The 129691-nt window shown below is 35.5% G+C and overlaps 1 protein-coding gene across 4 annotated transcripts; it reads right to left on the reverse strand.

Annotated features, from left to right (window-relative positions):
• Positions 1-8649: 8649 nt before the first annotated feature.
• On the reverse strand, positions 8650-99236 carry PLOD2 (procollagen-lysine,2-oxoglutarate 5-dioxygenase 2). Of its 4 annotated transcripts, none has more exons than XM_015131979.3 (20): positions 98933-99236; positions 61707-61798; positions 58688-58824; positions 46557-46720; positions 42842-42954; positions 40583-40646; positions 39087-39184; positions 30135-30236; positions 26872-26997; positions 25091-25212; positions 23501-23605; positions 20276-20401; positions 17629-17770; positions 16412-16474; positions 15329-15442; positions 11822-11887; positions 11183-11287; positions 9908-10054; positions 9673-9798; positions 8650-9503 (listed from the first exon to the last, which is right to left on the reverse strand). In XM_015131979.3, exons 1-20 carry the CDS (start codon positions 99039-99041, stop codon positions 9348-9350), a joined length of 2277 nt encoding a protein of 758 aa, XP_014987465.2. In that variant the 5' UTR covers positions 99042-99236; the 3' UTR covers positions 8650-9347. The 4 variants fall into 4 exon arrangements, with proteins under 4 accessions (XP_014987465.2, XP_014987468.1, XP_014987466.2 ...); XM_015131982.3 differs by having other exon boundaries at positions 98841-99236; XM_015131980.3 differs by lacking the exon at positions 16412-16474.
• Between the last annotated feature and the right edge of the window lie 30455 nt (positions 99237-129691).

Below are 129691 nucleotides of genomic sequence, written 5' to 3' on the forward strand. Positions count from 1 at the left end.
TGAATGAGTCTTTCTTTACTTCTATACCACTTATACCTAGTACTACCCAGCATATTAAGTTCAGATCTGGCCACCACCCTTCCACGGCTATATTGATAAACCATTCCAAATGTAGAGGAGAGTGATACTGATATTAGCACTTCGTAAAATCAGCAAGCCCGTCAGCTGGGAGGAGCAGTGAGGGTGGTCAGAGAAAGACAAGTGAAGAATCTAGTATATCTAAATGTGGAAAAGGTAGTAAGGTGAGGCATAGAGGGGTGGTAGGTGGGAAGCAACTGCTGTGATTACAGCTGTTAAATATTTTATAAACCCACATTAAAAGGTATTAGGTTTTTCATATAATTTCCAACCAAGTGTATCCATATAAACTTTACTTACAAAAGACAGTCTTCATTACAGTTATGGAAAATGCTTTGCTATTTCTATGTTAGAATGCAGTAAATTGCCTTTTACCAGATTGTAACGCAGGGTTGATATCTAACTCATGTTTGTAATTTCAGGTACATTGATGGGCTTGTAACTGATACTCATAAACATTCACTAAATGAAGTTTTCAAGTAAAACTGAGTGTTCAACAACTAGGTAGGCTTAAAGATGATTTGTTTAGCGTCAAGGTAGGACAGACCTTGGACTATATAGCTTTTAACACTACTCCCAATTCTCAGATTCTATTGTTAGATGACACAAATTCAATCACAAAATCCTAAGATAACTCTAGATTTTTATTATTTGTAAATCAACATAAACTTAAATCCATCTTCTCCAAATAAAGTATCTATCTTTTTCTCACACTTGTGATTATTGTTTTCGTCAGGTTAAAATAGCGGTCTTGCAAGCTTTGAAACTTCAGTGGCTCAACATAGAAAACTTTATTTCTCTCTCGCACAAATCTGTTGTGGTCCTGGCAGCTATTAAGGGCAACTTACTCAAAATAGTGATTCAGAGATCCAGGTATCTCAATAGCTATGCTTCAAGGGTCTCTAAAATGGGCTTATAAATGTGTGGCTTTGCAAGTAATCCACATAACTTCCATTCATTGGCCACTGGCCAAAAGCAGTTCCATAATTCCACCTAACTATCAATGTCTAGGAAATCTGGGAAGCCCATATATATTCAGCTAGCTATACATGCAACTGTCACAAAAGTAAACCATCAATGAAGATTAAGATTCAGGGCTACCAGCATCTGAGAGAGGACACACATTAATTATGTCATACAGACAAGTACACGTTCTGTAATTCTTGTTCTGTCTTCATTTTAGAACTTAAAAAAATACTGTAACATTGGATTAAAAATCTGCAAGAAAATCTATCGGAGGATGAAACTGTCTAGAATACAGTGTAGATGATATTCTGTCCAAAAATAGATCAGAAAATTTAATGTCAAAACAAATGTCCCAAATTATTAGATGAAACCCCTCTAATCAATGGTAAATTGGATGTGTTTATGTTCATTCTCTACATACCTACTTGAAATATAATTAGATTAATCATAACTCCTGAATCTCATTGCTCCCTCTTAATTCTTATTACTTCATGCACTTAAATTTGCTCTTTGGTACCTTTTAAATGTCTCAGATTCGGCAATTCACTTACCAATTTTAAAAATAGCTCATCTATATCGATTAAAAAAACAACTTCACAAGAACCTCAAGAGATGTTCTAAGTTCTATTTTTTCTGACATCACCGCAGTTATCTTTCCTAAATAATTCATATTTTGAACAGAGTCCTACAGGTTCATAATTCTGAAATTATAAAGTTTTCATTCCATTATTTATGACATTTATAAGACCAGACTGAATAGATGTTAAAATAACATTTGGTCAAAACCAAGAGAGGCCATACCCAATGGACAATCGAATATGTAACAGGGGTAACAACACTAGTTCCAGTGTCAGTAACTATCAAAGCTACACTCTCCTTGGCATTTGAAAAATCCACTGTCTTCACATATTTCTCTTTTAGAACTATTTTCTAGTTTAACGTTAGAGGATAATATATAGAGTTTGTAGTCACTATATAAAATAACACTTTTTAAAGCACCTTTTAGAAAACTGCTTTAAGATGTATAAAAGCAAATTCAATTTTAAACACTTACTGAATGTTTCATACAAATACACATAGTAAGCACATACTAATACACATACTAAGCAAATTACTCACAAACTGAACTCTCCCTCTCTCAGTCCTTTGGCCTAGAATGCTGAGGATAACAGTGACAGCAGTTTCCTTTTATACTGTCTTAGTGAGTCACTCTATCCAACTTGAGGCCACCTACATATTCTTTTATTCAGGGACAAACTGTACAATCTTTCACACATCTTTACTTCACACCATTAAAGTACACATAAGTTTATTTTTTGGCTACCTCTTAAATTCAAAACACCTATTCCCCCTCTGGGATCATTTTGATTCAAATACAATAAAATTTCAGACATAAAACCAACTTCCAGTTAACACACAAATACATACTATATGACAGACTGTATGCTAGAGTCTAAAACTCAAAAGATGGAATAAGACCCAGTCCTTGCCCTCAAGGAGCCCATGGACTTATCAAGGAGAATGAAAGGGAAGTAAACAATCCAGTATGCAAAGTGCTCTGAGAAGGAAAGCCTATTAGAGATACACTATAGGCAATTAACCCTGTTTCAGTTATGCATTTCTGTGTAACAAACCATGTGGAAATGTAGTGACTTAATAAATTGCCATCTTTTATAGCTCTGTATGGGTTTGCTTAGCTCAGCTGGGTGTTTCTTGGCTGAAGGGTCTCACATGTGGTTGCAGGCAGAAGTTGACAACAGCTATATTCATCTGGGATTGATGTCCAAATAATTCACTTATGTGGTAGAAGTTGATGCAGGAGCTTGGTTTCAGATGTTGGCCAGAGTGCTTGCACATGGCCTTGCCATGTGGCATGGGCACAGCATGGCACCTGGATTCTACAGAGAATGTCCTAACAGTAAATGTTCCAAGAGCTCAAAACCACAAAGCTTCTCATAACTCAATTTGGAAATTAGGCAGTCACTTCTACTGCATTCTGTTGGTTACAGAGGACCCACCTGGGTTCACAATGGTACGAGTACTGGGAAGCATGGTTCATTGAGGACCATCTTTGTCGACTTGCTATCACAGGCACAAAATCATTTCAAAAATACACATTTTTAAAATTCCCTCTCCTCTTGGCTCATAGAAGGTCAACGGGAAAGCTATCTGAGACAATATGAAAATCAATGACACTACTCCAGCATTAGCTGAGGATCCCCTTGATTTCATCCAGCAGCTAAGACACTAAGTCACCCAAAGGAGGAAAAGGGTGATCTAGGAGGCTGTGTGGTCAATAAGTAAATGTGCAACAGCTGGAATAAATTAGAACTACTTTGGTGCATAACTTCAGCAGGAATAAATTTTGTTAATCTTCAAAAAGTCAAAACAAAGATTATAATTTTCACAGTATCTGAATCGCCCAATTTTGAGTACCACAAGACTCTTGTCCTCATTGTTGCACTTACCAGTTCTGTACTGATAATAAAGAAAAATTATGATTTACCTTTTCCTAACAAACAGACATTTTTAACATTTTGTTTTTACAATAAGATCCTATGGAACTGTTTTAATATTATGTAAATTAAGTAATTTTATCTACTCTAAACAAATTATTTTATCAGTTGTAGTCGAATCTGACTACTCTTATGCTTATTTTATTATTAATCCAAGTAAATATTCTCTATTGAACATAGATTAAAGCAGTTTACAAATTAAATAAAAATAGAAAACAAATCATCAGTATTAACTGGAAATACGCTAGCTACCCCTTATTTCAGAATAAGGTGTCACAATTCTTCCTTTTAAAATGTTGTATTGTATCATACTTAAAAACATATAAATAATTCCTGAATAAAAGCATCCAATATTTATCATTTTATTAGTATTAGCATTTGGGAAAAAAATTGATGAACATGATTTTATAAAGCTCTTGCATTTGCTTTAAATTTAGATTCCGTTAGCTATTTTGACCACAAGGTGGAGCTGTGATGTCACAATTTGGCAAGATTTGTAAGATACAAAAACCATGTAAATACAGACGAAAATAATGTAATAAAACAAAATATAATAGGATAGTCTCATCTTGCAAATATGCACTATTTAAAATTAATCAATTCTCCAAACATTATCAGAAGAAAACTATCATTTAATTTGTCCACTTCTCACTTAGCAGTTATTGAGCTTTATCATATATAAAATTGTCTTCAGTAGGTGCAGAATTGTCATTTCACATCACGATCCCAAACAGATTTAGTGGCTTTAAACCAGTGTTAAAATAATGTCTTTTAAAATTATTTTATAATTAATCACAGACTAGTTCATTAACCATCATAAAATGTATTTTTTTTTCCTCCTCCATCGCTTAATTTATTTTGAACTCTAATACTGACTTCAGGGTCATCCATTTTGTCTTCTAAAATTATTCTTGCAGTTGATTATTTGTGTTTTGTATTGTTGAAAAGGCAGAAATTTCTAATTTTCAAAAGAGAATATTCAGATTTTGAGTCAACCAAGTTTCAGTGAAGATAGAATAGCATGCTAAGCTCATCAGTCTCTTGATTTATTAAACAAACATTACCACCACTTCATTAATACCTGTCAGGAATGAAACCACTTTTCCAAATGAATGTTTCCTCATTTATTTTAATATATTAAGAATAAAACTAAAATATATCCATACATCTGTTGATGGACATTTAGGCTGTCTCCAAATCTTACCTATTGTGAACAGTGCTGCAACCAACATGGGTGTGCAGATACTGCTTCGATATACTGATTTCTTTTTCTTCTGGGTATATACCAAGCACTGGAATTGCTCTATCATATGGCAGCTCTAGTTTTAGTTTTTTTTGAGGAACCTCCAAACTGTCCACAGTGTTTGTAATGAATTACATTCTCAACAGCAGTGTGTGAGGAGTCCCTTTTCTCCACATCCTCTCAAGCATTTGTTATTGCCTGTCTTTTGGATATAAGCCATTCTAACTGGGGTGAGATAATATCTCATTGTAGTTTTGATTCGCATTTCTCTGATAAACAATGATGTTAAGTACGGTTTTAAATGCTATTAGAAAGATTTAAGACTTATAAAGTTCACAAATCCCTAACCTGTTTACTTACCTTCCCATTCTAATTTCTTTTATCAAAATAATGTAATTACACGATACTTCACATTTTTAAAGCATTTCTACATGTACAACTTTCTCTTCTCATTATTTCTCAGTGTACTTCTCTTCCATTTTAATCCAAAACTCGTTGCATTAAAAAGTTTTATACATTTCCCTATTTTTCTTCCTAATGGCTTTTTCCTAATAATTATTCTTAAACAATGTTGTAGCTTGCTACTCTAAAAGACCACAAAACAAACAGTTCTGTTTGATACACTGCTTCATGAAGTCTTGAAGACTTCAATATTCCACAACAGTTAACATCTAGTCAGAGGGAGTTATTTACACAGACTCAATTATGACTAAAAATTCTACTGGGCTCTTCTGCAACTTTAAGAAATCTGTTGAATAACCATTCCAAATTCCAAATGAATGACAAGTTACCAGCATGTCATGTAAAATGGGCTTTAGGGCATAAAAAGCAGATAAATCAAGATATACATATGTCAGACAGGAAAATAGAAGTGAGTATAAAACGAGATTCTGTGACGAGAATGGACCACTCAACTCATATATTCATTGTTTTCCACATTTCTATTCCATAGAAGGATATTTGACTTCTTAGTTAAGTTACCAATACAGATAAATTACTAGTGTTTTCAAAGATGAAGCAGAATGAAGATTAACGCACTGGACTATTACTGAAGTATCTATATTAAGGAAAATATTCATATTGATTCCTATGCACATTAAGAATTAGAAAAAATTCCACCACGGTGAGCATTTAAAGCACCTTGGCAATGTATGTATATACATACACACACATGCACACTTGTGCACAAACATGCGCACAGTTACTATTGACATCCATATGCTTTCATTTATTCAAATTAGTTACGTGAATGTCTCCTTTCTAGTCTTTTTTTCTTTAATCAATACACAAATATATTTCTATAATACTTCAAAAACACAAGCGTAAAAGGTAAAAGGCATAAATCCCATTTACTCCTCCATGACCTCATACCACTCTCCAGAGTTGTTCCTCTCTCGGAAATTTGCTGTAGGTTTATGCACACATACATAGTTTTGTTTTGTTTTGTTTTTAACATAAATGGTATCATACTCTAAACAGTGTGACTTTATCAGGTTCATCTGTCAGAGATATCTGATTGTTGGAGATACACAATAAGCCCTTTGACTACATGTGTTTGAACTATGCAGGCTCATGTATATGCGGGTTTTTTCTGTCTCTGCCACCCGAGACAACCTTCCTCTTCCCCTTCCTTCTCAGCCTACTCAGCCCAAAGACAACAAGGATGAAGACCTTTCTGACGATCCACTTCCACTTAATGAATAGTACATGTATTTTATCTTCCTTATAATTTTTTAAATAACTTGTTCTCTAGCTTATTGTAACAATACAGTGTATAATGCACATAACATATAAAATAAACGTTAATCAGCTGTTTGTTATCAATAAGGCTTCCAGTCAACAGTAGGTTATTAGTTGATAAGTTTTGAGGCAGTCAAAAGGTACATGTGGATTTTTGACTGCACGGGATCAGTGCCTCAACACCCACATTATTCAGGGGATAATTATTTATATATATGGGTATGTGTGTGTATTTTTTTCTTTTAAAAGTCTTTATCATATTGCATAAAATGAATGAATCAAACAATAGATATACTTTCTGTGTCTTCTGCTCTGTGTGTTTCAAACTGTATTTTTCTCCATCCTTCCGATTCTACTTGCTTTCCATTTTTCAAATTTTTTAATTTACTTATGGGAATTTTTCTAATTTTCCCTCACTAATTATGAATCATGTTTTTAAAGCTACATTTCATATTATTTCATGGAATGTAGGATAAGAGAAAAGACAAAAAAGTGTGCTCAATAGCCTACCTGGATCCCATTTCTGAAAACATGGCATGAGACTGAAATAGTTACGCTAGGAAACCACCCATGGATACCAAAATGGAAAAGAACTAGTATCTGGGAGATGTCTTTGAATTGTACCACAAGAGATATTAAGCTGGCTTGCACTGGTAGGAACTGATCTGCTTTTATAACCAGAGTCTGTTCTGATGAGTTGGCTTCTACGTCATACCAGGTGTTACATATTTTGAAAACCATTCCTGATGTATAGTAACATAATTCACAAATCATTACTAAAATGTCTCCTCATCCTAGTTGATGGATAGTAGAAATTTTCTTTGGGTATTAAGTGTCGCCAAAGAAGAGAACGGGGTAGAACCCAACTTTCTTATCTTTTAAAGTCCATCTCCCAGTGACTATAATGTCTTGTTCATCAACATATCCTTGGTGCCTGGAACAGTGCCTGGACCATAATAGAGACTCGGAAAATATTAATAAACAAATAAACCTATATTGAATAACGTTTGGCTTCTATTTTCTCACTTGTAAAACAAGTTACATCAAATCCGTAGTCATCCTAAAATTGAAGATTTTATAATTTCATTTATAATTCAATAGTTTCACATATCATTAAATCTACTAAGCAAAATGAAAAATCATAGGTTTCATTCTTTCACACAATTTCATCATGTATTCACTTCTGAAGATAAACACCAATAATAAAGATAACAAAACTTTCTAAAATTATTTTATTTTTTATAATTTTCTAACACACAGTGTTAGAAAATGAATTTTGGCACCATGATTAAGAACTTCTTTTCAAGTTTAACCTTTACATTAAAAACAGTAGCTACAATAGGGATATTTCAACCTTACTTAGAGAAATGATAAAACATCAAGTCAACAAATATTTTTGTTGGAGAATTTTTTTTATAAGTGGGATAAAGGGAGGTTAATATAGACACTCAGAAGAATAAAATGGAAATTATGTCAGGAAGATAAAAAAGCAAATAACCTTCCCCCCCAAAAAAGAATAAGGAGACAAAGGGCAAAAGGGAAGAAGCAAGGCTCAACAACTTTGTTTTCCTGATATAAAATTCAAGTACTTAAAAAGTGTTTTTAAAAAAATAATTAAATGCACTACTCATCTCAATGAAATTTTTCTTTTTCCTCACTATTTTCTAGAACTTTCTAAAAAAGGAAACAAAGAAAAAAAAAAAAAAACCTGTTTTGACTTAAGGGCACTTGCTGATCTTGACACTTGATAATACTTTAAGAAATGGAAAGGTTTTCCTAAATCTAATACCTGCTTAATATAATCCACTTTGGAAGATTCATCTGAAGAAACATAGGGTTTGATTTTTAATACAAAGGTAAAATAATCTGCCTTACAATCAAAACAAAAATGTTTTCAACTATATACGCTCCTCGGTTGTGTTTTGTACTAATTTTCTTTCTTTTTTTTTTTTTTTTTAACACGGAGTCTCACTCTGTCGCCCAGGCTGGAGTGCAGTGGCGCGATCTTGGCTCACTGCAAGCTCCGCTTCCCAGGTTCACGCCATTCTCCTGCCTCAGCCTCCGGAGTAGCTAGGACTACAGGAGCCCGCCACCACACCCGGCTAATTTATTTTTTTTTGTATTAGTAGAGACAGGGTTTCACCATGTTAGCCAGGGTGGTCTCTATCTCCTGACTTCGTGATCCGCCCACCTAGGCCTCCCAAAGTGCTAGGATTACAGGCTTGAGGCACCGCGACCGGCCCCTGTACTAATTTTCTTGAGGAAAACGTTGTGTAATTTTTTGTGTGTTCCCTTAGTAACTACTGTAAATAAGACCTGCATAGGTGTTCAAAAAAGTACTTAGTTGCATACAAATCCAGTTAGAATCTGATTTTCAAGGTTTTAAAACATGGTAATTCATTTATACCCATTTTGTCTATATTTCCTCTATACTTTGATAAATAAAAATCTTCCCATGTTTTTAAATAAGAAAATATTAGTCTTGTCATTTGTACCTAAATATTTTATCAACTTGAAACACAAATTCATAAATTGTCATTATTCTCAGAGGCAACAAAGCAAAGAAATAAATATTTAAGTTTTTTCTTTCTTTTCTTCTTCAACCTGTGTTTTAAGGCTCAGAGCAGACATTAAGAAATATCAAACAATTTTTATAAAAAGTTTTTCAAATGTTTGGCCCAAAGTGAAGTTGTTCTGTTGATGCTATTTAAATATTCCTCTCATATTCTCAGACACAACTTCAAAGACGTGTTCATGCCAGTCATTCGTCCAAAGAAATTTCAATTCAATGAAAAGTAAATAACTTAGGGATCTATAAATGACACTGCAATGTATCTTGTTCCATTTTTAACAGGAAGTCCTTCATGCAAATGTGTGAGTCTCCCAGGATGCATGAAGCTCCAGCCTTTTCGTGGTGATTCAATAGAGCAATTGTACCTTAGAAATTTGCAACCACCTCCCTAAAAAAGTTAAAATGAAGGAATATATCAGATTATATTTAACCAGTGGCAAAATTCAAATTATGTCATTTGAGCAAAATTTAAAAAAGAAAGTAAGGCCTAAGGCAAAGTCCTTTTCATAATGACATATTTCTTTTGAAAAATCTAAAAACACAAAAGTCATAATTACCTGAAAGTCTTCTCCCACATTATTAAGCGCAATGTTTATGGTAAATGTAGAAGCATCATGATGAGGACGAAGAGAACGCTGTCTTTCAGGGGAGTATTTTACTACAAAATTCAGTAGTGCAAATCCCTGAAAAAGCAAAGTAAGCCAGTGGATTTGCTTATTAATAAAAACATTAAAAAGAACACCTGTGTAAAAGTTGGTAAGAAAGAGGCTGGAGGGGTGGGAGGATAACTACCTTCGTATAGTAGCCTGCAAAGACCTTCAGTGTAACTGGTGCAATGAACTCCCGGATAAAATGAAGCCATACATTCTCCAGATCAACTTGCTTCATGTGGATATCATCAGTTGGGACATTTTCATAACCACCAGATATACGGCTATCCTAGAAACAATATTAATGACATCATAGGTGTTGTCCACGTGCAATTCCCATTTATATTATAGTTTTTTTTCAACCACAGATCATAATAGACAAGAAAAATAACAGTAGTTCCAATGTGGCATATCATCTGCTTTAACTGTAAAATTATCAAAATAACTTAGGTAACATCTTTGTCAATGATACAATGATGAAACAAAGTAAATAAGGTCAGTAGACTCCTTTCCTACTTTTTATATGTATATGTAAAGTTTAACTATACAGTAAATAAAATTGACTTCCTAAGCCCTCATATCCCCTCTTAAAAATGAGTCTTTTTTTACACTGACCCTTTAGGCAGTCTTAGCTGCTAGATGAGCATACTGATGGCATATCTGCTTTCTGTATTACCAAATACTGAAAACAAGCTTTCCCCGCCCTTCCTCACTTCTATATTTGTAACACTCAAAAGTCTTTGAACGATTGCTTTTCATTATTTCACCACCTACCAACTTTAAGTTTTTCCTTATACTTTAAGCTTCCCTCTCCCTTATCAGCTCATTAGCTGGGGGACATAATCGTGCAGAGGCAGTAATATTCCAGAGTATTCTACTAAAATGGCATGTGGTTCTCAGAGGAAAAGAAACACATCTAACCACTGGCAGGGGTATTTCCTGCCAAGTCTTTGACATTGAATGCAAATGCAAAACTGAATTACACCTAAGGCACTCAGATCCCTCCTTCCTATCTTTACACACAAAAACACAGTTTTGACAGATAAAGTTTGCCTTAGAGTTTTCACCACAGCTCACTGTGAAAATGCAAGAATAAAAAGTGGCCTTGGAAAACAGTGGTATCACTCTAAGACGTGTGTTACCTAACATTAACTCTGGCCTGAGGACACTGACCCTTAGCAAACATCCAGTGTAATCAAATGCATAAATGAGAAACCCACCCAGACTGATGAAATTACTTAAGTGTTAAATAACTGGTTGGTGGGAGAAGTAGACTGAAATCAGCCTTGGCTAGCCAATTTTTCTAGGTCTAGAACTCAAAGACATATGAGAAAAAGTGTATAACCCCTCAGAATTATCTGAGTATCTACTTAACCCACACACACATTTTAGTTCTTAGTGTGAAATTATGACTTACATGATGTTTTCCCCCAGACCATTTGCCGTAATGTTCCATTTCTTCTACTAATTCATCACAGGCTTTTTCAGAAAATATGGGGAACCAAAAGACATCTGGACAGGGCTATAAAATATGCATCATTGTTAGAAGACATAATAACTTCGGTGTCTTCGTAGTCTAAAATAGTTATTTTAATAAGTATAAAATAAAAAATCCTATATGACTAGGAAACATAGTTTTCTTTCATGGTTTATTGACAGTATTTTTTTTCTCATGGTACATAAATAATGGTGCACTTCAGAATTGATGACATCTTACATTCTCAAAAATTAGGTATTAACAGTAGTTTTGAACAATAAGCTAAAAGAGAATTCATGTTTTGAAGATGTCTCTGAGAAAAGACTCTTTCAGAAAGAGAGCCAAGTCTCTTCCAAAGATAAGCTTTCACTGTAAGAGTTCTACATCAGAGATCTGTCAACAGTTCCTGTATCTAGTGGTGTCAGAAAGCTATGACACATAGGAGCATGCTTTTTAAAAAGGCATGCTTTTAAAATTTCTCCACTTTCACATCTTCTGTGAAAGTAGTATTATATTAATAATATTTCTTCTGGAAAATAACAGCAAAATTTTCTATACTTTGTAATCATTAATACAAACCTGTTCAACTATATTTTCAGTGAAAATCTTTGAATAATCACGGTTTATATACTTTTCCTTCCAGTCCTATAAAAAGAAGTACATATTAAAACAAATATCTTTATAAATACTGAAAAGTATAAAGCATATGCATTTTAGAAATTATTCAACTTATAAACGATTATGTATAGTGGACAAAATAGTAATTTTCAGAAGCCACAGTATATGGTTTAATCTTTGCCTGGTTCTGAATATGCTTATGTCATTCTATGAAATACAAAATTTTTATTTATGAAATATTGTACCTCAGGATTTTTTAAGTAATCTTATGGTGAATAGATTTACACATTTTACAGATGCTCCTTGACTCACGATGACGTTATGTCCCAATAAACTCGTGGGAGGTTAAAAACACACAATACCCTGATAAATCCATCATAAAGTTGAAAATTCCTAAATCAAGTCACCATAAGTTGGGGACCATCAGTATTTTAATATATACACAGAGTAGGTAAACAAATGCGTGCTTAAAGGTAAAAGACAAGGGGCAAAATTCTACCAAAAATATTTGTAAAAATGAATTAGTGAATTAATTAACTAGGGTCTGTCTTATATGTCTATAGTACATTATTCTTTTTTTGATTTTTTTAATGAATTTTAAAAATTTCTGCCTTCATTTCAGTCATTAATATTTATCAAGGAATAAACATGAGTTTACTAGCACTTTCACTTCTTTCAGTTACTAAAATAAGGGTTAGGGCTCTATACTGAAAAACAGTTCCTCTTTATTCTAATTCATGAATTTGATTCTTTTTGACCAATTTCTGGCATAAAATCCACACATAAAGATATCTAAACTTTTTTCAACAGAAGCTAAATAATTATTTTATTGGGTCAAGTTCTTTATGCAAATATGGGTATTTACTAAAACGTGAACATATTAATATATGGAGTGATACAAGTATCCAAAAAGATCTCTTAAATTTAGAATATTTCTAGAAATTGTTAATTTTCTCTTTACAAAGTGCAAATACAAAGAGCCAGCAGGGAGGAAGTGAGACACAGATTCAAAATAATTCCAATCAAAAGATGTTTCAAAAGATATTTGCCTTAAATACATCTTTTGAGGCTCCATTTTAGGGTCTGAATATTTATATCATAATTTATGTCATTAGTTTTGTATATCTGTTTATATGGAACTCAAACATTTTTCATGTGGAGGAAACAAAGGTAATCTTCAAAATTTTAATAAATTTCATGTTTATATGGTATATATGGATCAGATTTCTGTATTATCTCATTATTCCCTCTAATATTAATTAGCTTTCTGATTCTAAAATATGGGAAGAAACTGAATAATCATCCATAAGATTTAAGAATTTTTACCTATAGCATTTTTACCTGTGCATCAATACTGATTTTTCTTCAAGTAAAAAAAAATCCCCCAAGATTTTATTTTAGGGCATTAGTATTAACATTTCATTTTAGATCACCTTTTAAATCATTGAGTAAACTGTGACTTTATTAATTTCTTAGATATTCTGATAATGGGATAATCAATATGCATGTTGCTACGGGATATCCCTCACGAGGCATATTAAACAGGTTGATTTAACAGAGAACAAAGAAAGCCATGGAAAGAAAAGTTGTTCCTACTCAGTTCTGATGTTTTCATTGCTTACTTTCCAAAGACTTGAATCCTTGCACAAATATCTACAATTCAGGATATAATTCAGGACATCCTACCAGGAACCTAATGACATCCAAGAAATCAAATAATTCTATCCCTTAAGAACACCAAGAGATTCAATGGTGAAGTGAAATATGGAATTCTACCCTCACGACTAGAAAACACCTCTTTTCAACTTTACTTCTGTGAAAGAGGAAGGTATGTGGCTAAAATGGTACAAAAGTACTTTTAAAATAACAAAATGTCAAAAGATGTTATATTCCTATTCAGAATATTCAGAGATTACTACACTTACTATCCCCGTATCTTAACTATTCCTACAAAACAAAGGACAACTCTCCTCAGGTGGATTTAGTCTGCAATTTAAAACTTTTACTATTGGCAAGGGGAAAATCATTACAGCTGTGTTACATGTCTGATTGTTGAAGAGAGTATTTTCCCCTGAATAAGTGTGCCACTTGCCTAACAAAAAGATGTCCCTGTAAAACACAAAAGGAGCTAATTACTGCAGATTCAACTCTGTTTAAAAAAAAAAAAAAAAAAAAAAAAAAGAAAGAAGAAAACAGATGTTAAAAAGAAACCGTTTCTTCAAGTTAAGACTCTCTTCATATGCTGAATCAGTGTTCTCTGCAATTCTCTCTGGCTATCTTTGATGTACATTCACAAAATTGCCAAAAAATAATTTAAAAAATGTATTTTCCTAAACAAAATTTTTGAATTTTCTTCTAAAAAATCAAACTATTATAATATGTGAGCTATTTGTAGACATGCTTCTAAAATTATGATTAAAACTGGATGCTGCTTTTGAATACACAAAACAAAAATACTAGAATATTGGAAGACAACAAATTGATAATTTCCTTCCCCAAACCTAATAACTGTCCTAATAAAAAAGAAAGTTATTGGTCAAGTTTAGATCTACTGTATAGATCATGAAATACAATTAATTATGTCGTTTTAATTTTTTTCTTTTTATTTACTTTTTAAAAATAATTTCAGCTTTTGGATTCAGGCAGTATATGTGCAAGTTTGTTACAAGTGCATATCGCATGATGCTAAGGTTTAGGGTATGACTGATCCCATCACCAAGGTAGTGAGTATAGTACCCATTAGTTGATTTTTCAACCCTTGTCCCCCTCCCTCCTCCCTCACTCCTCTAGTGATCCCCATCATCTACTGTCCCTATATTTATGTTCACAAGTACCCAATGTTTGGCTCCCACTCATAAGTGAGAACATGCAGTATCTGGTTTTCTGTTCCATTAATTCACTTAGGGTAATAGCCTCCAGCTCTATCCATGTTGCTGAAAATGACATAATATTGTTCTTTTTTATGGCTGTATAGTATTCTATGGTGTGTATGTACCACATTTTATTTATCCAATCCATCATTAACAAACACCTAGTTTGAGTCCATGTCTTTGCTACTGTGTGAATAGTGCTGCAATGAACAGATACAGATGCATGTGTCTTTTTGGTCAAATGACTTATTTTCTTTTGGCTATATACCCAGTAATGGAATTGCTGGGTCAAATGGTAGCTCTGTTTTAAGATCTTTTGAGAAATCTTCAAACTGCTTTCCAAATTGCTAATTTACATAGTGACCAACAATGTACAAGCATTCCCTTTTCTCCGTGTAGCCTCACCCATATCTGTTTCTGACTTTTTAATAATAGGCACTCTGACTGGTGTGAGACAGCATCTCATTGCGGTTTTGATGTGCATTTCACATTATGTCATTTTTTTAAAGCCTTTAACCACATTTCATATTATTAAACAACTGATTTATAACCACTTAGAGTTACAGAAAAATAATAAAGTTGAATATGAAATACATACCACAGGATTTTCAAAAATCTGCCAGAGGTCATTGTTATAATGAGAAGTATTGTAATTAGCAGTGGATAACAGCCTTCCAAATTCATGTCTATTAGAAATGTACATAAACACACCCTATATGTCAGAAAATAACAGCATTAATGTCAGAGGTAGGTAAAAAAGTAAATTTAATCATATGAAAAATATATAGAAGATATTAATTTCAATTTTTGTATTTCATTTATGAACATGCATTTTTAGTATTCATATAAAAAGTGCCTGGTTTTAAATAAAAAACTCAAATTTTGATTATGAATTCAGACACCACACAAAACTAGTAGATAGCACTGACACTCAACTGAAAAAAAGAATGGACTGTTTTTGTCCCTTTCTCATTGATCCTAGATGCAGACATCAGGGAAAAAAATTCCTGTTTGAAAGCAGAAATATTTTTGAGACACAGCGCAATGAATTATACCTCTTTTGGTTTCTTTCTCTTTCAAAGAAAACATCACATTTTTAAACAAGAATTCACTGCCAGTCATATTTCACCAGTCTGTTTCATTCCTTTCTTTTTCTGATGTTTAAAGGCTAACGCGCAAAGGAGTTATGCATTATAAAGGCAGATAAAGAAAACCAGTCTCATATTCTTGCCCCAAACCAGACAAATGTGGAAAACACCACGAGGTAATGTTGTTTCTTTTTGGACCTGTTTTAATGGTAAAAGAGTTAGTGATTAATTACTCAATGAGGTGCACCTAAACCTTACTGTAATCAAATTCTATTTTATACCTACTTCTATCCCCTTCTCTCCCTTTAAAAAGAAATAAAAACCTAAAGAAAGAATGAAAGGGACTTAGGTTTAACTTTCTCACCTGTCAACCATAAAATATAAATCAGCTCAAAGAGCCAAGAGTTGACTATCGCACAAGACCCATGCCCAAGACACGCAAAACACACACACACATAAACAGATGACTGATGAATATCAACATTTTACCAAGCTAAATGCAAATAAGGCCCTTAAAGAAACTTTACTACTAGGCAATATACTATATCAAATATTAAATAAACAAAAATAAATAAAATAAGTAAAAATAACACCTTTGGGGGGCTGAGCATTTGGAATGTTTCCGGAGTAGGGGAGTCTTTTTCCCTTTGTAAAGTCTAAAATGAAGAGAAGCATTGGGTAAGTTGACCTGTACACCCGCTCTCTCAGGTATCCTTTGGTAAATAAAAATAATAGCAGCTGTTGATCAAAAGCTAACATTCTGAAATGTCCTTCATAGACAACATGCAGAACAAGCAAAGCTTATAGCGCACACAAAGAAACATCTCCAGCTCTTTCAGCCCTTTCTTTTCTTTTTGGGAGGTGTTGGGGGGTCAAACATAAGTCTAAGCTCATTCCTTAGCAGAATTTTCATTAGACACATAAGACAATGGAAAAAATGAGTGAGAGAGGCCATTCCATGATGCGCTGTTGAGTCAAATTAGCCAAACATGAGCACAAAATACAATCACATAATAATGCACATAGGTTTGTAGAGAAAACAAACATATTCAAACAACACATGCTTTGTTAAACTAAGAAAAAAAATACTTGCCAACTTTTCTGATTTTTCATCAAATCACAATTGCTTATATAAATTTGGAAATCAGAAATAAAATAGCCCTATCATTTCCAAAACCAAAAATCATATCAATATATTCTAAACCATATCTATACATTTTGAATTTTCTAGTCATTTTAAGTTTATTTGTAGTGCAGCAAGGTATCATTAGTATTTTATTTAGAGTAAATATACTACGTATCTCAACTTTTCTACTAGTTTGGTGATAATAATCCTGCTTTTTAAGAATGTGAAGTTAATAATAATTTTAAAATTTCACCTGGTTAGAGAAAATGTAGACATTAATTTTAGAACAAAAACATCCTTAAATCTGGAAATCTTGTTTCATCAAAGCTTATCTAATTAATTTTAATTAGGTCAAGTGTTCACTATAGAATTTCAAATTAAAATAAAGATGTATTCTTAAAAGAGCAAAGCCGATTTGTAACAAACACAACTTTATTTTTGAAATCCAACTCTGTTGCCTATGAATTAGCGTGAGCACAAAAACTAACATTTTTCATGCCATTTCTACAAGTAAATGTTAAATTATCTCCAAAATTGCTCCCCAATTTTTAATACAGAACCAAAAAAATTGGCTAGTACTTACAAATTAGCAAGACAAAGGGCATCAAAACACAGTGACACACGAACTGGTAAAGCAAGCCATCTTACAAGAACATTCAAGCAAGCCATCATTGCATATCTTACCATTTCTCTAGCATTTCGGCAAAGAGCCATATCAGGATCCAGTTTATCACGAACAAAATAATTCCTTTCATTCATCTCTAATCGGAGTGTCTTTCCTTTAATTAAGTACACATTAGCCATGTATGGTACATTCCATACTCCTCTGAAAGTAAAGAGAAGACATTCTTAAATACCACAAATAGAAACAATTTTAAGTTTCATTTTTACCTTTTTAAAATAAATGCTTTGTGTTTAGATTTTGTATACACACATTATTGAATCAATATACAAATGTATTCAATGATATTTGCCCTATATATATGATTACATTTTTTATAGTATATTTAATGAGATTCAGGAGATAAACCACCCCCCCTTTGAATACATTTCAATTTTGGGTTGGTGTTTGTTTGGCGTTTTTATTATAGCTATCATATCTCAATCAGTTGTTACAATTAGACTACTATAATCTGTTATATAGAAGGTGTTTCTATTTAAAATTAAAGAATTTGATAGGATGAATCATAACACACAACCAGTGGTACACTAGACACAGCTCATACTGGCTCCCCAAAGTTAACTTTTACTGCCAAGTCCATGTTCAGTAATTTCACATTGGAAACTTAAAATCAGCCATGGTAGAAGTATTTACTCCAAACAAATGGGCAAGCTGTTTAAACCAGGGAATCCTCCACCTCCAGAAGCCAGTTGTTACACATTGACCAGCATACCACTGAATACAGCCTAAAATTCTCCAAAACTATATTCTCTTACCATTCATTAAGCCATCTTAAATATTTTATAGAAAAAGGAAAACATGAAGAATTACAGCTGGTAGCACATGAATGTTGGAAGGTTCTTTTGTAATTCATCCTTTCCCACATCTATATTCTCACTCTGAAAATGACTCATTTCATAAAAACTGTAAAACAAGTTTTGCCTCTAAGACTGTGTGCCTTGCTTTTAGAGAACATGAAGGCAAGATCTTGACCAAGAAATGTAGTTAGATATTAAAAGAAATATGATATTGTATCTTACTAGACCAGCCTCAAAGAAAAATGCCTTAAGGAGTTACAGCAGTCCCCGCCTTATGTGAGGGTGATACATTCCATGACCCTAGTGGATACTTGAAAGCACATAGTACCAAACCCTACAAATATACTACTATGTTTTTTCCTACACATACAGACTTATAATAAAGTTTAATTTATAAATAAAGTACAGTAAGACAACAATAGAACTATAACAATATGCTGTAATAAAAGTTACATGAATGTTTACAATTTCTCTATCTCAACATATCTTCGTATTTTCAATCCACAGTTGACTTGAAACCATGGAAAGCAAAACCACAGATAAGGAGGAATTTCTGTATAGAACGTATCAGCTAAATTCAGAAATTAATCTCTGGGGAATTATTCAGTGCTTCAGCTTACACACACACACACACACACACACACACACACAAAGTTGCTCCTTCGTGTAGCTTTTGGACATGAAGTGTATTCCAGTTCAAAAGCCTCTGTCATATTTTTTTCCTTATACTTTAGACAACAATGATAGGAGGTTGGACAGAAAATCACCAATGCCTAAAGCAATCTGAAACGAATTTTCCCTTCTTCCTTCACAAACCCTCATTTCTGATGTGCCCAAGATACAATCGGGTATACTGTCTATACAACTCACCCAGAGTCAATACAACTGCATAGAAACAACAGAACACAATCTTAATAGCATTTTCTCCTCTACCATGCATTTTAATTGCAGCTAACAAAAACCTTTATTGTATTTACATCATTCAGATTGAAGCTTTCCACACCAGTTACTATTTCAACAAGCAACACATCTTTTTACCACTCAACTATTTGAACAGAAACGTGTACCTTTTTTATCTTCTAAATTTAAGGGCACATCCTTTTAGTCCTGAGAGTGTACTGCCCCTTTGTAATCAGGCTGACATGTTTGAGAACTAAGGCAAAGCATGTAATATCTTAGTCACTCTGGTCCATCATATGTATGAAAAGAAGAATGACATTCTTCCCCAATATTACCTTAGCAAAACTATTTCAATTGTGATTATTTTTAGTAATATCAACCATTGTCTCTGAAATAAATATAAATCATGCACACGCTTTTCAGTAAATATATTCTTTTCAATCTCTAGAAGTAAAAATCTAATATTTGTGAAAAAACTTATATTTAAAGCAGAATAATAGCTATTTCACACACAAAAACATCATGCAATCAGGAATACTGGAGTGTTCTGGCTGTTAGTGTTACTGTTGGCTTAATTATAAATTTTAAAACCTATCAAAACAACCCTTAATTATAACCATTAAAAAGTCAGTAAACTAAATCCCCTTTCCAAACTTTTAAATAAAGAGTATTACTCTTCTATCAACCATACTGTGAGTATGGTAACCATATATTATCTCTTAGTATTCCCCACAGCAATGAGCTTGTTCCTTTGAAGATTTGGGACTTTAAAACAATTTTTTTAAATATTAGTTTTATACTGGTATTTCAGGATTCCAAGTGGTCTTGGGTTCCCAAATTCCCATTAACTATAAAGAAAAGAGATGAATAAAAAAAATTTCAAGTAATACTAATAAGACTACATCTTTAGATTATGATATTTCACATTAAAATATTAAATCAAGTAACTTACACTCTATTTCCTTGAACAATATCCACATAATCTTCAGATCGTGCATAGTATCCATCAGGACTCAATGCTCCCCAGAAATTGGACCACAGCTTTCCATGACGAGTTACAAGAGGAGCAATGATCTTTCTGAAGACAGAGAGAGAGTGAGAGAGAGAGAGAAACCTATATAATTATTTATTTTTAAATTACCACAGAATTATGTATTTTGGGCTTAGCATGACATATAACACAATAAAGCTCATTTAACAAACCTGCAGTTAATAAAAATAAAATAAGGATCTTCTTTCCCAACATCTTTGCTTAAATAAGTATATTGCTAATTTTCAACCATATTTCTTAAAAAGAGTAACAAAGAAGGAAAAAGTAATTGAAAATGCTAATGAATACATAAAAATGACTTTTAAAAATGCCTTGCTTACATCCAACAGAGGGAAACTACTTTAGTTATTTAATTATATTTAAGTTTAATTAAAGTATTTTGGAACCTATACTAAATGAAAACAAATATTTTTATTGTCACTTGGCAAACAGCCCCAATGCATTAAGATATTCAATTAATATTTGTTGAATTTTTAGAAAATGAATGAAAATGAACTGAGACGTTTGTAAATAGGCACAATTTTCCTGTAATTAAGTCTCAAATTACTTAAGTATGTTTCCAGTTTTCCATGACTTTAAAAAATGACTTGTGATTACAGTAAGCTAGTCCTGGCAACACTAAACTTTATTTTAGAAAGCAAATTTATGGAACAACTATTCTTTATAAGAAAAAAAAAAAAAAACCCTATTTCACAATACCTCTATCTTGTGAAGACCAGCTGGGCCCTTTCTATTACATGCACAAAAGTGAAATAAAATAAACACACATCGGGCCAGGCACGGTGGCTCATGCCTATAATCCCAACACTTTGGGAAGCCAAGGTGGGCGGATCACAGGGTCAGGAGGTTGAGACCATCCTGACCAACATGGTGAAATCCCATCTCTACTAAAAATACCAAAAAAAGTTAGCCAGGCATGGTGGCGCACACCTATAATCCCAGCTACTCAGGAAGCTGACACAGGAGAATCGCTTGAACTCGAGAAGCAGAGGTTGCAGTGAGCCAAGATCGTGCCAGTGCACTCCAGCCTGAGCAACAGAGCTAGACTCCGTCTCAAAAAATAAATAAAAATAAATACACATCATGCAAAATAATAAATTTTGGTTTATTCTTCCAAATTCCGACTAAACTATTAATCAGAAACACATATATTGTTTTGTTTTGAATACCTACAATATTGGAAATAATAACATGAATTAGAATCTACATACATTAATTTTGGAAATAATTCAATATGAATAACTATCAAATACTTAATTTAAAAAGAACTTGTAATTTATAACCCCAGCTGCCTCCTGAAAAGGTTTAAACCAACAAATTTGGGAAACCAAAATCCATCTGCTGTATATCTCGATGTTTTTGTGAATGAAAAGGAAGGATGGCAGCCGAGGAACGATTCATATTATTATACAATTTAAGGAGTAAAATTTAGAGCAAGAGAGCAAACAGAGATAGGAAGAGGAGAGGAAAAAAGAGAGCCGATGAGAAGCTAGAAAGCCACATGCCCAAGATGTGTCACATCTCTTTCTCTACCCTTCAGTCGAATCTACTAAATCTTGCAACATTCCTGGCATATGTGAATAGCTTATAGAAACCGCATGTCTAGATACAGAAGCAAGAACCATAGGTACTCCATAAACCTAAACCTTTGACTAACAGAATTCCATGGAGACATGGCTTGAGTTTTACTCTTTAAGGGGTAAGGACCCAGATGGCAGGTAAGTCCCTTATGAGGGAATTTTTTTTTCTTTTATAAGGTTTAAAATGTTTAATATTAAGGGGGATATATGCCAAATACATGGTGTAAATTCATTAAATAGTTCACCAAGAGAATAATTAATATCTAAATTATAGTCATAAAATGAAAATATCTAAATATTATTAAATACCTCTATCTTGTGAAGACCAGCTGTGCCCTATTACATGCACAAAAGTGAAATAAAATAAACACACGTTGGGCCATATAATAATAACATCTAAATATTATTAAAAAGCATATGTGCATTACACACTATAGCATTTCAATCAAATTAAGAGAAAGCAATGCAAATTCAAGAAAATAGTACTGAATTAAACTAGGCTTCAAGAGTTACAAATCATACACTATTTGGTATCTCTAGGGTATCACAACTGCTTTTCCTTGCCAAATGATCAAAACCTCATTCATATGCTTTGGAAAATTACCTACAATGTATAGATAGTTAACTTAGATATTGAGTATCTATAACACAGCTATACAGTTGTGTTGTATATACAGATTGCTACAGAGAGGTCTTAGATTTTTGAAGTAAAAACTAAATTCTCAAATTTACAAATTCTAGTGATATATCTATATAGATATAGATATAGATATTATATATAGGGTGGGTTAATAAAGTATACTAGATTTCTCATGTATCTTACTTAACAAAATAAAAACAGTCATTCTAACATTTCATCTGCTAAACACTCTACTTATTATGAGAAATAATTGTGTTAATACATGTACTTACAACACCTGGCACTTAATAAGCACTTGTTAATGGTGAGTTCTTAGCAAGAGTAGTAAAAATGGTATTAGTAGTATTAGTAGTAGTATTGACAAACAAACATTAATATCATTATAAACTGATATACATGGTATCTTTTTCCCATTTCAATTGAGTTAAATGAGCAAATAGGCGCTGTTAGGTGTTAATTAGTTTAAAAGTAAATAAAGCTACAAATATGACTGTGGGATGATTTATACCTCTGAAATTTCTTTCTGATACTAAGGACTACAACTCTGTATGCAATAACTATTTTGGTCAGAAGTTTTGTGAAATTCTACTTTAAAAATATCAATAGAGAATAAAACAACTCTAAATTTTAGTATCAGATATATCATAATTTCACCTAGCTTTAAACAGAAAAATGGGCCAAGTAATTGTATTTGTGATTATAACTAATATTAAATATTTCTAGATGTATTCAGGTTGTTTTCTATGACTCTTAAAATGAAAAATAACTTGAATTGAAAAGTTTATAAGCTGTAGAATATAACTAAGTTCCCTCAATTTACTAAACACGCAATAACTACACTATGTTCACATCAATATGAAAAATGATCATTTTAACCATAAATTGATATTGAATTTTAGACAGTACCTGTTTTGTTCAATCAAAATTTTTAAAGTCCTTGGATTTGTCAAAACAACATCTGCATCCACACTAAAGTAATAATCACACTTTTCATCCTGACGGCAAAAGTCCCTAACATTGAAAAAGAAAATGAAATGGGCATGAGATAAAATAAGTATCTGCTGACTGAAAAATGTTAACATAAATATTCTTATACATAAAATATGGTTCTCTAGCATACTTTTCTAATCAAAATAGAAAGACAATAGCTGAAAGGATATATATATTGTCTTAAATTTCAAAATGTTCAATTTAACACAGATATTCATAAGGAGATCACCTCTAAAATTTTAGGCCAGTTAAAATATATTTTCAAGCCACTAAATATTTTAAGGCATAAAACATCCACAAATCAAAACGTTTTTGCACACATACATACACATGCACACAAATGCAACTTGTATATCCCACAACTCAGTTTTAAAAGAATGTTGGAGATATAAGTATATGATTTTTCAGGTATTAATATTTTAAGAACTTGATTTGCATCAAGTTTTCTAAGAGAGTTATTCCCCTGCCTTCTCATCAAGGGCAGTGACTATTTTTGCTTTCCCTGGTACAGTTTGAAACATTATCATCAGGAATATCAAGGAATGAACAACTGAAGATACCAGATGACATTTGGGTTATCAACTTCCTACCTCTGAGCTCCCCTCCCTGTCAGTCCCAGCCAGCACTTTTTGCTGTTGTCAGTGTGTGTCTCCACACCACATTTGTTCCAAGCAACTGTCAAACAAAATACCAGACAGGAACACTTGGTACAATCATGAAAAAAAAATTTTTTAAATATGTTCTGAATGTGGACCCAGAGGATTCTCCAATGAATAAATTATGGAATCATTAGTAATAACATCAGTTTGGTTTTCCAGAGGCCTCTTTTCTGTCTATCCCTACACCCCCAACCTAGTCAGAATCCAACCCTCTGGGACCTCAGCTTCTGCAGCACAGGCATGAGGGTTCGTAGTAGATAAGACTAATTCCTGATGAGAATGGATTATGTCTTCACCTTTTTATCAGCTGCTCTTAACACACTTCCTGGCATTCACTGAATACACGATTGTTTTTACTACTACTAGAGTTTTATTAGTAGAAATAAGTATTAACAGGGCTAAACAAAAGGCCTACAATACCCCTTCTTGGGATTACAGTATTATCTAGATCGGTGAGCAACTGGAGAGTAAAAGCACCTGTTTCCCCCACAGTCTAAAAACACACTTTTACTACACACAACCTTCAGAGCGTACATGTAACTTCAAGTCACTGCTATGAAAGTCATACTATTCATTTATCTGCAGTTTAAAAAATCTTGATCATACTTTGAGTCATCATTTGATTAAACATATTGACTCGTAGCCATTAAAAGAAAAACATAAGTAACTTCTACAGCCCTTTATGTATAAATACGTACAAATATAAACGCAGTCTAAGTTGGCTACTGCATACACAGACAAATAGTTTGAGACACCCAAATTTAGCATAACAATTTTAATTTAAAAGTTTATTTTTTCTTAAAGTTTCCTTAGTAGAATAATTTAATTTTAATTTATTAAAACATACATTCCCATGTTTCTGGCTTCTGCTTGACTTAGATTTTCTTCTGGTCCTACTATTTTTATAGTTTTGATTTCATGCTTAGCTTTATCAAAAAATACCTTGATGTCCTTTTCATGATAAACTTCCTGTAACATATTTTAAAAATCAAAAATTAGAGAATAAGACAATAAGATGACTGAAGTATTCATATGTAGAGAGTGCTTCACATTCAAAGTCGTGAATTCTACAATTCAGATATTCAATTACATATAAAATAATAACCACATTAAACATGGTATATTTAGATATCACTTAAATGTCACATGAATAATCTTAAATACATATATATCAATATTCTTAAAGATGCTTCAAAAATCTGTCAACATCTACTGCTAGACAAGTCTTTGTATAAATACTTAAATCTTTAATAGGTGTTTGCATAAATACTTAAATCCTGAGTAATATAAAATGTTTCCAATTGGAGAAGAAACATATGGCCTGTAGCCTGGAAATCTTAGATATATGTTGTAAAATGTCTAGAAAACTATGTCTTCCAAGCATAATAGTCATCAATCTAAGTTATAAATTTAAATAATCACATTTTACAAAATACTCTTTGAAACCAGAGAGCAAAATAAATGGTCATATACAATAAAGTTGTTTATTTACCAAAAAAAGGAAAAATTTAACAAAATTCTATGGGAAAACCATCAACATAAAAGTTACCAATTTTAGTGTGATTCAACTGTGCTAAAATTCACATAAGATTATCTGTCTCCGTCATTAGAGTATTTCAGAGATTTTTGTCAAGTCTCTGTTTTCTGAAAAGCTGTTGTTGTTTGCAGATTTTTAAAATAACTTATCACACAAAAGCAACATAGAGTTAATACTAAATAACTGAAGGTAAGAAAAAACTTCTGCCATCAAGGATTTTAAGGCCCTATGAAAGCAGGGAAAATATAAATAAAAGATAATACATAAAACCAAAATACTTTAGTGAAAGTATATATATTACAACATATTTTACAAAGCAAATGCTCAATTTTTCCCCATTTTAAATCCATTTAAGCTAGCTTCCTGCAGTTAAAATATTCCCTGGACAATGTGAATGGTTAGCTGACATTTACATTAGGAAAAAAGAACAATGGTAAACAAACAGTATTAGGACAGAATAGAGAAAATCGCACAATTCACAGCTATTGAGTTCTTCTAGACAATGTTAAATACCAACTGTTTTAGCAGATGAAAAATAACTGAAAAAATATTGAGGAAAAATATCTTCAAGTTTAGAAATATGTGGGAGGTATGTAGGACGCTCTGAATATTTTTGAAGAAAATGACAGTATCAAAATCTTTTGGGGAATGGCATGCCCTTGTGTGATTCATCAAAACAGTACTCTATCTGGAAATTGTTTCAAGTTTTGATGATATGTTATTGTTTTAAATTGCAAACAATTTAATGACCAATTCTATAGAAGAAAGTACCATAACTAACCCAAAGGCAAAGGGATTTAAGGCCCTTTGAATCTCCTTCACTGTATGTTAATTTAAGCTATATGATGATGGCTAATATTCAGTCATTTTTGATCTACAGAAACTGGCAGTTTCATGTGGCTCCTATCAATATTGTGGTGCTAGTCTCTAGACTCTAAAATCCTTAGGTCCTAAAAAGGCAGGGCTATAATTACTCCAAAAATCCTCCACTGAACTTAACCCAATGAATTTTATTAGACATAAATAACAAATAGTTCCAAAAAAGACCAGAAATAGTTTTAACATAAAACATTCTTTTCTCAAATACTTACTTTGTTATGAATAAAAAGTTTAAGTGCTTCTTTTGGGTAATCCAGTGTCAACAATATGTCCAGAAACCGAGGTAGAAAAGGTGTTGGTTGCTCAATAAAAACACCTATTGTTACGTTTGGATGGACCTTTGTTTTACACCAAACATAAAAAATTATCATTAGTATGGTTTTATTTTAAATTTTATTCAAATCTTAATCACCATGACACAAAAAATACGAGAATACCAATTCAACATAATCTGCTAAATTTGAATTGCCCCATGGCAGTTCTCTAACACTTGAAACAAATTTTTGTGGCCCTCTCATCAAAGTGATTTTACTAAATCCCATCTTGGTTATGAGTTAGGTTTAAAAATGAAATTATCATATTTCTGAATCCCATCTTGGTTATGAGTTAGGTTTAAAGATGAAATTATCATATTTATTACATGAATGTAATTCATGGTACTGCTTACACTACTAGTCAATGCTTCCTTTAAAATAGCCCTTGCCGAAACTTCTTCACATCTGAAAGCTATTTTGAAAGCTTCATCTAAGAAACAAAATACTAATTGTGTTTCTCTTTTTGTTTTCATGGCTTAAAGTTCAGGGCTTAATTTAGAGCACAAAAAAAGCAATCGTGGGAGAGCTGAGACTTTATCCTTTTATTTCCTTTCATTATTATATTACGTATAAGGAGAGCTATCTTCTTTTACTAATATTAATATATCTTATCTTAATGTATATGTTTTAATATATTTTCTTAAGTTCTCTTTAGATATGTTTTGGTGCGGAGTTTATCCTTCATTAATTGCACAAACAATTCTGAAATAGCCATTATACATTCCAATCCACATCATGGGCAGTATTTAGCAAAAGGAATGAAAGTTCCTGGCTTGAAAGACTTTCAAGTAGATGGGGAAGACAGAAACACAAGTAAATGCCCACATAACAGTGTCATGACCAGAAATCTATGGAAGACTTGTTTATAATATCTTACCAAAGCCATGTCTTAAAGTCTGAACAAAAGAACTACAAATTTTTTTAAATACCTTATACGTTAAGTGCTGAATTAGCAACCTTATTCCATTTTTTCATACACAGTACCTCACACATTCCTCCATTATCTGTATAATAACATATGCTTGCATAAAAGTACACCTTGTACACTATCATACTTCTTTATTCATTCATTCACTTGCCCGAATATTTATTAAATGAATAAACAAATACAAAGAACACAAAATATCTACTCTCTAGTAGTTCTCAATTTAATAGGAAAAATAATTTTAAAAGTAGGTCAACACTGTCCTTTATCAAATGAGATGATGTATTTCATTTGATTTTCATAAAAGTGTTAGAGGTCTTTTCCCAAATTTGCACATGAGGAAAATGAGATTTAGAGAAATTTAAGTAACCCAGAACACACATATTTGAGGGTAAAGTGCTGGGTTTCAATCCACTACATCACCATTATCAACCTAAGTTCATGTTTATATAATAACAACAATATAACAGTTAACATTTATTGAAGGCTGACCACTTCGTATATGTATATTAAATTTATACAAATAAAGTATTATTTACATATTTGTTATATATATTCATAATATATATGTGTATAAAATTTCATTTAACATTCCTACCAACACTCTGAGAAAGTCACTATGACTTTACATATAAAGAAACTTGCCTATGGCCCACATCTAACATTACGATAGGCTTGGGACTTAACTACCTACACAATTTTAATTTTTATATCCCTATTGAAAAATAGCTGTATGTAGCACATAATTTTATTGTGCATAATGGAATGAATAGTTTTCTTTTCTAGCACATTTTAACAAGCTGTAAGACAAAATAGCTTAAGTATTAAATCACATACTCCTAACATGCAAAAAGAAAAAATGTTAATATAAATATTTTTCTATCTTTGCACCAGAAAGTTTATATAAAAGGACACAAAATAGATAAAAAGTATTAACTTGCCCTCCAGAAGACAACACTACTTTCAGCAAAAAAGATCAGGATAAATTTTTAAATATCTTCATGATGCAGCTTCATTCAGAAATATTCTGGCATTCTTTCCAGATAGGAAACAGTTTGCTATTTGAGAGACTGGCCAAAAACCTTACTTTCAAGTAAAATAGGGCTCTATTCATAAGCTCCTACATGTACACGAGTTACTCTTTATACTCCTTTCAGACAATGGTAAGAATAGAAACTATTTAATTCAGGAGCTTGAACATATTACAGTAAAAGTATTTTGCATTTGCATGGGTTCCAGAGTTAGTAGTACTATATTCCTAAGAGCTTTATTTTTGCCTATATAGCTTCTACGTTTCTGGCTGCTATAGGTACTCAATGAAACTATGGTGAATGAAGGAAAAAAATCAGTCTTAATGACAAAATAACTCCCTAGAATCAATGCTTCGTACATATAATCTTCCAAGTTATGAGAGCAATTTTTTGGAAGAAAAATGTTACTGTAAGACATCAGCTCTGGCTGATGTTAGAACAAAGATACATAAAAATGTTTTATAGACTAATAATAAATATTTTCAACTCTTTGTTCACCCTCAAAACATGAATGATAAAATATAACTATATCTGTCTCTGAAATACATACAAGTAACACCATGCCTAGAATATACACATCACACAGGTAAAAATACACAGTGTCAAGAACATAGTCTGGAGCCAGACTCCCTATATTCAAATCCCAACTCCAACACTTAAAACTGTGTGCTCTTAAACATGTTACTTACATTTATGCACCTCAGTTTTCTCATCTGTAAAACTGAGTCAATTGTACTACTTACTTTAGGAGTTTTGTGAAGTTTAAATGAGTTATTATACGTAAAGTAGTTAGGACACTAGTGTGTTATATAATCAGGTAATATTAATTTTTACATATCGATTTTGAAAATCCAGCACAGATAAAATTAGTCAATAAAAATACTGAAGCCTTGTAATGATTTTTTTCTCAATGCTTTGCCTAAGCTAACAGACTGAACATAAGAGCACCCAATCGTAGTAAGCTATTAAATATTAACCATAGGACTCTTACATTGGGTTCAATTATTAGCTGGTTTTTCTTTCAAAAACAGTTCCGAAACACAAATCTATCAATTGGCTGAATCACCGTGTTTTAAAACTAGGTGCCTGTTATCTATCATAAAATCAAAACTATAAAATAATTTGCCTTTTTTCCTACAAATCACTGTATTTCATGACAAGGTACTTTCTATTACTGCATTTCACACATAATCAATTCCACTTACATCTACTGCAGACAAGTCGATCGTATCAAATTCACAAAGAGTGCAGCCATTATCCTGTGTCCATGAATTGGGTACATAGTTTCCAAAATAATTCAGGAGAATCTTGTAAATGAAGGAAAAGGTTATTAATGAAAGCGGGCCTTTCATCAATGTGGTTTCATTCTATAATCATCTAATTTAAAAGCATGTTTTCTGCAGTAGGCATATTCCTTTAGTAATTCTACTAATATATCATCTGTAGTGCACACTGAATAGTTTTCTCCAGAATATGAATTGTAAAGCAGGAAAAAGTATGTCTAGAAATGCCAAAAAAGTCTTCTAAATCATAAAGGTCTTCTAAATCATAAAGGTCATTTTATTTCATATTATGTAAGATATAATACTGGAAAGGATGATCAAAAAGAAAAAGCAAACAATGAAACGGTGTTTTAAATAGGCTAGTAAGACTTATTAGGAAAAATACAAATACAAATAAGAGTCACATGAATAGTAATTTAGTAATAAGATAAACCTGTTTAAAGCTGAGCACAGACACCTACAGTAAATGGGGCAGTAGTAAATGTGACCTCTAACTAGCACAACGCCACACAAAATAAATACTAAGTAAGCTCTGTTAACCAAAAGACACTAAGCTCTTCCAGGAAACTATGCTGCTATAAGCTAAGCTTCTGGGCAGTGATTCAGGGGTACTGATTCAGGAAAAGACAGCTTGCAGATCAAAATAGATCCAGGGCAACCCCTAATAACAGTCACCTGCCAAACTCTATTGAAAGTAAGCTAAAGTACAATATTATTTCTCTACCCATCTTCTTTCAAATCTGTCTGAGGATCCCCTTTGTGAAGTATCAGTCCTTAAACAGCTATTGGCATTCATTTTAACTGTTAAAAAAAAATCTGTGCTCTTCTGTGTGTTTTGGGGAGGGATGGTGTGAGGGAGGAAGGATAGGTGATGGAGGTAGACACACTTAGATTTGCTCTGAACCCTCAAACAAAATCTTTAATATCCCTAGAATTTGAACACGTTAGGGAAAATCCTGCTGAGTAAATAAGTGAAATTACTACATCGCAATTTTAATACTCAGTAGTGATTTGAGCATTTATATTAATAGGTTTTTCAAATTTTCTTTCCACAAACTATAATTTTGCCTCGTGCTATTAAAAAGAAGTACCTAAAATCCCTATTATGATTATATGGTCAATAGTTTTTTATTGGAAAGGTAAAATGAAATCAAAAGAAAGAAAGTCCATGTTAAACATGGGGATCAAAAAAATGGACAAAAATGTCAACTATAGTTTTCTAGCTTCTTAAAGTCCTAAAGGAGATGTTAAGGTGAGGAATACATGAAGTAGTTGGGTACCATTTTGCCAGGTTCCTCTCAAATATTTGGGATCCTGTTCAAATATTCTTATCGTACTGAAACACTGAAACAAATACTGCCGAAACAAGAACTTTAAAATGGGAAAAACTTTGCGTTGTACAGATATAGCTACATTGAATCTCTACAGCAAAATTAGAAGACATGGACAAGTAAGCCATTTAAAAATTTCTTCTGGACTACAGGATAATTCAGGAAACAAATTACAAGGCAGGAAATATGCAGTCATGATATTAATGACATTTCAAGAGTCGATGTGGTCATTTTAATGTGTCTTGATAATAAAAACAAAAATAAATATTTTACTGTTGTCAAATGACAAAGGCAAACATTAATCATTTGTGTTCTACAAAATATCACCGTTTTGAAGGAAAAATATCTATGTGGAAATGTATTCCTGTTTAGCATTATTTTTTAAAAAGATGAAGAATATGCAAGGGTGAAAAGCATAGTTTTGTTTAAAATATCCTGAGAAAAAGTTTTTTTTTAAAGACAGAAAAAATTTCCCAAATATTTGGCCATATCTAAAATCTCCATTATATATAAAGAATGGTATTTCCACCACCTCAGAAATCTTATTAAAAATGTAAAATTTATTTCATGAATTATTGATCAGTCTACTAGAATCCCTATATGAATATTAAAATGATCACTAGTTTTAAAATGTTAGAGCATAAAAGACAGCACTTTCAGTTTCCAGAATTAAACCTGTCACTTTCCTACCTTCTGCTTTTTATCTCAATTTGTTTCCTAGATAACTAAGATCTTTTAGAAACATTACTTTTGACTAGAAACTTCCCTCTTTTGGACCTCTCACCACACAGGCAGAGGTTATCCACTATCACCACCTCCCATTCACATCTGTTTTCCTCATGAAAACTGCAGACATTTTTGCTGGCAGCTCTAGACGGCGCAGAAGGCTGTTTATGCAGTTAGGCTGCTACGGGCACTCTTGGGCTACTAGGTGGTAGTATTTTCCTGATTCTTCTTTCACAATATCAAAATGTTCCCAAGTATGATGTCATTTTCATTGACAAAGAAACTTTTCCACCCAAATTCTTTCCTCTTTCTTCCTTTTAAGAATTATATCCAATTATTCAAGGTCACAGTGACCGAAGTACTACAGTTTTTATACACAAAATTAACATCTCTATTTTTATTACAAATCAGTTTCAGAAATTATTTATGTTCACGTGCAGATCAGGTCACTGGCTATTCCCTCGTTTACTTTCTCTTTTGTAATCAATGTGCAAAAATTGCAAGCATTCCTATAAACTAATAATAGCCAAATTATAAGTGAACTCCCATTCACAACTGCTACAAAGAAAATAAAACACCTAGGAATACAACTTACAAGGGACGTGAAGGACCTCTTCAAGGAGAATTACAAACCACTGCTCAATGAAATAAAAGAGGACACAAACAAATGGAAGAACATTCCATGCTCAAGGATAGGAAGAATCAGTATCGTGAAAATGGCCAAACTGTCCAAAGTAATTTATAGATTCAATGCTACTCCCATCAAGCTACCATTGACTTTATTCGCAGAACTAGAAAAAACTAATTTAAATTTCATATGGAACCAAAAAAGAGCTCGTATAACCAAGACAATCCTAAGCAAAAAGAACAAAGCTGGAGGCATCATGCTACCTGACTTCAAACTATACTACAAGGCTAGAGTAACCAAAACAGCATGGTACCGGTAACAAAACAGATATATAGACCAATGGAACAGAACAGAGGCCTCAAAAATGACACCACACATCTACATCCATCTGATCTTCAACAAACCTGACAAAAACAAGCAATGGGGAAAGGATTCCCTATTTAATAAATAGTGCTGGGAAAACTGGCTAGCCATATGCAGAAAACAGAAACTGGACCTCTTCCTTACACCTTATAAAAATTCAACTCAAGATGGATTAAAGGCAAACCTAAAACTATAAAAACCCTAGAAGAAAACCTAGGCAATACCATTCAGGCCACAGGCATGGGCAAAGACTTCATGACTAAAACACCAACAGCAATAGCAACAAAAGTCAAAATTGACAAATGGGATCTAATTAAACTAAAGAACTTCTGCTCTGTAAAAGAAACTATCATCAGAGTGAACAGGCAACCTACAGAACGGGAGAAAATGTTTGCAATCTATCCATCCAATATCCAGAATCTACAAGGAACTTAAACAAATTCACAAGAAAAAAAGCAACCCCATCAAAAAGTGGGTGAACGATATGAACAGATACTTCTCAAAAGAAGACATTTATGTGGCCATCAAACATGGAAAAAAGCTCATCACTGATGACATCACTGGTCATTAGAGAAATGCAAATCAAAACCACAGTGAGATACCATCTCAAGCCAGTTAGAATGGCAATCACTAAAGTCTGGAAATAACAGATGCTGGTGAGGATATAGAGAAATAGGAATGCTTTTACACTGTTGGTGGCAGTGTAAATTAGTTCAACCATTGTGGAAGACATTGTGGTGATTCCTCAAGGATCTAGAACCAGAAATACCATTTGACCCAGTAATCTCATTACTGGGTACATATCCAAAGGATTATAAGTCATTCTACTATAAAGACATATGCACATGTATGTTTATTGCAGCACTATTTACAATAGCAAAGACTTGGAACCAACTCAAATGCCCATCAGTGATAGACTGGATAAAGAAAATGTGGCATGAAATACCACGTATTTCATGAAGTACTATGTAGCCATAAAAAAAGAATGAGTTCATATCCTTTGCAGGGACAAAGATGAAGCTGGAAACCATCATCCTCACCAAACTAACACAGAAACAGGAAACCAAACACTGTATGTTCTCACTCATAAGTGGGAGCTGAACAATGAGAACTCATGGACACAGGGAGGGGAACATGACACACTGGGGCCTGTTACGGGGTGGAGGGAAAGGGGAGGGAGAACATTAGGACAAATACGTAATGCATGCGAAGTTAAAAACCTAGATGACAGATTGACAGGTGCAGCAAACCACCATAGCACATGTATACCTATGTACAACAAACCTGCACGTTCAGCACATATATCCAAGAACTTAAAGTAAAATTTTAAAAAGCAACCAAATTCGTGACAATTAAGATGTATATTGTTTGATATTTAAAAGGTTGAACATTAAAATGTGCATCTTATACATTACTAACAATAAATGGGTTTCAAGAATAAAAAGTAAAGAAGTAAAGCTTCAAACTAGAAACCAGTTTCTATCTAAAAATTGATTCATGTTAGATTTATACAGACAAGTATGAAAATAATTATTTAAAGTACCTAAACACGTTGTAAATAAAATGTTAATTCAGAAACACAAAATTGTTTATATACTACTATGAAAACAAATGAAAATATAAATGTTCAAAGATATACACTGAGGAGACATAAAAATTGAAAGCAGCTATGAATTAAAACCATATGGGAGGGCAGTATAAATTATTTAAAATTATTAAAATTATTTTTTCTGATGGCATAAAATTTGGAGAAAGTAGGAAACAAGCTCATTTTACATAGTTTAGTATTATGAACACACTATAATCACTTCACCACTTATAGATTGTGTATATTTTTAATGAAAAAAATTCCTTAAATGTTTAGTTCAATATTATGGCTCAAAACCCCGTCATTATAAACATCCATTACTAAACAAAATAATAAGTAAAACTAACTTACAAAAAATCATACCAAAAATCCTTCCACTTTTTATAAAGGTTAAAAAATGTTTGTAGTGATCAGCTTTCTTTTCCCATCAGCCTGGATAAGAAGAATATGTGACAAACTCATTTGAATTTATTTAATTTTAACCTAATATTAGAAAGTATTAGTGTTAGTTAAACATTTACATATTCAAATTTTCTTGAGTTTTTGTATTATACCAAATATTTATAATAAAGCTTCATATTTTATTGTCTAATAGAATAATAAAATGAACTAGATATGGTCATATCAGATAAAACATAATACGAGCATCACATAGCTTGAAACGCCAGAAACAGTGATAGCGCAAATTGAAAATGTTTCCAGGAAGACTTAATATTTCTTAGTACACCTAGGTCTTTCTAAATGATTAAGGATTCGTGCTCCTTTTCTTGTGATATGTCCTTTAGTTACTTTTTAAAGCTCCAGTCAGCATCATCCTGGAAATTTGGAAGGAATTGGTGATCACGTTGAAATCACTGAACATAAGGCCTTATCCATAATCACTAAATTCTCAGACCAAAATCACTCTTCAAAGACATTTAAATTTTTGAGACATGGTCTTGCTTTGTCACCAAGCCTGGAGTGCAGTGGCCCGATCTTGGCTGACTGCAACCTCTGCCTCCCAGGTTTAAGCGATTCTTGTGCCTCAGCCTGCCAAGTAGCTGAGATTACAAGCACCTGCCTAATTTTTTTGTTGTTGTTTTGTTTTTGTATTTTTAGTAGAGACAGGGTTTCACCATGTTGGCCAGGCTGTGACATGAGGCATGAACCACTGCACTGGCCTAAACTTGATTCAAACATTATATTACCAAGGAGGAACAGAACACTATGTAGTTATGGGAAAAGTGGGATTCTACCAACTCTTGACTAACTGGCACTGACAGTATCACAGAAAGCTAAAACAGTGACTACACACACATAGTAAAGGGATTCATTTATCAGATTTGCCTAGGGAAAGTTACAGTGACCAAGAGTAGTTTTTGTTTGTTTGTTTGTTTGTTTGTTTTGAGACAGAGTTTTGCTCTTGCTGCCCAGGCTGGAGTGTAATGGCACGATCTTGGCTCACTGCAACCTCTGTCTCCCAGGTTCCAGCGATTCTCTTGTCTCAGCCCTCTCAAGTAGCTGGGATTAAAGACATGTGCCACCACCTCCGGCTAATTTTGTATTTTTAGTAGAGACACGGTTTCACCCTGTCTTGGTCAGGCCACTCTTGAACTCCTGCCCTCAAGTTATCTGACCCACCTAAGCCTTTCAAAGTGCTGGGATTACAGGCATGAGCCACCGTGCCCAGCCAACCAATAGTAATCTGATAATTCGTTTGCCCTGCCAGAAAATAATCTGCCTTACTACTCCCAAGAATAATGCTAGGTCATTAGATTATTGACTCTAACATTCAATTAAGATTTGTTGAAAGCCTAGTATTTGCCTCACATGTGCTGGACCCTGGGGAAACAAAAGTAAACAAGACAGATAAGATTTCTGTAATTCCTAGACCAAAGGCCTAACAAGTAAGAGAGACCAGAAAACAGGCAAATATCATTCCTGTCCAGTGTGTGATATGTACTGTAACAGAAGTAGTTCCAGATATTACAAAAGCATACAAGGGACCCAAAAAGTAAAGACTACACTGACACCTAAAAGATAAGGAGGACTTAGCAGGTAGAGATACAGCAGGTGGGAATTGGGGCAGAGGATTCCAGGATATATAAAAAGCATGTACAGAAGACTTGCAGACACAGCAACATGAAACTTCTGCAAAATTGAAAGTAATGTAGTATTGTTGAGCAGAGAGGGAGAAAGGAGGAGAAAATGAATGTGAAGAGGGTGTGAATATGAGCAGTGTTGGGAGTGGGACAGTGAATGGGGTGGTAGATTGGTGGCCACTAAAGCAGGAGCAAAATAAAGAGCCTTGTAAGACAAGTTGAGGATTTTCAACTTTATACCTAAGTTCACAGAAAGTCATTATATAGGTGAGTAGAGTGACAGGGTTTCTGCTTTGGCAGAATACTCTAGTTTCAGGATCCTGGGGGTGTGATTGCTACTACTGGGAGGCTGCAGGTGGCCTGAACTAAGAAAGTTGCTATGGCCACTGAGAAAATCAGATAAAACCAGCATGCACAGGAGTTAGGAACAGAGGGTTTTTGGAGTGGGAAGTGCCTAGAGCCAAAACAAAACAGAGGTTCTGGTTAACCACTGGGTTATAAGGGAAGGTAAGGCTGCGAGTCTTAATTTCTGGATATATATAACACAGAAATCTACCACTTGAGTATTTTGACCTGGAGTTTAGGAAAGACACAGGAGTTAGAGCAAGGATTTGAAAACCACCAGCATTTAGAGAATTCACTGATGAGGGAATGACTCAAATTACCCAACAAAGTATATGGAAAAGAAAAGGAAGAGGCCTCAGACAGCCCCTGTGAACATTTACTAAAACAGTAAGGATGCGGGTCACTACATGCACACAAACTTAAAAATAAGCATTTTAAAGAACAATAGAGATTGAAGAGGAAAGCCCAGAAAATTAATAGACAAAGCAGCAGAGCATCGTGGAAGCAAAAGGAAGGAGCATTCAACTAGGACCAAATGAGATCAACAAATTGTCAAATGCTGTCTTTAGGTGAAATAAAAATAAGGGCTGAAGAATGTCCACTACTCAACAAAGATTTCACAACAGACCTTAACAAGAGCATTTCTTAGTGTGATGGGAAGAAGTGGAATAGTGACAGCGAGTTATCTATATTTTAAGAAAGTTTGGCTGTGAAGGGGAATAAAAGTCAGGTGCAGCCTGGAAGGCAGTGTGGGTTGAAGAGGATGTTTTACCTTGTGTTGGCTTGGTTGGGTTTGGTTTGCAAGATGGAGGAGACTTAAGGGTCTTCAAAATGCTAATAAGGAGATGACAGAGTTGGGGAAACTGATTATAAGATAGAGACTGAAGGAGGGCACAAGATAGAGATTGCTTTGTAGGAAGGCTAGAATGGGATAAAAACCAAAGGGAAAAGATTAACTAGAAGAGACAAGAATCTACTTCTTTCAGTTTGATGGAGCAAAAGTTGCCAGCATGGGTTTTCCTTGCATTTCTTTCCATTCACATATCTTTTCCTGGAATTCAGATCACTCATTCCATTTTCAAATGTTAAAACAGAAGCCCACATCCCCCAATATTTTCTTCCCACAATGAAAATCTGTAAATCCCTTTTCTAGGTACTCAAACCAGGCATTTCAGCATGTCAGAAGGTTGTTTTAAGCACAGTATTACTATATTTTTTCAATGCAATTTACGTTCCAGCTTGATTGGACCACGCAAAACAAACTTTTCATCTATAAATTTTGCAGTCAATAACATTTTTAGCAAGCTCAATTATATACATTTGAAACAGAAAGGATCCAAAATATTATTGGTCAAATTATGTCACTTTCATTACTGTAGTTAATGAAATAAGAAAAAGAGGAAGCTTTCTGGATATATGTAATACCCCAATCTTAACAGTGTTGTTAACTTAGAAAACGGCAAGTCAGGTGAAACAAATGATCTCTTAACGTCCTGAGCAATTCCTAATGAGAAAGGATACCCAGTATAGAGAAATGTGGCTCACTCCCAAGTTAGTTGTTATTATTTAATGAAACACTAAATGTGCTATAAATACAATAAAAGGCTATCACTCTGCTGAGGAAAAATCATCAGTTTGATTAATTAATTAGTATAAACCCAGATGATATACTGTGTAAAAGATGAAGCCTTTATTTTAGCACCAAAATAAAGTATTTGAAAGAAATTTTTAAAAATAAAATAGATGAAATTCCACGTATCAATCCATAGTCTATCTCCAAGAAAGAGCCAAATGAAAGTAACTGTTACTTACCTTGGTGGGTCCATTTCCATTAATCGCCACTGGTAATGTTTCATAAAATGTATTCTTAGCTCTGGCTTTGCCATTTTCAAATTTTAAAACAACTTCATCTGGGTTAAAAAGAGAAAATAGGCTTTAGTAATTTAAAATATATGTGTGTGTGTGTGTGTGTGTGTCTGTATTCGTGTGTCTGTGTATGTGTGTGTGTCATCATTAAAAAATTTCTCATGAATGTAATATTCCAAGGGCTACAACACTTCTAGTAACTTCATCTACTCCAAGTCAGCAGATACCCAAAATGAAGGATGACAGTGACAACAGATACTGATACCAAACTCACTCCAACCTGGCACAAGTAAAATGACTGAGGTGCAAAGCCACTGAGCTGTCTGTTAGAATAATTCATCTTGCAATCCTGCCTTTGCCCCTTCATAGTAATGTTATTCTTGCCAAGTTAAAGTAGTATCTCAGTTTAGTCATCTATCAAATGGTATCCATGCTTGCCTTTTAGGGTTACATGGTGAGTAGAATATTGTCTGGCATAAGCAAGGTTTCTGCAATTGGCTACCAATGACAATATTTCCCGTTCTTAAAAATCAGACCTAGCACATTAATTAAGATAAAACTCAAGTCAGAGGGGAGCACAGCCATCTTTTTAAAATTTACTGAGCAATCCAAACTAAACATTTTGCATTGTGAGAATCCTTTTTTTTTTTTTTTTTAAGAGACTGGGTCTCACTTTCTGGCCCAGGCTGGAGTACAAGGGCATGATCACAACTCATTGCAGCCTCAAACTCCTGGGATCAAGCAATCCTCAGCCTCTCAAATGGCTGGGACTATAGGCACGCACCAACATGCCTGACTAGATTTTAAGAATCTTTTTACTAAATGAACTGACTTGAAGTACTGATTGAATTACAATATATTCTCAATTTTATGCATATATTTTAAAGTATTTATGTGTTAATTATAATATTTTAAATTTTACTGTATTGATTGGTTTTAATATATTATCAAGATATATGTAGCTACAATACACAAGCACATATGTATATCCACACATGAGCATGTACACACATACACACACACACACACTCAACTCTTCCCTGGTCTACCTGTCTAGTTGTCACCAGTTATCTTTCAGTTGGGTCAAAAGGATCTACCCTAACACTCTGGGTAATTCGTGACACAAAGAATTTCACTGGAAAATGTGTAATGATAAAGTGTAATCAATTCATAAACTTATCTAAAGTTTTCAAATGGTGACACACTAAATTTTAAGTTACCTAAAGCCAGAAGCTTATCTTTTTCACCCTAGTCATAGGAAATGATTTTAATTTAATGTACCAAAGTTAAGTTCAAGTCCAGTATTTTTTTTTAAGTTACAATAATTACAATATTTACACTGTCAACCTTAGTCACAGCCCCCAAATGGACATAACAAAGGAAAGATAGTTGAAAACACAGGTGTTTGTGTACTTAAGCAATCCGGTATTTAGGAACCATACCTACAGCTCCATTTAAGGTCTGGAAAATTTTGCATTTGTGATCCAATGTGATGTTAATAGCTTCCTAAAACATAAGAATAGAAATGATACTGAAAATGACAACAAAAGCAGCAAACATTATTAATACAGTTTGTTCTTTGAGGGAATTTAAAGTTAAATATTCTTATATCTTAAGTGTCTAACCAAAATATTTAGATGACTAAAGTATTTAGCTAAAACATAGAAACTGCTATGGTTGCAACTCATTGCAAAATACACTTAAAGAAAATCTTGTTTCCTAATGACAGCAACTACAAACACACAATTAAGTAACTTTTATATCTGTATTCAGTATATATAGTAAATTTATTAAATATCAACTTATATCGGTAAATATTATAAAAGTATTCCCAAATTAGAAAATCTTGCTTTACTGTTCTCCAATGTTTCACTTACATCAATTTCAGGAATATTCTATCTAGGGCCTATGGGAGACTGCTTATTGTACCCAACATTCCCTCAACTTCCCAATAAGGGAACTCAGATTTTAGTAGCACACATCTGCTTAAAATAAAAAAAAAAAAAAACAGATTTTCTTTTGGGTATTATGAGTAGGCACATAAATATGTTCTTATCAAAGTATGATAAACCATTCGGTAAGACTTCTAGAAAGGCTACTTAAAGAGAGTGATGAAACTGAGATGGCCTGTTTTTATTACTGTGCCTCTTTGTGCCCAGAATATGAATGCAATAACTGAAACTCAAGTAGTCATTTTGGACAAGGAAGTAAGATTAAAACTGGGAGCTATGGGCCAATGATAGAGCAACAAAAGAGCTATCCCTCTTGACAGCATAAAGCCTCCCTAACAGCCTTGTGCTCCCTACCTCGTAATTACTTTTAATGTGGGAGAAGGAAAAATAAATAAAAATATCTTTCTTATTTAGACCACTGCTATTTTGCGTTGCTTTATTTACTACAGTTTAAGTATTCTTATGAATAAAAAGCAAAAGCCTGTGTCTATAGCATAGTCCCATGGATCCTCAGGCTCTAACCTCTTAGGGATTTCATTATCATCTCCTTAAATCTTCAGGCTCCATATTTTCAAATATCTGAAATCCACAAATTGGCTATAAAGTCTCCTAAAAAGGATCATACCCATCCTTACAGGCTCTATCCACTCTGGGCCACCAAACACTTGAACAAGGACCAGGGCTTTTGGCCTCAATGTTTTCTCAACACCCATGATATCCAGGCTCCAAATCTCAGAGGAAGATCTCTGTCCTCAGGGGTATTACAGGTAATTTTCAAATTAAAAACTGTCTTTTGAGTGGCTTTAGTCACATGTCATTTCAAAATATCAAAAAAGGTGTTATTTTACAATTGTAGCCAATTAAACACATAGAGTCTATGTTATTATCAAATGAAATAGAAAATTAAGTCCAGATTTTGGTTTTCAGAGAACCAAGGATCCAGTCCCTACAATGTCACTGACTATGTGGTCTCAGTTTCTCTATGGATAAAGTGTGGATACAGAGTCTAGCATCTAGCCTATCTAGGATCAAAGAAGCTCAGAGAGCTATAAAAGGGCTTTGCAAGGCTAAAGGACTACAAGTGAGAATACACTGCATTTTTTTAAACCGCAGAAGTTCACTCTGGTATCAAATGGCTTGGTGCAGCTTTTGAGAAAACAGTTATAGCTGCAAGATGGAGTGAATACAAGAATACACATTTATAATGCTCTGCGTTGATAAATGACAGCTATTTACTCAAGATTATGAAAGAAGACATTCTCTAGAATCTTTAGGATTTCATTATTGTTTCTTTAAATCTCCAAGCTCAGAAGTTTTGATAATGTAATTTATTCTGTTATTCTAAGGCAGCCTAAGTGAGTATGCAGTGGAGGTAGGGCCATGACAACGGTGTGAGGGCTGCCATTTCATTTCAGTATCAAGTCATTTCAATATGTGTTTCAATACATATAGCACTGCATTACATAGTTCTTCTTTCCTTCTGCCTCATCCAACCAAGTTTGGCGAGTGTGCCGACTTGGCCACAAAAGAGAAGCCATAAAGACACACTAAGCTAGTGCTGATATCCAGTCAGGTGACATAAACCAATATCACCTATTAAAAATATGTTATCACCAAGAACATTTTGAAATTCGGTTTACCAGTTGCCACACTATCATAAAATCCTTTGTTTCTGACCACTCCACATTAACACAATATAACACACAAAACCAAATCAATAAAAGAAAAAAAATTGCAGCTGTTACACACCCTTTTCAGTGGATCAATGTAAATTTTCGTGTAAAAGAGCTGATCATCATCATTATCCTGGAGATTCCATTGTTGAACTATACGGTTGATATATGGAGCATAGCCAATAAATCCTGCAACACAGCAGAGAGAAAGTAGATAATTTAGGATTCAAAGACCAAAACTGGTGTCATATTAATTTCACTGACCAGTTGAACAGAGTTGTGAAGTCATGAAGTCTAATTCTTAGGTTGGAATTTCACACCTCATCATGAAAGAAATATGAATTATTGAGTGCCACTTGTTTTATATATAAACTCCAATAGAGTGTTTGCTACCAACTGCAAAACAGAAAATAACCAAACTCTTTTTAAATAAATGTGTCTCCAAAATTAACTGACAAAGGAGGGAGAACTAATGTTTTCCAAGGCTCCTAAGGGAAACAGATTTACTAGGAAAAGAATAGATTGAGACAAGAATTTTTTCTCTGACCTTCTACAAAGCTCTTCTTGGATTCTCTGCAGAAAACTCACTCTCTTACAGGATAAAATCTCTACTACGATGGTTTTACTGTCAGTGCCAGAGATGCTAATGCAATCAAAGGAATGCTGGATTTGTCACTAACTGCAAACATCCCAAAGAAATTTTATATCTAAGACATTTTGGAAATGTTTCCATTACTTTGGCCAGTCATCATTGTGCCTGCTAAACCATTTTCTGGCTAGGTTTTTTGTGTCATAGTCTGGAAAAAGGAAGTCTAAAATTGGATTGTTCTCCTTGGCCTTAGAGCATAAGCATTAAGACTGCCAATAACATTTGTCCATTAAAGACACAAACGGAATCATTTTTCCTGTCTGAATCTTCCTCTGAATTATGGAAATGCAGCCAAGCTGCTATGTTTCATTGACATTCAGTACTTTGAAAAAGGAACCAATGTTACTCCTGTAAGTTGAAGAAAAACCTTTTTAACTGTCAAAATTAAAATTTTCTTAAAAGAATTTTAAAAATAGGTCCAGGGAAATTACTGTTACAAAAAAAAAAAAAAAAAGAAAACATGACCAAAACCAATCACTGGTTGCTCATTTTTTGGTTCTTGCCATATAAAAAAATTTTTCTTTTTGGAGACAGTCTCCCTCTGTCGCCCAGGCTGGAGTGCAAAGGCACAATCTTGGCTCACTGCAACCTCTGCCTCCCGAGTTCCCCTCCACCTTCCGCCTCCTGCCTCAGCCTCTCAAGTAGCTGGGATTACAGGTGCCCACCACCATGCCCGGCTAATTTTTGTATTTTTAGTAGAGATGGGGTTTCACCATGTTGGTCAGGCTGGTTTCGAACTCCTGACCCCAGGTGATCTGCCCACCTTGGCCTCCCAAAGTGCTGGGATTACAGGTGTGAGCCACCAGGCCCGGCATCAAATAAAAAAAATTCTATAACATTAGAAGATAACACATTTTTTAAATCCCATGGCCAATCTTCTATGATGAAAAATGTACCACACAGAGACATGCAACATTTTCCAATGGTTTATATTACTGTTCTTCAAAAATTGTTTCCTTATTTGACAGATCCTAAATGTCCTCAATAAATGAAAAAAAAGCATCTATTTTCACATTACATATTTTATCTGATTTATATTTTTCTATTAAAAACCTTTTTTGTGGTTATTTTTGGAGATGGAGCTCTCACTCTGCCACCTTGGCTAGAGTGCAATGGGGCGCTCATGGCTCACTGCATCCTCGAACTCCTGGGCTCAAACAATCTCCTCACCTCAGTCTCCGAAGTAGCTAGGAACACAGGCATGTGCCACCATGCCTAGATAATTAAAAAAAAATTTTTTTAGTAGGGATAGGATTTCCCTATGTTGCACAGGCTGGCCTGAACTCCTGGGCTCAAGTCACCTTCCTGTCTAGGACTCCCAAAGTGCTGGGATTACAGGTTTGAGACATGGTGCCTGGCCTAAAACTACTTTTAAAAACTAAATAGTATGCCCATAAACAACTCATGTTCTTTAAATAACTGTAAATATGTGATCTGTGAAATTATTCAAATTTTTATTAAACATTTATATTTTCTGCCATTCTCTAATTATTTTGACTATAGAAAGCATAAGGATGATGCTTTGATATCCTTTTATGATTACTTTCCCACTTATAAACACCTTTTCCTTAATTAAACTGGCTTACAACTGTACTTGTCTGCTAATTTCTTGCTGTTTCCAAAGCATTGTGAGTCTGTCTGAAACCTAACCACTTGAGTACATACATCACTATTTGAGATAAATTTACATGAGATTTCACTTGCAAGTCATCTTCAGAAAATGTTCAACAAGTATAAATAAAACATGTCTCAGAGTTCCATAGCTACATATTTCCTTTAAAAAAAATGGTTTTAAACAATGGAGGACTTAGAATAAGTTGCAAGATTAGACATATGTTACTGAAGTCTTGACAGTATGGAGGCCATGATGTGGAAGCAGCACCCATCCATGAGCTGAATGCTCAAGCAGAGAAGTGAGGGTGGGTACCCGTACTAGGGAGAGGCTTTGATGGTTCACGAACTGGAAGTCCAACAGAGAAAGACTGCTAAGGCAAGAAGCACAGAGTAACCAATATGATAAACCCTGGGTGCTCACTTGAATATGGAAGTTAAATCCAAAGGTGGTAGATAGATTTGGAGAAAAGAAAATGGTCAAGAGATCCCAGAAAGCATTACCTGTAGAAATATTGAGACGAAGAGGAAAAGAGATTTGAAGCCAGGCAGTACAAATTGGAATTTAAGGTTTCAAAAGTACAAAATCTATATGAGCTATCAAAGTTCCAACGTACAACTGTGAGAATAGGTTGATAAAATAAAGTGCAGGTGCAAAGAGCTGAAATTGAGGCATTACCAAGAAACTAAATCACACCCTAGTGGCTAAGCAAAGCCTAGAACCTGGAGCGGCACTTATTTTAACTAGCCTGGAAAGTATTGGTTATATACATGTAGACCATCCCCAAAATCCATTTTTCCAATGTGGTTTGCAATTTGTACCCAATTTGTTTCTCTAACATGTCCTTCATCCCATTTGGTTATGTCTTTTGTCCCTACGTTTACATTAATCTCAAACTAGTTAAAATAAATTTGTAGCCATTGCAATGTCCAAAGCCTAATTTTATTTAATTTCCAAAAGGCTGAACTAAGGAATGTGGTAGTTCGTTCCTTTAATCCATGGTAACACAGCTAATGCAATATTAAGTATATCCAGACACCCAACGTTAGATATTTTTCACTACTGAGTTCAAGACAGATCATTTATTTACTCCCAAAATGTTTAAAATCAGATAATATTAAGTAATACCTATTCTTAAAAGCTACTTGATTGAAGACTGAGAATAATTTTTTTCAAGTAAGGAAACTTACTAATCTTATTATCCTATAGCAAGAAAATTCTCAGTGTGTCATATTAAAGGAACTGGATCCGTAATTTTCTTCCTTTAACAACAGAATTTCTCTAGAAGTCACTTAAATTTGAAAAACATGAGTTTCCTCACTTATAATGTGGAAATTATAACATTCATACTACCTAGTGTTATTAGGAACACCAACTCACATAATAAATGGGAAAATGCTTTGTCAATATAGTAATAGTAAGATAAGGGTTATTTAAAACTTCATATCTAAAGTTACTACATCTACAAAAATGGTTGTTTCATTAGTCTTTATAACTTGCATTAAACTTTTCTTCCAGTATCTAACTCACCTCCTGAATTCAGATAGCGTTTCCCAATGTGCACAACAGGATATTTGTCTGCTAGTCTTTTATCTGGCCACAGAATTCCATCTGCTGCAAAGACCACTTTGTGGTTTGCCTTTTGGAATTTTTTTAGAACTTCTTCTGGACCACCAGCAAATATGACATCGAAGCTGTTCAATGAGGAAAAAAGGTGTTTTAAAATACACTTGTCAGAATCTAGGCACATAAACCATGAAAAGTTCCCTAGCAAAAGTCAGGATCTAGAATACAATGCAAGATTAATACTTGTGCCAACTATTTACACAGAACACCAAACAAAATTTCTCTCAAATTATATGAATTGTATTGAATTATTAGTGTTTATATTACATTAGCAAATGAAGTCCAAATGAAAGACAGCTTTTTTAGTGTTAGCCTTAATTTTTTTTTCAATAATCACTTATTCCCAAATTGAAATTCTAAAACAGGATTGAAATGTTAGAAATGCAGTTACTTGTTGTATAACTTAATAATACAGATACAGTCATTTACAGAAGTTGCCATAACTGCCTAATATTTCTAATAAATTGGTACCAGTCCATTACAGTTTCTGAAGAATTATCTTTGACAAAATGTGTTTAACTGCTAAATGTCATCAATATATGTTGAATATTTGAATGACTGTTTAGCACGGAATCTTAAAATAAGTGTGTACAGAAAACTGCAGGTTTTTAAAGCTCAATATACTCGGGGGAAATTTTTATAAAAACTGACACTACCATTTAATATCTATAATTTCATTGATTTTTCTGATGACCTTCTTCCTCATAGTTCATTCACAGAATCACAATGAATTAACAAAATGTGAAATATAAAAGTCACTATCAAAATTTTTCTACTTTGCAATAAGTTATTTATTCATTACAATCACAAATTATTTTACATTTTTTTACATCAGTGCACCTTAAGACCAAAGGTTTCCAGTGATGATAAATTAATGACTTACCATCCCAGTAGCTAATAGCATAATTGTAAAGCCACTCACATCATACAATTTGAAGTCTGCCAGGTGGGTTTCTAATCCCAGCTCTGCCACCTGATATGCGAATAACCTTAGGACAAGTCACTAAACCTCTTTATACTTTACTACTTAACTGTAAAGTATAAAATGGAGGGAAAAGTAGTATCTATATCCTCAAGTTAAAATTTTAAAAAATTAAAAATAATTCCTGGCACACTGTAAACACTGAACAAAGTTAAAAATTAACATGAAAGGGACTAGAGTGAAGGGAGAGACAGAGGAAAACTCACTTCAAAGCTTTTACAAATCTGTAGGTTAAAATAATTTTATTTTTAGCCAAATACTTGTACTTTTGAAACTGAACTTGAAGTTACAATAAAATTTTTCTGACTGAAACCCCAAACTTTGCCGCGTATATTTAAAAAAACTGATTAATCTGACATTACAAAACACAACACTGTACTTTTTCTGCTAAGTACAACTGATTTCCTCAACCCGATTTAATGGTAGTATTTTCCTCAAGACTGTAAGTTGTTGATAATTGTTTTTTTAATAACGAAGACTGGGAAATAAGACCAGTTTTATGGGTAATTGGGCCATGAGAAGTGAGGCAAATAAACCAGTCTCTGAAACAGAGACTACCATGCGAGTGATAAACAGAGCCTTTGTGCATTGCCTGGAGATGGGGAAAAATAGCTTGTGATGTCAGAGCATCTTATGATTGGAGACTCCGACCAAACTGAATACGAAATTTTGCAGGTAGCAGCATGCATACAGTGTGGCAATTCCTTAAGGATCTAGAATTAGAAAGGCCATTTGACTGAGCAATCCCATTGCTGGGTATATACTCAAACAATTACGAATCATTCTTCTATAAAGATAAATGCACACATATGTTTATTGCAGCCTTATTTACAATAGCAAAGACTTGGAACCAACCCAAATGCCCATCAATGATAAACTGGAAAAAGAAAACGTGGCACATACACTACATGGAATACTATTCAGCCATGAAAAGAATGAGTTCATGTCCTTTGCAGGGACATGGATGAAGGTGGAAACCCATAATTCTCAGCAAACTAACACAGGAACAGAAAACCAAACACCACATGTTCCACTCATAAGTGGGAGTTGAACAATGAGAATACATGGACACAGAAAGGGGACCATCACACACCAGAGCTTGTCGGTGGTGGGGGTGGGGGGGAAGGAGAGGGAGAGCATTAGGACAAATACCTAATTAATGCAGGGCTTAAAACTTAGATGAGGCCAGGCGCAGTGGCTCACGCCTGTAATCCCAGCACTTTGGGAGGTCAAGGCAGGTGGATCATGAGCTCAAGAGATCAAGACCATCCGGGCCAACATGGTGAAAACCCATCTCTACTAAAAACACAAAACTTCGCTGGGCGTGGTGGTGTGCACCTGTAATCCCAGCTACTTGGGAGGCTGAGGCAGGAGAATTGCTTGATCCCAGGAGGTGGAAGTTGCAGTGAGCTGAGATTGCGCCACTGCACTCCAGCCTGGCGACAGAGCGAAACTTGGTCTCAAAAAAAAAAAAAAAAAAACCCTAGATGATAGGGTAATAGGTGCAGCAAACCACGATGGCACATGTGTACCTATGTAACAAACCTGCACGTTCTGCACATATATCCCAGAACTTAAAGTAAAATAAATATAAAATTTAAAAATTAAAAAAAGTTATAAATGCACTTCGGAATGTGAGTGAATATTTTTTGTCTTTGAAGCCCTAATGATGGATACAGATTATATAAATAGTACAGCTCAAACTATTAATAAATGTCAGTTGTTTGAAAAGGAGTTATGGCAACTCTTATAATTTAGCGTTTTATAAGCCTGCATTATCTTTATAACAAAACACAATTATTTTAAGGCAAAAAGTCAAGACAAAAGTTATCACATAATTCAATTAAAAATTTGCCTTTGAAGAAAAATTTCACATTGCTGAAACTTTTCCTATCTCATTCTAGTAGCACTGCTATTTCTGTGTTTAAATACTTTAGAAAAGTTATTTGAACTTATTTAAAACTTCTCAAAAGGCAAGAAAGGTTTCCTACTTAAATTTATTTTGGCTATAAAAAGTCAAATTGTCAAATTTTTAAAAATGCACACAGGTCATAAAAATATTCTTACAGAAACTGAGTCCATTTACGTATGAAGAAAATAAAACTTGCCATATATAACTGTGGTAAGTATGCCTGGGTCCTGCAAAAACCATAAAACTCTACCTGATGTGGTCATACTGAGTCCCCTGCCAGACATGTCAGTGCTCTATCTCAATACATGACTGAGATTTTCCTAAGTGTTTTTCCGTTTTGTCCTTCTGTGTTCCCTACTTCTGTGACACCATCAACCACATAGTTAACTAGGTTGAAAATCTTTCATTCAGCCTTCACTCCTCTCTTTCCATGGCCTATCTCATGGAATCTTTTCCCTAATCCTATTGATTCTGTCTACTTAATTTATTTTGCATTCAAATCCTCTCCACTCCCACTAGAAGCCACAAGGCTAGATTAATTTTAAAACCCTAGAGACCTCCACATTACCTATCTCTTCCCCACTCATAATTAAGACTGTCTGACAAACTCTTTTAAAAATCATTCTGTGCCAGTTCCCAGACCCTATCAATGGTTCTCAACTATGGCCTACAGCAGGAGTCAGTAAATATTTATTCTCTGGCCTTTTACAGAAAATATTTTAGGTCTTGATGACCATACTGTCTGTCACAGTGACAACGCTGTCACTGTGCTGCAAAAGCCACCACAGACAATATGTAAACAAATGAGCACAGCTGCATTTCAACAAAACTTTTTGCAAAAACAGGCAGTGTTACAAGCCACAGAATCCATCCTCTTGAGTCTTAACAAGAAGCAAAAGCTCCCATATAGCCAAAAAAGAAAGCAACAGAAGTGCTCCCTAACCTTGTCATTGAGCCCTGATCCTTTATCATTATAGGCATAAACTTCAGTGAAAAATTATAATCATCCAAACTATCAGCAGCACAGAAGTAGTTTCACACCTGATAATTCTTTCATCATATCTTCACCTGAAACATAGGTCTGTATTTCCAGAGATAATTAACACCATAAACCAATACTATGGATCCACTCCTAACCACCCACCATCAAAACACACACACACACACAGTTAAAAGTACCCACTTACCCAGCTGACCTTGCACAACAGATTATGATAAAAATTGCAATGAATTGATTAAAATTATTTTATAAATTTTGGAGGGAGGGAAAGGGAGTTAGTTGGCATAAAATGAATATTATTTTAACAGCTAAATATTGAACCATCCTGGCATTGCTGGGATAAATCTCACTTGATCATGGGGTATTTTTGTTGTGCTGTTGGAAAGAAAATAAGTGTATCAACGGGATACCTATACTTCCATGTTTACTGCGATACTATTTATAATAGCAAATATATGGAACAAATCTAAGTATATATCAACAGATGAATGGATAAAGGAAATATGGAGTACATATATAATGGAATATTATTCATCCATAAAAAAGAAGGAAATCCTGTTATTTGCAACAACAAAATAGTTAGAACTGGAGGTTATTAGGTTAATGACATAAGCCATGCACAAAAAGACAGTATCAGATGGTCTCACTCACATCTGGGAGCTAAAAAGGTTAAAGGGGCCAGGCGCAGGGGCTCACACCTGTAATGCTAGCATTTTGGGAGGCTGAGGCAGGTGGATGACGAGGTCAGGAGTTCAAGACCAGCATGGCCAAGATGGTAAAACCCTGTCTCTACTAAAAATACAAAAATTTGTGGGGCATGGTGATAGGTGCCTGTAATCCCAGCTACTCACGAGGCTCAGGCAGGAGAATCGCTTGAACCCGCATGGCAGAGGTTGCAGTGAGCTGATATCGCGCCACTGCACTCCAGCCTGGGCAACAGAGTGAGACTCCATCAAAAGAAAAAAAAAAAAAAAAAAAAAAGTTAAAGGTAGAGAGCAGAATGATAGTTATCAGAGGCTGGGAACGGTGTGTGGGGGCCAAGTGGGATGAAAAGAAGTTGGTGAATGGATGCAAACACACAGTTAGATAGAAAGAATAAGTTCTAACACTCTATAGCAGAGTAAGGTGACTATAGTTAACACACTGTGATATGGTTAGGCTTTGCGTCCCCACCCAAATCTCATCTTGAATTGTAATCCACATAATCTCCAAAATCCCCACATGTCAAGCGAGGTAACTGAATCATGGGGGCAGTTTCCCTCATGCTGTTCTCATGATAGTGAGTTTTCATGAGATCTTATGGCTTTAAAGGGGCTCTTCCCGTTTTGCTCAGCACTTCTCCTTCCTGACACCTTGAGAAGACGGTGCCTTGTTTGTCCGTCGCCTTCCACTATGATGATAAGGTTCCTGAGGCTTCCCCAGTCATGCTGAACTGTGAGTCGATTAAACCTCTTTTCTTTATGTATTACCCAGTTTCAGGCAGTTCTTTACAGCAATGTAAAAATGGACAAATACACATTCTATATTTCAAAACAGCTGAAAGATAGGTATTGAAAGGTTCCTAACACATACAAATGATAAATATTTGAGGTGATGGATATCCTAAATACTCTGACTTGATCATTACCATTCTATGCATGTAACAAAATATCATATGTACCACATACATACGTATAAATATTATGCGTCAATAAAAAAGCTAAATATTACGTGGGGGATGTTCTTTGGAATAGTATATAATTTCATTTGCTGAATATGAAATCCTGGCTGAAGCTGGGCAGAGGTGGAAGTCAATGAGGACACTGTCTAGCTGGAGGGTTACTTCCTCCAAAATGACTTCTGAGAGTGGCCCAAGAGCTATAACACCACCTAAGATAAAGAGCAGCCAAAGAGAAAATGGTGAAAAAGACTGCAAGCTGCTCAAGCTGCTATCTACCTGTAGGACCATAAGCAATATCTACTTGTTTCGGGGTCAGTCTCTTTACTTGTGAAATGATAGAATAAATTAAATGAAAAATTTCCTCTAGTTAAGAAATGACAGTTAAGTTTATTTCTGCAATATTAGAAATCTCAAATATGATACATATTTAATGCACAATAAGTGTTCATTAAATCAATGAATAAATAAGAAATAAACATTTAAGAAAAAAATTGAAATTCCTATCATCTATTATGATGTAGCCACCACATGCCAGATACAACAAATACCAAGGTGCTGAGAAAGAAATATATCCAGAGATGAGAATTTCTGCCCCAGTCAGTCCCCTAGCCATAGCAGCTAGAAGCATATTTTACAGATCCAGCCACAGCAGCCAGCATCATATTTTGAACATGATTGATGCCTAGTACATTTTCCTAAGAAGAATAAAATTCAAGCAGACAATCCATTTTGGGAATACACACCTACATACATATAATAGTCAGACAAAATAATCACATATAAGAATACCCAGGGGCAATCAACACATATGTGAACATCTAACACTTTTTTGTACATTACCTTCTTTTCCCTCATTTCAATTTACTCACGAATATGCTTGTCCATACTCAGTAAACATTAAGAAGAACATTTGAACAATTTAAGAAAGGAAACGTCACTCATTTTCTACTTAATTCCTAAACACATTTCACACTATTCTAGATGAACCAGAAGGCAGTGCAATATATTTAAGTACAGCTAATAATTTCAATCTTTCCTTCAAAAAAAAAAAAAAAAAGAGGAAGAAGAAAGCAGTACAGAAACTAGGATCCATGATGTGGTTTGGCTTTCCTTTACACTAATATAATGAAATGCTGCCCTTCACTAATGACTAAGTTCCTTGCATCTGCACACTTAAAATGTCATCACCACCAAGAAAGCGTCAAATAAATCTGCCGCTGTTAGTTAAAATTATAGATATTGTATTTTACAAGTTTTTCTTTCAAAAAACTTTGTCTTTTCTATAAATCATGTAAGACAATATAAAAGTCAAGTATGTTAGGAATGAAATCTGAATTATGAGAGGTATAAAATGTATCCTAAATACAAGTAAGATCTGGTCACCTTTAGAATAACACATATAAATTATTGTTCAACATAACAACAAAATCATAAAAATGTTATTTTCAAAATAATATCTAAGTGACTCAATAAAACACAATCTTTCACAACTTTCCCAAAAATAAATGATTCTAAAGAGATTATGCCAACATTCAGGTTTTTTAAAAGCTATGCATTCTTTTTCCACAATGTTTGTTATGTTTTGTCTGCAGAATTAGTACAATATACATGAGAATTCCTTGAGGGTGGCATCTATTTATATCTCTTTTTCTATAGTATTAACTTCAATGCCTGGATTACATTTTGTGCTCAACATATGTATTCTGAATGCAAAGTGGAAAACCTGTTCACTGATGCCACTTTTTCAGCAAAATAATGATCAATGAGAAGCCAAAAGGAAAACAAAAGTTGGCTGACATATGAAATCAGAAACAATATCCTCATATCCATATTTTCTAATCAAAATTCAACTTTTAAATAATTTCCATCCTTTGGTATTTAAAAAGTTCAGATACCTTCCTGCCTTTAGAAGTCATCTTATTTCTCCAAATGAACAACAAAAAATCTCAAAAAATAGTTTCAAAGCATCCGCCATTATTTTCCCTTCTTAAGAGGCCTGTTTCTTCTTCTAATGCAATTCACCATTACCCAACTGATTTCTTGCTATTGCACCCTGAATGTATGTAATTGAGGAACAGGCCCCAGCTTCACTGTGTGAAACACACAATTACAATTCAGCATAACTGAAAAGAAACTATGCATATACAATCAAAGTGATAAGGTACACTAGTGAACAGCAAGGATTTGTGTGACTGAAATTATCCCTCCATTTTAACCAGTGTTTATTTATCTTGGATCAACTTTGCAGATCAGAGCTGCCTAAGAAACTGCTCAAATAATGACTACGCTTTACATTTATTTTAATTATATATATCAACTTGTATAGTATACCATTGACTACCATTCCAATTTTTTTTTCTGTTTAGTCTTTCCTACTGGTAACTTAAATTCGCAACAGCCAATTCTTTTATCTTACCTCCAACTCATAATCATCTTTAAACAAATACTTCAAAGAACTGGGAGGTTTCTATATATCAATATCTTTGAGTAGATATTTCCATAAAAGAAATACTCCTTTTTTGTAAGGCCAGTAACCACCACCAAATGTCTTTCAAATATTTCATATGCCGGGAGTCTTCAATATGGTGCACATCTACATTCTAATCAGTTGAGTTACACAAAGTGCCACCAATGAAAGTGTAAATGTCTGTCCTGTCCCAAATTCAAACTCAAGTATTAATTACGCCAACATTATTTCTAACTGGTTTTCTTCTAAATTTCCTTAAATCTAAAAGAAATTTTTAGTCAAAAAGAAAAAAGAACAGTCAAAATTTTTATTAGGCGACTTTATTTGATGCCCCCAAATCTGGAAAACTTACTTCACCATAGGTTTATTTTAGGGCCTGAGACTCTGCTAGTTTATATTTTACTGTAAGCAGCACAGCAAAAGTTGTGTGAGGATATTAAGTATGTAACAAATTTACTCCCAAAAACACAAATAATTTGTTATATTTTGGTTTATATATTATCCTTACAAAAATAATAAGAAAGCACTAGCCAACATATAATAATTAGGTCTGATCACTTCTCTTCAATATGACGATAATAGAAGAAATACAAGCTTTGTAACTTAATTATAAAACAAATGTAAAGTACCCAGTTATAAAACTCAACATGCTCATTCACTTGATTAAGGTATACTATAAAATATTTATGACATCATTTTTCTCCATAAAGGAGTTGATAGCTACCAAATTGTAGTATTTGTCCCCAAAATTTTCATTAGCCTATTTAAAAAAAAAAATCACCAAATTCATATTTTTTGGTGTTCTAATCAAGGAGAGATTATCAAACTTTATAAGCCATTTTAATTGCAAGGAAACACACACACACTGAAGCATGAAATAACTTGCAAAAAAGATTGAATTTATTATATGGATATCTTCAGTTTTCCTTTTGTTCTGAGAATAACCTAAAACCTTGCCAAATATTTATTTTTATCTAAATTAAGTATAATAAATCTTACCCTACACATTATATTTATAAAGAGCCAGTTTCTAATTTTAAATGTTCATCCAAAAGTAATTTTAGTATACATATTCCATGGAAGGAATGTGACAAAATTGTTTCCAAATTAATTCGGGCTTTTTAGCATGTCTAAATGGCATACGGGATAATTATGGGGTATTGGAAACGTTCTAAAATTGAATAATGGGGATGACTGCACAACTCTGTAAATTTAATTAAATTCACTGAATTTTACACTTACAAATGTTTATGGCATGTTATATAAATTATACCATAACAAAGCTGTGTTTCTTAAAAGGCTCATCTAAACCACCAAGTTTATAAATCTCTGTATATTTTCATATAATAGTGACCTATGCTTCCATAAAACTAATTATTACAGTTGAATTGTCCTTAAAAATACCACGTAAAAAATAAGAATGTGTTTGCTTTATTAAAATAAATATATCCTGAATTCCAGCCCTTTACCAGAACTAACCTTAATTAAGAGTTTAAGAATTGTGTTACAGAATGGGCATCATATTTCAAACCATTTACAAACAGCTTAGTTCACTTAATTCATTCTCCCGGGCCCTAGATTACCTACAATTTTCAACTAAATTCATCACTCTGTATATACTTTTTAAAAAGTGTGTTGTTTTTAAAAAATAAGTGGGGTTAAAAAAAAGTTCTTATGTGGCTTCAATTGCTCATCCCTCTTTACTCCCCTGGCTACTTTCTCATGACCCCTAGGTTTTTTCCAGAGGGTAGTCATGGTAGGTAATGACGGAGAAAATGTTAATGACTCTTCTTAGACAATTATTTGGCTGAGTGGGCACCCATGTTTTCAGTTAGCTGGCTGTTCTCACAGGAGTTGTAAGAAATTTCATCTGTTTGTTTCCGTGATATATCCCAAACACTAACAGTGCCTGGAAGACACTGTGTCTTCCATTAAAATTTTATTATCTTTTCTGTCAAGCTAGGTCTTAAAAAGTATCATCTAAATCAACAAACTCAAACTCAAGCTGGCTTTAGGTATCTCACAGTGTCCTAATTCTCATGAGAAAAAAATAGGTCCCTCACTATATCAGCTGTCCACAAGGATAAACGTTAGATAGGGGGCCAGAGGTGGCGGATGGTGATGTGAGAGTAATGGTAGAGAAAAGGAGTTCTTCCTAAAACCCAAAAGGAACCTTGGGGATCTAAAATCTTTACTGACTCGTATGTAGTAACTCTTACAAGGAGAATCTGCCTCAGAGCCAAAGTGAAAATGTACATGTGACAAGTTTAAGTTGACTAATATGGTTGTTTGAAATCCATGGTAATTTCAAACCAAAACATACTCAGTATTTATTCTACAGAGCTATTTTAATGAACTTGGTATTCTTTTTCTAAGTGTAAAAAAAAACAACAAATGCTGTAGAAAAATTGCCAGTACACTATGGTTAACACTTGCCTTACCATACTTCATCTTGCAAAATAGGTAACCACAGGTAGAACTTAATTTTTTGCGTAAAATATAACAGGAAAATTTTACAGATGCAAGTGTTATGTACCTTTTGAAAATTTTTAAGTGTGTATGGCACACTTCATTATATTAATATCTATTTTCATTTCATAATTTACAACTTTCTTATGTATATTAATGCATAAAAATATTACTCTTTTCATCTGCAAATAATTTGTGTCTTTACATTTTCAAGTTGAGAAGAAACATATAAAACGACTTTCCTAAGTTAGAGGGGAAAATTCACGAGGACTTAAAATGAGCAATCGATAGCAAAAACAAATAAGATACAGAGAATAAAAGAAAGGAAGTAGTAACTAATAACTCATGACAATTTGATGTTATTATAAAATTATAAGAAGATGGCAAAAAAAGACAGTGGATATTTTAATAAGGGAGGGAAATATTACACAAAATACATTTACATTAAAAAGGTTCTTCTTTCTTAGTAACACAGGCTTTCTTACGTCTCACTTGTATTTATAACTTTGCGTGGTCTTTTTTCTTCTGTTTAACCAGAATCCATTAAGTCACCCTTCTCAAGAGTAAAGCTCAATATGATATTTATTCTTAACTCAAGACTAAAGTATGAATTTCACAAAAACGTTAGTTAGCTCTTGCCATGTTGTCTCATTAGTGTTCATGATAATTCATTGTCTTTGATGGCATTACATCATGTCAGACCATGGTTGATATAATATGAGTCTACATCCCCAACCAAATCTCATGTTGAAATGTAACCCTCAGTGCTGGAGGTGGGGCCAGGTGGGAGGTGACTGGATCATAAGGGCAGTTTCTAATGGTTTAGCACCATCCCCCTAGTGATGTTCTCATTACAGCATTCTCACGAGATCTGATTGTTTAAAAGTATGTAGCACCTCCCCTCACTTCCTCCTGCTCTAACCATGTGAGACTTTCATTCCTCCTTTGCCTTCTGCCATGATCCTAAGTTTCCTGAGGCCTCCCCAGAAGCCAAGCAGTTGGCCAGCATCATGTTTCCTATACAGCCTGTGAAACTGTGAGCCAATTAAACCTCTTTTCTTTATAAATTATGCAGTCTCAGGAATTTATAGTTGCATGAAAACTAATTAATACAATAGTTTTATAACTGAGTAATATCTACTTTTTAAAACAATGATTCCTTGTCAATAATTTTTTTTTAAATGGAGTCTCGCTCTGTCGCCAGGATGGAGTGCAGTGGCACAACCTCGGCTCACTGCAACCTCGCATCCTGGGTTCAAGAAATTCTCTGCCTCAGCCTCCCAAGTAGCTGGGATTACAGGTGCCCGCCACCATGCCCGGCTAATGTTTTGTATTTTTAGTAAAGATGGGGTTTCACGATCTTGGCCAGGCTGGTCTTGAACTCCTGACCTTGTGATCCACCTGCCTAGGCCCCCCAAAGTGCTAGGATTACAAACGTGAGCCACCCATCCAACCATATTTTAATACATCATCTACAAACACAAATCTCAGCTCTTTTACAAGTAATTTAATACAGATTTTAAAATTCACAGGTGTTTCTCTTACCATTCAGTAAACATGACAACCAGATCATCTTGATCAGCATAGTGTTCCATGACTTCTTTCATTAATCTCACTTTCTGGCCCCCTCCAATACTATTAATTCCATCACCACCTCTCCATTCTTCTCCTTGACCAAGGACCTATGAACAAAACATTTCATTCCTGAGCAAAACTCAAATTATGAAAGTACTATGAAAAACTTAAAGACATCATCAACTTGAACAGTACTGTACAATAACCACTCTTCTAATGTTTCATGAAATCATGATGCTAGAAAAAAAAAATCTAGATGCCTAAGTGAGATCAAAATTCTTTAATGTTATCCATCCACAAAATGCCCTTCTCAATTTTACCATCTCAAAAGTTGTGAGTCTAACCCAAGGAAGTAGACCCAGAAAGTATTTCTCACATTGTATCATTTTATTCCTATTTGTTCAGACCAAAAAGAAGAAAAATGAATAAATTTCCCATATCCCTTTTTTTAATCTGGCAAGAAATCTTTATGATCAATATTGAAGCTCAGTGACTCCTTGATGAGAGGCCTCTAAGTGATTTTCCTACTGAACCCAAATGGGTTTTTCAGGGAATTACAGAGGGCATCAAGAAAAAAAAATCACCTTCTTTACCTTATACTTCTTAAACTTATGTAATTGTCTAAAGCTTAACAAGGATTTTTCAATGCAAAAAACTGCCTAAGTACGATTATTTTAAATTTCATTTTAATTACCCTGTACCCTTTCTCTTCACTATTTGCTTGAGCCTCAGAAGCTGCTCCCTGAATTGGAAATGCATTATGACACACTGACTCTAAGGGAACAGAAAGTACAATACATGACCCTTCCCCCAAAACACACACCTTTTCTCTTCGTTTCATCAAAACAAAGTCTGAAGTTGCCATTATAATAATCTACTAAGAGATCTGGGAAATTAATGGAGAATGAAATTAAAAATAAACACACAAGAAAAGGATAAAATAAAATTTAATAATAAATAACATTAGTTCTAACTTTACTTAATACTGAGTCAGAGATAAGTCTTGCCGGGAAAGCCTGTGGGGCTCCCAGCCTCAAATGTCTTGTTAAAACTTATCACTTCCTTTGCGGAAGGTTGAGGGAAAAATACAACCCAAGAAAACTCAAGCTGTTTTGGATCTGGATTCAAACTAGGCTAATCTTGAAGCATTAATAGTACTTGCTCTAAAAACTGGCCTCCTCTGGCCCTGAGATTTGTTTCACAACCCATCTGGAATCCCTAATTCTGAAGCAATATTGGACCCAATGACATCTGAGAATCTGCTCTGTGCAATACACCATGTTAAGCACCACCCTCTATGTTTGTTCCACTACACTAGTGGTTGTCAAATTTCAGTGTGCATCTTAATCTCATGGAAGCCTTGTTCAAACATAGACTTCAGGGTATCACTCCCAGAATTTGTAATCCAGTCGGTCTGAGGTGGAGTCTGACTATTTTTTCTTTCTAACCAGCAGCCAGGTGATGCAGATGTTGGTGGTCTAAGGTCCACACTTACTGTGGAACCACTTAATGGGAACCACTGCATTATATGAGGAGACAGCAAAAGGATCATAAAATCCAGTAAGTTAAGTGGGGATGGGGTCCAAGATCTGATATTATACTTTATAGTTATTTGCATTAGGACAAGTTTTCCTCATCCAGAAATAAAGTAGTATCCACCTTACGCGGTTCATATAGTGACTTAACAGCATATCATAAATAAATTTCCCTACAAGGCGCCTTGCATATAAGAAACATTCCACTCCCTCTCCAGTCTGAACCCTAATGATTCCCCAACTAGATTTCAGCCTTATTTTATCTTAATTTTAATTTTATTTCCACAGTGTCTCCTATTGGTGCATATATTTTTCTTCTACCATAGTAACATATTTCTAACATGTTTTTCATTTATCCTGTATTAAACATCTAGTTATTACCACTACATCTCCTTTTCAGCAAAATTTAGCTGTTTATTAGCTATTCTATATTAACATTAAGCTGTTCCATATTTACATCTGCATTTAGTATTCCAGTGGATATTTAATAAAAACTACCTTTTTAATACATTATATACTCAAATGGATCAGTTTTTCTCCAAAAAGTAATCTTTCTTCTTTTTTTAAAAAAAAGTTTTTTTGCTTTTTGTGTTCCTACCTAGGTATCTCCTTGTTCTCCTCTTATTTGTAGAAAAGACTTGGCTGACAGATCCTTCTTTCTATTAAAAAAAACAAGTAAGTAAATAAAATGGCAGGCCTCTCATAGCTAAGTTTAATAGTTCTATCAGTTTCCCCAAGTTTCCTCTGATCACTTGTCAAAGAGATGTTCACCTGGAGATAAATTTTCTAAAATGCTTTGGTTAAAAATACAGTAACAACGCTCCCAAATTCCTCTAAATGAAAACAAACGAACCAAAAAAAAAAAAAAGAGAGAAAATTCTCAATAGACAGACAAGGCACCCTCTTCACATTTATGTTTCTAATTCTCTGTAAACAAACAATCATCCTATGATAGCAAAGTCCATTACAGAAAAAATTATTCAGTGAAAAAAACCCTGCCAAATCTTATTAACATTGTATTTGTATATGACCTGCCAGAAAAAAATTATATATATGCAAATACATATTAACATTTTTTTTGCTGTTTTATAGAACATATTTATACAAAGCATTGGCAAAAATTAAGAAATTATTGTTTAAGTGGCACAGTATTACTTTAATTATTACAGGTGCATAATAGCTGCATATTTATGGGGTACATGTGATATTTTGGCACAGGCATACAATGTGTAATGACCAAATCCGAATACTTTGGCTATCCCCTCACCTCAAGCATTTACCATTTATTTGTGTTAGGAAATATTAATAAGGCCAAAAACTATATGAACTAACAGCAATTATGTAACCAAATGCTATCTTCCTTGTGAGGACTACAGATTGTAGTGCTGTTATTATGAAAACTGTACTTTAGGCACACATTATAGGATCTTCAAAGGTTAAAGGATATACCATACCTTCACAGTATAATTGAAATATTTGGCTGACTGCATAAATCGATGGAATCCATCACTTTCTTTCGTTGCTACAGTTATGACTAATAATTTATCTGCAAAGACAAAAGGAAACACAAGAAGATTTACCAAGAGATCAAATGCTCACATTTTACAACTCACTACAATAATCAGAGACCTCACTAAACCCATGGGAATATTCTGGTTTGTTGATCTATACAAGACTAAACAAAGAGCTGTTGAAACAACAGATGATTCAAATTGGTTGTATTACTGACAAATGATGAACCTTCAAATGACAGTTATTTCAATGCAAAAAAAGTACACCGATGATTAAGAAAAAGCATGCCATCAATAGAGTATTTCAACACTGAGAAAAACTTCCATAAAATGAACATTTTTTATAATCCATAATGATTAAGATTCTCTGACATTATCTAATTAACAAACTTCACCATCATCTATAAATCATTCCTGATTTATGACATCAGCAAGGATATCAGCAAATTATATTCATCAAAATAATGACATATACAAAAAACAATACAACCATTAAATCTGATCCCAATTTTCTAAAATAAATTGTGACGACTGGGAGCAAATATTTAAAAACAAAATCTTAATTTTTTTCTACTATTCGAGATTGCTTTTTTATGAAAATTCTTATAAGCAACAACATTATTTATTGTGTTCTGGTTTATCTTTAAAGAATAAATGAAATCAAAATAACCACTGCCCTAGTAAATACACAACTGTTAACGACCATTTTATAATGAATTATTATTTTCAGTCCCACATAACACTTTTCAGTAGAAGTAGACAGAGTTAAGGAATTGTCTCAAAACACCTACAATAAGCTACTACAGATAATGATTATTATTAATAGGAAAAGGTATGTTGGAAAATGTACAAAAGAAACAAGTGCATCAACAAATGCCAAAAGGGCTGGAACAGTTTTTTTGTTGTTGTTGTTGTTGTTGTTTTTGTTTTAACTAAAGATTTAGAAGGACCCACACTCTAAGAAAGCAAATCTAACATCTTTTCAATATTCTCTGAGTAACATCATTTGTTTCTCACTTGCACTCTATTTATAAGAAAACAATACAGGTTTTGAGTATCCCCTAAGCAATAATCACCAAACATGGCAATAATGCATTATAAAAATTACAGCAGATGAACCAATGTACTTATCCATCAAATTTTGAAAATAACTACAATAAAATATAAATCAGTACAATATACAAAGAAATACTAAATTCAAACATTCATTAGTCAACCAAAAAAAAAAAAAAATTCCATGAAGATAAACATCAACAGTCTTGGATTTTTTTCTAAGAAAAAGGTATTTCCTGGCCAGGCACAGTAGCTCATGCCTGTAATCACGGCACTTTGGGAGGCCGAGGTGAGCAGATCACTTGAGGGCAGCAGTTTGAGACCAGCCTGGCCAACATGGTGAAACCTCGTCTCTACTAAAAACACAAAAATTAGTCGGGTATGGTGGCACACACTTGTAATCCCAGCTACTCAAGAGGCTGAGACAGGAGAATCGCTCGAACTCGGGAGGCAGAGATGGCAGTGAGCCAAGATCACATGTCTGCACTCCAGTCTGGGTGATCAGGCCCAAGTAAATATATCTTAAGAATATTTTTTAAAATCAACTATTTAAAAAAATTTTCGTTTATAAAGTTTCCAACAGAGCTTAACTGATTATGAAAATTTAACATTATTCAGAATAAATTTCAAAATAGGGAATACCACATTTTATTTTATAAGAACAAAGAGGCTTTTAAAGTCTATCTGTAATAAAATTACTCTATTTAAAGTTACATTTCTTACTTAAATTCTTCTATATAAATCATAAGAATTAACTACAAGTTTCGGGTTTTACTGGATGAATTTTCACACTTACAATTCCAGCATAAAGTTAACAGCAAGGATTTCATCATCCTTAGTAGGAAAAGTAAAGTTGGCCAGACCCTTGAGTAGACAAAAATGTTACCAAATCCAATGACTCAGAAGGCAAAGCTTACTCATGTGTAGTCTGACCATGTCTAGCAATCCTATGCCAAATAAGAACTCCTACTGTTTCAGTACTGTTGCTCTTTATAAATAACCTAAACCAAATCACAAATACGTAATTTTGTTAAAGAAAGGTCTGGTTAGTAACATTACACATGAACAGCTGTTTCCTCTAACTTGCTATTCAGTATCATCATGACTGCAATAAGAAATAAATCTTAGTTGGAGAAAAAAAAAAAAAAACAATAGTGTTGACATGTATCACCTACATGCTTTTATCAACCAATTCAAAAATTCAACCATCTCACCATTTATGAAGTATTATTGTTAGAAAATGTAACCTAAACAGGATACATACTTTTCGGATTTCACTACCATTTACACTACAAATTTACCAGAAATAAAGAGACAAAGATATGGTGACAGGAAAGAGATGTCAGCAATAAAATTCAGAACATGAAAAATTCTATAGGACAAATGACTTATGCAATCGATGGCAAAAGGCACAAAAGGGAAGGGAAATATACAGAATATTAACATAAGAGACATTTCAAACAAATGTTAGTCATGGCCCTGAGTTCGGACCTGATTTGTAAAAACTATAAAAAAGCATTTGTGAGAAAATTAGAGAAATTTGAATACTAATTAGATATTTGGTGATATTGAGAAATTAGTTAACTTTTTAGCCTGCTAATTTCATTTACTTTTTTTAAAAAAAAGAGTCCTTATAATTTAGAGACACATACTGAAGTAATATCCAATCAAATGATATCGTGCCTACAATGTGTTTTAAAGTTAATTCGGGTAGACAGATTAAAACAAGACTGGTCATATGTGATAAATACTGAAACTGCATTTTTTGTATGTTTAAAAATCCCTATAATTATTATTTTTCCATCTATTCATTCATTTACTTATTGAGTCAACACATATTTTCCAAGTCCCTTGTTCAGTTACTCACTGTTGCACACAAACACAAAATTCAGTGTTAAAAAATATAAAACTTTATTTTCGTATGGTTCTACAATATGAGCTCAGCTGAATAGTTATTGTTTTTATTATTTCTTTAAATTTCATTTTAGATTCAGAGGATACAGGTGTATGTTTGTTACATGGGTACATTGCATATTGGTAAGGATTTCGCTTCTAGTATATCCATTACCCACATAGTGAACACTGTACCCAACAGGTAACTTTTCAATCCTCTCCCAACCTCCCCCTTTTTGGAGTCCCCAGTGTCTATTTTTTCCATCTTTATGTCCATGTGTACCCATTGTTTAGCTCCCACTTATAAGTGAGAACATGTGGTATTTGGTTTTCTAAGTTAGCTCACATAGGATAATGGCCTCCAGCTCCATTCATCCTACTGCAAAGGACATGATTTTATTCTTTCTTGTAGCTGTGTCATATCCCATGGTCTATATATATCATATTTCACATTTTCTCTACCCAGTCAACTACTGGTGGACTTTTAGGTTGGCTCCATGACTTTGTTGTTGTGAACAGTGCTGCAATAAGCTTATGAGTATAGGTGTCTTTTTTATATAATGACTTCTTTCCCTTTGAGTAGATACCCAGTATTGGGATGGCTGAAGAGATATTTCTCCAAAGAAGAAATACAAGTGGCCAAGAAATACATGAACAAATGTTCAACATCACTAATTAGCAGAGAAGTGAAAATCAAAACCACAATGAGATACCATTTCACAGCAGTCAGAATGGCTATTGTTAACAGGTCAAAAAACAACAGATGTCAGCACGGATGCAAAGAAAAGGGAACGCTTACACATTGTTTGTGGGAATGTAAATTAGTTCAACCTCCATGGAAAATAGTATGGAAAGTTATCAAATAACTAAAAATACAGAATTCCTATAAAGACAGAGTACAACTTTAGGCAAAATCTCTAAACTTCCAATCAAAAAAAATGATAGAAAATTCTGCAATGTGAATCTTTTAGCAGACTGAATCATCTAAGGATAATGAAACATACAATATACAGAGTTCTTTAACCAAACAATATTATAATTTAAATAACTATAATTAATACCTTTTCCAATCCACCCTCCACCAGCCAAATGAATGATGAAGTGAGATGACTGAGGAATGGTGCTTCAATAACAGGCACCCGCCATCCACTGCTACCACCAATCTATAACAGCAACAGCTATCTCTTTTTCTTGGTTTCAGCAAGATACCTGGCACCATGATGTTAAAAAAACAAGCAAATGGAAGCTCATCAGTAGCCAAATGTAACCTCTATTGCCACCTTCAGACTCTATTAGACAACAGATCAATACAGTTTCCATGCATAAGAAACAGGTGATGCATCTATACAGTGTGGTAGATTTGAACAACCACTTACCAAATGAAAACCAGTGGCAGACTATGTAATCATCTTTACATAATCCTCCAAAATGCCTAACATTACAGTAAGATTTAATAAATATTTGTTAAATGGTTATTTTTCTCCGTCTGAAAATTCAGATGAATTTATAATTTCTCCAAAAATCAAGAGGTCAATTTGCTTAGAAAGGCTAAAACATGCTATGTCCTCAAAGGTCTGGAAGAAAAAAAAAAATGCATTGTTGGAGTCATTTTTTTCTCCAAATAGCTGTTGATATTGGAACAGAATTTACCAATATTCAGTAGTGACACAATTTTACTATTTAAAAACAAACCATGGTTTCAAAACAGAAACTGTTTTTGCTAATATATCATGTCACCAAATGCTAAAGCAGCTTATAAAATCCATCTGAAATCCATTTTTTTTTTTTGAGACGGAGTCTCAGTGGTGCTAAAATCCGTTTTCTTAATGAGGGCATCACAGTTAAGTAACTCAGCACTAGCCCAGCTGCCTTTTATCCATATCTTCTCAAGTAACTTTAAACACAGTTCTTAATTTTAAACTGGCAACAATAAAAAACAAATTATTGTGTCACAGAAGTAACAGGGAGTACACTGTTCTCATTCTACTACTAACTGATTTTATGACTGGACGCATCTTTTATCTGTAAAGTAGAAAGTTTCTCAATTTTCTACTAAAGAAAAATGTTTTCGTAGTAAAAGTTAGCATATGTTTCCTTTGAGTATTCAAAGGAAGCATGGGCAAGATAGATTGTAGCTGATGTGCAAAACTCACCAAGTTATAACTCCCATCCCTTTCTCTACCAGAGATGCTACACAGATTGTTTTTAAAAACTATGGAAAAACAGTCGTGAAACTGTTTATTCAAACAGTTCAGCAAGTAACTCTAGATAGGCCTTCTCAAATCTTTACATTCCTCTCCATCTCCCAGCAAGCTATAATAACTCTAACTCAAGTTATAATCAGCACTAGCTCAGGCTTCTCCAATCGCCTCTTAAGCCAACTTTGTACATTCTAAACCTTTGTTTACAAAGCAGCCAGGGTGATCATTTCAAAATAGTTAGATATCTGATCATGTCACTTCATTGGTAAATACCCTCTTAGGATAGTAGAGAAACTCCATTACTACAATGTGGCCCTAGGTTACTTCTCTCCAGTCTCATCCACTTTCTCTCTCCCCTTTGTTCTCTCTTCTTCAACCACGTTGGCTTGTGTTTTAGTTTCTAATAATGTCTGCACCCTCCCATTCAAAGAGAAGAGCCTTTTCAAGACCATTATCTAATACTCCTCCCTGACATCTTGATGTGGCCACTGCCCAGGCAAACTTGAGATTCTTACACATATACTATTTCCTTAGAGAGACCCTCTCTGACCTACCAGAATAGGTCAGTACCCATAAAATTTTTCACTGCACTTTCTAACTCTCTTTCAGGACACTCACCACAAATTGTAATTACATATTAATTTGCATAATCTCAAATTATGAATACTCTCAAATTATGTGAGATTAAAGTTTCTCTCTCCAACGAGACTATAAGTTACAGAAAGGCAGAGAACATTCTTTTGCTCACAGTTTGACCCCCAGAGCTTATCACAATATTAAGCACACAGTAGGTTCTTCAAAAACATTTCAGAATGAGTAGACTCAGGGGCAAGTAATATCATATGTCTTGCACGTACGTGTGCATAAAATAATTTAACAAAATCCCTATGTAGTTAGCATAATCATCTCAAATTCACAGGTGAAGAAGGTACAGCTCCTCTCAACTTAGCCAAAGCCACCTAACAAATTACTAGTAGGGCCAGAAGGAGAACTTCAGAGTTACTCCTCAATGTCATGTGGCCTCCCTTGGTGACAACAGGTTAAGGGCTGAAGCAATCTTTGAGTTTTACTATGTTCAGAAAAGAGATAGCAACTTAAGACTTCTATCCTTAGAAAGATCTGCTTGTAAGGTTGGTCCTTGGCAGGCATCTGAAAAGTTGGATTCCATATGGTTTCCAGATGGTTTTCCAATGGGAAGGGTTCCCATCATTCCTAGATAAGATGGCTCACTATGGCTAAATTATACAAACAACGTGGTTTATGCTGAACATCTGCCTTCCTTCTGGGTGCTTGAAATTTTGGTACAGAGGCTGCCTATGTGACCATTCCCCAGAAAAGCTATGGGCACTGAATCTCTAATGAGCTTTCATAGTAGGTAAACATTTCAACATTTCACACATGTTGTCACAACTAGTTAGCTGCTTGGAGAATTAAGCACATCTTCTGTGACTTAACTGGAAAATAACTGTTAGAAGCTTATTCCTGTTTTCCCTGGACCTCACCCATGTGCTTTTTCTCATTGCTGATTTTGCTTTGTATCCTTTCAGAGTAATAAGTCATAGACATGAGTACAACTATATGCCGAATCCTGTAGGTCCTCCTGGTGAATCACTGAACCCGCAGGATAAGTCTTGGGGATGTCTGACATAATATCCTAGCTACAGTCAGGAAGTCTTATCTGAAAGAGGTACTATGGGGATAGTGCGTTATGCTGTGTTCTGTACTCAGAGGCCAAGCTAGAGAGACACAAAAATGACTCCAAATGGACTCCAGAAAATAAGTATTTGGTACATAAAGCAATTATACCCTGCTCTTCCACTGACTGAAAGTCATTTCCTTTAACGTAAATTATGACCTCAGGGTCAGTCTAGCAAAGCCCGCTTCTTTCATGAAGGAGGAAACCATAATCTAAAGAGAAAACAAGACTTGTCCAGGATCCTGCAGTTAAGTGGTAACCAATCTAAGATAACTTGGGATTCACAATTACTAAAAAACTTGGTTTTCCTAGATTTTATTGCACAATTTTGTTGCTTTGTTAAGTATTGAGTCACCAAAAACTATGACAAACTGAAGCCATGCAGTCTAATTTTATTTTGTGGAATTGTTGAAGATAATTAATTTTATTTGGCAGAATTGTTGAAAAAAATTCAAGACAAAAATTCCTCAAGGGTAATTCATGTCACAATTTCAACAAGAAAAAAAAGAAACCTAAAAAGGATGTGTCAAGAGATATCCAATGATTTCCTACCATTTTTGTAGAAAAAGAGGGTCAATGGAATGCTTAAAGAAAAAAGTCACTTCCAACCTCTAACACTACATACAAGGCATCTTCACACACATCAGCTTTCAGATGGATGCCTGGGCTTCCACAGCCCACTCTGGACAATGAACAGACAAACCACAACTTAAGAGAAGTGCTGAAAAGTAGAGGGTAGTATGCAGAATGACTCACCATCCCAGTATGCCCAGGGCTGAGGAGATTCCAGAAATACAGGGCTTTCAGTTTTAAAACTGGAAAAAGTCCTAGGCAAACTGGAATGAGTTGGTCACCATAGCAGTATGTGCAGTGGGATGGAGAGGGCAAGTATTGCCAGTTATTTACAGAAAGGCTGTAAGACAAATGGTCCTGGATAGGAGTCATGAAGTTAAAAATAAACTCTTCTAGAACCATAAGGTCCAACACTAACTAGATACCAAATGAAGAAGAATAGATCAAGACTTCCAGAGATAACAGGTATGTGAAAGACCAAGTGCACCGAGACCATCCCCATCCTTTATAAATACTTCAAACCAAGCCATGATATATCTTTATCATTTTTTGAAATAAAAATGTTATACATGCAAACATTAAGAACTTTTTATTTAGGTTTCCCAATCGTCCTTTTGGATACTCATGTTTTCCAGTGATATACCCACCTGTGAGCTTTTGTCTGTTAGGTAACCTAATAGTGAATGGATGACAAATTTCAAGACAGAACTCAAAGGAATATTATGATCAAGAATTTCTAGTAGTAGTTACTTTCAAAATGCTATGAAAGCTTCAAGACATTTTTTAAAAACATACAGATTATACTGCAAAAAATACCAAAAATAGTATATTTATGGTCAATAAAACTTGAATAAATATTAGACAAAGATCTGAATCTTAAAATAAAAGCCTGGCCGGGTCCAGTGGCTCACGCCTGCAATCCCAGCATTCTGGGAGGCCAAGGCGAGTGGATCACGAGGTCAGGAGATCAAGACCATCCTGGCTATGGTGAAACCTGGTCTCTACTAAAAATACAAAAAAATTGGCTGGGTGTGGTGGCTGGCACCTGTAGTCCCAGCTACTTGGGAAGCTGAGGCAGGAGAATAGCGTGAACCCAGGAGGCAGAGCTTACAGTGAGCGGAGAACGTGCCACTGCACTCCAGCCTGGGTGCCAGAGCAAGACTCCATCTCAAAAAAATAAAATAAAATAAAAGGCTCCAGTTTCCTAATATGAGGTGTAATTTTTAATATAAAACATTGTGGTCTGCTCTATAGCCATATTATAGCAACAACTGATCAAGAAAATTATGAGAAAATGTTGAAATAAATACAGTGACATTTAAATAAATTTACATTCTCACAATCTCGACAGTATCCATATACTTTAGAAAGTCATTAATATATACATATGAACCATATAATTTTTCCAATCTGTACAAAAAACCACTTTACTTAGAACTGCTTGTAATAACTCCCTTCAGTAAATCCCACAGGCCCTCATCACCCCTGTACTTCTCTACTTCTGCCTCTCAACAATTGTCCATGACCTAAAAGTTAAGAACTCAACCTAAACATAATAAGCAATTAAAAAAAGGGGGAGCTGCTCCTCCACATGTATGCCAATCCCTTCCCAGAAACACAGATGAAATGAATGGATTGCAGCCAAGGACTATACACTGAGTTTCAGCAAATTCTTTCCAGAGTTCAGAAGGGAAAAGTAAAATTCAAACAGCAAAGAATGATCACACACAGCAGGGAGGAGGTTCAATCAGAGTAAAACTTGATTTTAAGAAGTTGGGGAAAAAAGTGTGCTATGGGCCTTACTTGAATACAAACTCAAAAATGAGCCAATATGTGAGATGGCTGACCAAACCAAACAAACAAAAACAAAAGCTATCTTAACAGAAGTGATGATTACACTGCAATCTGTATAGCCCATCTGTGGAAACTGTAAGAACTTGGGATGCTAAATTAAGGTGAATTTTGACAAATAAGGAGTTTAACCAGTAGGTTCAGGGGTCTAGCAATCATATCATTATTGAATAGTTGAGAGACTGAGAATTTTTCTACATGAAAAAAAGAAAAGAAAGATTCACTACCTCCCCACCAACTCATTACATTTTTAGAGAAAGCAATACTAGATTTTCTCTAAATGATTTTAGTGGAAAGAACTGGCTGGGGTGGAGAGAGAGAAAGGAATTAATTGAGGAGTGCGGATTACGTATCAACACAAAGTATAATAAACAACATCCAAAATGAAAAGATTATCTTGGAAAAGCAGTATGTTTCCTATCTTTATAAAAATTAAAACAAAGAGTATAGGACCATTTTCCAAAATTTATGACTTGGAAAATACAATTGATCCCTTCAAACGTTATAAAAATATATACACTAGATATAATTTTAACGTCAAAGGAAAATGGATCTGTCCCTTCACAAATACAGTACTTTAATCTGTTGAATTCCAAGGGTTCAAAGGTTTCAGCAACCTCCACAAATGAATGAGAAACCTTCTTTGAGTGGGATGGGGTAACCCATCTGCTGGCCAAATGCTTTATTAGATGATATGAACTGCCTGCCAGAAATCTGGTACCAAGGTTACGTAGCTTGTTGAAACACATATGATCTGTTACTGTTTATTTCATATTTTACACAGACACTAAAAATATTTCCAATGCTTATATGAAAAGGGGATCAATAGTAAAGTTAGGAACCAGGACAAACAAGCACAGGCTGAGGTAATATATTCCTGCCAATTCGCATATGAATAAGGAGAGTTGCCCTGGAACAGAAAGCTTGAGTTAGACTTACGCTTAGGCAAGCCATGCTCTAAGAGAAAGTTGTAAGGGTGAGGTGCCTGAATCAAGATAACATTTTATTCTTCATAACGGAAAAAGAACAGCCTTTATGCACAAGTCTGCCAAAACGAAAGCAATGAAAATAAATGAATCAGGTACACAAAACTAAATGTAGACCTGATAAAGTGTGATGTGACTGAAACAGGAACAAAAATGGAGAGAAGACATAACTTTCATTTACCATCTTTAATTATAGTGAAATATTTGCTTACTTTACTCCACATGGCCATGAACACATTATAATGTGATTTTTATAACGAGATATCTTCCATTGTTATCTACCTTGCATAAAATAAGTACATTTAACTTGAGGAGCAGCTCATCCTCATACTGTCTTGAAAATTTATGGTATCAGTTTTGGCAGCTCAGAATCTTCCCCCAACAAGTTGCTAGTTCTCCACATTGTTCCACGAGTTGAAGTTGCGATATAAAAGATTACTAGAAAATTGAATCTGTATATTATATATTTTCAGTACATAAAATTAAATGATGATTTGATGAAGACAACTACAAATATCTTCTACAGAATTACCACAAGACTCCAAAAAAGTTTATTATTCACTTCATGTTGAAAACTGTCATAAATTCTCATCTTTATGTAAGGAGACATCTTTTTTTGGAGTATATCCCAGAAAATACAAAAAACATTCTAGCATCCACTGTGCCAAGCTGGAGATCTAAAACATGTATTTATATACATGGCTGATCTTTCCTTATTTGTAATTTAACTTTTGGACTAGGTGAAGTAGAAAGTGATAATCTTTACCAGACATTTAACTGACTTCCCCTCAGAAAATATCAATAATACTGGTTCTGATGTATGGTTTAAGAGATATTTTAATGCATGCACAAGTGAATACTTCTCATACATGTGCATACTCTCTATTCCACTCTGCATCTTTTTAAAAATTTTGTATTTCTTTGAGATATTTCCAAATAGAGTACAGACATATAATATTCTGTTGTATGAATGAACCATAATTTAACCAGCATGCTGGTAAAAATTTAGGCTGTTTCCATTCCACTGCTGCGCTAAAAAAATAAAAATTAAATATTAAAATGCTGCAATTGATAATGATGTTCACAAGTAATTTTCTTACATGTAAGATTGTATCTCTACAATAAATTCCAAGTAAACCTTGTGGGTTGAACATTTTCTCCCCATTTACCACTTATCTTTCAACTTCGTTTTGACTGTATTTTTCCCAGACAGAATTTTTATTTTTATGACTTTTAAAAATCAGCCATTAATTCTTACATCTTCTGGGTTTTGTTTCTCACACTTCAGAAATGTCTTCTACATGTTGCAATTATAAAATAATTATTCATATTTTCTTCCAGTACTTTTATAGTTTCATTTTTTACACTGATACCTTGTCATATGCTTAATGTTGAATAAATGAAATACTGAACCTGATAAGACTTTACTAATTCATATTACAGGTTGAGCATTCCTAGTCCAGAAATCCAAAATTCAAACTAAAACTTTTTGAGTGCTGAAAGACCACAAGTGTAAAATTCCACACCTGACCTAATGTGAGGAGGACAGTGAAAACGTTATTTCTTGCATAAAATTACTTAAAATATTATATAATATTGTCTTATATGTAAAAGGTATATATGAAACATACACGAATTTCATGTTGAGACTTGGGTCCCATCCCCAAGATATCTCATTATGTGTATATAAATACAGTAATGTGCCACATGATGGTCCCATCAATGATGAGCCACATATACAACACTGGTCCCATAATATTACAATGGAGCTGAAAAACTCCTATCATCTAGTGATATAGTAGCAGTCATAGCACAATGGGTTGCCTTTTTCATGTTTCGATATATTTAGATACACAAATACCACTGTGTGACAACTACCTAAATATTCAGTACAGTAACACTCCTTACAAGTTTGTAGTGGAGAAACAGTGTATACTATATTGTCTAGGTGTGGTAAGCTACACCATCTAGGTTTATATAGGTACACTCTATGATGTTTCTATAATGACAAAATCGCCTAATGACTCAATTCTCAGAAGGTATCTTTGTCATTATGCAAGATGATTGTATTCCAAAATCTGTAAAAATTGGAAATCTGAAACACTTCTGGTCCCAAGCATTTTGGATAAGGGATATCCAACCTGTATTCCAAACAATGAAGTGCTTTCGTTCCATTCTGAATTACCAAACTTATGATGAACTCACATGTTAATGCTTTAATGAGAAATACTATTTATTTCAACTATGATTCCAAGATGACCTGTGAGTTTTTAAAAAAGATGGAAATGACTAAAAGGTATTTTCTATATATCAAAGCATAAAAATTCTGAAAATAACAGGAAGATAATACAGCTCCATAATGTTGTTTCCAAATAATTGGCTTTATAACACCATTTTGATTCAGTAAGAAGCTCTATCTGCCACATTCACAAAAAGTCTCCTAAGACATAACGACCTCTGATTCAATTAGCTCCCACTGTTGAAGTGTGATACTCCCACCTCAGCCTCCTGAGTAGCTGGGACTACGGGTGCTCGCCACCAAACCCCACTAATAAATTTGTATTTCTGGTAGACACAGGGTTTTACTATGTTGGTCAGGCTGGTCTAGAACTCCTGGTCTTAAGTGATCTGCCTGCCTTGGGCTCCCAAAGTGCTGGGATTACAGACATGAGCCACAGTGCTGGCCCCAACTAGACCCTTAATCTCAGATATTCCCAGTCTGGAAACTGGCCTATCATGCCAATGTCCTTGCTCAGTGCTTTTCAAACATTAGCATAGACTAGAACAACTACCCAAAGCCTTGTAAAAACAGAGATTGCTGGGTCACACTCCAAGAGTTTCTGATTCAGTATACATGGGGAGCTCCTGGGGAATAAATTCCGAGTACCAGGCATTGTCATGAAGAGATGCAGACGACGCTCAACAGGAATCACACTAAAAAAAATACCATCCTAGGTATGCCAAATAATAAAAAATTGGTATTTCTGATTCTAGATAACAGCACAATGAGGAAGTTAAACAATGAAGGGCAACAATAAATCAGAGGAGGAAGAAATCAAGACAAGGTGAGGTAAAACCACAGGGGGAACAAACAGTTAAGTGGGTCTCAAAGACATGAGAAACACTGCTAGTCAGAAATGGAGAGGGATTCGTGTTTTCATTATTCAAAAGACAGGAAATGGTTAATTGCAAATTACCATTTAGAATTAAGAGCAGATAGCTGGAAGCCAAGATGGAGCAGATCACAGACCACAGAGGGCACAGCTGAAAGAATACTGGGTATATATGGGAAAGATGATACCACATGAGGTTTTGAGAAGAGAATTAACCAGGTGCCATAAGTTCACTAATTCCTTCAATGTTACTGTGTGCCTACTACATGCCACTGTTCTAGAGACTCAGCATTCAAGACTGGACAAGAGACCAAAAATAAGCTTCTGCCATCATGGAGTTTATATTCCAATACAGGGAGACAAAAAAAAAAAATTGCATTTAACTTTCACGGCTAAAGAGAAAGAACAAAGTGTCATAGAGTGTCACAGGGAGTCCTGAATGGGTTGCTATCTTGGATAACATAACCAAGTTTCACTGAGAGGGTGACCTGAAGCAAAGGAAGTGAGCTATGCAAATATCTGAGGGACATCTTTCCAGTAAAAGGAAACAACAAACACAGAGAATCTGACTGAGCTGGGTTCAGGCCTCATATATTAGCAGTGGAAGAAAAGGGAGGACAGTAGGCATCCAGAATGGCCAGAAGAGACTACGCAAGGGAAAATCAGATGAGTTCGGAAGTCAGAATGAATAGACTGTGCACGGTCTAGGAGGTCATTGTAAACACTCTGGTTTTTATTTCAAATGTAATAGCAAGCTAGTAGAGACTTCTGAGTAAAGAGATGACATAATAGCTACTAAAATAATAGTAATAACAATATAATAACAATGTCTACCATATAGATACTATTAACTCATTTAATCCAAGTACTACTGCTCTTCCAATATTACATTTAACTGTGTTGCCCAAATTTAAATATATAGTAAGTGGCAGAGCCCATATTTGAACCGAGAAAGACTAGCTCCAGAGGCTGTGCTCTTAACTGCTATGCAATACTGCGTCTCATAATCTGACTCAAGTTTAACAGGATTACCCTGGTTGCTATCACAGAAAGAGGCCAAGGACAAAATCAGGAAGTCTGTTGAAGAGTGTTTCAAACAGTGTTCTACGTTAGAGACCAGGTGACACAGACAAGGAACAGTAGTAGTAAAGGAGGTAAAAAGTCATCCATTTGAATATGTTTCTAAGGCAGACTAAAAATCATTGGTTGACAGATTAAATGGGGTTTGTGAAAAAGAGCAGTGAAGAAGGATTCCAAATTATTAATCTTAAAAGATGAGTCTCCTGCATCAATAAAATTATAAGAAAATGTTTAAAGTAGTGAAGGACTCCAAATTAACTCATAAAACTAACCTGAAAAGATGAGTCTGTTACACAAATAAAACTTTAAGAAAATGTTTAAAGTATCTTCTGTGACTTTCTAAACAATAAGAATTCTAAATGCCACATTCCCTATCCTGAAAGAACATAAATCTCTACAATTTATCTTGATAAATGCTCACCCCGGTAGTGTTATAAACGCCAACTATCAAACAACCTAAATGTTGGATTAAGGGTTTTATTATGATGCAGGAAAAAGATAATAACGCAGCTCATTCTAAAGTGTAAAGCTTTTCTGCACATCCAATATTTTACTGAGATTTCCACTGGACTTAATCTGAAATGAATATTCAGAGGATTTTCTCTCTTTTTCAAACCAGTTTGTAAAACAAAATCAAGCCAACAGTTACACATTCCTGTACAAATGCCATCACTTTAAGTCATTAGCAAGAAATTTATTACAAGGCTTAGAATATGTGCACTGAAACAGCACTAGGGAAGAAATATCAGCTGCTGGCAAAAAAAAAAAAAAAAAAAAAATGGTTGAAGAATGTCACTGTGTAAAAGCTGGTCCTTCCCTCCCTTCCTCCTTTTCTCTTTCCCCATCTCGTATACAGTCATATTCAACTAATTCCTAGCTACAACACATTAGAAACGAATGGTTCACCACCTGGTTCTTCAAGACTGCTCCACAAAAACACAGCAAGGCATTAATTAGTCATAAACGAGATGCATATTTAAAGTGGATGTTCATAAAATAGCACTCTTTTGAATGCAATTTATTCTCAGCAGTATAAATCCACACAGGGTCAGGATGCTCCAGTGCACTGGGTCAGGTTGTATCTGAAAGAGTCAATGGTTCATTTGGGGAATCTGTGTAGCAGGAAATAAGAATCCCCTTGCTGGAAAGCTGAGCCAGTGCTATATGGGGCCAGTTCTTATGACAATTCATCAAAAGTCCAGCCCCTCAAGATGCCTCTACATTACAGAGACAAACATAGAGACATTCCCATTTCTGAAAGGATTCATGACATTCCTCATCAGATAACTGCTCCCCAGTGAAGTCTGATTTCACTGTGACCTAGAAACAAGGGTAAGCATTCAGTGTTCTGTCAGCTTCAACAACCTCTCCCCAACAATCCTCACTTATTCTTAATTCCAGAATTTCTCAAAGTAGAAGGAACTCAATAATTTCATAAACTAGTATATAATTGGAAGTATACACAGCTCAAAGAATCTGAATTAAACTATACTATGTGTGCTTTTTCAGAAATACACAATACGCTTTAATAAAGAATAGGATCAGTTTCTAAAAATTCACAAACTACTCACTGCATTTTTAGTCATAAAGCATTCCCGTCAATTAAACCATGGTGCCTTTCAACTTTCTCTAAACATTTTCTATTAATGATGGTAATAATGCAAATCATTCTGTAAAATGTGATAATTAAGCAAAGAATACCAAACAAATATAACCTCTTCTTGAGGACTCATGATCACTTTCCATACTTTCCAATGATAGGGTACTTCCCCAGAACATCCAAATCTACAGAGCTGTTTATTCCTATAATAAGTGGCCCCAGACACAATGTTTTTCACATGCTGCTTCTGACCTTTAATTTCTTGGCCTCCATTTTAATGTCTGAGTGTCCACGTACCTGCTCTGTCAAAAACACAACATGTTTCTTCATTTACTGCCCCCAATAAGTTTTATTATGAGGTTTTACTAAGTTTTATTATGTACTCTCAGTACATAATAAACTAGATAAATAATAAATTAGATAATTTAATACACAGTATGAACAAATGAGTTCTCTAATGGCTTTCCTACCTTTAATTATAAGTAACATAAATGGCTGGATTAATTACAGCCAAAAAAGTACAAAGTTAACTACATTAAAATTTAAACTGCTGTATTTTATTACTACATTAACTCTTCTGTGATTTATCTTGTAGTTTACTTAAACTGCATACATTCCCCACATGCAGTTTACAAAATGGATCTAACACTGAGGAAGTTCTCATTTTTATTGAAAGAAAAGTTAGAACAGGGACAGTTGGAAATTTCAGATTGAGATGGGGAAACACATCCCCCACCTCGGGAGAAGTTCGTGTTCCTCAACCACAGATTTAACCCCTGACTCCACACCACATTTGAGCCCTGCAAATACTCCTCAATGGGATTTCATCTTTATTCTTTCCACAGGTACTGACATTCGCTGTTCATCAGGCACTGTGCTACATGTTGGAGATATAATGGTAAACAAAGTAAATGCTGGAATTGAAGAGAATGTAAACCTCATGTATCCCCGAATCCTACTTGATACATAGTAGGCACTCAATAAATATGTTTGGAAGGAAGGAAGTCACTCAATAAACATTTTTGGAAAAATCAATCCCTGTCGTCATGGGTCTTACAATACAGTTGTGACGGGAGAGAGTAGCAAATAATTCCACAAACAATTTAAAGTGGAAACTGCAGTAAATACTAAGAATAAGTTCAAAAACAAAAAGAGGGTGAAAGGTTTTAACAGAGGAAGTTATTTTAAATTGGAAGTTTATGAAAAAAATTGTGAGGAATTCACACTAAAACTGAGGACACATGAGTTCACCAGGTGAAGAAATGTGTGTAACAGGGGAACGGGATTCAACATTCTCCATTCTAACTCCCAGAGAGTTAGAATATTGGTAAAAACATCATCTACTGTATCATTAACCAAAGGTTCCTGTAAGAAAACAATTGCCAAATTATAACTTTCAAAAAGATGAGAAAGTTTCCCTTGAAAGTACTTCCAAATAAACTACAAGTAAAGCTACTATCTACTGATATTTAATGTCCTTTATTAAAAGAAATTAATTTTTTTCTATTCAGATATTTGTCATCAAGAGAAATACTGCCTAAATTAATATGGATGCAGTGTTTTCTTTTTTAATAGAAATTTATGTAATCCAACAAGTTTTAAGTTAGCAAAATGGATCAGTGCCAAATTCACCCTCCAGCTGTATGAATCTACCCCTCCTGGTACTTCTGTCTACTGTTTTTCCACCTCTCTGCCTATTCATTCTCAGTCTGTCAGTTTTTCTTCCGTTACCTATTTCCAAAAACTAAGTGTGGTACATAGAAAAGTCATCAGGGATCTTTTTCCGGTTACGTGGTAGGTGTACTTTCATGTAAAGGTTGGTCAATAAAAACACTACAAACCTGAAACCTTTCATATTACAAGATTAATTGCCCACTGACCTAAATGGAAACTAGAGGCAGAGCAGGGTCTGTTCCAGGCAAATAAATCTCCAGTTCTTGCCCTTAAACAAAGTTGAAGCACACAAATATCCCAGTGCTTGCCTTTAACCATAATTTAAGTACAATAAACAACAAACAATAAAAGCTACATTGAAAATAAAGCTTTGTAATATACTGCCTAAGATTATAAGAAAGGGGCATTGTCAGCACATTCCAATCTCTTGTCAAACCAAATACACTTGATGCCTTGGTACAAACCAAAGCTGACTCAGGGACTCTTTGCAGCAGCACTGATCTTAGAGTCATGTAGCCAGATTTCCCTGCCATTTGTTCCCATCTCCCATGCTTTGGTTATAAAACAATTTCTGTAAACTGAAAAATCTGCTTCGAGCAGCTCTGTTATTTTTCAATGCTATCGGCTAACGTTTTGCAGAATGCTTTTTCCCAAACTCACGGCTCAGTGAATCACAGCAGCTATTTTGGCCTACTTCCTAGAGTTAAACACTCCGACTGCCCTTGTAAAAATATTTTTAGGGTCCTGTTTTCCACCACTAGCATTCTACTGAATAAACATTTAGATAACATTATAGACACAAAGAAGACTAAAAATTTTAATAGTAATTATCAAAATAAGAGTAAAACAGTCACCAGAGTCCCTCAAAGTTGTTCCAGTCTATGTAAACACGAGTGAGAATATTTTAAAAAATAGCATGTAGAGTATATACCCAATTTGTGTAAGACTTAAACAAATTGAAACTTCTAAGATGTAAAATTTTAAGAATAAAATTTGGAGTCATCCTTAACTCCTGTTTTTCTCTCACATTCTCCATCTAAGTTGACCACAAATTCTATCAGCATTACAGGATCCAACCTCTCTCCTAATCATCTTTTCTGTGACTTGTCTAAACCTGGGCACTATTCTCTTCTCCCTAGACTACTGAAATCATCTGTTAGAGAATCTCCCTGTATCTACCCTGGCCACTGTCTATCTCTCCTTTCTACTGGTCAGAATGATAAAGCTACAACTCTATCAATTCAGGGTCACAATGTACATAGTTTAGCAACTATATAATACAGCCACCCTTTAGAGAGGCTAAAGGGGAAAATGGGACTGAAATCAGCACGTATTACATTCACCAACCAAAAGTCCAGATAAGATAACCTCTTCTAATTCACACACATATCTTGCGTTTCTCCCCAAGTTTTTTTAAGGGTTTACCTCTTGTTCTCAATAAAATCCAAACTCCTTACCCTAGTGCAAACTCCAAGTACCTAAGCGATCTGGTCTTGACTGACAATCTGATCTCTTCCATCACTATACCCTCCTTGTCCCTACTGCAGGCACACTGTTCTCCTGGCTGCTCTGCAGACACATCAAACACATCCTCAGCCAAGAGCATTTATATCGTGGTCCCTGCTGCCTGTAACCCTCCTCTCTCAGAAAGCCTCCACCCTTCTATGCTCAAATTAATCAAAAATAAGAAGGCTCTCCTGAAAACAGTACCTATATTGGTATTCTTCAACCTAATCACTCTAATCTCATTTTATTTTTCTTTTTAAGATTTATACCTTCCCAATACATTTGTTTACTGTCCTTTCTAACTCCACTAGAATGTACACACCACTGATATGAATATGTAACTCACAGAGGAAACAGAAGTAGCAAAAAATATTTTAGCAAGTAAATAAATCACTATAAATTTAAGAAATTAAAAAGGAGGATAAAGAGAGACACAATTTTCCCTGAAAACCTTGAAGAAAGTATTTTGAAAAGTAATGCTTGCTAAGATTTCCATACCATTTTGTACACTGCTCATGGAAGTGAAAATTTATAAAACCTTCTGGAAATCAACTCCACAATATGTAACAAGATACAAAAAGAGTACATATCTTTTGATTTAAATATTTTGTTTCTTGAAATTTTCCTATAAAAATAGGTAAAAATGGAAACCAAAACCTATTTTCAATAATACCCCTAACAATATTATTTCTACTAGCGTCAAATGGCAAACAAGCTATATATTGAATAATAAGGTAATGGTTATAAAAATTATGGTATAATCCCATGACAGATATAAAAATGTTACTTAAAAATCATGGCTTGAAGAGTATTCAATGCCATGGGAAATGCTTAAAATATACTATTTCATAAATAAGACAAATACAAAACTGTGTCAGTATGCTTATCAATATGTATGTATATCCTGATTTTATAAAGAAAATATATGAAGATATACAAACAGAAAAAAATGAATACTATCACAGTGTTTTACATTGTTTACTAATTGATAGTGAGTTCATGGACAAATTTAAATTTATTCTTAACTATCTTTGTTTTCAGTTACAAGCAATTATTGTCATTGTAACCGAAAATACAACTCTTAAACGAAGTTACGCCATCTTCACTAGATCTACTATATCCTAGTTCTTACTGATTTCTACTGGTGCTTCAACATTTCTTATAGGAGCTCTGTCATTTCTTACCAGAGCTTTCAGAACAATTTAGATGAAAAATGTCATTTAAAGGGCTAAACAGACTACATCCTAAGCATATCATCAAAATAAATCCAGATTTCCCAAATATTTTTCTCTTCATCAAAATAAAAGCAAATGTTTTTAGCTGTATCATTTTAAACACACACATACAAAACCAAAAACTAAAACTGCCATGGTGGCATTATAACAGACATGTATCAGTTCTATTCCAGCCATTCCCAATCTAGTTTTGTCCGTGTGTTAATTTGAACACTAAGGTACATCTACTTAGCACCTGAAATTGTCACCGTGAGCAAAACAAATGAAATTTTAAAATAAATAAATACCACGTTACTTGGGGTGTCCCAACTCCAAATAATGTGAGGAAGATCAACATTCTAATTTGAATGCAAGATACTCCTCTGTAGATTTGTTCAGCAGGAGTTTCAGCCATAAGCTTAACTACCGTTACTGTTATGAGCAAAGAAACTACAAAAGTAAAAAACAATTACATAAAAACTAAACTTTCAAATAAAAATCATGAAACATAAATTTACAATTAGAAAGTACAATTACGGTAATCCACAAAGTTTTCTTTTGTACTTTTGTTATCATGAATTTTTAAAAGGCTGAGTCAAATTAAATCCTTCCTTCCTTAATGAGCCAGAATTATCATTGACATTCTTAAAATCCAGAAGCTGTGAGGAAGCCCCACTGTCTTTATCTCAGAAAAGTGACATTAGTCAGCCAAGAATTTACTGAAAGTTATAGGGTGCTGTATAAAATAAAAGCACTACTGAATAAGAAATGAATAACTATAAGTCAAACAAATATCATACAATTGTAATTAGGATTAAGTTGTACCATGCTGTCTCTTCCATAAAAGTTATGATCCACTGGCCTTAAAACAATAAGGATGGTGAAGGCACAATAAATTTTGATTACTTAGTTGCCTCTATTTCATAGTTTAGTTTATTTTTTCCCATGACTTTCTTAGAAATTGCTCTTCTTAAAAGCTGAGAAAGTATTCAACATGCTTAGAACTTTGTAATAGAGCTCCATGTTAAAAAGCATGTATTTCATGTAATGCTAAGCCCTTACTGGGTCCCTATTGTCAAAAACATCCATAAAATTTTAAAATAATTTAAAGCTTTGCCAAGCTTCAAGAAGAACAATTACTGATGAAAGTCATAAGAAAAATCAAATATTAAAGGTGCATTTCTCCAAGTTCTTTGGAGCTAAACATTTGGATGTAAATTATACCCCTCCTCCAAGATGTGTTCCTATGAGATCAGAAAAACAGATGGTCTCCCTACCACTTTTGGACATTTCCATTGGTAAGCATGGTCAGAAGGATATGGTTTACCCTACACCAGTGTTCTAGGGTCAATCTCACACTTTGTGGGAACTGGGAAGGAGGGTGGGTGGAGGGAGAGGGAAGGAGATGGAGGGAGAGAGAAAGAGAGACAGAGAGACAGACAGACAGACATATTGACAGCAGCAAAGGCTGTGGTTGAATTCTGCATTGTTGGTATAGTCACCAGCCTCATGGGCATAAGGAATCAATGGAGACAGCTTCTCCATCCCTGGGTTACATTTATGGAAGCCTATTTCTGAATTCAATACTTCCAATGGTGGGTTCCTGATTCCCAGCTGGGACAGAGGTAGTAGCCTCCTAGTATGGTCAGCTATTTCTGCTCTTCTAGAATTCACAGTTTGAAGCTTTGCTAAAGCCCATTCTTCCAGGCATTCTAATAATTGTATCAGCTTGTAATTACTTTTGTTAAATCTACTTTTGTTCAAGATATCTAAAATGGGTTCTTCATTTGAATAAAACCCGGACCAACATAGGGTGCCCACTTATCTTGTTAGCTGTGACTTGGGCAAGCCAAGGGTTAATGGACTGTCCCTCTGTAAGGCCTATAGGCAGAGAAGCTTCAGAGGCTGGGAGTTCTAAGGCACAGCAATTCAAGAGATACAATCTCTATCCTCTTGCCGGTTAAAATCCAACTAAGAATGTAAAGTCAGTTCATATAAAAAGACTGAGGATAACATACTAAATACTAATTTAAATCACAGATTATATATTTGCAGAGAATACTGTAGAAGTTCAACACTGAAGGGACAATAAAAATCTACAAAAAAAAAAAAAAACTAGAATATAAGATTTAATATATCTATGTTCAGTACTGGAGAAGCAGAGACTGTAATGAGGGGAAGAGTTCAAATAAATTTTCAAGGAATTTTCCAGTTATAACAAAATGATTTTTTGAGAACACTGCGATAAAGTGTCATCAGAAACAACTAGCTAAATGAGCTAGATAGAGGCCTTAAAAAATGACAAACAGTATTTTGACAGTCAAGGAACCTGGAAATATAATCCCCCCTCCCCCAAAAGATGGGTAAAAGCATGATCTCTTGACTGGATAGTGAGGAATCCAGTACGAATACAGAGCGCAAATTGGGAAATGATAATAAATACATTTGGAAATCGAGAGGGCACTAGAAGCAGGGCAGTGAAATCAGAAGTGTGCCATCAGACTGTAGCAGAGTTTCTCAACTTCAGCACTATTGACATTTGGGGCCAGATAATTCTTTCTTGGGGTGGGGGTGGGAGAGAGTGATGGGGTCATGCTGTGTAATGCAGGACGTTTCAGCAACGTCCCTGGACTCTACCCACAGGATGCCAGGAGCACCCACTGCTCACAACAAAAGTCTCTAGATGTTACCAAACATTCCAGGGGGGACAAAACCACTCCTGGTTAAGAGTCACTGAACTCAAGAAAGATGAGACAAGAAAAATAATTTCAGAAACAACGATAATTATCTAATTCAGTGATGTATACTGACAGGGGGCTGCAAACACATCAGTGAAGAGGCCAGGCCCCTGCTATGGTGACTGGAGTGCAAAAGCACCCCATACAAGGAGAGGACTCCTCAGAGCCAGCCAACTATTGCTGCCACATGGGAAGGAAAATCCAGGGTTTCCAGGCCTTTTTTTCCTTTTTTTTCCTCCAAGGCAAGAAAAATTCTGATTTTTAAGTAAAATTTCCTGAAACACAGAACTTAATTTGAGACTTTGGAAAACAATATGCAGGCTAGATTTGACCCTGAGGCCACCAGAGTCCTGCACTGTAGACTAAGATAGTGACAGCTTGGAAGGTGTTTACGAAGATACATTTATGGATCCAGATCAAACAAATCAACTATAAAAAGACATATTTGAGAAAAAGGGGCAAAGGTGAATTTGGATAGGTATTAAATAACATTAAGGAATCACTGCTGAATGCAATAACAATATTAAAATCATATTAAAAATAATCTTTACCTGTTTCAGATATCTAATTATTTATACAGGCAGGCAGGGAGTCACATACACACACACACACACACACACACACACACACACACACGCACATTTTCCACTACAGATGAAACAAACAAAAAAAGACAGAGACAAAATAATGAGCAAAGCAATATACCTGAATATCAAGAATAAATCAGAGGAATGAGAAAAAATGACTTCAAAGTTTTGAAGTTCAAAGTTAGAAGTTCAAAGTTCTAGTCTCCTTGTATAGTGAGCACCCTCTGGCTATATCAAGAAAGCAAGCACTCCTCTGCACTGTTTCTGCATTTGCCCTAATATTTTAAAAACATCATACCAAATTCTTTGTAATATACTTAATCATAATAAAAGAGGAAATAACACAACTCTCCAATAATTCAAAGCACAACAGATTTGTACCTCAATTTATCAGAAATGCAAAGTGATATGAAACACATCCATGGCTGCATCATAATATGACAGCATCTATCTATCTGAATCTCTGCTGATTACTGAAGTAACCAGCTGACTTCCTGAAACCAAATAAAAAACAAATTCAGCACTATACACTGTCTCAGTGTATATGCTGCATTGGGGTCCATGCACACTGGACCACAGGCTGAAAGTCATAGCATGCAAAGAATGGCTGAGATATTCCATTTGTTGCAGTTAATATGAAATGCTACAACCACAATAAGCATAATCCAGATATATAAATCCCAAGGATGAAACTACCCAAACCATATTTCTGTTCAGGGAAGAATTCAGTGTCACATTTTACATAAGCAAAATTTCCCTTGCCAGCACTCAGCAGTGGCTTCTAGTTCAGATTTTTCTGAATTAATTGTGAACTCACTCAAGTCACATATTTTGTAATTCTGTACCACACTTAAAAGCAACTTCCCTTCCTCTGTTTCACTTACCCTCTCACTCCCATCATCTCTTCAAACTGAATAGGACTCTTTTTCGAAAGAATTTTCTACAAACCCAATATGCTTCGAAACTAATTTAAGTGTGGGATATTCTGAGAATTATTAAGAAAAATTCATGCCTTGCATCAATAAAGAATTTAAATCTGGTTACAGAAAATGAGATATAATTATCGATCATAGTTATTTTTTAAGTTTGTGTCTATAAAGCAGACTTCTTAGTTTATCTTTTATCAAAACATAAAAAAAAATCTCACTTATCCACTCTGCCACAACTCATGGAGCTGATGGTACTGGTGTCATACAGCCACTCAGGGAGGAGGAGCTCGGTTTTTTAGGATATTACACTAGTTGTTTAAAATGTAATACTTCATTTTTAAAAAAAAAACCATGTTTATGCCTGAGGAACATAAAATATCAAGTGATATTAAATAAGATAAAAGTTAGTTATCATTTTAATAAACCAAATTTTTCTTCAACCTAATATACTGTACAAAAGAAACAGCTACTGGTTTTTATTTGCTTATTCAATAAATAATTGTTAATTTCCAAAAACCAAAACCCAGGCTAAATACTTCTGTAATATTTGCTAATCTTACACTTAGAAAACAACTGTATAAGTAACTATATACGTTTTTAAAATTAAGTCACCCTCTTTCCCTTCCAATTGTTCTGTTTGAACTGCTTCCTTCAATTTACATAAAATCCATCTGGAAACAGTAGGAAAAATAGCCAGAAAAAAAACCACTGCATACCACCATCTTCTCCAAGGATTAAGTTGCAGAGTGTACCACTCACTAGATATGCCCCATTCAAAGATGCAAACACATGTAGAACAAATGCTGCTGTGACAATAACCTAGCAATATATCGAAGAAGAGAAGTCCAGATTAAAAGGTACTCCTACTTTCTATTCCTTTCTTAAGGCTCAACAATAATCTCCATGGCTAGGATACACAAATGTGTACATACACATATACACATATACATATGCACATAAATACTTTTCTCCCACAAACTGATTTCGTTTTTATTTACCATGTTTTCAGTTCACTAAATGCAATCATATTTTAAAGATAATGAATCTAAAAGTTGAATCTAGGTATTCTGATGACTATTTATGTAATAAGTTAGACAAGGGTCCCCAATTTTTAAGTAGCACATATCGTAAAACTTCGCTTTAATTTCTATGTAGCCATTTTAAAAAAAAATGAGATCATGTTTTTTTGCGAGAATATGGATGGAGCTGGAGGCTATTATCCTTAGCAAACTAACACAGGAACAAAAATCCAAATACTGAATATTCTCACTTATATGTGGACGCTAAATGATGAGAACTCATGAACACAAAGAAAGGAAAAACAGACACTGGGCTCAACTTAAGGGTGATGGTGGGAGGAGAGAGAGAAGTAGAGAAGATAACTACTGGGTACTGGGGCTTAATACCTGGGAGATGAAATAATCTGTACAATAGGCCGGGCGCAGTGGCTCAAGCCTGTAATCCCAGCACTTGGGGAGGCCGAGACGGGCGGACCACGAGGTCAGGAGATTGAGACCATCCTGGCTAACACGGTGAAACCCCGTCTCTACTAAAAAATACAAAAAGCTAGCCAGGCGTGGTGGCGGGCGCCTGTAGTCCCAGCTACTCGGGAGGCTGAGGCAGGAGAATGGCGTAAACCCGGGAGGCGGAGCTTGCAGTGAGCTGCGATCCGGCCACTGCACTCCAGCCTGGACGACAGAGTGAGACTCCATCTCAAAAAAAAAAAAAAAATCTGTACAACAAACTCCCATCACATGAGTTCACCTGTGTAACAAAACTTCACATGTACCCCTGAACCCAAAATAAAAGTTAAAAAAAAGTTACCAGCATAGTTGTTATTAATTTATTTGACTTAAAGTTCAGGACTGAAACAGATGAATATAAGTTTATTTTTTTAACAGCTTACAAAATTTAAATGTACTGAAGAGGATATGGTTCCTCTCTGAAAACAGAAAATAGCTTCATAAAAACACCAGACTGTTTTCTCTTCTCATATAAAAACACTTGGAATATTTTTAAATGTAAATTTAATTCTAGTTATTCTTGGCCTATTGTCCTGCATCTAAATCAAATCTAATTAGAGAAAAAAGTAACACCAAGTCCTGGCCAACTCCAGATCTTGATACAATAACCAGTAGAAAAAGTAGAATTTAAAACACAAAACATCCTTATATCTATGCCTTCTTTGGCCTAACAAATAATAGTAAGTTTTCTTGAGACCTCTTTTCTGATTCCTGCAGCACTCTGTCTCTACCACCATTCTGACACTTAAAAGTCAAGAGCCATTGGCCAACCACAGTGGCTCACGCCTGTAATCTCAGCACTTTTAGAGGCTGAGGTGGGCGGTTCACCTGAGGTCGGGAGTTCAAGACCAGCCTGACAAACATGGAGAAACTTTGTCTCTTCTAAAAATACAAAATTAGCTGGCCATGGTAGTGCATGCCTGTAATCCCAGCTACTCAGGAGGCTGAGGCAGGAGAAGCACTTGAACCCCAGAGGCGGAAGTTGCAGTGAGCCGAGATCTCGCGTCATTGCACTCCAGCCTGGGGGAGAAGAATGAAACTCCAGCTCAAAAACAAAAAAGTCAAGAGACATCAAATCACAACACTATAAGGATCACAAATTACAAGTGAAGTCTGAAGAGGCTCAAGAATCGGCTCAAGGTTGGTGAGTGGAAGGAGGAAGGATGAGAACTTAGATGTAGGTTTCCTAATGCCAGATGTGTATGTTCTTCCCTCTAGCCCAGGCTGCTTACCCGTAAGTGCTTCTTTGATTTGCTCAGTTTTACATATACATTATTTTCCCTGTAAGAATCTTAGAATTTCAATACAGAACAGGGACTGAGCCTTGTGTGGTTTTTGTTTGTTCATTCTGGCTTTGTTTTTTCTCTCTTTTTCCTTCACACAAAGCAACAGAACACAGACTAGCCAGTCAATAAATACTCCAATTATATTTTAAAATATTAATTACCGGCTGGGCGCTGTGGCTCAAGCCTGTAATCCCAACACTTTGGGGGGCCGAGACGGGCGGATCACGAGGTCAGGAGATCGAGACCATCCTGGCTAACACAGTGAAACCCCGACTCTACTAAAAAAATACAAAAAACTAGCAGGGCGAGGTGGTGGGCGCCTGTAGTTCCAGCAACTCCGGACACTGAGGCAGGAGAATGGGGTAAACCCGGGAGGCGGAGCTTGCAGTGAGCTGAGATCCAGCCACTGCACTCCAGCCTGGGGGACAGAGTGAGACTCTGTCCCAAAAAAAAAAAAAAAAATTAATTACAAAAATTTCACAGTATTACACAATGGAAATTATTGTTGGCATACATTTGCATCTAAAAAGTTAAAATGCTGTTAGTTACCTCTAAAAAAATTGTATTATGAGAGAATTTGTAAAGCTTAGCTAAATTAACGTAGATTTACTAAATTATGTAGCATTATAAAAGCATATACAAATTGCTACTAAAATCAAGAATTAATGCAATACAAAAATTGTTATGGGCAACAGCATAAAAATTTTCTACCTATTGGCCGGGTGCGGTGCCTCACACCTGTAATCCCAGCACTTTGGGAGGCCAAGGCGGGCGGATCATCTGAGGTCAGGAGTTCGAGACCAGCCTGACCAACATGGTGAAACCCCTGTCTCTACTAGAAATACAAAAATTAGCTGGTCATGGTGGCACACGCCTGTAACCCAGCTACTCAGGAGGCTGAGGCAGGAAAACCACTTGAACCTGGGAGGCAGAGGCTGTAGTGAGCCGAGATTGCACCACTCCACTCCAGTCTGGATGACAGGGCAAGACTCTGTTCCCCCTCACCAAAAAAAAAAAAAAAAAAAGATTCTACCTATTGAAGAAAATAAAGTGCCCAATGGCTAGAGTTATGCTAATATGTAATGTGATATGTCCCTAAGAAATGACAAATATACCTAGACCATCTATTAGCACTTGTCTACCCAGGGATCTCATGGACCCCAACCACGAAGAAGAGTTGTCGGTGTAAAAGAAAGTGGTAGGAAGAAGTGAGGAATGAGAGTGAAGAGGGGAGAAAGAAATGCTGCGCAAAGGCACAGAACTCATGAACCCTCAAAATGTGCCAGGTGTGCAGGTATCTAACTATACCAAAGTCAGAGGAAAGTAAGAACTCTGAATCTCTACTTGGTAAGTCTGTTCATTTCTTTGCTTCGGTGATTTTCCAGTGTGGGGTTTTGTTTTGTTTTGCCCTTGGTTACTTAGTAAAGTCACTGTTTAAAAAATTCCAACCTTGTCTAAACCAAACTAAGAAGAAAAGGAGGATTGTCCTTCTCTAGACGTGGCCGGCAGGAATTCCAGAGGCCCTGGACCAGCAGGACATTCTGGTCACCACTGTGGTGCCAGCTGGAGGCCAGGAAAGAACCAGTAGAGCCAGAGCGGGAGAAGAGGCCTCTGAAGACAAGCAGCCTCAGATCTGGCTTGGACAAGACTGGAAAATCCCATCAGAGAACCCATCCACCCTCTTCATAACAACAGTGCTCTAAGACTTCCCCAGGTGATCAAATTAAGGAGATCATTTTAGTCTACCAGTAAACTGTTAGCTGGTTCCCTTTTTAAGAAAGAAATAATTTAAATTCTATATTTGCCAAATTTTTAAAGATGAAATAGCTGTTGGTATTCAGTACATTGCTAGAAACAGGAAGGAAAGATTTAAATGCTTAAAGAACCTGTTAGAGAAGGCATTTAAAAAGACCTAAATGTTATGGCTCCCTTCTTAGCCCTGTGTGCAGCATCTGTAAGTATTTTGCACCTGAAAGCCCACAAAAGCTGTGGCTCCAAATCATTTAAAACAGAATAGTCAATGACAGAGTAGCCTTGCCTATGAGACACTGTGTGCTGGGGTTCTGGAATAAAGTATAGCTTCTGGATCTTTTCTTCTCCCAAGCCAGATCGATGCCCTAGCATCAGAAAGCCAAGATGCCAAAATCCACATTATCTATTCTGCTTGTTGCTGTGCCTGTGGGAGGGTCAAGTTGTGGAGCATGATGCATATTCAATATCTCCTTACTGCACTTGAGTGTTCATGACTGACCAGGAGCACTGTCAAGAACAATACAAATTATGTGTACTTAAAAATTCCTTTGTCCCATATAGAATTTTTACCTGTCCACAGCAAAAAATAAAAATAAAAATAAAAAAATTTTTTTAAAGTAGAAAACCGGCATTTAAATCAGAGGAAATTCCTGTCTCTCACTACCCTAAGGAAGGAACCCTAAAACAGGTTAGCAGTAACTAGAAAGCAAATGAGAAAGTTCTTTGCAAAAATTTGAGAATATAACCCCAAATTAAATAAGCAGATGATTAGTTAATGCACCAGGATGTTTTATGCACACAAGATAATAAAAGCAATATTAAAACCAATAAACTATCAGTATAACAAATGATATTTAATTTCAACTCTGGCCTGTTTTTGCAAATTCACCAATGTTTATATGAAACACATTTTCTGACCACTCCCCTGCCTCAAGTAGCCCCTCATTTTAGCCGTATGTTCACCAAGACTTTTATTTGTATTAAAAGTCTGTTGAGTATATTTACAGTAATAATCATGTTCTTTAGCGTATACAAACTTGAAATAAGGTTTTTACTTTAAACTTCTGGTGTTGAATTTTATTATAAATACAGTTCTTTAGCCAAAAAAGGAAAGGACACTCCAATGTAGTATACCTTGTCACTTCTGTATTGATAATGCCTGGGGAGTATCCCCATCACTCACAAACTTGCACAGAAACTGATACTCTCTTGCGAGAAGACTAATAATAAAAAAGAACAGCAAAAAATAATAATAATAATTAGTGTTAATGGCTCTTGAAATGAAGAGCAAAGGTTATCCAGTTGCTATTTATAGATTTTTCCCTGGTTAAAATTTAATTACAAACCTATACAAACTAAACTTTAAACCTAATTTCTTATTTATTTATTTATTTACTTATTTTTTATTATACTTTAAGTTCTAGGGTACATGTGCACAATTGGCAGGTCTGTTACATATGTATACATGTGCCACGTTGGTGTGCTGCACCCATTAACTTGTCATTTACATTAGGTATATCTCCTAATGCCATCCCTCCCCCCTCCCCCCACCCCAGGACAGGCCTTGATGTGTGATGTGCCCCTTCCTGTGTCCAAGTGTTCTCATTTAAACCTAATTTCTTATAACAGAAAAGAAATTGTAAACATGAAGCATATTTCAACACTAACAAATTAAGCATTTTCTCACTTAATCACATCTCATTTAAGAAATAAATGCAAGAAAGGGGAAGTATATCCATATTTTATTAGAAATTTTAAAATATTATTATTTCCCTAAATCTGCCACAATATGCTACTAAAACAATCAAGGCCTGAAAAAAATGCATGAGTCAATCAGTAACTAAGTATGTAAATGCATAAACCTGATTGTATTGTTTTGAAGAAAACCAAATTAAAATTAACAAAAGTACATTTCCCTCTTTTAATACACAAAAGAAAATCTGTAATGAAAATCTTCCTTCTGTGTATAAAAACAATATATCTTTGCTCTTTGAATAGCTTGTAAAGTTACTCTGAAAACAAAAACTTATTTGAAGTTACTATATTTTTAAATTACAAACAGTAGTTTTCGAAGAGGTATTTTTGTGACACAGTCGGGCAGTAATCAATTCTGTACTGCTACACCATCTTTAGTAGTGTAATTACCAAATATGGGTGGCAACACGTAGGCTTTAAGGTGGTAAGCAGAATAAAGATAACAAATAACAACAGAGTTGCAGTCCCAGCTACTTGGGAGGCTGAGGTGATAAACAGGATCACAGAGCCCAGGGCTGTAGTGAGCTATGACAGCATCACTGCATTCTAGCCTGACCCACAGCATGAGACCCTGTCTATAAATAAATAAATAAAATAACACAGTCTCTATAATTCTACTATTCTAGATAACCATTTTTAACTGCAGTCTCAATAGCTTTGAAAATTAGTTTTGTTGGCCAGGTGTGGTGGCTCACACCTGTAATCCCAGCACTTTGGGAAGCCAAGGGGTTGGATCACGAGGTCAGGAGTTCAAGACCAGCCTAACCAAGATGGTGAAACCCCATCTCTACTTTAAAAAAATACAAAAATTAGCCTGGCATGGTAGCATGCGCCTGTAATCCCAGCTTCTCAGGAGGCTGAGGCAGACAATTGCTTGAACCCGGGAGGCAGAGGTTGCAGTGGCCGAGATCATACCACTGCACTCCGGCCTGGACGACAGAGCGAGACTCAGTCTCAAAAAAAAAAAAAAAAAAAGAAAAGAAAAGAAAGAAAGAAAGAAAATTAGTTCTCTTCAGTTTAGTCTGGTGAGGCAACCATTCTACAGCAAAAGCAAATGAGTAAAACGTAAATTAAAAAGAATATGTCACTTTAAAAGCCACCAAATTCTCAGTTAAGCCTAATTTATAGCAATGATTAAAGAAAAATAAAAATACTCTTTGATCAACATGCTAACTATTTCCTCCCAGGAGCTCAGCCACAAATTCATAACGAAGTTTCAAGAACAAATTTCTAGAATATACTCAAGCTCTGAAGAAGAAATTTGCATCTCCTTTCCAACTAGCCATCAGTATTTTAATCATTTTTTATCATGAGAACACTATTTACACCAAAGAACATGTCTTGTTAGCTTCAAGTGCTGTGTTTAAAAAGATGTAACAGAGAAGCTCTATGTTTGAATGCAAAACACCATAGGAATCACTGGCAAATTCTAAAATGAAAAACAGGTCTCTGAAATGCCCAGAGCCAGCTGCTACTGTCCAGAAGCCAGCTCCTTCCCACAGAGCAGCAGATCGGCATGAGCCACAGCTTAAGTGGGAATGTCATCTCCTAAGGCAAGGTTCGGCAAAGTTTTCTGTATAGGACCAGCTAGTAAATATTTCAGACTTTGCAGGCCTTACAGTCTCTGTAACTACTATTCAGCTCTGCCTTGTAGCACCAAAGCAGCCAGACAATATGTAAACAAATGAATTTGGCTGAGAGCCAATAAAACTTTAATTTCATATAATTTTCATGTTTCAGAGTATATTATTCTCCTTTTGATATTTTTCAACCATTTAAAAATGTAAACATCACTGTTAGTTCACAGACCACACAAACACAGGGGTCTGCTAGATTTGGCCTATGGGCCATAATTTGCCACTCTTGCCTAAGGCCCAGTTTTCCTTCAGCCTGTGCCTACTCTTTCTCCTCCTTTTATGTAACCTGCAAATTATGTCTCTTCCCTTTTAGCAAAGCTTTCCTTTTCTTTCTCTAAGTCACTGATGGCCAGTTTCTGTTTCTTTCCCATAGGTCCCAGAAGTCCAAGAGAACAATTAAGAGGTCAGGAAAGACAAGCACAGCCTGAAGAAGGGGCACAGCCTCCTCTTCTACTGTTTTCCAGCTATGTGAGCTTGTGCAAGTTACGCAACCATTCCAAATCTCCATTTCACCACCAATAAAAAAAATTACGGCACCCAACTACCTGAAAGTAATAGTGCAGCTGCCACTTTGTATTGAGTAAAGCAGGTAGAGGGAGAAATATAACCCGTGGAGAAGGGTTGCCAAACATGGTTCAGAAACAAGGCAGCAGATACTGCACTTGTAAGCTGTTAAATCATGTAGCGTATGGGTTCCCAAGCAGAGAAAGGAAGCTCAGTGAATTCGGATAAAGTTCTGGGGGAAGGAGAAACCAGCAACCTCATCGATTGCATGCTACTTTTCATAATTCTCAGAACAGGCCAGAAACTCAGTAAACAAAACCTGAGAATGTCTGTGGCAAAAGTACAATGTAGACCCTGAAGAGCATAAAAATGAATAAAACTCAGCCCTTCATTTTAAAGAGTTTATAATGTATTAAACATAAGGACCTATAGTACAAAGTAAATATGATATGTATAAACCAACCACATTAAGTTAAAAATAAAAAGAACCAAACAAAAACAGCAAGGGGAAGAATTTCCTAGGAGCTAGACTTCAACAATAAACAGGATTTCAAAAAACTAAAAAGGAACAGAAATTTGAGACAGCTATTCATGTACATATCTAGGATTACAGAACATGTGGATTCTCAATTCCAGTAGACATTATTAAATTGTTCTCCAAAAACACTGTGCTTCCACCAACGGTCAATTCCCATCCTGACATTTGGTACAATCAGAGTTTATTTTAAGATGCTTTGTCCCATATGATGGATAGAAAAGTGTAGCTCAATTTAATTTTCATTTCTTGTCTTCACATTCTCTAGAGTTGTTTTATATGTCTGCTTTCATGTGAAATAAAAGGCACAGTCTGTTTATGGATGATATGTCATTCTGTGTGGCTGAAGCACAGAATACAGAAAGTACAGAGGACAAGACCCTCTCTCTTCCAGAGGTTTCTCCAGGCCCTTGCTCTTTTCCTCTCCACCCCGTAAATTGCTGGTTTGCATCAGTAGATAGGGACAAATCTTTCCTTTTTTCCTTGAATGTACCACAGTAAATTAGAGAGTTTATAAATGAATGAATGTGGTAGAAAAATACTGGTCTTGACAGAAACATTTGAAACCATTTCCTTTATTTTTGCCCAAAACTTGGTTTCTGCCCAATTTGGATCATAGAATAGTAAGGTGCCTCAGAAAACACACACAAATTTGATTCACGTCTAGAGACCTGACAGCAAAGACTTGGCAGGAATACGTCCACCTTCTCCTTATTCCACCTAGAAGGCAGAAAAGGCAGGAAAGATAAATCAGGGTATGAACCTGATTTACTGGCACTGATTAGGAAGGTTCTGCCTCTGAAAGTTCCCATAAGGATATGATTTTCAGGTAACAATTCCTATACATTATTTTCAGAGAAAATGATCATTTTAACCAAAATCTTATTTAGTCTTTCCATGCTAAGAATAAAGTGGCAACCAAAAGGAACCAACACAGCACACAGAACTCTCAAAAATGTAACAAAAAGCTAAGAGCTCAACTCTGGTCAACAAAGCACCAGAGCTAGGAAAAATTACACTCCAAAAATTGATGAATGTGTGTCACATTCCCAACTACAGTGGGTAAACTGAAAATCATTATAAATATTTGTTTTCAAAAATGATTTGCTGTTATCATTTCAGTAACGCTATAATGCCACACTGCCTCAAATACAAATAGATTTGTCTAATCCCATGATTCTTAACCCTGGGCAAAATTTTGTCCCTCTGGGGACATTTGGCCTTTTTTTGTTTGTTTGTTTGTTTTTTCTGGTGCTCAGATTAGAAGGGGAATACTACTGGCACCTAGTGCACAGAGGTTAAGGGTACTGCTAAACGTCGATGCACAGCATAGTTCCCCAAAGCAAAGAAGTGTCTGGCTCAAAATGTCAATAGGGCCAAGAAATTGTGATCTAAACCATTTCTTCTTGGTTAGTTGGGACATGTTGACAAATATACAGGGTTAGAGATGATAAGCACTCTTCTTAAAGAACTATTAAGCTAGACAATTTAGGGTCCTATAGAAGATCTTGATATTTATGTCAACAAATAGGTTTCTATTCAGTAATTTTCAGTTGAAATATGTAAAGAATAATATAGACCACAGTCCGTGATTCTGCCCACCTTATCAAGCAGTTCACCTCTACGTTTATTAGTTTATCACATAACCTACAAGAACATCTACCTACACCGAAATTTGTAACCAAACTGACTAGTGCTGGCTTCACCTATCACAAATTAGTATTTCCCCACATTTCGATCCTAACCGAATTCCCGCCTGCTTACCAAAAGTGACCAGTCCTCAGATTTAAACAGTGGGTTTCATGTGGTCTTTTCCTGAGGAAACTTTCATATCTAAAATTCTCTTTCTCTGATATCACAATCCATTAAAAGTTTACTGTCCAGTTCCATGAAATTTAAAATCCAGAGTGAGAAGGGAGGTCGATTTTGACTATAAACACAAAGGCAGCTACAAAGGGAAGTCCTCTATTAAAAAGTAAGGGGTGTTGGCAATCAAGTGGAATAAAATATACAAAGGCCAAACAGGCCTCTCTAAATATAACAAAGTCCTTAGAGATTGTTTTATTTCCCAATTAAAGTTTCCTTGGGTGTTTCAACAAAGAAAGACATTTTTCTGGAGAAGTCTTTTTGTTTTGTTTTGTTTTTCCTTTTTAAATGTCTCTGTCTCCACTTTCAAATTTGCTGAAGGCACTTACTTTCTACTTTCTAGATATTATGCTAGAAGAAATATTTTTAAATTATGCAAAAGTTTAGTTCAAATTTAGAGGACTCACACGGGTTCAGAAATCCATTTTAAATGGTCACATATACCTAACAGAAAGAAAAGCATCCTGTAACTGATAGAAATCCATCTGAATGCTGAAGTTTCTCAAGCTAACAAAGCAAGCACTGTTTTGTAGAAAGATGGGCAGTTCAGCCTGCTGACGTTATCTGAAACACTTAAAGATGAAAACAAAACTATTGCTACATGGATGAACCGGACAGCAGACCAAATGTCACTTTCTGAATGTAACTCTGAAATAGAAATTTCTGTCCTTAGGCTTAAGAAAAGTTCAAGTAGAAAAGCACTCTATTAACTTGGGAGAAAAAAAGATGCCAAAATGACTTAACAACAACAACAAAAAAAGGACATTAGAAGGTCATTCAAATGCAAGATCTAATTATAGAGAGTTGAGCACAAAGAGCACAAATGTGGAAAACTCCAAGGATTTTTCATGTGCCACAAAAGGCAGCAAAGCACGTTTAGACAAACGTTGTGAAACTCTCTTTAATCTGGCTGAATGTAAAAAGTTTTGTTTTACAAGAACTTGACTAGACTCTCGTGCAGCTCCAGCTTCTGAAAACAAGAAACAGCACCGGGCTCTAGAAAAGGGTAGGTAAGGGGAGCAGCCGTGTATCCACAGCTTCCCCTTCAGATCCCAAAGGAGGAAAGCTGCCGCCTGGAGGTATTGGGTAGCCAGGCAGCCTTACTGAAAACAACTAAGGTTTCTGAGCAAGCGTTGTTTTTGGCAAGAGGGAGGTGTTACCGGCTGCTTCCTGGGGTGCTGGAAGGAATGTGTCACCGTCAATTAGAAAGTACACTAAGCCCCGTGTTTAGGTCACAGAAGGAGTACTGCCTCGTCCACCACGGATAAATCCATGCCAACTCTCAGAAAGGAGGAAAGAGAAAGGACAGCTGCAGGAAAGGTGTTGTGCCCATGACCTGCAAGTCCAAAAGGAAACTCCAACTTGTTCTGCAGGGAAATTCGGGCAAGCTGAGTTCACCGAGAACTCCAAGGAGTCAACGAGCGCGGGTGCCCCTACACTTCCCCTGGGACCAGCGCCGCCCGACCGCAATTCTGGGGAAGACCCCGGCGGTCCTGGAGAGGAGGGACAGGCCCCCACTACTCACCTGGCCAGCCCCGCGGAAGGGTTGGTGGATGAATGAACTGCCCCCCCGCCGGCCGAACCTCGCGGGACAGCGGCACACCGCAGGGTGCTCACCTGTGGGGATGCTCGAGGGCTTCTCCGAGTCTGCACCCAGATAGGGATTCCAGGGGTGGAGGACGAGCGCCAGGAGCAGCAGCTGAGGCTTCACCGTGCGCACCCCCATGTTCGGCCCTCGAGGGCCGCGCGGGCTCAGGCGCCCACGGCCCCGCAGCGCCGCACTTCTCGCGAGAGCGCAGACACCCGAGTCCGCCCTGGGCTAGCGATTGCGGGCGGGAGCGGGTGGGCAAGGCGCGGGGCCGGCAGCGTGAGCTGCGCGTAACGCAGCAGAGTCAGGTCGTCGGCGGAGGCGCGGAGCAGCAGGCGCCCGGGGCGCTGCAGTGGCCTTATAGGCTCCCCGAGGGGAGGCGACAGGGCGGGCCGAGCCCTGGCTATTGGCCGCCCGCTGACCCGCCGCCGCTGCGCGCCCGGTGCGGTCGCCTCCACTCGCCCTCCTGGGCCCCACGTCTGGACTGTTTGCTCAGCTCGGACGCTATTTAAGGAGCTGCCTGCGGCTACGTGTGGAGACTCACGCAGCGCTTCTGCCTGGAACGGGGAAGACTGCCCTTAGCTTTGGGAGTGGGTTTGGGAGAGAGAGGAGGAGCCGCCGGGAATCTGGCGGGAGGGCGGTGCTCCCGTCTGGGTTCTTCTCTGCTGTCCCAGCCCCAGTAGCTTCCACAGCAGCCGCTAAGGGTGAGAATTTGCTCTTCTATGGCCTTGGATACCCCACCCAGTCTGAAGTGACTGCAGATCTGCCGCAATCTTGTCTGAATGGAACCTTGCCAGACTCTAAGCCATGGAAATGGATCGCCCCTCATTAATTCAGGGGCAGGTTCATCACCCTGTAAAACGAAGGCCGTGCTTTTATTTTACTCCGTAAACCGAAAGTTTTATTGTCCAGTGAACATTTCTTGTTCCGCCGCTTGTGCCAAGAGAGCCTTAGACTCTTTCCAGTAATGAGGCTTGTAAATCCTGCGGAATCAGAGCCCAACGTGTGTAATGCCAGGGCTGTGCTTACAAGATCTTCCTCCAGTCCGCATGGAAAATTACTCCTAAAGACGTGGTCGGAGAGGTCGAGGTCTCTGAGCCTTGGCCGCCACTCCTTCCATTTTTGACTGATGTCTAAGAAAATTCCCTTTTTTATGTTCTCACATTTTAACTAGCCAAGGGTTTAATTTGTTGGAATGAGTGGGAGCAAATGAACAATTAAGAAAAAGCTTGACAGTTTTGCCTCATACATTTAATGACGTACGCTATCTTATAGGAGAAAGAGAACCAAACTGCTTCCATTCTGGAATCTCCTGCCTCAATTTTCGTGAAATGAGAAAAAAAAAACAGAATTGAGACAACACCCGTTATAACTCTGAGCCTTTGAAATTAAAACCGAAAATTATGGAAAAATGTATTCCATTATGATCACATTTTGTCTAAAATTAACATATCAAGATAACATGAACTTAATGCTTTCATCTTATGTTGGTAGCATTAGAAACAGGTGGAAAACTTGCAAAGAAATGTTGCCTGGGATGTGACATTTTAAAAAAGAATCACTTCCTGTGCCCACAACTAAGCCAGTTATTACTCTATTTTGAAGGTTTGGTCTCACTTTTTTAAAAGAAGAGGAAAACTGGAGAAAGTTCTGAGAAGAGTAACAAATAATTAAAGAAATGGAAACTATGACCTGTGAGAAGAATAAAATAAGGTTTATTTAGTCTGAAGGGGGGAAAAAAAGCTAAAAGATGGATTCCTTAATGACAGCCTTTCATGTGTGGCAAGTACAGCTTCATAAAACTAGGCACAAAGCAAACAGCATCAGTCCTCTGAGTCCAAGGACTCTGCTATGAGTGGCCGGTGTTTTGGCCAAATCTGTCTCCAGAAAGCCAAACCTGTAATTGCCAAACCCCTTGAACTTGACTTCTTGCTTCCTTGGTTCTCCAGTATCTTTAAGAGCTTGCAGAGCTACAAGCTGGCACCCCCGTTCCCCTCATGAATGCTTAACGGCTTCTCTGCATCACAGGGGTGTGTGTGTGTGTGTGTGTGTGTGTGTGTGTGTGTGTGTGTGTGTGTGTGTTTAAACTCCAAAAGTCCACTAATAATTTCAGGTTACTTTGACATTCTTCCTTCTCTGTTAAGAATCACAATGTCTGTACTGTGAGACTCATATAAAGCAAGTATTTCTTTGGGATTTTCAAAATACCTAGACACTTCTAACACAGTCTGAAAGAGCCCCAATTCTGAAACCAATTCCTTCCTGCTTTCTTATATTTCCAGCCATCTGCTGAACATTTCTACTTGGATGTTCCATTGGCACAAACTCAGTATGTCTTTTTTTTTTTTTTTTTTAAACAGAGTCACGCTCTGTCACCCCGGCTGGAGTGTAGTGGTGCAATCTCTGCTCACTGCAAGCTTGCTCCGCCTCCCGGGTTCACACCATTCTCCTGCCTCAACCTCTGGAGTAACTGGGACTACAGGCGCCTGCCACCAGGCCCGGCTAATTTTTTTTGTATTTTTAGTAGAGATGGGGTTTCACCGTGTTAGCTAGGATGGTCTTGATCTCCTGACCTCGTGATCCACCTGCCTCGGCCTCCCAAAGTGTTGGGATTACAGGCGTGAGCCACCACGCCTGGCCCGATATGTCTTTTAACTCATCAAATCCAGATCCTAGTCAGCTCCCTCATCTCTGTTGATACTACTGCTCTCTAACTCATGTGCCCTCAGACATTTTTACTTCTCTCTTCCTATCCCCTACACCCGCCAGCTCACAGAGCTGGACTCAAATTTTGTCATTTTTTCCCCTTTATGTTCTGTCTTCATCTATTCCTTTCCATTCTCACTGCTACCTCACTAACTAATGCACTCTTGAGTGTATCCTAGGCCATTTCCTGTAGACTTTCCCTACCACCAGTATAATACCACTATATACCACAACTAGATGAATCATACTCATGTCCTTTTGCTTGCTTCATCCCCAAACAGATTTCATAAGAGATTTGGAAACAATACAAATTCCCTAACATAGTATTCAGATCCCTTCATGCCAAACTAGACCCAACCAATGTAGTTTGCTTTATTATCTCCTAAAGCAGACCAAATACTTTGTCACTTTCATTCTCTAAAGTTTAGGTAGGAATCATTTGGGTTCCTCCGAGCATGAGCCCAAATTCAGTGACTAGCAGTTTGTGGAGAGTTTTGAGAAAACAAGATAGGTGAGACTAAAATGACACAGGAAGGGGAAAATATCCAATTAAATCAACCACAGTGGGTAATTGGAGCTTAATCCCGCAAAATTGATATACTATATATCACTCAAAAATATCCTGGTCAATGGGTCAGAGAACTGGGATATATATTCCCAACACCTATCAGTCATTGACTTAAGGGCTGAGGGACACTCATTAATTCCCAGGCATTCCCAACCTGCTGTGGTAGCAGCCACTCCAATGATATAACTCTTGATCATAAGAATTCAGGGTGACATGCTCAGAAATGGTAAGGAAATTTGAGGAGAAATGAGAGAAGCAGCATTTGCTCAGCAACCATACCTTTGTTCATGTTATCCCTATATCTAAAAAAAAAAAAAAAAAAAAAAAAGGATGACAAAACCTGTCCTCTTTCCTTCATCGGGCTAAAATCTGTCAAGCTGAAGTGCCACCTCCTACAGGAAGCCCAACTGGGGTACCTTGCCCTACCTCAGGCTGGGTAGAGATGTCCCTGTTCCATGATTTTTAACTTCTGAAGCAGACCTCTCTCATTTGTGACAGGGTCTTTTCTTAGCATTATTATTAGACAGTCTATCTATTAAGGTCAGGATTCAATTATTTTTCATCATTGAAGAGTAAGTACCATAGTAGCACATTTGTTTATTCATTGATTCATTCAAAAAATATTCTGTGACTGCTATATCTCAGGCATTGTTCTAGATAGATATTGGTAAAAACAAATTTATTAGTGACAGAAAAAAACAAAAATCTATTGTGCTTTAGTTTCAGGTGAAACAGATAAACATGTCATGGTAGTAAGTGGTAGAAAGAAAGTCAGTCAGGAAACGTAACTAGGAAGGATCAATAAGGAGGGGAGGTATACTGAAACCTTAGTAAGGGATCCTGGGAAAGCCCCACTGAGAAGATGATTCTTAAGCAAAGATCTGAAAGTGGTGAGAAAAAGAGGGGGCCATGCTGTACAGGGAACCTGCGTTCCAGGCAGAAGAAACAGGAAATGTAAGGACCATGAGACCAGAAATATCTGGAGTGTTATGAGGAGGCAAGAGGGCAATTGAGTGTTCAGTGACTATGGGTAAGAATAGTAGGAGATGAAGCCTGAGAGGTAATAAGCAGGGCGGAGACAAGCAGATAAACAGTGTGATAAGGGTAAAGCCTGGTTGCAGCTTTGTCCTTTACCCTGGATGAATTGAAATGCCTTTTGGATGGTTGTAAGCAGAGCAGTGACATGATCTGAAGTAGGATTTAAAAAGGATGACAGAGTCCACAGCTGCCACATTAGAGGAAGATAAGGGAGGGTGAGTGGAGAAATGAAGCAGAAAGCCTGTAGACCTGTAGACCAACTTGAAGGATAATGTAGTGGTCCAGGAGAGAGATGACGGAGGCTTTAAGCAAGTCAATAGCAGTAAATGAAGGTCAATTTCCAGATAGATTTGAATGTAGAGCCAACAAAATTTGATGTTTGAATGCGGGCGTAAGAGAGAAAAAGGAGTCAACGAATATTTATTCAATGAATATTTGTGGAGTGAATAAGAAGTAAAGCTTCGGGAATTTGTGTAATAACCCTGGAGGTACAGATGAAGGGGGATGTTAAATGAATTAGAGGACAAAGAAAAACCACCAGACATCCAAGAGCTGAAACTCAGAGAAGGCAGACCCTTTTGAGGAAACAGGAAAAAAGAAATCGGCAAAAGAGACTGTTAAACTCAGATAAATAGAAGAAGTCTTAGAGAAGAGAGACTGGGCAATAGGAGGAAGCCTCAGAGAAGTCATTGATTGTAGCGTCGGGAAACATAGTTTAAGATCAGAACTTAGATGGAAGCAGAAACAACAGCAAATATAAGATACAAACTGGAGATGAGGGTTTAGAGAACACCATGAAGCAGAGCTTTTTTGCTGTGACTCTTCATTCTAAACAGGCCTCTGCTGCAGATGTCAGGGGATGACCTCTCTAATTTTAGGATGATTGAGTTGCCACAAATCTGAAGCTGCCCTTTACATATGAGAGGTTTGCAGTATAGTCTCTGGGCCCCAGCAGTTTTCCCTTTAAATTCTTTAAGCTGTAATTTGACAGGAATGATTTACCAGGTGACTTTTTCAAGGCTGAACATCCTTTCAAACGAAGCCTGTATGAGACCAACTACATTAAGAAATTAGAAATAAAAAGAACCAAACACAAATAGTAAGGGGAAGAACTTCCTAGGAGCTAGACTTAAACATTAAAATGACCTGTTTAACCATAAGTAAAACAGGTTTCCTGGTGCAACATAAACAGTGATTTATCCCAGAGAAAATGAGCATGGTTTATTTTCTGAGGTGTTTTATTTCTTTCGTTTCTTATTTGTCTTCAAGAGAGGATAAGGACACTTTTCAGTATATTTTTTAAATAACACTAATTCTATGTTTTAGTCATCTTAGTGTGCTTATCTGGAATCTTCTTTAGGTGGATATGAGTTGTGAAACCCTTGTACCTAGCAAAATGATGTCAGATGTAAAACGAAACTCAGTCAAGTTCAAAGTAAGAAGAGCATGCCAGGATAGGAAAGAATGCCAGCAAACACAAGTATTTTGAAGATGATTATAGCAGATGTTTGTGACTAGTCAAAACTATTGGGCAGAACTGTCTAGGCCATGAGTCATCCAACAGGGTCAGCAATCATTGTGGCATTCACATTCAGTCTTCCAAATATGTTTGACCAAAGTTCCACAAGATGACATACTTGTTGGCATAGCTAACACCAGATTAGCATTAATTATGATTAATCACCATGTATCGTCAACATTTTCTTGTTCAACAGTAGTTTCTAATGATTTTTTTTGAAAGACCCTCTGCCTTTATAATCTCTCATTCTCCTGCTTCTTGGGACCATTTAGCTCCTTTCTCTGACATCTGCTCTGCCCAGAGGTAGATTTACCCTGGAACTATTGAAGCTTAAATGTCAATGCCCCTCACTTGCAAAGGTCCCTGTGAGAGTTAGGAGTGTCTGGGAGTTGTACAATATGCTAGGCTGGAAGGGAAGCCGGGCTGTAATCAGGAACAATCACTAAGAAAACACTTCTCAGAAACTGCCTGGGGAAATCTTAGAAAAAAAGGTGCCTGAGCTCCAAGGATTCTCTATAAATTATTAGGTTTTCTTTTCTTATTCTAAATGAGGACTTACTTCTTTGTTTTATTTTATATTTGTAACTCATATAATTTTTTAAAAGGATCTCTAATGCTTTAGACCCCCATAAATTTTGACTGGCTTCTTTTCCTACCCCTAGAATCTAAAACCAATCCTTTCCGTAAGTATTGAGAATACAAGGAGTCTATGAGCAATAATTCTTGGGCTCAGCATGGAATTGAATCTTTCTGAGTCAGTTTTGATTGTATGCTATGCTCAATTTCCGATAATGATATTGTTACTTTATTCCTCTATGATTAAGCATGTCCTTATATACCTTGGTTCAAGTATTTTAGTCACTATCTTCGATCCCTGTCTGATTGCCTAATTCATCTCAGACTGAGATCTTTCCTGATCTTCTTCTAAGTTTTCCAGAAAATGGAGTTCTGTCACTTAATTGAACCCCTGAACCTCCTCAAGGCCTCCTGCCTGCATTGTCTTACCATCTGCTATTAGGTATTTCTTTACCTGTCCTGCCCATGCCTCTTAGTCTGCTGGTTCTGGTCCTCCCTATTCTGGCAGAGCTTTTTATGATAGACATGAGATTAACATACATTGATCACAAGTGTTTGATTCAAACAGAAACTTTCAGTTAAACAATTGTATTATAATTCTACTTGGTGAGATCTCTAAGGATGCTCTCTTGAAATGAAGTATAGTCTACCTAAGAAAATACTGAGATCTATTATGTAATAGAAACAGTTGTAAAACTCTAATATTAGATGTTATTTTGTTAAAGATGTAAATAACTCTAATATTAGATGTTATATAAAGAACAGAGAGGATAAAATGATAGAAAATTATAAAACTTTGGCCTTAGGGAAGTGGATATTCTTCAGAAATATGGCATAAAGGTACAAATGGTATTCTTAATCTACATTATTAAAATCTGGGTAATGCATTCTGTGGCTTTTTTTTTTCCCCCCAAAAAGGAAACATTTTTGCAATAGAACTGAAAGGAAGGAGAATTTACTTTAAAGCATATACCAATAGAGAAAAGCATGGCATTGGCCAGTGTGCCACACCATGCCCAGTCTGAATGCAGCACCTTAGAATTATAAGTGTTGTCTTCCTTAGCGTATTTTTTCATAACAGGTTTCTAAAAGGGATGGTTTCTATCAGGTATAATTTTCTGTATTATAGGCACAGATCACAATGCACAGAGCCACTTCATCCTTTTTGAAGATCACTATAATGATCATGCAGCCCATTTGCTGAATGCATGTGAAATGGTGGGTGAACTCCCTGCAGACATCTTATTTTGCAAAGTTCTCTAACATTACATTATGCCACTCTGGTATTGAAAGGTAACCATTTGGTTACTGCCCTCTAATTTATCTTTTACTTCAACCACAGTATTTTTCTTAATTACTGTTGTAGTGTTACTTTGTTAATGTCTATGGGCACTCTTTTTTTTTTTTTTTTTTCCGGCTGTTAATATGATTCTTAAAAATTGGAATTCAGAGACTATTGACACCAATTTTATCCTAAAAACATTATTTAAGTGCAAAGGATTATCAGTATTTACCGAAAAAGGTTTTAGCTATAATAAAAGATAAATACTTATATGAACAACAGGTTATTAAACAAAAAATTTTTCCCTAAACATTTTAAATTTAAAGAAATGAGAAATATTATTAAATCAACTACTTTAATGCCTTCTTTGAATGCTTCAGTTTTTCAATAATTATAACTTATTTTCTAAATCAAAATAAATAAATGATACAACTAGTATCCACACAGCAAGACTGGCCAAAATCAATCCCAAAAGTCAGAAATCTCTTTTTATCTTTATTCCACTCTTGGTTTTCTTAAAGTAGATGCACAGTTTTTCATTCAACAAATAGTTTTAGTGCAAGGACCACATTCCAGACATTGTTCTTTGTCTTTCGGCTTTCAAAATGCATTAGATCCTGCTTTCTCTTTGAATATGTACATACAAAAGCAAATCACTGTGCTAAATAATAAATTAAATTGTTATAACTTGATTTAGTCTGTAATATATCTACATTAAAACGTATTAAAGAAAAAATAAATTTTCTCAATTTGGGAAACTGGATTATTTTGAATATATTGCAGTGTCCCATATAAAATAATAATTTGAATTATCTTTTTATGGTAATTGTTTGTTGTTATTTGTTGTTGATATTGCTAAAGTGTATTTGACATTGGTCTATAATTAAGTAATTAAAGTTATATAATTATTTCATAGTCAAGAAAATAATTAGTTTTGATACTGCAACCACCTAAAACCAAAAATGCCACTTTTTATTGAGAGAATAAATCAGTAGAAGGTAAGTTCTTAGAGTTTATTTGTAGTCTTTATTGTTGACAATAGGGCACATCCCCCCACTTTCACATGCACTAATTTCTTTCTCTATCACAAATTTGATTTCTGTTTTTAAGAGGATACTTTAAAGATTGCTCAACAACGGCAGTATGACATGATGTTGACCTCAGGTCTTTGACTCAGGCCACTCTGGGTTCCAATCCTGATTTTGCCACTTACCATCTATGAAACCCTGGGCTGTTTCTTAGCCTCTTGATTTGGCTGAAATTAAATAAAACTTATTAGTGCACGTATGAAGTTGTCCAGAGATAGGGAAGTCCCCAGGCACAGTCTATTAGGTCTCTGCCTCTATTTCTCTCCGATGTTATTGACCCTGCCCTCCTATGGTTCTTGTACTGGTAGCAACATGTTTGCAGAAGTCCTGGACATTATGTTGACAGGAAGTTACCCAGAAAAAGAAAAAGTAGTGCTTTTATTTTTGTCTTTACCCAGAAACTGCCCAGAAGACATACCCTTGTGTCACTGGCCAGAATTAGGTCATGTGACCATTTTTAAACCAACCATGCCAGAAGAAAATGATTGCCATTCATGTTTGGCCTCCTATCTATCCCTAGAGCTATAGATGATGTCAGCTTTCTCTGAATCACACAAGAGACAGTTTGATTTGGAAACTTAAATAAAATTTCGGCTCCATAAGGAAGAATTATGAATGGTTGGGTAACCAATATAGTCCGTTACCTATTAGTTGACTGCCTGCCAAGGAAGATGGTAGATTGGTAGAAGTCTGTCTTTTCTCTCTGTCTCTTTCTGTTTATCTCTGTCTCTCTGTGTGTCTTCCTCTCCCCCTCACATACACACACACACAAACATACATACATTCACACTCACACACATACCATTGCCAATCTTCTGCACGTGTGTCACAATTTTAGTTAGATTAATATGTAGTGTTTGCATGATTGTGGTTGTATAAATAATATTTATTGGTAAGCTAAGTAATTTACCATAATTTAATTTCCTTTCTTATATGTTTTCTGTTTTTCCTGGAATTAATAATTGTCTTTTAAATTTATTCACTGTGTAATAAATTATCATTAAATTATTTATTCAGTTACTTAGTTTTCTATGTGCCATCACTATATTTTAATTCTTTGGGATAAGCTGTAAAACTTCAACCAATGTGGTCAATCACATCAAGCAATTTCTTTTTCTTTTTTCTTAGAGATGACTCTCCTAGAGGAAACCTTCATCCTTCTCCTACCTGGATTGATGGAGCTGAAATTCCCATGGGATTTCTCATCATTGGAATCATTGGAATACCTTAGCCTCTCTCCTTTAGTAGATCCTCATTCCTGTGATGCATTCCATTGTTTTGGTGGAACACATCCTCCAGTAACTTTCTGAGAAAACGTTAATGAAATGTAAATGTTTTGAAACTTTTCATGCCTAAAAATCTCCTCATTCCACTCTTATAAGTTAAATGCTAGTTTTAGTGAATATAAGACTTTAGATTGGTTTTCACTTTCCTTCAGAATTTCAGATTGTTTCATTGTTACAATGACTTCTGATCAAGGTTGTGTTTACAACCTGTATCTCTTCTCTCTCTGTCTCCCTCCCTCTAAAATATTTTGTATTCACAGTGTTCTAAAATTCACAGTGACATAATGATGCATTTTGGGGTAAATCTTCTGTCATTCATTGTTCTGTGTATTCAGTGAACCACTTTTTGAAAAAATTTCCACTCCATTTTCTTTATTCTCTCTCCTATATTGATCCTGTAATTTCCTTACCTTCTCTGATTTTTCATTTGCCTTTTTATTCTATTTAGAATATTATTTAAATTTATCTGCCACTTTCAAATTTTTATTTCATAATTTAAACTTTAGAAGTTGTTTCTTATTTTCTGAATGTTCATCTTTAAATGTCAGTCCATTATTGTTTTATGAATACACTGTCTTTTAATTCTTCAAATATAATAGAGTGGTTTTTTTATAGTTTTCTTCAATTTCATGCCTGCACTCTGTTTTCTTCAGTTCATTTGTTTTGGCCACTATATTTATGTGAAAGCTTGTCTCATATGGTCTGCTTATCCTTGACTTTCTAGTCAGACGAGGTGTTTAAAAGATGACAGATAGCTCTATGTGCAAAGGTGGGGTTTGTCAACTGGCATACATTCTGTAAGGTGATGAGAGAAGAGAACATCTAAACATTTTGTTTGGGGAAGGCTCCCGATGTCAGTATCTGTCTTTTCTTTTGATGCTACTTCTTTTTTTTTTCTTTTTTGAGTCAGTCTCTCTCTGTCACTCAGGCCAGTGGTGTGATCTCAGCTCACTGCAACCTCTGCTTCCTGGGTTCAACAAGCGATCCTCCTGTCTCAGCCTCCTCAGTAGCTGGGACTACAAGCATGCGCCACCACACCCAGCTAATTGTTGTATTTATAGTAGAAGGGGGTCACGTCATGTTGGCCAGGCTGGTCTTGAACTCCTGACCTCAGGTGATCCGCCTGCCTTGGCCCCCCAAAATGCTGGGATTACAGGCATCAGCCACTGTGCCTGGCCTTGATGCAACTTCTCTATAGAAGAAACCTTCAATTTCCTGAATGTAGGGGAGGTATGGCCTTTAAGTTTGGCTGTTATATTTTAGTTCTTGAATAGGGTGGGCTAAAATAATCGTGTGGGTCTTACTACTCAGAATGTAGAGATTCATTTAGCTGCCATATTTTTAGTGTGTTACTTTATGTTATATTCATCTTAGGTGAGTTCCGTAGTCAATTCCCTCTATTCTACAATGCAGAAAATAATTCCCCATTTCGCTGAAGAGTTGGAGTCAAGGGAGGAATAGTTTTCTGTCTATGCCAGGAGAGACAGAAGATCTGAGGTGCAGAGACTTTCTATAAAGACTTTATATTTGGCTTGTGGCCCTATCACATAATTTCACATTCCAACATACATAGTAGCTCCAAATTACGAGTCTTTTTCTAGCAAGAAATGCTTTGTTTCTTACTGAAATTTTCATCTGCAGGCATACACATTTCAGCTTCTTGAAACTTGTATATAAAGTCTGAATGGTCAACATATTAAACATATATTCTTTAAAAACTGTATCATCAAAATGAACTTAGTCACTAAAGAGTGAGCTTGATGGTGTCAACATTCCATAACATATATTTATTTTACTGTATCTGTATAATTACACCTCAATAAAATTTGAACTTGACCTGTGGGAATGAGGTGATCTGGAGGAAAATGTTTTAAGGGTTCTTTGTAGAAAGTCTGTGTTTGTTTTATCTGCTGATAGGACATACTTGTGATTCCAACTAAACTACTCTGCTTTATTCATGCTTCTGTTTGAAGAAATAAAATGTGCTAAGGGTGCTTTAAATCAATAGATGCAGCTCTCAGGGACTGGATGAAAATGTCTTTTATGAAACTATTTTGATGCTTTATTAAATAAAAAAATGTACTGATTCATCTGTAGAGCTTTGGGCACCGTATATATCGTGTGTACTGGGAATAGAGTGTGTTGGGAACAGAAGCATTTCTAGTCCTTTGAGAACTTGCATTCTATCATAGGGGATGATGATGAAAAAATAATAAAAGCATTGTAAATGTGGTGAAAGGAAGAAGTACGAAGTGTGTGGATGTGGGCTGGTATGGAGGGTTAACATAGTCAGGGAAGGGTTTGATAAGAAAATGTTTAAATGAAGACCGAAATTGTAAGACTCGTTAGATGAAGGAGGAGTTAGGGAGAGAGTATTCCAGGGATTTGAAAATCATAAAGCATGAGGACAGACTCAAATTGCTCACCAGTAGTGAGCAAAGTGTGTGAGAGGAGGTGGAACTAAAGAGGCAGGGTGGAGTTGGAAGAACATTTGGTGGAGGAGAGTTGGCTTTTATGAAAAAGTCAATTGGAAGTTGTTGAAGAGTTCAAAATGCAAGAGAAACATAATCAGATTTGCTGTTCAAAAATATTCTACCAACTGCCATGTAAACAATGGATTGGAGGCAACTCTACCTCCTGGATATGGTCAAAGACAGCTCAATTTCATCCTTTTTATTTTTCCCCTGTAAAGCGAATAGAATTAAAATAAGATTTTATTTGTTTTCCTTATAGTAAACAATATTTTTAAGAAATGATCTTTTTTCTCCCAATAGTTGCTAAAAACCTCCTTCATAGGAGGAAGGTTTAACTGGTAGGTAGGACAGGAAATGAAACAGAACCGACTTTAGACACCCTGAGCTGGGCACCAGTCCAATGCATGTTGTCTAAATATGTTCAGAAACAGCTACTTAATTATGTAAGTCTAATAACATAACTTTCCTGAGAATTCTATTATCATAATTGGCCAGAATTAAAATGGATACAAATATTATAAATAAATTATATGTATAATATTTAAAAATCTATTAAGAATAATACAATGAAGCATCTAACTTAGAAAATAAAACATTACCAAGTGGCATTTGTTTTCAATGAAAATTTTACATTTAATATTGAGGCACTGATTCCTTAATTTTTATTTAAATGGGAATGCATCCCATATTTACTTAATTTTGCAAAAACTTCTTTACTAAAAAGTATTTTATAGCATGAAAATATTTTTATTCATATTTAAAATAATTTACACAGATAGTATCAGGAAGATTTATAAGCAATAAAGCAACACAGAGTGTACATTATGAAAAATCCTCCCAGACATAAAAGTAGAAGATTTTGTGCATGCATTAAAAATAAGTAAGTCTTGAATTGGGTGCGGTGGCTCATGCTTGTAATTCTAGCACCTTTGGAGGCCAAGGTCGGTGGATCACCTGAGGTCAGGAGTTCGAGACCAGCCTGGCCAACATGGCAAAACCCTGTCTCTACTAAAAATACAAAAATTAGCAGGGTGTGGTTGCAGGCACCTGTAATCCCAGCTACTCGGGAGGCTGAGACAGGAGAATCACTTGAATCCAGAAGGCGGAGGTTGCAGTGAGCCAAGATCGTGCCACTTCATTCCAGCCTGGTCGACAGAGCCATACTCTGTCTCAAAAAACCAAAACAAACAAAACAAAAAATTAAGTATCATACACATTAAAAACTAGAAAGATTTTAAATCAAACTATAGCCCTGTTAAGATTGCTTTTAATAAGATTTTGCATAAAGTAAAATTTAAAAGCTTGATTATGAAATAATTTAAATCTTTTTGAAAACTTCCATAAATAAACTGGAACCTCCAATTGTTCATGTAAAGCATGAACAATATGTAAACATGTAAAACAATATGCCTAGCATGCTTTCTAGACAGCATATAATTTGTAACTGCATTTGTATACTCTGAAACCTTTGTAGTATATTTAAATTATTTTAAATGAAATTCAGTTTAGCATTAAGTCAAAAAAATTTAAACGAAAGGTAAAACTATCAAAGTAGTTCAAATTCAATATCAGTTTTAATAAAAGCTCTCAAAACATATAATCTTTACAACCAAGAGAAATTAGTTTTTCATTTTTCTAAACTCAATCCAGTGTTTTTCCTATAATGATTTTAAGCACTAATGCAAGAGAGAAGGTCCACAAAACATCTGCTACTTTATTTTGCATTAATTTGTTCTTTGCAGCAATTTGAGAAAATACATTTAGAAATTGAACAAAGTTCAGTTTTCAACGTAACTAAGAAACCAATTGTATTCAAATTGTAAAATAAATCTGTGGATGATCTGCAGTACTAGACTAACATAACTCTGAGAATCAAGTACTCATAGATACTAAGGTCAGCATCAAGACAATCTAAATCAATATTGTTCCCTTCATATCAAATATTGCTGAGGCTTTCATATGCCCACCTACAATTCTGTGACTTTTTTAGTGCATCATTTGAAGAAAGTTCGGTCTTGGTCTCATGACAGTGTGAAGAGGTAGCTATGGAACGTGAGGCATAGGTTTTACATTTCCCTGAGTTGTCACAAGGATCTGCTAATACAATTTGGCATCATTCATAGTGCCAATAATCGCTGTGTGCATTTCAGAGATAAAACATTTAGCCTCTCTTAAAGGAATGTAGTAATTGTAAAAAGGAAGATGTTGTGTAAGGTCATTATGCATGGAGATCTTCTGCTTCTCCAATGAGTTCTCATCAGAAAGTACCTTCTCTTACCTCCTGGGCCCCTGACAGATAGCAGGTCCAGAGCTACACCAAGGCTTTCTACCTACCTCATAGTGTGAACTCCCAGGAAAACATGTCTTAACCTGCATTATGAGTTAAGTTGATATAGCATTGTTTAATATTTTCATCGAATTGCTTGAGAGGGTTATGTCTTCCTTGGTTGAATCAGAAACAGGTTAAACCCCAATATTTATTTTTAAGTTACATCAGTGAGATTCTGTTTTAGGGAACTTTGGAAGTTAGTTTGATGAATGATTTTTGATCAAGTGTTAGTTTCCAACCTCATAAATGTAATAACTCTTGTTCTGTACTTGTCAACCATATACTACATTAGAAATAGTCACATTGTTTTTACTCTGTAGTGGACATAAAGAAGATTATAACAACCGTTCCTAAAATAAAATTTTAAAAACTGTTTAATTTGCTGTTCAATTTAATGAGATTTACCTAAGATGCCTAACTCCAAGTTGTTACCTTTTTTATAAGATAAGCTTTTTCTCATTTTTTTTGCTCTTTGCAAGAGCTAAGTACAATCTGAATAAACAATATTAAATAACAACAAAAAACCGTTATGTTTTTCCATGAGACGTTCAGGAATGCAAGAATTCATTTTTGATCATTTGCCAGCGTAGGGCTATCTGATCCTCGGAAGGTTTCTCTGTTAATTGAATGGCTTGTACAGCTACCTACCTCTTTCCTCAACATCCAACCCACAGCGTCAATCTTAAAGTAATTGTTATCGTTTACTTTATAGAAAAAGCAGAAGCCATCAGTATAAAGGTTTTGCACTAAATTCCCCTCCTACTTCTGTTGCTCCAATCATAGATGGACTTGCATTTATTGTCATCACTGACTCTCCCAGGAAAGTCTCTCCAATTTTGCTCCGGATCCACTTACTTGGAACTTCCTCACACACGGCACCTTATCAATGGCCCTCTCTCCTATACACTCACCTCTCTCTCTTTATACTTAAAAGCACTTAAATACAATGCAGACTCTATTATAAAAGAGTCTATTATAAAAACTCTATTATAAAAGCAAAAGGCTCATATTTTTGGCGCTACATATTCATTTACCAAATTTCTAGGCCAGAGATTCTCAAACATTAGGTCTCAGAAATACTTTCCCTCCCTAAAAATTATTAAAGGCCCCAAAGACCTTTTATTTGTAAGGGTTATATTCATTGATTTTTACTGTATTCAAAGTTATTGTATTCAAAGTACTGTATTCAAAGTTAAAACACATATTTAAATAATATTTATACATTTTAAAATAACAATGTTAACTAGATAACATCAATAACATATCAAAGATAACTATATTTTATAACAAAACGTTGAGTTAAAAGAATGGCAAATTTCTTTAGTATTTGGGTTAAGAGGACACAGCTACACTCATATCTTCTGCATTTAATTCCTCATGGGGTTTTTGAAGTAAATGAAGAAATCTAGCCTTACACAAATATGTGGCAAAAAAAAAAAAAAAAAGAAGAAGATAAGCTTATCTTAACAGCCTTTTCAGATAAGTGTGGATAGTCTTCTTTGATGACATACCAAAATTTGAAAAGTGGCAGTTTCTGAAAGGTTGGTTGTGATGTGAAATCTGTGTTTGGTATTGTTATATTAAATTAAAATCAATTCGTGCATCTTGCACTTTGAATGGCTCTTTTACCCATGTATGATTTTGTAACTTTGTGCATCAAATGTTTCCAATATATTGGCTCACTTAGTTATACAGAGCTTCCAAATATACATTGGAAAATTCCCTCACATACTCATGAGATAATGAAAGTTAAAAAAGGCAAATAACACTTAAATATTAGTATAAAAATAATTTTGATTATTTCTAGACTATAGGGCCTAGTGATTAAGAGAGCAGGATCTGGTCTCAGACTAATATGTAGAACTATAAGCTCTGCCCACTTTAAGAAAGATACATGCCTCTATTTATCATGGGTATAATAAAATACCTACATCATTAGAACTGTTGTTATGTTGAAATGACATAACACACGTAACATAATGGCACACAGTAAATGACCAAGAATGACAGTTTTGTTTTGTTTTGTTTTTTAACATTTCCTTTTAGTTCTGATTTTCTCCTGTGCTTTCAATTTATATTCATGTTCTCTCTACCTTTACTTTGTCCTTTCTTCTGGGATCTGACATTCAGCGTATATGTGTCCTTAGATCCTGACTGAAGAAAACATTCAGGTTATAATCTTCAGCTAAATCCAAATTGGACCAGGAGACAAATTCATTCATGCTTGTTAAGAAGTGAGACAATTTCTAGAACGTGGGAAGCAAAGCAAATTGAGTCCTTTAATCTCAGGATCCAGAAGTTTCACAGGTGAAGGATATGACTTATTAAGGGAAGGATACGACTTATTAAGAGAAATCTCTAACTATGTATAGGGGCTCCTTGAGCATATCTGTGATAGGAAGCAGAGTTTCTCCTTCAGGCTGCTTGAGTTAATGGAACATTTGTGAAGGGCATGATGTTAGCCTGGGAGAATAGTTGATTTAGCTCCTGGGCCATAGAAAGAAAATAGCTGACTTCAGTCCTTTGTAGGAAGTCTGACTCAAGTTGGATTCAAATTTCCTGTTCTGGTTACAACTGCTGTGTAACAAATCACCCCAAAATCTGGCAGTGCCACTTACAACCACCATTTTATTAAGCTCACAGATTCTGGCCTCAGAAATGCAGAAAATGCACAGGAAAAACAGCTTCACCCTGCTTCTCCTTGTCTGTGGTGTCAGCCAGGAAGATTCAAAGGCTGAGAGAAAACTGAAAAAGCTGGAATCATCTGAAGGCTCATTCACTCACTGTCGGGCTCAGTGCCTACGCATAATCTCTCCAGGGAGCCTGAGCTAATTCACAGCAGACAGCTTCAACGTAGTCAGACTTTATATGGTGGCTTAGAGTTCCAAGAGTGAGTGTTCCAGAAACAAGCTTGAAACTGCACTGCCCTTCATGTCCCAGCTTCATAAGCCACACAGTGTCATTCCCACCACACTCACCTGGTTCAAACATTCACAATCACAAGACTACCCATATTAAAGGGGAGGGGACAAAGACCCCATCTCTCGCTAGGAGTTGTGTCAAATAATTTTTGGCCATGTTTTAAAACTACCTGAGTGCCAGACAGGGAAACTATTAATTACAGTTTAATGTAAAGAACAATTTAATCCTGTGAGCGTGGACCCAGGGACGGGAAACAAACAGAAGCAACAAAACATTTCTGAGCCCAGGGAGTCAGAGGTTAACTTGGATACTTCAGGACTTGGCTGGCTTGGGCTGGAAAAGCATCAGAGTTTCTTTGGTAGTAGAGCTGGATATGAAGAGACTGAATGCAGAAGCTTGGCAAGAAAAATTGGAGAACAGAGAATAAAGAAAACAAAATAACTCATAATCCAACTCCCCAGAAGTAACCAGTCTTTACATTCTGATGTGTTTTAGTGTTGTGTCTGCATATATGTATATTTGTGATTTATGTTGTGTGTATGTGTACGTAAGCAAGAAAGAATATGCATGTGAAGCAACATTGCAATCATACCATATAATCAATTTGATGTCCCATCTTTCAACTCAAGAATTGGCTTACTTCTCATTGACATACCACCCTGAACAGATTTACATTTCAGTTCTGTTCACTTCTGCTAAATCAGCTAAGTTAGTCTTGATAGACTTCCTGTGTGCCTAAGTTTCTCTGTCCATTGCCAACAACTTGCCATTGAGTTTTTGTTGTTATTGTTGTTTTAAGTATTTACCAATTTGAAAAAGACTTTCCAACCAAGAAAGGAACAGTCATTAATTACTCTCATCCATAAACCTAAGGGCCAAAGCCTCTAATACATTAAACAACAAAGTTTCTGCCCTATAAAGCAGACTCTGCCATTTTGCACCAATGCACCATTCCTGGTGCAGAAGCAACAGCAACGCAATGATTACAAACAAATAAACAAAAAACAAACTGCTACTACAACCATTGCTTATTGTCTCCAGAAATATTGAGAAGGCCCCAGATTACATATTTGGCCACCTAAGGTCTTAGGCTGGTTTTCTCCTTGTAACAAATGCCTAAAACAACATAATTGACTCCCATCTCCTCAACTGGTACCCTCATTTACCAGCAACCAGTTGTTATGAGACAGAAAATTGACCAATTAACAGCTCCTAAGATTCCTGTGCTGACTTCTGAGACACACTTGCTTCATTCCTAACCTTCTAACCACTTGCTCCATTCCTAATACTTGCTCGTTTCCTAACACTTGCTCCATTCCTAACCTCCTAAACCCTTCTGAAAGCATGAACTGCAGGACAATTTGGTTAGGAGAAAAATTATTCCTAGATTTTTATCAGAGGACAAAACTTTAGCCAGGGGTTAAACGTCTGCTAAAAGGCTTAGAAGAGCATAAGAAGAGTAGTCAAGCTGAATATAGAACGTGTTGCATTTTTAAACAAAAATGGCTTTTTTTTTCTTTTGGCCAATGAATATTTCCAAATAACTAATGTCTGTTTTAAAGTAACTATCATGACTGGGAACACAACAATTCTAATGATGCTATTCTTATCCACACCCTTTTAAATGTGTCATTTGAAGTTATCTTTATAGAGACCATCATATTATTTTGCTTATACTCAATGGCATTTATTCAACATTTATTTAGTCCCTACTTCTTGTTAGTTACTGTTATAGGCAGTGAGGATATAGGTAAACATAACACACAATATCTCTGCCTTTTCAGAATGCATAAACAAGCAAACAAATTATATTTCTTTTTATCCATAAGTTATTGGGGTACAGGTGGTATTTGGTTACATGAGTAAGGTCTTTATTGGTGATTTGTGAGATTTTGGTGCACCCATCACCAGAGCAGTGTACAGCGTACCATATTTGTGGTCTTTTATCCCTCGTCCCCCTCCCACTCTTCCCCCACCAAGTCCCTAAAGTCCATTGTATCATTCTTATGCCTTTGTGTCCTTATAGCTTAGCTCCCACATATCAGTGAGAATATATATTTGGCTTTCCATTCCTGAGTTACATCACTTAGAATAGTATCTCCAATCTTATCCAGGTCACCGTGAATGCTGTTAATTCATTCCTTTTTATGACTGTGTAGTATTCCATAGTATATACGTGCCATGGTTTCTTTATCCACTCATTGACTGATGGGTATTTGGGTTGGTGTCACAAGTTTGCAATTGTGAATTGTCCTGCTATCAACATGCATGTGCAAGTATCTTTTCTGAATAATGACTTATTTTCCTCTGGGTAGATTCCCAGTAGTGGGATTGCTGGATCAAACAAATCAGTAAGAAAGAAACAAACAATCCCATCGAAAAGTGGGTTAAGGACATGAATAGACAATTCTCAAAAGAAGATATACAAATGGCCAACAAACATATGAAAAATTGCTCAACATCACTAATGATCAGGGAAATGCAAATCAAAACCACAATGTGATACCACCTTACTCTTGCAAGAATGGCCATAATCAAAAAATAAAAAAACAAGAGATATTGGCGTGGAGACGGCCAACAGGGAACACATCACTGCTGGTGGGAATGTAAACTGGTACAGCCACTGTGGAAAACAGTTTGGCGATTCCTTAAAGAACTAAAAGTATAACAAATTATATTTGATGGTGTTACGTGCTAAGAAGAAAGAGAGAATGACGTGAGGGACTGGAGATGGATCTGGGCATGCTTTTCTGAGGTGGTGACATGAAGAAAAGGAGTAAGCTACCTTAAGACATAAGAATGATCTAGGACCCTTCTGGGAAACAAAGCTTTGTGAGTAAGTGGAAAGCCACTGGTGGCTTTCAGAGGGGAGTAATTTAATTTGGTAAAGATAGGTTTAACATAAGTGAGTGAATATGGTGAGTGTTTCAACTGAAGCATAGAGTTTATGACACGAATTCAGTTTTGTAGTTTGCAGGATAGGGAGTCATTTCTAAAAGATGATTTCCAAAACTGTATTAACAAAAGAAACCTTAGGAAATTATGCTCACTGGGCTCTCACCGCAACTAAGTCCTGACGAAGAATAAATATTTTGTTAAACACACACACACACACACACACACGAGGGCGGTTAGGTTTGCAAATAATTTAGTGTGTTTAAAAACCAAACAAATGAGTTATCTGTAGCTAGGTAACTTGGCTACTCACATTGCTTTTCTTTTCTTTCTTGGAGGGTTAAATATGATGTTTGATTTTTAAAAAAATTCTTCATGAAAACTTTAATGACATATAGAGTGTAGAGTCTGTCTAAATGATCACATTCAAACATAGAGGGGCCCAAGGTAAAGGCAGCCACCTGAACTCTAAAAACAGAAATGGGTCATGGTTCACTAGGGGAACTCTCGCTAACATGGACATACGGAAATATGGAATCCATATACTTTTTTTGTTTTACCATTTTGTTTACTTTACCACTCAGACTTTGAGTATCTTCCCGTAAGTTTGTCTGTGACTCAGTTTTAGTTTGAGATGACTTAATGCTTCCATCTAATCAAGGGAAGGGAACATGATTATTTAACATATCCATGATCCCCGGTTACGATGCCAGGAGCCTCTAAGAGGGCTAATCTTGCGGCTTGGCATTTTTCATCTTTTCTTTTTACTTAAAAAAAAAAAATCATTGCTTACATGTGGCCTGCTATCCAAACATTTCTTTTATTCCTTCAGAATATTTCTGGGTCCATTTGCCTTGATAGCTCATAAAAGACTATCCAAGAGCCTAAGTTACCTTGTATAGAACAAAACTAGAGCAGTTCCTACACTTCTTTGCTTTTACTTAGTAAAAATGCTAATGTTTCCAAGGGCCAGCCTTATCCACATATATTATCTCATTTTAGTTCTCACAATCACACTATTATCAAAACAATTCAGGCATTATGACTTTAATTTACAGATGCAAAAGTGGAAGAGCACAGAGCTTCATGTCCCACCTAAGGTTACTTAGTAAGGCTGGCTGCTGGACTCAAGCCAACATCTGGGCCCCACAAAATTTAATACACTCTAATACATCACAATGTTTCTGTAGAACACATCCAAAACTTAACATATATATTCTTTCCTACCCCCAAAATGAGTATTAGACACTTATAATTTAAGTGTTTGTTGTGCTCTTATTGTATATTTGTTATCTATCATCAAAGTTTGTGTGGTTGATGGAGAATTCCAGAAAATGAAATGTAATAGTTGGCAGAGATAATAGTCCTTCCTTCTCTCTCTAGACTATTATGGAAAGAGACTCTCTGGTTTATATTTGAAAATGGCACTGAAAACATCAGGCAGGAGATAAATTTACTTGAATTTCACTGTCCTCTTAAGCTTACATTTCCACATCAATAAAAGTGGTATGATACATGGAAAAGGGGTCCCAATAGTTCTGCAAACACACCAGCTAGCCTATATGTGCATTTTCTTGATTTGCAACTTTTTTGTGTGGTTCAGGAAAAAAATTATCAGCAAAAACTGTAATAGGTTGAATTGATCAAAAGGAAGAAGGTGTGAGGGTAGGGATGGAAGTAATAGGAGTAGAGTTTGGGAGTTGCCTACTTACTGAGTTGAGTGAGGGCATACAGCAAAGAAACTAAGCCAGTTGTTATAAAGCTTAGCATTATTCAGGAAGGGAGATGAAGACTTCTAGGAGATATTACTGGGCATTAGCAAGGTGATTTCTCTTTGCTTTCTCTTCAATGTTCGGTCTCCTTAACACTCCTTTATATACAGAAAAAATTTACATTGCTTTTTAGTGATTTTTAGAGTACTGTTGTGTTTTGTTTGTAGGGTTGTCAGATTTGACAAATAAAAATGTTGAGAAATACAGGAAGTACCCACCCCAATTAAATTTGATTGCATTCAAGGACATTCAGATAAGCAATGAATAATTTTTCTGTGTGTCTTAAATATTGCATGTGACATTCTTTTATTAAAAATTGAGGTCTGTAATTCACATTTAATAGGACCTGTATTTCATCTAGCAACTTGGCTAAAAACACAGATAAAAGCAAGACAGTTTATTTTTTTGGCTTACATGCAAATTGAGGGAAAGTTTCCTGGAGGCTTTCAGGCAGTAACAGCTGTTGCCAAACTTGTCTCCACATTAGAATCACCTGAAAAACTCCAGATGCCAGTGCAGTGGCTCTGGAATTCTGCCAGGGTGTGGGATTTTTCAAAGTATTCCAGGTGACTCATGTACAACAGTGAGGAGCTGGTGACTGATGTCCAGTGCTTCTTAATTTGCCCTACACGTAACAAACATCTAGGGAACTTTTAAGTATACCCATGTCCAGATCCCACCAAGAATAATTAAATCAATGTCTACAGGCAAGACCCCTGTATTGGTATTACTAAAAAGTTTTCAGGAAATTTTAATGTTTCTTCATTAGAGAGCCCTAAATTATAGCCTAAAAATGGCATCCCCCGGCCTTTCCAGGTATAGGATTTCTAGTTATATCTCAAAAGAAATTAATTTTTTTCTTATATTTTTGAAATTAATATTAATATTTTGAATTTAATATTTTTCTTACAAATTCAAGCAATGCAGAAAAATCTAAAATAAATATGAACTCCCCAAATCTACTTTCCAGAGGTAACTGCTATTAAAACCTTGATCTATTTTTAACTTTTTAATCATTTTTAATCATTTACCAAAATTTTTAATCATTTACCAAAATATGGAGAATTATACGCTTATACTCTGAAAAGAATGTGTCCTAGATAGAAAAATTGTAACAATCAATTAGGTTAAATGTGTCAACCCTTAGATATATTTTTAAAAACGAACATCTGACTTAGGGCTTACATATTTTATTTATTTATTTTTATTATCATTATACTTTATGTTCTAGGGTACATGTGCACAACGTGGTTTGTTACATATGTATACATGTGCCATATTGGTGTGCTGCACCCATTAACTTGTCATTTACATTAGGTATATCTCCTAATGCTATCCCTCCCCACTCCCCCCACCACACGACAGGCCTTGGTGTGTGATGTTCCCCATCCTGTGTCCAAGTGTTCTCATTGTTCAATTCCCACCTATGAGTGAGAACATGCGGTGTTAGGTTTTTGTCCTTGTGATAGTTTGCTGAGAATGATGGTTTCCAGCTTCATCCATGTCCCTACAAAAGACATGAACTCATCCTTTTTCATGGCTGCATAGTATTCCATGGTGTATATGTGCCACATTTTCTTAATCCAGTCTATCATTGATGGACATTTGGGTTGGTTCCAAGTCTTTGCTATTGTGAATAGTGCCACAATAAACACATGTGTGCAAGTGTCTTTATAGCAGCATGATTTATAATCCTTTGGGTATATACCCAGTAATGAGATGGCTGGGTCAAATGGTATTTCTAGTTCTAGATCCTTGAGGAATTGTCACACTGTCTTCCACAATGGTTGAACTAGTTTACAGTCCCACCAACAGTGTAAAAATGTTCCTATTTCTCCACATCCTCTCCAGCACCTGCTGTTTCCTGACTTTTTAATGATCGCCATTCTAACTGGTGTGAGACGGTATCTCATTGTGGTTTTGATTTGCATTTCTCTGATGGCCAGTGATGATGAGCATTTTTTCATGTGTGTGTTGGCTGCATAAATGTCTACTTTTGAGAAGTCTCTGTTCATATCCTTTGCCCACTTTTTGATGGGGTTGTTTGATTTTTTGTTGTAAATTTGTTTAAGTTCTTTGTAGATTCTGGATATTAGCCCTTTGTCAGATGGGCAGATTGCAAAAATTTTCTCCCATTCTGTAGGTTGCCTGCTCACTCTGATGGTAGTTTCTTTTGCTGTGCAGAACCTCTTTAGTTTAATTAGATCCCATTTGTCAATTTTGGCTTTTGTTGCTGTTGCTTTTGGTGTTTTAGACATGAAGTCCTTGCCCATGCCTATGTCCTGAATGGTATTGCCTATGTTTTCTTCTAGGGTTTTTATGGTTTTAGGTCTATCATTTAAGTCTCTAATCCATCTTGAATTAGTTTCTGTGTAAGGGGTAAGGAAGGGATCTAGTTTCAACTTTCTACATATGGCTAGCCAGTTTATCCAGCACCATTTATTAAATAGGGAATCCTGTCCCCATTTCTTGTTTTTGTCAGGTTTGTCAAAGATCAGATGGTTGTAGATGTGTGGTATTACTTTTGAGGCCTCTGTTCTCTTCCATTGGTCTGTATCTCTGTTTTGGTACCAGTACCATGCTCTTTTGGTTACTGTAGCCTTGTAGAATAGTTTGAAGTCAGGTATTGTGATGCCTCCAGCTTTGTTCTTTTGGCTTAGGATTATCTTGGCAATGCGGGCTCTTTTTTGGTTCCGTTTGAACTTTAAAGTAGTTTCTATTTCCAATTCTGTGAAGAAAGTCATTGGTAGCTTGATGGGGATGGCATTGAATCTATAAATTACCTTGGGCAGTATGGCCATTTTCACAATATTGATTCTTCCTATCCATGAGCATGGAACATTCTTCCATTTGTTTGTGTCCTCTTTTATTTCATTGAGCAGTGGTTTGTAGTTCTCCTTGAAGAGGTCCTTCACATCCCTTGTAAGTTGGATTCCTAGGTATTTTATTCTCTTTGAAGCAATTGTGAATGTGAGTTCACTCATGATTTGGCTCTCTGTTTGTCTGTTATTGTTGTATAGGAATGCTTGTAATTTTTGCACATTGATTTTGTATCCTGAGACTTTGCTGAAGTTGCTTATCAGCTTAAGGAGATTTTGGCCTGAGATGATGGGGTTTTCTAAATATACAATCATGTCATCTGCAAACAGGGACAATTTGACTTCCTCTTTTCTTAATTGAATAGCCTTTATTTCTTTCTCCTGCCTGATTGCCCTGGCCAGAACTTCCAACACTATGTTGAATAGGAGTGGTGAGAGAGGGCATCCCTGTCTTGTAGGGCTTACATATTTTAAAAGCTTGTATGTTGGGAGATAAGTATTTTATCATTGAGTTTAGATGCAGATAAGAGGCCCCTCCAAAAAATTTTATTTAAACAATTTAATTCTTAACTAAAAACAGTCTAGGAATCATATGGCAGCTCTGTGGTGGCATTACTTTATCTAAGAAATCCTCAGCAATCCAAGTTGCTTCTAAGTTGTTCTACTATTCATGGTTTACATTCCCAAGATCAGCTCATGGTCCAGGAAAGGTTTTCTGCTGTTAGCCTTTACATTGACACTGGAGTCCACAAGAAGCAGGAAAGAATAAATAGAAGCAAAAGATATACGCCACTTAACTTTTAAAGAAGTTGCCACACTTCACTTTTAATGGGCCAGAACTTTGCCATGTTTCCACACCTAACTGAAAGGAAATACTGTGTTTATTCCAGGCTTCAATGTGAATCAATGAAATCAGAAGCTGTAACATTAGGGAAGACTTCAACAGACAAGCGCACGTCTCCCACAATCATTCCTCACCCCTGACATTCCCATGGGAGATAGTGGCATTACAGAACACTCCTGACCGTTCTCTGCCCTCTGAAAGAAAAAACTGAGCATGAGTAGTTCAACTCCTTCTTTTTGCCTCTCTTTGGGGAGGCAGCCTATCTGAAGGGCACACACAGTCCTACCTCCTCCAGGGGATAATATTACAGAGACAAGCCTCTACTAGGAACCCCTCTGCTTTTCCGTCTCTGCCTGAGACAGGGAGGGTAACTGATTCTATGTCATTCTGCAAACCTATTGTTGCCGGAATATATGGCATATCCTTAAAACAGCCTTATCAGGATAAAAATGATTTCTGTTTTCCTCTGATATCTATTTCTCAAGGGATTTCATTGACAAAGTAATCTCTCAAAATACCAGCAATATAAACATAGCATCCTTTTGAAAGTTACAGAGCTATCATTGAAGTCAATGACATAATCTCTCCCTGACTCCTATGTCCAGGCAGGCCCTCTGATTTTAACTCAAACAGGTGGGATGAATACTTTGTAAACAGAAATGCATAAAGCCATATAGAATTAAGAGATACACAAACACAATAAACAGAAAACAAAATAGAAATGTTATAAATATTAGAAAAAATAATAATATCTAAGTAATTAGAAGGAATAAAATAGACCCTGAGCATGGCCAGGAAAAATCTTCATAGCTGTCATCTGATTTACCAGACTTTTGAAAAAAATACCCCCACATCCCCAGCTATATTGTCCATTTGATGTCATCTGTCAGGCCACTAGGCAGGCTGAGTCATATCTGGGCAGATTGCATTTCATGCCCATTCGCCATATTTTCCTTTTCCTATTCAAATAATAGCTTGATTCTGTCTGTGCCCATCTGACGTTCTCGTTTTAACTAATAATTACATCTCTTCAAAGCAGGAAAAGCTATCAATTAATAGGTTTTACCAAAAAATGTAAAAACACATATTTGAATAAAGAAATTGAACTCAGATGTGCCTGGTGACTATGGAAGAAGAGAAAGGTTTATCAGTGTATGAGTGGAGGAATAAATAAAAATTATGTTATCTGGGACACACACATTTTAAATGTTTTGTTGCTGTTTTTATAACATAGTAATTTCGTTTCTCCTTTATAGTTAGAAAACCTCTGAAATTAAAATGATTCATGGAGGTAGACACCATGAGTATGTGCTTAAAAAAGATTTTGAACATTAGAATAATTTGAAACTGGGTTTTAATTTCTTCATGCTTAAAATCTCAATGTTATGAAAGATGTTGCTTTAAAATGTTTTAAATCTCTGCTAAATTTTTGCTCTGGCGGCACGGAAACTGGAATAAAAATGGCGATCTGTATTTTTAGTTCTGGTTTGATTGCTAGTTAATTCTCAATGTAATTTTAGACACGTAACCTGGGCCTCTCCCACTTCCTTCACTTGTGTATTAGAATGTAGAGCAGATGGTCCTTAATACTACTTCTGATTTTAAAATTCACTGATTCTATTCATTAAAATTTATAGATTGGTACTGATAAATTCTTGGATTAAAAAATGAGCATAGTTTAACAAAAAAATCCACGAGCTGGTGCTGCCCCCTATTGTAGCTTGTTTTATTCAGCTTTCTGATATGGAGCAAGGAGTAGCAAAGCCAAATAAATATTTTGTCACTCTACTTGCTTCTCTCTAGCACTCTCTACTCGTTTATTTCTGTAAAATCAAGAGGTTTTAAAATGGTCTGATTTCTAACTATATTATCTTTTATCTGTCATAATGAAAAAAGTTAAAACTCATGTAAATTATGTTTAGTGATTGTTAGCTAAGGCAATTTGAGCATCATGTTTTCAAAACTGTTTAAGGAAAAGATTGCTCCTATAATTTCCTAAAATAAATTTGCCTAAGCCTGGGTCATAGAAGAGCTGACACAATTTTAAATAAATGTCTTTTACTTAACAGTAGTACTAGAAATATTAAACATTTTAAGAGAATCTGGAACTCAATAATATGATGATAGATAATTCTACTCGAAGAGAAGAATAAAGATTTAGCTGTAAGTTAGGTATAACAAATAGTAATAAGTTGCAAGTTTCCATATTACACGATTTTGTGTTAAAGAACTTTCCTCCGAATACTTCACTGTAAACATCATATGCAGTTTAAAAAAATAGGTCACTCACATTGCTAGCAATGTTGCAGACTAGATAATCTTAAAACCCTCTTTCCATAGAACACCTAAATTTGGGCTGAAATATAACCAAAGGGCATTTAGATGCAAAGTGTAGATTTGGGAGAGTACAAGATTTTAGCAGAAGTCAAAAATAAAGAATAATTGGAAATTTCTTACTATTAAGCTTAGTCTGGCGTTTTCTTTGGCTTCTCAAATGGAAGGAGTCACCAATGTTTATTAGCAAGGGACTTTGATTTTATCCACCACCATGAGGCTGGAAGTGAGGTCTTGGGCTTAGGCAAGGGTTGGTATTAGAAGAGAGACCCCCAGTAAAGTGGAAAGTCTCAAAGGGACACACTCCAGTGTAAAAAGTGAAATGGGAAAATTGGTAAATAGAAATTAAGAGAAAACTTGATTGTTTTGACCTCTGCTACAGGTAGGGAAAAATTTGTTCCCTGAGAATTCATAAACCAGGATTTGTCCACATCATTTAGGGGTTCATATTTGAAATATATACATGACTTGGGAAACACCAAACGGAAGAAATAATACAAAAAATGGTCATCAGCTGGTAACACCACTGAGGCAACAGTAGGAGCAAAGGTAAGCCTCTCTGGAGAGAACTACCCTCAGACAAGACTTCCGAGTCTCTCAGGTTTCCCGGGCACAGTCCTAAATTTTAAAACACATGAAGTAGCATGCCACCTTTCTCCTCTATTTCTGTTTCCCTGTATTTCTGGGTTATCAGACAAGAAATAAAAGATTACAGAGATGAAAGAAAAACAGGGCATAAAAATTTGGAGTGTAGCCTCTGGATATTTATACCAGTATTATGCTGTTTTGGTTACTACAGCTTTGTAATATAATTTGAAGTCAGGTAATGTAACGCCTCCAGCTTTATTCTTTTTGCTTCTCAGTGCTTTGGGCAGTCAAATAACAGTTTTGTGGATATACAGCTAGGTGAGTGGCTTTGTGCAAGATACCTAAATCTTCATTTTCTATTTTGTAAAATGGGAATCATTATAGTAATGTATCTCATAGGGTTATGAGAATTAAATGGGTTAATATATGGAAAGTCTCTAGAACTGGAACAGTGTCTGGCTTATAGGAAGCATTAAATAGAGCTGGCTGGTTTTATAGTCTTCGTCATTTTCACTAGTTATTATAGGTAGTTGCATCATCCCACCTATCTCATAATTAGGTTTTTTTTTTCTCCATATGTGCCCCAGATGCATATCCAACGTCTGGCCTAGAATTCAATCTTTGGGTAAAGATAGCAGTTATATATCCCCAAATTACATGATTTCACAACTGGCTTCTTCGCTGAGGAGCAGTACAAGTTAAGAACAGCAAGAAATGTAATGGGCAACTATTAAGCCAGCTAATGGCAGCACATGTTTTTAGAATTTGCAATTTATTTTTTGGTTTAGATATTATGTGCAAAGGCATCACCATCTCCCCAGCTCTAGCACCTTCCCCACCCTCGTTACACACACTAGTGAACATTCACCATGAACCTGCTCTGGGCAGCTGGGACACAGGATTAGGAAAATTGGCCTCATCAGATTTCTGGTTGGAACCTTGAGACTGGGCAGCTCTACAAATTCTTGCATTAACTAAGTTCCACCTCTAGGTGGAAGCAGCTCCTCTAGCTCTAGGAGCTTTCATGTGTCTCACTTTTTATTCAACCCTTTGGTTTTCCTTCATTACAACTACAGCAGGGACTCCTTATAGCACTTCTATCTTCTTGGTACTATCACCTGTTGATGAGGTTTGCGCTTCTTCTGAAAAATGAGATGGATGTTTACCTCATGATATAGTTGCGAGAATCCAGTAATACACATAAAAGAAAAAACCACTGTATTTATTTTATGTCATAATTACTTAGCTTTGTGCTACAATTATTTATCTACTTGCTTTATCCTTGCTGAGGGATAGACTACACGTTCCTTTCTATCTTCTCAAACACCTATCACCGTGTCATACACATATTTGAAATTTTCATTCATTCACCAATATTTATTGAGCATCTTAGATATACCAGACACTGTCCTATACTCAACAGTTTACCATAATAAACAATCAATCCCTGCTTTGCTTGATGAAATTAGAAAAACTGACATTTTCAGTTACACCCACGATGCGTTCGGCTTGCAGATATAGCTGTAAAGTGCATCTTACTTACCTCCAGCAGGAACAGGAAGTTTCTCTGGGCATATGACACAAACAGCCTGCCTTAACTGTTTCATTAATTGGGACAAAAATATATTATGCAGCACTTGAGATGGTGCTAATGACATGGCCTTTATAGAGTGTGCCAACATTCCACTGAGCATGTGTTCATTGTTGTCCTCAAAAATGTGTGTTTTGTTTGTTTAAAAATCTGTCTT

Source organism: Macaca mulatta, chromosome 2 (assembly GCF_049350105.2).
Source record: "Macaca mulatta isolate MMU2019108-1 chromosome 2, T2T-MMU8v2.0, whole genome shotgun sequence".
Classification (NCBI taxonomy): domain Eukaryota; kingdom Metazoa; phylum Chordata; class Mammalia; order Primates; family Cercopithecidae; genus Macaca; species Macaca mulatta.

Coding starts and splice junctions, on each gene's coding strand:
- PLOD2 (XM_015131979.3), bottom strand. CDS start 99,041: ATGGGGGTGCGCACGGTGAAGCCTCAGCTGCTGCTCCTGGCGCTCGTC. Junction 61,799..98,932: donor GCCCTCGAGCATCCCCACAG/GTGAGCACCCTG, acceptor TTGTCTTTGCAG/ATAAATTATTAGTCATAACT. Junction 16,475..17,628: donor GCCGAAATGCTAGAGAAATG/GTAAGATATGCA, acceptor TCTTCATTTTAG/ACTTTACAAAGGGAAAAAGA.